The 142,964-nt window shown below is 40.8% G+C and overlaps 4 protein-coding genes and 2 long non-coding RNA genes across 6 annotated transcripts in view; 4 read left to right on the top strand and 2 right to left on the bottom strand.

Annotated features, from left to right (window-relative positions):
- LOC133282777 (transmembrane protease serine 11E-like) overlaps positions 1–8,495 on the top strand; it is a 19,537-nt gene extending 11,042 nt beyond the window's left edge. The window contains exons 6-11 of the mRNA XM_061479039.1: positions 651–814; positions 1,782–1,820; positions 3,499–3,679; positions 3,881–4,149; positions 5,028–5,170; positions 5,574–8,495. Coding sequence (XP_061335023.1) covers positions 651–814; positions 1,782–1,820; positions 3,499–3,679; positions 3,881–4,149; positions 5,028–5,170; positions 5,574–5,735 — 958 coding nt within the window. The 3' untranslated portion in view covers positions 5,736–8,495. The remainder of the gene's footprint in view (positions 1–650; positions 815–1,781; positions 1,821–3,498; positions 3,680–3,880; positions 4,150–5,027; positions 5,171–5,573) is intronic.
- Positions 8,496–15,403: 6,908 nt separating this feature from the next.
- Positions 15,404–58,683, top strand: LOC133282784 (transmembrane protease serine 11E-like). The gene is made up of 10 exons (XM_061479051.1): positions 15,404–15,669; positions 23,173–23,294; positions 24,012–24,130; positions 36,807–36,874; positions 40,018–40,181; positions 50,314–50,352; positions 53,438–53,633; positions 54,428–54,687; positions 55,419–55,561; positions 57,058–58,683. The coding sequence occupies exons 1-10, from the start codon at positions 15,506–15,508 to the stop codon at positions 57,217–57,219; spliced, it is 1,437 nt and encodes a 478-aa protein (XP_061335035.1). The 5' UTR covers positions 15,404–15,505; the 3' UTR covers positions 57,220–58,683.
- On the bottom strand, positions 54,728–62,336 carry LOC133282791 (uncharacterized). The gene is made up of 3 exons (XR_009747707.1): positions 62,279–62,336; positions 59,431–59,636; positions 54,728–55,571 (listed from the first exon to the last, which is right to left on the bottom strand). It is a non-coding gene; the product is annotated as an uncharacterized LOC133282791 (long non-coding RNA).
- A 1,631-nt stretch (positions 62,337–63,967) lies between these two features.
- On the top strand, positions 63,968–91,934 carry UBA6 (ubiquitin like modifier activating enzyme 6). Its single transcript, XM_061479069.1, has 33 exons — positions 63,968–64,123; positions 66,101–66,162; positions 67,726–67,820; positions 68,607–68,635; positions 69,424–69,518; positions 70,062–70,173; positions 71,264–71,344; positions 71,892–72,014; positions 72,259–72,382; positions 73,606–73,709; positions 74,506–74,568; positions 75,562–75,638; positions 76,308–76,374; positions 76,785–76,928; positions 77,614–77,681; positions 77,954–78,032; positions 78,231–78,311; positions 78,689–78,766; positions 80,008–80,189; positions 80,787–80,892; positions 81,602–81,691; positions 81,802–81,882; positions 82,485–82,613; positions 83,123–83,174; positions 83,278–83,341; positions 84,239–84,308; positions 84,993–85,064; positions 86,248–86,365; positions 87,320–87,513; positions 88,005–88,132; positions 88,986–89,073; positions 89,461–89,555; positions 91,646–91,934. Exons 2-33 carry the CDS (start codon positions 66,122–66,124, stop codon positions 91,779–91,781), a joined length of 3,066 nt encoding a protein of 1,021 aa, XP_061335053.1. The 5' UTR covers positions 63,968–64,123; positions 66,101–66,121; the 3' UTR covers positions 91,782–91,934.
- LOC133282803 (uncharacterized) lies at positions 75,995–77,943 on the bottom strand. Its single transcript, XR_009747711.1, has 2 exons — positions 77,847–77,943; positions 75,995–76,362 (listed from the first exon to the last, which is right to left on the bottom strand). It is a non-coding gene; the product is annotated as an uncharacterized LOC133282803 (long non-coding RNA).
- A 6,271-nt stretch (positions 91,935–98,205) lies between the features above and the next one.
- On the top strand, positions 98,206–126,107 carry CENPC (centromere protein C). Its single transcript, XM_061463985.1, has 20 exons — positions 98,206–98,483; positions 98,824–98,839; positions 100,032–100,078; positions 101,532–101,593; positions 101,918–102,003; positions 103,061–103,151; positions 103,256–103,475; positions 104,383–104,586; positions 105,198–105,940; positions 106,591–107,440; positions 108,023–108,061; positions 109,290–109,363; positions 110,247–110,315; positions 111,907–112,011; positions 112,836–112,940; positions 114,408–114,503; positions 114,815–114,969; positions 115,378–115,468; positions 116,900–116,972; positions 125,871–126,107. Exons 1-20 carry the CDS (start codon positions 98,206–98,208, stop codon positions 125,899–125,901), a joined length of 3,435 nt encoding a protein of 1,144 aa, XP_061319969.1. The 3' UTR covers positions 125,902–126,107.
- The last annotated feature ends 16,857 nt before the right edge of the window (positions 126,108–142,964 follow it).

Here is a 142,964-nt window from a genome sequence, read left to right on the forward strand (position 1 = left end):
GGAACTGGACCAGCTTAGCTGCATCTCTGCTGTCATTCCCTCTAGGCTTTAGCTGGCTTTTCTTTAGACTGCTAGCCTAAAATATTGGGTCCAGTATTTTATACTGACAGTAAGTGATTGTGCCTTGCTCAGGTAACTCAAGCTATTGAGTTTTTTGTCTCCAGATAAATAGAGCTAACTGACCAATAAGTGGACAAGTGACTTAAATAGAAAGAAATGCCAAAAGACTTTTTTAACTTCTGTGGCTCTTAACTGGGTCTTTTAATGGCTGTTAGGAATGGCCTGTTGGGTGTCTATTAAAGGGTTTTAATTTGCTGTATTGTCCTACTGACTGTGAGCTGTGTTGAGGCCAAAGGGTGTGACCCTTCCTCTCCTCCTCGTCTATACTGCCTATGACAGTTCCCAGAAAATCCTGGGAATATGGGAACAGTGGGGAGTACTCCCACTGTTATAGCAAGAACCAAGCCTTTTGCTGCCTGCTGACATGTCATCATCTTCCTTCGCTTGTGCACAGCTATACTATTTGTTCTATACATCAGTGCAGACCAGACCTCTTTTTATATAAAGAAGGCATACAATGCACAGCAGGACAAAGAGGATTAATGGTGGAAAAAAGAGAATGACACCACTTTGTTGTTATTGGTTTGCAGCCCAGATGCTGATGGAGTGCTTGCATCTGTTGTTCTGGTATTTAAATTTGCCTCAGCTGACAGTAAGGCAACAAGCTGGAGTCAGGTCAACAACGTGTTACGCAGAAGGCTAAAATCAAGCTCCACACTCTTGAATGTTGACGAGTCTACCCTTAGACTCACAGGCAAGTGGCTTAGGTTTGTGTTTTCAGCTTGGAATTTGTTCCTCATACTTTGCTGTTCTTAGTGTAATGAATGTCACCTTAGTATGCAAATGCAGACTGTTCTTATTTTCTTCTTTCGCCTTCTCCAAATGCTGTATTACTGCTGACAGCCTGGGAACTTGGAAGAATTAGCATTAAAAGAACCAAAGCATGCTGGCAGTGATTTATGAGTGAGCTCTCTGTGTACCAGAGGCTTTCTCTGTGCAATGTAGGTCTGTTGATGGAATGAGGTCATGTCGTGTCCTTTCCTCCCTGACTCATCAAAAAAAGGCCCAACTTTGTGACCATGGGCTCACAGGTTACTTTAAGGCACATAGTGAATTGAATGAGAACCTGTATCACCAGGTACTGGAATGCAGAGTCCTCAAGCTATTAAAAAAATGTACAGAGATACCACTCCCTGGTATCTCATTTGCTTATCTGACAAATTGTTGTGTCCAGTGTTCGTAACAAAACCTGAGGTTCCTTGGGCAGTAATCCGCTCCCATGAATCTGTTGCTGGTTGCCATCAGAATCTGGCAGTTTTTTGTAGGAAAGAAATCAGTAATGTTAGTTTAGCTCCAGTCAACCCCAGCACTGAGGATTTGTGAAGAGTGTTTTGACCATGTTGCCATACTGAGCCTGAATAAATGCATGTAGGCATTTGCTGGTGGCTGTGCACAATATACATGTAGATGTTACTTGGATGTATTTGCAGTCATCTGTTGCTTCTGTTAGCTTTGAGCTAAGGCAAGAAAGGCGTATCTTTTGGCCTTATGCTTTCAGTGAGGAACAGATGCGTAACTGAACTTCTCCTTTTATCATACTGTCAATCCATACAGTTAATGTAAACTATTTAATTTGTGTTTGCTGGCTACAGGGAGGGAATCTGTGCTAAATCACATAGCAGTATAAAATATGTTTACTGTGTGTTTGCTTTTCATTCCAGACTTGAATAAGGAAAAAGGCGATAACCTTTTAAACAACTGTAAGTACAAATGCTGTATAGAAAAGGTCCAGCAATATGGTGCTATTGGTTCTGTGTTTACAAGACTCTTATGCTCTTAAGATGCAAGTTGGAAAAATAACATTAAAGATACTAGAGCAGTAGACAGAGCATGAGCCAGGGAAGACTTCAGCTCATTTTCCTGCAGTCAGGCTGACTCTGTAGTGTTTGCAGAATCAGGCATTCTGATTTGGTGGTGCAAAAGTGTAAAGCAGTTGCTTTAATGTTGATTATGGGAAGTAGGGGCAAGTAGATGAGCTGCTGTTAGTGAGCTTTGCACAAAACCAGGATTCTTGCTGGAATCCTTTCAAAAACATTTTCCCTCTTGCCCCCTCATCTCTGCAGAAAGGTTTGACCATAGTTGTCTGTCAGATTTGAGCTAAACCTGGCAATATACAGGGAAAGGCCAGAGTGTAGGAGATGAAGAAGAGCTGGCCATAGTGAGAAAAAGGCAATGGCACAGCCCTGGAGAGGGGCAGGTTCTGAGTCTCTCTCTCCTGTTGTCTGCTTCCCCCATGAGGTCTTAAAGCTTCTCTGGAAACGGAGAGACAGTTTAAATCCCTTCCCATGGGACTCCATCAGTCCCCTGAATGGTCTCAGAGCCTTTGCACACTAGCTTCTTATCTTTAAATGGACTGAGAATTAACTGGTTTGGAGCTAAGGTGTTTTTTTTTCAGCTGAGTAATACATGCATGTGCTCTTGGTACAGTGGCTATAAGTAAACTGTTGGAAGAAGAGGATGTTATTTTTTTGTTGCTGTTGTCAAAACTGACCTGGAGGTGACCTGACAAAATCCCTTCTTTGTTTGCCCAGCTTATGGGTGGGGTTTTTTGTTTGGTTCTGTGGGGTTTTTGCAGACTAGTCTTCAGGAATTCTGTGACACTTAAAGCTGTACTGACTGTGTTGGTCTTGACTTTGCTATACAGGTGGGATGTTAGAAATAAGGGAAAGATTGACTTCACTGAGTTCTTTAGTGATGTGCAGTATCTGTCTTGTGCATATTTTGGTGGTGTGTGGGGGCTTAGATCCCCCTTGGTGTGGTGGTTATCGGTGGCTCCTCAGTATTTTCATACTCGATTTTTAAGAAGTCTTAAAGGCAAACAAAAACCTCAGGATGATGCTTTTTACTGAGAGTTTAGTCTTTAGTTGAAACTTACATGTTGCTATTATGAAAGCTATATGAATGTAAATGCTTAGGTTATCAGTGCATGTGTGCCTGTGTTCCTGTATGCACAGATACACTAGTGACTGCATGTTAACTTTCTCTCTGTACAGTTCTAGTCAAATATCAAAGCAAACAAGGTTTGTAGAAGCAGTATCTTTCTAAACAGGTAAACAGCTACAACTGGGAAAATACACAAGTGTCTCAGATACACAGCCTTCAGTTCCCATGGGAGTGCCTATGGGTTTGTGTGTCTGAAAACTGGCTTAATGAAAAAGTAGTGACCCTTCTACCAAACTTTGTCTACCACACATCTATCCTGAGATGCTTGTGACCATGACACCTGGTTTCCCTGCTGCTGGAGGCACTGGTTTAGGTGGAGGCTGTCTCATACACCCTGCCCTGTTATACCTCTGCCTGCAGCTGTGAGGGCCTTTCCCAAAGCAACACCCTGATTTCCCTCAATCAGGTAAAGCAGAGCTGTTTTTTCTTTGGTAGGCTGTGGAATACGAAAACAGGCATTCTCCTTCACAGGAGAGGAGAGAATAACCGGTGGGCAGCGTGCACGGGAAGGGGAATGGCCCTGGCAGGCTAGTATTCAGTATGACGGGAGCCATCGCTGTGGTGCATCAGTGATCAGTAATACGTGGCTAGTGACTGCAGCCCACTGCTTTAAAGGGTAAGTCATCAGCACTTCAGCACCTTTCTGATCCTACAGGTCTTAGGACTCTTGGATGCTCAGACCTTTTGGGGTCTGCTGATATTTGTATATGCAGAAAGATAATAATAACTTTAATAAGTCTGGTTTTTCAACAGTGAGCTAAGCTTCTTTAGGGATCTTGTTTTATGTGGCTATGACATAAGCTCAGATACCTTACAGGGGAAGAACAAATCCTAGGAGGTGGACTGCCAGCTTTGGAATTCTGCTGAGACCTCCAACACAGAAAAAGTTGGTCCGAAGAATTATCGTTCATGAAAGATACAACAGCTTAGGCCTTAATCATGAATATGATGTGGCTGTTGTTGAACTTGCCTCTGCTATTGTGTTCACAAGTGATGTGCACAGTGTTTGCCTCCCTGAAGCATCTCATGTGTTCCCAGACAACAGTTCCTGTTTTGTCACAGGTTGGGGAGCTTTGGAGAATGATGGTGAGTGTCTCTTGCTTTCCCATGCCCTGTCACACATGTATTTGAGAAGATTGCTGTTAGTTTTATGTTTTGGGTTCTTTTCTTCTTTCATTTTGGGTTCCTTAGACTTAGTTTGATAGGTGCATGTGCTAATGATACACCTGTGGGCTTAGTTTGCTGCTTGTTTTTCTGGCTTGGTCAGTAGGTTGGAAAGACAGTACAGTGAAAGACTTTACAAGTTAGCCTTACAGGAGTAAGAGCAGCTTTTGTTGCATCATGCATTGTGCTGGTTGAATACATTGTTCTCCATTCCCACTGGCCCAGTCCACCTGAGTTTAGCTCTGACGTACGCTCTTTCACCATTCAGCTTTGTCATAGATGTATCATGACAGTTTTCATCAGTTATTCTTTCTTTGGTCATAAATCAGTCTTCATCTGATGACTTGAGTGAGCTTCATTCAAATTAGTCTATGTCAGTGAGGACTGAGATGATGAGACTATGTATCTGCTTATGAGATCCATTAAACTATACAAGTAGTGTATGGGGTGCATAGTGATTGTCCAAAGCTACACTGCAATTAATCAAATGGGCCTTTCCAATGATACAAGGACGTATCTTGTAGCCTACATCTGAGTTCAGCACTGAAACATGTAAAAAAATCCCTTTGTCTGTTATGCTGAAAAGCATGTGGTGAGGATGAAAGCTAAAAAAGTTAGGTTTGGGAACAAGTGAAGGACTTTAAGAGGAGAAAAAAAACAACCCCTTATTTCTTCCTGAGACATTGCTGGGTAGCTCCTTTTTGTTGCCTGTAATAGCAGAAAAGCTGTAGGAAAACTTGACTACTCCTAATCCTTGAGTGTTATAGTTTACATATCCTGTCTGCAAATTCTCTTTCTAGGCTATAGTGTTAATCAGCTTCGACAAGCAGAAATAAAAATTATAAGTACTGCAACTTGTAATAGAAGAGAAGTGTACAATGGAGCGATAACACCTGGAATGTTGTGTGCTGGATACTTGAAGGGGGAGGTGGATGCCTGCCAAGTAAGTTGCTTCATAGGTTAATAAAAAGGAAATAGGAGGGGCAGGAGGTGATGTTTCCTAGGAATAAAATGTACCTTGGGGAATCTTGATTAAATTTGGGGGTTAAATATCTTGACAAATGTAAATGAAGAGCTTCATGCTTCACGGCCTGAAGTCTGCACTTAAAGGCTTGGGGTTTATATATAATGCACATGTGAGAGAATAGATGGGAGGGTGTGGAGAGGGAGAGACTGAATTTAGACATAGGCTGTCAGCCTCTGTGTTGCCAGTAAACAGTGTAGGGGTTGAATTATAGCTGTGGTCTAGAGACAGATCTCTCTTGCAGCAAGTCTCATTGTTCTCTTCCATTAGTGAGGTGAACCCTGTTTACTTTGTTTCTGCCTGTTGACATTTTTCTCCTTAGGGTGACTCTGGTGGGCCACTGGTGAATGCGAACTCCAGAGGAATCTGGTATCTGGTGGGAATAGTAAGCTGGGGAGATGAATGTGGCAAGCGAAATAAACCAGGAGTCTACACAAGAGTGACTTATTATCGAAACTGGATCAACTCAAAAACAGGCATCTGAAACCTGCAGTGGATTAAGTTTTGTGGGCTACGTGCAGCTATTCCTTTGACACATTCTGCTCTGTGGTTACCCTATAAACAGCTGCTGGCTTAGCTTGTGGTCATGTGTCAAGTGCCAGCAAGCTCGGAGCAGTCTAGGACTTGAAATTGGTTTGGTCTATAGCCAAACAGGAACAGACTTTGTATATGTGACAGCTGTTGTTCAGGAAGTAATCTATCAAAGGGACAACTGCCTTCATACCCATATGCAATATACTGACCCTTTTTCTCTGTGGCCAAATGCCTTACCCCCAACTTTTATACACAGGCAAAGCACTTGAGACCAAACAATCATTTCCCAACATCCAAGAGAAGTTGTAACTAAACGTGGCCCACTCATTTTCTCTGTGCTCCCAAGGCCCCATCTGTCTATACACCAGCTACAGTCCAGCCCCTGACTCCAGAGCTACTGCACTCCCAAATTCTTCTTGAGGGTTTTCCTGCATCATTCCAGGGAGCATATTCTAATGAAGAATGGAAGATGTCTTAAAAGAGTCCTGGTTCCTAATATCACATCAGACTGTTACTTAGGTGAACAGAGAATTTTATCTTGCTGTGTTGCCCTGAATAGGGAATCAGTGGAAAACACTAACTTTTGTCCACCTTCTTTTGAACAAGTATATGCACACCCATGCATTGCTTCATATGAACAACCCCTACCACAGCGTTTTCTGGAAGAGTGATTACTGAATTTAAGACCAAAACCCACTTTGCCTTCATATCAGTCTGTTGTCATATTAGAGTATTTGGGTTAATTTCTGTTTTTAACTTTACAGACTGTATTTTTCTGAATAAAATTCCATGACATTTTATGCAGGATGAAGGATTGTAATGATCTCAGTACAACCATTGCCAAAAAAACGCAACCTTTTAGACTGCTTATTCTTGTGAATGCTATTCTCAAGTCTTCATAATTTAATGTGTGCATCTTCAGCTGCATCCTAAAAAAAGCTTAGGTTTTGTATTATGGTGGAAATACCTATCTCCTTCAGAGCAGGGCAGAACTTCTGACTGACCCAGTCATCTTATGTGAAGATCCTGCTCTTCTGTCCGGAACTAAGAGTTGTCTGTGTCTCATTGCCATAGTATAGGTAACTCATTTAATCTTGACCACACAAACTTCATATTCCTTCTGACTTTGTTTTCAGGAGCTCATGTTTCCATCTGCAAGGTAGATCTCAAACACCTTCCACACTTTGGCAGCAGAACATGCCTGTTGCTAGTGAGGATACTTTCCTTGGTATGTCTGCAGACTCTTTCCAGCACTTCATAAGGATGCTTATCCTGACAACAGCAAATGCTGTGGTCTTAGTTGCTAGATAACGAGCTACTCAGATTGATCCCTTTTTCCTCTATGGTCAGAAGAGAAAGAACTTGGCAAAAGAGATACCAATCACACTGTGCCAAGTCTCAGAGCTCATGCAGCATGACAAGCAAGGAAGAATCTTATGCCAGGCATAAGGCAAACAGCAGGCTTCCTGCAAGGTTATAGGTATAAAATCAGGGGAACAGGCCCTCAGTGATTACAGTGTTGGGATCAAAGTGCTGTCCAAATTGAGTACAAGTCAGTTGACATAGTCAATGGCACTTCAGGGGACCCCTCTGGTCTATGCTGCCTAGCGGAGCAGCAATCCATTAAGTTAACAGGAATATTTTGATTACACATTATGTGATCTTGTTGCTTGCCAGTACAGAGAACCAAATTTTTGTAGAGCCTCACTGGAGGTACTGGAATATTTGGATGCCCAGAGAAGGTCTGTGTGAAAGATGAGGGTACGCGGCTGTTGTGTGTTCTGTACTTGTGTGTGTCGGGGAATCTCGCACTTAATTCTGTTTCTTTTTTCTCAGGGAGCTTTTCTTGTGGAATGTTGTAAGCTTCAGAAACAAAACTTTGGTGGCTTAATTTCTACATAAGAAGTAAAAAACGGCAGACTAGTTCTGTAGGTCTGGGCCCAGCACATCTCATCTTAGTCCCTTAAGCAGAACATGGCTTTGAAGTCTATTGTAAAGGAAGCTTAAAAGTGGTGTATGACAAGTACATATAATTATGTTTTCTCTTGCTGGTAACAAATTTTCTTACCAGCACAGAATAAAATTTGGTCTTCATGAAGAAAAGCATCATTACAGGATGCCACGGATTTCCAGTTCTCAAAGCACTTTAGGCTTGGGTTTTCAAAGGACATAATGGTTTCCCCATGCCAGGGATTTAATTATAACTTGGAAACTTAACAGTTTTAGTCTTGCAAATCCCAGCTACCTCACTGTTTCCCCAAAATAGGTAAGTAGATGTCCAAAGAAATTATTTTGCATCTGTGGACATTCCTGTTGCACTTACTTGGGTACAAAATCAGAAAGTGTTAAGCATGTTGCTCTGTGTCAAGGGCTGCAGCAAATACATCCTCCAAAGTGGTGCACACAAGGCAGGAGCAATGAACTTGTCACTCAGAACTGCTAGTTCCTTAAGCATCTACTCAGATATAGTACCTGATCCACCTTAATCACTAAATGCCAGCACAGTGCAGCCAGGAGGATGGGGCTGAAGAGGATCTCGTGTCTACATCATGTCTGTTTTGGGAGCCTCTACTTTGTACTGCCTTGTGAAGTTTTCCTGATAGCAACTGGAACAAATATTCTGATCTGGATTCTCCTGGAAGCAATGTAGTTTACATGCTGTGAAGCTTATTGGTGATGCAAAGCAGTGTAAGTAGGGACTGTCAAGAAGCACACTGGGAGTGCTGGGGATATGATGGGTCCAAGTCCCTTACTTGTGGCAAAACTACACTGATGGCAGCACTGTCTGGCTTTTTCTGTGGGGACATTATGGAAGCCTGAAGCAATGCAGGTGGTCAAACCATTTTATTTGTTTTATGTGGCCTATTAGATTTGTGTTTCTTTTAAGATGCAGTCTCACCTATTTATGAAGCCACAAGCTTCATCTTCTCTCAGCCACATTTTCAGAGGAATTAACATTTTCACTCAATGCAGAATGGGGTGTATCTAACTACAATCATGCATGACACATAGGAATGTAATTTATATGTAATTTTAATAAAACTTGTTAAATTTGCTTTCTGTTTCATGTACTTGTTAATTTCCTGCATCATGGTAAATATCTGTAAGATGGGGGCTCCTCCATTTTAGAACATGTTGCACTGATCCTCCACAGTGTATTTATGTACTGGCTTTTATGTAGTCTTAACCATCTGGTTTTATTGACTCGTTAGAAGAGCATACTGGAAGAAGAGGAGAACTGTTAGAAGAGCAGAACACCATCCAGACTTGGACAGAATTTACCCGCCTGGCCAGAGGTTACCCAAATTTGTGTGCAGGTAAATAGGTCTTGTGTCAACCACTAGAGGGTGAATCGTATTGTGTAAGAACCTTGTGCTTCAGCCTGCTGGTGGTGCTCTGCTCCAGCTCTGTAGACAAATGAAGGCAAGGCACCATGCCCGTGTTGCCTTGAGGATGGAGAGATGCTACACAATTGTCTTGAAAAGCTTGAAGGGACTACAGCCGTTCAACTTTTAGCATAGGCCTCTGCAGCAGTGAGGGAGTTTCAGTGTTTTCCTCCATGAGAAAGTTGGCATCAAAAGCTCCCCTTTATGTACGTTAGGTGCAGTGTGCTATGGGTGTGAGCAAGGGGCTGAGAAGGTTTTGCCTGATTCTCTGCCACACTATAGACAGGCCCTTGTCTTGTGGGAAAGTAGGCTGGAAAGGCACGTTGCCAGACGTTGGCATCATGGGTCTGGTTTTTGAGCTCATCAGCATAGCAAAGAGCAGCAGTAACTTTGAGAATTTGATAGATGGGAGGTTTGCAGCAGCATACAGCTGCTGTTTGCTTTAACCTCCCATTTTGACAACTCCTGAAGATTCTTGTCGATCAAAAGGCACTTACCACATTTCTTCGTATCCCTTTCCCATCAGGATGGAAAACGTGGTACAAGTTGCACCATATTCTGAGCTAGAAGAGCAAATTTTTAATGAGTGAAACATGCTGGAGTTCATTGATTCTGGTCTGTAATACCCAACAGCCAAAGGGATTGTCACGGCACTTGGGATTATCTAACGGGGTAAAAAGGAGTGCACCTGCTTTACTGAAGTATTACAGGAAATGCAAGGTTGCCCATGGATGGGAAGATGTAAGTTTGGAAGAACAGTAGCCCTTTCATCACATTTTACTGGGTCAAGTGCAATAAAGGGAAATTGTTACCCAAATATGCAATTGTTTTGTTTAATGTAAGCTTGATTAGGTCCAAGAAATACACAGCATGTCTCTGATTCACTTGATTAGATACTGAATTCCTTCCTCCCTCCAGTAAATCTGGAAGGTTGTGCTTGCTGTGTGCTGTCTGTCCTCTTAGCTTCTGCACTTCTGTCTTCCAGTTGTGCCACTGGGCAGTCCCTTCCTTGATGAAGCACTTACCATCAGTCTAGCATCCAGAGCCTGTTTTAACCACAGATTGTTCTTTGTAAATCAATACAGTAATCTGCCAGCAGTAGTGCTGCAGCTCTGACATTCCACACACTCTTGGGATCACCTGCAGCCTTTGGAGTTGTGACTCAGACAGTCTGGCACTGCTCTCCAGGCCAGCTGAGATGACCTGCATACTGAGGGGAGCTGTAACTGGGATCATTCTTTCCCCACTGGACAGACTGGATGGGGGGACTATACTAGGAAATAATGTCTCCTATGCTAGAGAGTGGTGAGAACATAAGAAAAATCTTTTTACTCTAAGAGTGTTTGAACATTGAAACAGGTTCTTAGGAGAGGTTATGGAGTCTCCATTCTTGGAGATACACAAAAAGCAACTGGACATGATCCTGTGGTCAAGCTACCCTTATTTTGGACAGGGATTTTGGGCTATGCTGTCCCCAGAGTCCCCTTTCCATGTCAGCTACTCTGTGATTCTGCTCTCCAAAGTGTCTAGCAGCTTCAGTGAATGGCACATAGCTGTAGCTAAATGGTGGGTGCTATCTCAGATGAGCTGAGTGTCTCTCAGCTGATTCTGTGACAGATGAATGCTGTGGTAGACAGCCCAAAGCCAGACACCAGGCTGTCTTCATGCTTGACCCTTAGATGCAGTACTTGGCACTGTTGTGCCCAATGTGTCTGGCACTGTTACTATTGATTGAGTAATCAATGAAAATAGCAGGGCACAGGAGAGAACAATCCATTCTGTGCCATGTAGGTAGAAAGCAAGTTACCCAAGAGGAAGCTCAGCTAGAAGGTCTTGCAGGGAGGCAGCAAAGCAAGTAGGACCCTTAATCCGTACTGAGCATGCTGCGTGATGCATGCTGCATTTTTCTGTCAGAGTGACTCAGTTCCTGAACTGTAGCTGAAAAGACAGCCAGAGTTGAAATGGCTGCAGGATGGAGGGCTTGGGCTTGATTATCATTATGTCTAATTTAGCCTATGAAGTCTCAAAGGCTGACACAGTGTATGATAAATCAGGCGATTGCTCGCAAGAATCACATTTAGGATCATGCATGCTGCTGGAAAGCTGTGGCAGAAAGCATCTCAAAGAGACAGATTCTGCCTTCTACCAGGCAAGTTAGCTGCTAACAGACAACATGAAATAAAATCCAAGCTAAGCCTTTTCTGGGGATAAAGAGATGTAGGAAAAGTCTTGCTTAGAGTGTGATGGCTTCCACAGATTTCTGTGTTAGTGCTCCCAGTAGGTCTCTCTAGCACTTCTGATGTCTGAAACAATGCTGATGTTCTTTTGTTTAATTTGAGCTGTGCCTGTAAGGGATTTATTTATATCTTAATGTGCCATGTTTCTTTGTAGACCTAGTCTAATTTGTATAAAGGTCTCCTGTCTCTTTGGAGACGCTGTGTATCTTGACTGGGACCAGAGGATCTGTGCAGGGGATGTAGCTTGTTAGCCAGATTGCTAGGCAACATGGGTAAGAAAATGTAGGCTGTCCTGTTTCACTGTACCAAGTAGCAGCTCTGGCTGAGCAGAGGACAGGTACCTGTGCGCTACCTTTTTGCCTCAAATAGTGCGATGCGATATGAATTCTTTGTTAATGCCTCTGGCAGTAGGGGACTTCTGTTGTCAAAGGGCGTTGTCAGTATTCTGGGCAGGCCCATTTGGCTGCAGCTCAGACGGGTGTAGCAGTTTCTGTTATAAGGGCCTGGAAAGAGGGACTATTTAAAACCAACCAGGGCAGGATCTAGCATACTTCGAAGCTTGAGGCCATTGCTGTAGCATCTGAAAGCCTCCACACATTCAGTATCTCAAAGCTGCATATGCATGTAATGAGATCTGGCCCCGAGTGACTTTTCAAGGCTCAAGATAAAGCACCTGGCTTCTCTCCCAGCCTGATGTTGGCTCTAGAGAATCATTCTGTCATTTTAGTGGATTTTCTGGTTTTGTTTTCTGTTTATCAGTTATGGAAAGCCATGGAACATGGTTTAATGTGAGGTGTCTCGACCCATGGTGCGGGGTTGGAGCTAGATGGTCTTGAGGTCCTTTCCAACCCTAACTATTCTATGAATCTATGGCTGGGAATTTCATGTGGCAAAGGCAAGCATGGTATAATAAACTTGTGATCTGTTTTTTGTCAAAACAGAAAACTTTGTGCAGCGCGTCTACAGCTAAAGTTAAAAAGTATAAAGAAATGCAGCTCATTTAGAGCTTCCTCTGAATTTTGAAAGCCAAATGCAATGTGCCTTTGTGTTTTTTGGAAGAGGAGGCCTGAAGCTATAACTCAGCTGCCAAGACATGGTGGTGCAAAATGAGTGGATTTGTCCTAGGAAAGGATTTCATGGCATTGTACCAGTTTGGTCTTATCAGATGCTCTCAGAATCAGAGAGTAATTTAGATTGGGAGGGATGTACAGAGGTCATCTCATCAAACACCCTGCTCAAAGCAGGTCTAATTAGTTCAGGTTGTTTAAGGCAATACTACTTAACAGTACTTCTGTCAGTTCTGTTAAGTATTATCAGCAAGAACATTCACTTCTCAGTTCAAAGGTAATGACTGACAGCTGGTTTTGGTGTAAAATTCATGGCCTGGATTGAGTAACTGGTAGACAATTATGTTAAACATCTTTGCTTCAAAATTCCAAAGATGTTATTGCTATGGGGCTTGCCAATGGTCTTCTCTCAAGGCATTCTTTGTATCTGCAGCCAGGGAGCCTATATAAGTATGCAAACATAAACCAAGGTAGTCTATTATTAGTATTCTTAGGCAAGCAGTCTGTCTGACTGGCTGGGCTGACTTTGCAGGGTTAAATGGAGAGAATGGTCATTACATCTTTTTACACTTTCATTCACGAAGTCCTGCATACCCACATTCTCCACATTTCCACCCCACACTCTGATTGCTAGTTTCTGCACTGCTTCCCTAGTATTAACTAAAAAGGTCAGTAACTGCCTTTAGCTTACTGAATAACCCTGTAATACCCAGCACTTTGCAACTTGCTAATTTACTGTGAGGAAAAGTGTTCCTTAATGATTGTCTCTTCTTGGCCTATCTGTACCATTGTTGCTGGCGGACATGTGTAAATTGATTTTGCATAATCCTGCAAAGGCAAGTTATTTCCTGATTTTCCACTGTTTTCCAGGGCAGTTAATTTTCATGGTTAATTAATTTGAACACAAAAGCAACCTACTTGAATTTCTATTAGGCAGATAGCAAAAAATTCTCGATTGTAAGGAAACGTGTACCATGATCAAAATCATGTCTTTGGAATATCTCTATTATTCGTATTCTGGAGTAACAGCAGAAAAGTCTATCCTAGTCTGCTCTGAAAGTTACCAGAAGTTCTTGCATCTGTTGTCTAAGACCCTTCCTCTACTACCTCCTGAGAGTCTTTGCAACCCGATATTCTTCTAATGAATGCACTTTATCTCGATAAAATCTTGTTGCAGAGCTCAAGATCTCGTGTAACTTCTGTCTAAGACTCTAGCTGTTTGCTAAAACCTGCTTCTGCTGGATTATATTTTTTACCTGACCCAATGGGTAGAGCTGGTGTCTCGGCTTCTGGGCACATCAGGGAAAACTCTGTGCACCCTGCAGGGTAAACTCTTCAAAAACCATCTTTTCCCAGTGTGCCTGGCCGGGGTACTCAGGGCACCTGATTAGTAGTCCCTAAATACTAATTAAACCAGTAACAGTGCAGAGCAGACCGCTATGAACAGCCTCAGCCTGACCATTCTGTGCAGAAATCGCTATGTGCTTTCTTGTCTTACATCCCAAACTTAATGAAGCTTTTGTCTGTATTCTCGTGCTGTGTTTTGTAAGGATGACAGGGTTTCTGATTGCAGCGTTAAAAAAACCCAAACAAAACTAACAACGAACCAAGGAATTCTAAGGTATTTTCTCGACTCCTGGACGGAACTGGTTTGTAATCATCTTCAGCACCCCGCTGAGTGCTAGAGTTGCTATAGGTGGGTGGTGTTTCTGGGTGGAGCAGGGATTTCTTTCGTGCACAAACTTTTCTGAGTTTTGCTAATCTTGAGAAAGAAAATAACAGGGCTGGAGAGTGGGAAGGGAATACTCAGGGAGGATGCTAGTACTTGGCAGGTAACTGTGTGTTCAGTCAGTAAGGCCCCACATAAGGTAGGTAACTGCAATGATGCCCTTTCTACCGAGAGCTGGGAGAAGCCGAAAAAACCCCAATTGATTTGATTGATCGTGTTAGTGAAACAGGAGATACTATGCAGCAGTTCTCAGCTTTTCCTGCAGTCCTAAAATGAACCGTCCAGAGATGTGCTTCCATAACTTCATTGAAATGCTTGTGAATGGGCATCTTTGGGTAAGCTGGAAAAGAACTTGTTATGATTAGGTGAAATCTTCCTCTTGCTGTTTTTTCTTGGGGAGTTGGAAGGTAGTAAATGCTCCCATAAAAATTACTGTGAAATCTTGAGACTTTATTGGAAAGCCAAATGTTTCAAACATTTTAGCACAAATCTAAGCATATAGAAGACGAGAAACCAGAAGTCTCGTTTCTGGTAATTTTCCTCTTTGTTTTGGAATAAATTCTGCAAGTGTAGAATTTCTTGCTAGAGAATATCCACTTTTCCCTTTTCCAGCTGGCTCTGAAGAATCATGTTTGAGCCGGGAGAAGGGAATATTCATATTAACCCTTTCCAGCTACCTCCGAAGAATCATGTTTGTGCTGGGAGAAGGGAATTCCAAGGAGATTGGTGGCCTTTTTCACAGAGTAAGCATTTTCCACAGGCGGGGTTATGCCAACCATTAAATGACTAACATGTAATTAGGAGGCTGGATACTTATAGTTGTCATGTCCCTGATGCCAAGGGAGTCCAGGACAGCTGTGGAGGAGTGAGCACCAAGGGAGATGAGGCTTGGCTGACCAAGCCATTTGTGTCTGTTGTGTTCAGCCTTTGTGTTGGCTGTCTCAAGAGGCAAGTGACTGCGGACAGTGTGGGGTGTCTCCCATGTGGGTTCTGCAGTGAGCGTATGGTAGAAGGTGCTGCTCAGGAGAAGGCCTGCTGTAGAGATACAAGCTGGACAGAAAGGGAGTGCTGGAAAAGGGAAATCTCACGCACTTCCTGTTCTGCTGTGGTGAAGAACAAGTCATCTTGCCTGGGCTGGTTTATCTGCTCTGTCCATCTCTGCCTGAGGAACTCTTTGATGCGGAGCTGATCTGAGTGTCCTTATCAACTCCATGCTTGCCTCTGTTTGTTTTTATTCTGAAGTTCGCTCCCTCATTTTGCAATAACCCACAGGGTGCTGGGTGTTGCTCAGCCGTGCCTCAATGAAGGATCTTCATTCAACACCTTTCCCTTCCCATCACACCAGTCAGTGCGACTCCTGCGTCTTCCAGCAGCATTCACTACGTAGTCCAGACTTTAGTCAAGCCTTGGTTGGCGGTCAGAAAGGCTACCAGACCTACCGGGACCTACCATGGGATCTTCAAAAGTAGGTGGTGTGTTTTTAACTTCACAAGTCTGGTTGGGAGGTATAATGGTGATAAAGGATGCCGACTATAGGGCAGCTTTAGGACTTCAAGAACACATACATAAATCCAGAAGAGAGATCTGTTTGTTCTCTTGCATGATCTTGGACCTCACTGCTCTATTTCTGCCCCTTTTCATCCTTTTAGATTTAGGGTACATCATGGGTATGTCTGAAATATGCAGCCTGAAAAGGGGTGATAGAGGGAAATCTAAGCTGCAAGTTATAGGTTGAAAGGGAGGCTTTGCAGGTAATGGTCTGGATGAAGAAAATGACATGGCTATGGCTGGAGTGAGAAATCCTTCCCTAGCATGGCCAGAAGCACAAAGATTTGCTTTCTGTTTAGAAAGACGATGTGATGGCTCAGGTTGACACTTATTTTTCCTCCCTGTGGTTGTCTTATCCTGCCCCCAGCAGGCTTTTATTGCAGCAGTGCAGAATCCAGGAGGCTCTTTTGTGTCAAAATGAAATGTTAGTAACATGATTTTTGGAAACCATGGCTTTTGGTTAGGTCTAGTTGTAGTATTATTTCCCCCAAACCCTGCAAAAAGTCCCAGTTAAGTCAGTGACGGCAGCACAACTGCATAAGGAGAGTGCTACAATTATTTACCATTCCATTTTTAAACCTGTTACTTTTAAGGAAAAACCTGTGATTCTAGGGTGTAATGACGAGGTGTATTGTCTCACTGATGTTGTGCAGTCAGAGGTGTTGGACATCTTTAGTTCTGTTTTACTGTAACAATATTTCAGACAGTGCTGGAAAGTTCAGAGTGTTTTTACAAAGGTAAGTCTCCTGGCTGTGATGCTGTTCTGTGCTCTACTGGGGCAGAGCAGGGATCTGGTCATAAATGCACAGCAAGCCTCCTGGAATTTGCTATTTCTGTATAAATGCTCTGGCTCCTGGATTCAAGTGGCAACAGGAGATGCTCAGTCTCCTTGAGCTTGTTTTTTGTTGTTGCCTCAGGGATTGATGAAGCTTGAAAGTATGACCTCAGAAACAAAAACACAAAAGAATTTGATTAACACCCTAATGATTTGGCTGCATGGCTGAGGTTCTCTGTGATGGCTGAAGACTTCAACACCAGTCTTGTCTCTGGCATTGCTTTGGGCAAACGGCTGTGGATGCTTGCAAGATAGCGCTTGTTTTTTAATCTGTCCTCGGTATTTTTAAAAATGTTGTGGTTTGGGTTTTATTTACTCATTTGTTTTAATAATTTCTGGACATGCTGAAATGCAAACATTGTGTCTGGATTCACAAAACTTCTACTTCATGCCCACTTAAGTGTTTTTCTCATTTTGCGAGGACAGTGTTATTTTAGTCAATAGTGTTGGCTTTGTCAGAAGAAGACTGAGTTCAGCTTTTGGTTCTGTACTCTTTTGTGGTACCCTGCTCAATACCTTCTGCTATGTATAATATCCATACCTCAAAAGTTATTCTGCTAAGTTAGGTGAGAAAGAAATCACCATCAGTTGTGGATACCAGTTTGTGCATGTTACATAAAAAGGCAAAACTGAGTGAGAGTTCTCTACCTTGCAGAATTGAAAAGCCATTTCTTTTTCTAGTTAGATATAAATCTAGATGCTGTGTCTTATTGATATCAACAGTGTTGTAAGTGATTTTAATAAGTGTGCTAGAAGGTAGTTAAACAACACCTGAGTCCAGTTTGGCCTCCTCCTAATTAGGAAAGGATTTAGTTGTTTAAATAGTTGTTTAGATTATTATAAAATAATCTAAACAAAATAAATAGATATGGTAAAATAATCTAAAGTATGTTAGGGGAAATCTGTGCTGGATAATTAAATATTTACATGTTTGGGAAGGGATGGAGACTGCCCTGCCTTAATCAAAGACCCTGTGTAGCCTGTTCAATGTCCAGAGTTCTTTGGGCAGGAATGTAGATCAGAGCGTGGAGCTCATCACATGCTGTGCCTTAGTCTCTTATAACAGCAGTGCTTCAGTTATGCCTCTTAACAACATTTCAAGATGTTGGAATGAGTGCTCCATAAAATCCTTCAGGAAGCAAAGCTGCTAAGGAAAGCAGGGTGGAGCAAACAGCCTTGCTGGTCTTGTCCCTCTTATGTTGTGCTGTGTCCTGCAGTCTGGGAAGCAAATGCAGTGTCATGCCATAACTTCCTTGTGATGATCTTGCGCCGCTGGCAGGGAGAGCTACAGAGTGGCTGGTGCTGTATATGGTAACCTAAAAGTGAATGTGTAGGTTGAAATGCAATGCCATCTGCACCAATTTGTCATGCAAATTGGTGGGCAAAATGAGTGTGGGCAAAGTGGGTGTAAGTTACAGACTGCTGAAGTGTAGCAGGAAATGGATACCAGCCCTGGTGCTGGGAAACTCATGTCCCATCATCATTACTGGGAGTTAACCTTGATCATTGCAAGAGGCAGGTACAGTTCCCGCATGGTACCAAACAGAAACCTATTCTATGCAGTTTGCCCCAGAGCAGATCCTGATTCTGGTAAAGCCTAGTGAAATACATCTGATTCTGGTACACACCACACCTGGGTTAACTCTTATGGAGTTGGTACAGTTTGTGTTTCCTTGCCACGTTCACTCAGTTTCTGACCATTTTAAACTGGAAAAACAGAATGAGAAAGGACCTCCTTCTGAGTCTTAAAATCTAGTTGTCGTCATCAACTGAGCCAGCTCCAGTATAAATCCCACAGCTACTTTGGCCTCTGCTGTTCCTGTTAGAGTGTGTTGCAGAAGTACCTTACTTATGTTTTTCACAGTTTTAGGATTGGGCATTTTGAGTCAGCATAAGCTTCTAACGTCAAGTCATTCTGCTTCCATCACATACTTGTTGGATATCTGTATTTCTGGTTACACAGCGATCTCCGTTCTGAATCAAGTCAAGCTAACATAAAGCCCGGTATGGCTTAATTTGACATTTTCATGTGAAAGATACAAGACAATCTGAATACCTCATGTGGTCTGTGGGTAGATTTTGGTAATAACAGGGGGACAGATTTCATACAGGATGGAACAGGGGAATTGTCCAGTTTCTCTGCCAATGGAGAACAACCCGGGATTTCAGAGTCCCAGCTGAACCTCTTGTTTAAAAAGCTTCCTCTAATTTCAGCAGCGTTTCCCCCATGAAGAAATGGGTCCATCTCTGTTCACTGAAAATACATTGCTAGATTACAGTATCTCACTGTTTATCTACCCAGCCTAGGAATTGTTTATTATAGATGAAGTACAAAATATGGAAAAACTTATTATTCAGCCAGAAACATAAGCTCCCAGGCCACAGAAAAATGGGATTCTCAGTGGACATAAGCTGTCATAGATGCACACAAAGTATCACTCAGGCAGAAGGGCTGGTCTGTTGTATCAGATTTGCAGAACTCCTCAGGATGGATGTATGTAGTTGTTTCACAGTGTTATTGCACGTACCAGTAAAGAGGCTTATTTTGTTAAAGAGGTTAAAACACCATCACTGCCCTGTTACGTTCTTGTTTATATATTGTGACATGGTTTAGTGTGAGGTGTCCCTGCCCATGGCAGGAGGGTTGGAACTTGATGATCTTAAGGTCCTTTCCAACCCTAACTATTCTATGATTATCAATAAAGCTGATGGTGGGGTTTTATCGTTCATTTTTCTTGAAACACCTTAATAAGAGAGAAGTACCACATGTGGTAGAAAATTTGTCTAAGCATGCCTGTCTTATAGGACTAAGCCCAAAGGACATTTAATAGCCCACAAGAGATCATCTTTAGGTGACTGTTTTGGGTTTGGCTGTTAGGCTGTCCTGTCAGCACCTTTCCTGAGCAGACACTGTCAGTGCACGCATGCCAAAGCAGATATGGTGCATGCTGACTTAGCTAGACACTGTTTCTGATTCGAAGCTCACTGGAGGGGTTCCCGTAGGTGTCAGAGTGTGTTTTCTGCCCTGGCGAGGAAGACCTCTGAGGCTTTTCCTCTGGAACAGGCAGTTTCAATTACGCTATTTAAATTCCAGTAGGGAAAAGGCCCTTATTTCTTTCGTAAAGCAACGGTTTCAGGCTGCAGCGAGGCAAGTGCATGCATATTTCAGTGTGGTGTTTACGATAAATGGCACCCTTTAAAATGAAACAAGTTAGGATATTATGTAAGAGTTTTAGTCTTCCTTTGAGACTGACCTCCTCCCCCCCCCCCCCCATACTCCCCTATTACTGAAAGTCAACAGACATAATCAACTATGTCCTTCTTATGTCTGCCTTGTAAAGTGCGTAAGTAGAGGGATCATTCAGGCTCTGTGTTTGTTGGTGTGAGCTCCTTGTTGAAGACAGGGTTTCTCCGGGGCTTCTTTGTGTTCTAGGAGTGGGGGGGGGGACTTCAAATGCAGAACGCAGGGCTCCAAGTCACCTACCACCACAGGACATATCTCAGTGGGTATTTCTAGGAAAATGCCAGCTGGATACCAGGTGAAAAAGCCAGGACAGTGTTAGGAATAATTAGGAGACAAAGAGAGGACAACCAAGTAAAATGGTTACGGCAGAGGAATGATTTTATAACAGTTTTTGTCATTTATCTTTGTCAGCAAATATTTCACTCCTCTTCCTAATCGGACAAATCTTAATCAGGGACTCTCTCTGTCTTCTGCAGAGAGGTGAAACCCAGTTCCTGACTGTGGTCTAATTAAGATTTCTGTGGAGTCTCTGGGGTAGAGAGGACCCCACTTAAGCTGCAGGCAGAAGGGACCCTATCAGAAAGCCTGATGAGGTCAGTGGGAGGCTTTCAGCTGGTATTTGGGTCAGGCTTAAAAACTCCATTTCTCCTCTACTGGATTTCAGTGAGCACCTCAGCTGAAGTGTTTCTAATCCTGCTGTGCTTTTCTGTGTTACGCTCCCTGTTCCCTCTCTGTTGTTCTCTTAGTTTGCAAGGAGTTAACAGGGACTGCTTGACTCTTGATCTGAGAAAACAAATTTCCACTGTTCAACTTTTAGCAGCTCTCTGCAGTATAGTCAGGCTCTGATGGGTCATCACGTGGATGGAAGCTGTTTCAGTTCTGGAATAGTTACTTCTCTTGTGTGTCTTGAATCCCTGTAAACATTGTCCAACTTTGCACAATGGGACATAGAATCATAGAACGGTTTGGGCTGGAAAATCTAGTTCATCTAGTTCCAACCCCCCTGCCATGGGCAGGGCCACCTTCCACTAGACCATGTCGCCCAAGGCTCTGTCCAGCCTGGCCCTGAACACTATCAGGGATGGAGCATTTACCACTTCATGTCAAATTAAATAATTGATTGTTGAGAAATGAACCTCAGGAGACAGAGCAAAGCAGCAATAATGCTCAAAGTTAATGGGGATAGAAAAGTATCAGGACAGAAATCTTAGTTTTCCTCTCACAGATATATTTAAAAACCTGTATTTCAAATCCTCCTTCAAATCCTTTATTCAAATGGTGAAGTATCAAGATGGTACAGCCTAACCAAGAACATTTTATCAAAAATATCTTTTGTTTTTAAAACCAATTTTTGTTTTTTAAAACAAATTAACAGCGAAGAGTAAACCTTAACAGTTGTTTCATATTGTTGTTCAACAACATTTTAAACATTTTTGTTTAAAAATATTTGGGAAAGTTTATTTAGGAAAAAAAGGAAGGAAAAAATCGACATCTCAAGTCCCAAATCAGCCCTCCCCTCTATTATGTGACTCTCTAAGATGTATTTGTCAAAACAGGTTCTTGTCTGAGGAAATTCAGTTTAGAAGCTGATGCTGAGTCCCCTCTGCACCTCTCTGACATGATGCTCTCAAACAGGTTTCATGAATGAAGTGAAAGTCATGTGTGTGAGTTGAAATTACATGTGTGAGTAGCAGTTGCAGGCTGGGCTTTCTGTTTGCTGAATGATACCATGGCACTTGAAAGGGAAGAACGAGAGTTACAAAAAGTGTTACACCGTGTACAAAAGAACACTGAAAAGGTTTCAAACTACCTAGTACTCGATATTTAACTGTGTCCTGGCCATATTACTTCTAGCCTGAAACTGCTCTTGCACTGATACGAGAGATCCAGGACAAGTCTGAACAGATAGGAGTGACAAATGAGTATTCCTATTTTCACTCAAACAAATGTCACGATGTTTAGCCTCACGTGAGTCAGTTGTTTTCCAGGCTGAAGTAATAAGGCTTTAATTGTAAGGCTTTACATTCAAATTAGAATGAAATATCAATACCTGCTTTGGAATTTATGCACAGTGTGTTTGGTGTCTCGTTCCTGCACACAGCTGCAGTGGTCACTTGCAATTATTGCAATTTCCAGCTTATTTTAATGTATTTAAACTTACGGCTCATGAGATGTCTGTTTCAGAAATGAGAAGTATGTATTCTGTTGGGAATGTGGGATGCCTCATACCCTCAGGAGAGGGTCCGTACAGCCTGCTTTCCTGGGGATGGCTGTACCTTGACCTGAAGGGGTGCATGTTTGTGTGAGTGAGGTACCCGACTCATAGAATGAAGGACTCTTGTCAGAAATTGTGGCTTCCTGTCCTGTATTTTGTAATGGCTGATAACATAGTAGAAAGTACAGCTTTAAGTATCTTCATATGTCTTTGAGTTTATAGTCAAAGCCAGAATTTGCAGTAAGTGATCTTTTTCAGGCAATTTTTTGTCCAACTGTAATATTGACCTACGGACTATTGACTTCCTTTGTGTTAATTTGGATTAACACCCGTGTAATTAAGAGTATGTCAAAGAGAAGTATTTGGTGAGGCTTCCTACCTGTCTACCTTGGTCCATTCACGTGTCCTTGCCCATCCCTGTCATTCCATCCCCGCAGCAAATACAGCTAAAGCAGTGCTTATCTTTTGCTTTTAGATTTAGTCTGAGTGAAACAGGAAGCACAGGCTGGTCCTCTAAATACCTCTCTTTTTTTGTCCAGCCCTGCTTTGCAGGCCAAAATGGACTGAGCAGCTTCCATAGATCTATACTATACAAAGCATGGGATGCTTTTTACTCTACAAAACAGTTTTAGGAGCAGAAGCGCCAGTGTGTCTGTGATAACTGATTTGTTTAACCAACTGAAATCTGCTTACACTGCTGTATGAAAGTTCACCTAACTGAAAAAAGTTTTACTCCAGTCGGGGGTCACATAGGAAAGTGCTCAGTGGGACTCCTATTTAATTTGGCCCTAACAATAAAAAACACAAGCAAACAACAGATAAAACAAACAAACCTAACAAAATCACCCAAACCACAAAACTAAATCAAAACCCCCCACAACCCCCCCCTCCCACTCTCCCCCAACACCTCAAACCCTGTCTGTTCTGTGACTTCTTGTATATCCCAACATCTATTTCAAAACAGTCTTGAGTCATGGCTTCAATTCAAGGCTGTTGGGTGAGAAGTCAATTAATGCTGCTGGGAAGACTCAGCTGATGTTGAGGGAGCTTCATTTTGGGGCGTGGGGTGTTTAAATAGGAAAGGATCTTTTATTAATCTTCACCCTTTGTTTTTATTTTCTCTCAGAATTCACCAGCCAGCCATCAAAATAAGACATTTTGAGCCCTGGAAAATTGCTCTAATTGTTATTGGAGCAGCAGTGGCAGCAGCTATCACCATTGGTCTTCTAGCTTATTTTTTGGCATATGGTAAGTTTAATATAACATTCCTATGTGTGGTGAATTTCCTTGTTTCTTGTGCGACGCAATGCTGGGATCTTGCTTTCCATCAGCCTGTCCCACCATTTTGGGGAAACCCACCGGCTTCTCTAGAGCTCTCTTTCCTTCCTCATTTAGCATCTTTGCAGATGTCTTGGGAACATTTCATGCTGTGCAGGGTGGTTTAAGGCTGTGGTTTCTGTTGGCTTTCACTTGCTTCCACTTCTTTCTCATGATCTCTTTCTGTGATGAGGTCAACACACAAGTCTTCTGGTCTCCTTTATGTGAGTAACAGCCTTCAGCCTGTTTCTACCAGTGGTGTTTCTCTGTTCCCTTGCCCTGATCGCCAGCAGCTGCCTGCCAGGGCTTGGTATTGAGTGGGCATGCAAACCAGAAACAAAGGTAAACTGACCAGCAAGATGCCACTTGTGAGCCTAAAGTGTGACCCCTGTGTGAGCCCAACGCGCTGATGGTTGGCCACAGATAGTAACTGTTGGGGAAACTGGGCTTTTTGTCCTTGCTTGGCTTAGATCACATAACTCAGCTGAGCTCTCATACCTTTTGGGAGCTGTATTTGAATGGGTTGGACAGAGGTGAAGGCTCATCCACCCCCTAGATGTCTGAATATCAGTGAGCCCCAGGTGTTTCTCAGAAGTTTAAGCATCTTGGTTCTTTGAGTATTGCCTGTTCCTCTTCTTTCACTTACAGATCAGAAGCTGTTCTATTACAGTGCCAACATAAAAATCACCAACATCCGGTACAACAATGAATTGTCCAGACAGTCCTCAGGAAGGTTTAGAGACCTGAGTGAGAGGGTTGAGAGACTGGTAAGTTTGGACTGTTGTGCCTTTCTGTTAAGGACTGTGTGATAATGCAGTAGTCATTATCGTGAACAGCACACTCTTAGACCATGGGTGTCTGGTGTACCCTGAGCCCCCATGGTCAGCAGACCATGGATCATGACCTTACCTGACAGACCAGGCACTTGCCAGTCAACTTGTTCTAGCATGTCACTTCTCTTTTTCCCTGCAGTGGTGAACTAGATATTGATAATAATCTCAGCTTCTTCCTTTATCAGTAATCACCTGTGTGCGTCTTCTCTTTCCCTGCCCTGATTTGTGATGTATGCCCCACCGTCTCAAAGGAAAGCATGCTTTTACACCCTTTCCTTTATGGGGTGGGGAACCTGTCAGACTGTTGCTGTGTGTTGAGAAAACAATGCACAAGCCCTTTTCCTGCACCTTCGGTATGTTTTGTTGGGAAACCCTCCTACAAATAGCAGAGGCTGCTGAGTGGCTCTCAGTCATACAGCAGCTATGGAAATAAATAGACACATTGCAATTTCCTTTCTTGTTTTCTCTTTGAGACACTTCCCCACAGATGCTAATTACAGAGTTCAGCTCTTTATAGCAATAAGCATGTGATTGTGGTTGTATCTTTTTGTGTTTCATTCATCAGAGTCCAATTTGTATCTCCTGCCTCCTGTTTAGCAACCTTGCGTAGATACTCAGTTTAACAGGACGCTCAATGCTTTGCTCCCCACTGTCATTTAATCAGGGCCACTTGTCCACAGCAAAACGTGAGCTGTGGTGAACACTGTTCTGGAGAACTAGGGTACTACATAAGGATTTGGCAGTGCTAGCATCTTTTCCTGGCTCCACTGCTAAAAGCCTCAGAGATCTTAGTCAAGTTGTCCTCTTTTCTGTGCTTGTTTCCTTTCCGCCCTCTTTGCCTAGCGGGGACTGTACCAGGTTTCCCAAGATCTGCTTCTGGTGCATATTTGTATGTATAGAGTCTTACATAAGCTGCATTTATTTAGCTGCTACCACTTTACAACTATTACCTGATAATCGCAGGCTTTTAACTTTGTGATATAGGACCTTGGAGAGGGAATGTTCTCCCTGAACAAGACACTGTGTATTGCTGAGGTGGGAGGAAGGCAAGGGGTGGGTAGAAGTCTGAGGAATTACACTTCACTGAGTAAAGCTGCATCCCTTTCTCCCACTCCATTCCCTCTTCATTTTTTAAAAATGTACCTCCTTTGGCAAAGAAACACTTATTGTAACTGAGAAGTTATTTCAGACAGTGTCCAATAAAGTCAGGTTTCCCCTAAACATGGCTATTAATTTAGATGTTTGAATGGAAGCCAATGTTGTAGAAACCCTGTCTCCTCTATGGGTGTTGAGCACCTCTGAAAGTAGTGACAGTAACTATCAGTGCTGGCTGAGCAGTGAGAATCATTATTTCAGGGCATGTTAATTGTACCTGAGAAGTATCACCCTACCAATGCCTTTCCTTCATTCCCATGACTTTTCTTAAGAGCTGTCTTGCATTCAGCCATTAACTTCTACCTCCCTCTCAGATTCGATGAGTTCTTTGCTGTAATTTTAGGTTAGCTGATATAAATGGTCCCTGCCATAAACTTTGACTTTTTGTGTTTTTAGCTCCAGGCATTCCAACTAACAAGGACGTATGAGGTTGAGAATTGCCCATAAGCTTATTTAAGTTGACTCTGTACAATTATTCACTATACTATTAGCGAATAATGGCATGTTCTTTTTAAGTCTGATTTTCTCCAAGCAGAACTCAGCTTGTGGTGGCAAAAATCAACGCAATCTTCCCAAAGACACAAATATTCTCTTGACTTCTTGACAGTCAGCTGTCTCGGAACATCTACATTTTTATCTTCAGGGGTTTCACACCATATCTTCGATAGATGAGGAGAGAGTTAAGAGGGTTTTATCACATTTCCTGATTTGTCTGGATTTACCAGAATTCTTTGTCTCTTCCAGACTGGTGTCAGGGTTTTGGATGTCCAGGCCTTCCCATGTCCCATGTCGTAGTAGTAAGGATACCTCAAACTCATCTTGTGAAACAATGAGTCAATGCAGATAAATGCGATGTCTTTCACAATAGTTGGTGCAAAGTGAACAGAAGTGAATCATCTCTGATAATCAGAAGCATTCAAATTACCTGAGTTAGTGCAACTCCCTGCCAAGTGTTCCATTCTCTGATCCCTCCCTGATGAGGCCCCCTTCATTTGTCCCCAAAACAACCTTGAAAGGAGCTCTTTTCAGAGTTGAGGTTTCATCAGGGAAGAAGTTTCAACTCCCATAGGGAACTCTTCCCATGCTTTCTTTGGAACTGTCAGCAAATGTCCTGGTGTTTGCTTTGGTTTTCAGACATGAGTAGTAACACCCATTGTGTGAACATTCCTGACTCTTATCTCATTGAAGGTGGGAGGGAATGCAGCCCAGGTCATGCCAGAGAGCTGATGAAGCTGGTGCACCAGTCAACATCTCAGGGCTGACTGGAAAGTCTGGAAAATGTCTTGTGGGGTGGAGCTGGGGGGACTGAGGAACAGATGATGAAAGGTCTTTGCTCTTTGCCTTGCTTCCTGCAAGTGGCTGTGAGCCTTTTCTTTGAGCTCTCTTGAAAAAGGAGACCTGACTAACTGCCACTATGGAAGGAGATGTTCCAGCTCACCAGAGCCTCCTTGGTTTCTTAGCTGGACCAATTTTACTTTCCTTGCCAAGCTATAACATGCCAGATTGTGCTCTTTTGCAATGGATAAAAAGGACACAGTCATAACCTCAATGGCTCCTTCCCCAAGGGGCCTCTATTTTATACTGGGTTCACTTAATGCCTGGCTGATCTGCACAACTACCCACTGTTTGTCACCAACTCCTGCAGCACATTTGGATTTGTTTTTTCTTTACCCACAAAATGTATTAATTCTTTCAGGTTTCCCAAGAATGCTTTGGGAATCCCTAATTACTCTCTTACTAACAGCATACTGGGGGGGATTTCTAAGGCCCTGCTTTAAGCTTTGCTTCTTCAGTCCCTCTGGCACCCTGGTGTGTGAAGAGAGTGGAGACAGCAGCTCTATAGATTGACCTGGGTGACTGAGATGATCCCAGTTTCCTACTCTGGACAGCAACACTAACTGTCTTATGCATAGGGAGGAGGGTGGAGGGGCTTTGTGTCCAGTGTGGAAAGTCATCTTTGACCCCAAAGGAAGGAGGTATGCATTCAGGAGAGCTTGAAATGAGTACCTCATCAAGCCCATCTTAAATGAGAATTGACTCAGTGGAAGGCTGACAAGTGTCTAGCTGTGAGAGAGCAGTGAATACCAAGCAGTCACAGCATATGGTCCCTTCAATACATGGCTGGTTGCTCAATAAAAATAAACACCAGCCTTTACTTTGCCCACCAGTGACTGGCAGATGTACCAGTCTGCTCTTCTTACCACAGTAACCTTCTAATACTTTCTCCTAGACGTTGTGGGCTTTCCCCTCTTACAGGACAGCCTATGCCACCCTTCTCCTTTCCCAGACACCTAGTGTCTCCCTGTCTCCTTCTCAGGTCAGAGCTGTTCCCAGTCCTGCTGTTGGGCTGCTCTTCCCATCCCAGTCCATGTGTCTTTGTGAAGTCTGGTGTTAGACCCTGTACTGATGGTACACTGCAGCCGATTCCGAGCCTGTGGCTTGTTCATTATCCATTACTCTCTCCTGATCCTGCATGACGGTAGGGCAGGCTGTGGGTTGGGTGGATGGATGAATGTAGCCATGAATGTAGTGTGACTTGCTCCTTTGCTAGCTGGGTGGCTGTGGGAGAAGTGAGGTGCTTCTTTTTTCTCCATGAGTGCCCTGAGCCACTGAGTGGTCTGGCATGGATTTCTCTTCTTGTCTCATCACCTGCAAACCACCTGGGCTCTCCCCCGTCCTTCTGCTATCTGAAACCAACACAGAACAACACTGAAACCAGCCACAGAACACTGGCTGGGTTTGGGCAAAGTGGTTGGGAATTGTATAGAGAAGATATCTGGGTACCTTCCCTGGGAAACTACTGCCTATCCCAGTATAGTCATTGAAGTTATGGAATTTCATTAATTAATTCTTGCCTCAGGACTCAGTTTTGTGTGTCAGGACATCTCTTTTAGAAAGAGACATCTTGCTTCACGACTTCAAGTGATAAAAGAATCTTCTGTGTCCTTAAGTATAGATACTGGGAGGGAGGAATTTTTGATGAATACAGCTCTTGAAGTTTGTCCTGTCTGATAGAATTGAATTAGTGTGGGTTTAATTTAGAAACAGTGTCTCTACTGAGTATTGCAGAAGCACTTGCAATACCACAGGAAAATCCTGCAGAATAGTTCTGATGACTGTGCCTGTTCCTTGTCAGTTTAAGGACTCATTGATGAGTCTCTGTACTGGAGCTGGTAATGAAAGAGGCAGTTTTCTCCCTTGGGAGATGATGATTTTAGAGGTTGTTAGTACATTTCTCTCACTACAATGGGGGAGAAGCAGAGGGGCGGGAGGTGCCACAGACCTCCTGCCCCACACACACCTCCTGTTCTTTGTGCTGCTAAGGTGAGAGAAGGATGCCAAGGACTATTGTAGAGAGTGAAAGGCCAACTCCATCAAGCAACTTCAGCACCTGAGAAGAGATCCTCAGAGATAAGAAAGATTTTTCAAGTGTTTATGGGACTCAGTTCCTTTAGCACATTCAGATTTTATTCACCCTCATCACAATGTTTGAGTTGCTTTGTGTTCTCTCTTTAATTCCCATAAAGACACCCTTGCTTCCATGGAAAGCAGAGATTTAACATCTGATAAGCTTGTTTGGTGGATGGGTTAGCCTTCAACTTGTAACTAGTTCAGTTTCTAGCTTATAACTGAAAGGCTTTGCTTTATACCCAATGATAAGCTTGCCCTCCTGATATCAGGAAGTACCTTGTATCATTAGAGTTGTGTATCCTAGAGTTGTGGTTATTGAACATCTGAATGGACAAAGCCTGCAGTACTGGCTCAGGTTTCCATTTGAGGTGAAGTCAAACAAAGCCCAGCTTGAAAAGATGGGCAGCAGTGAGTAAGTAGATGAGACCACTGTTTTATGACACTCGGCCTTTTTAGGGTCAAACATGACTCAGGTCTTCTTGGGGAGCAGAAGTGTTCATGTGTTTATTTGGGAGATGAAAGACAAGTCACTTCAGAGCCAAGAGCTAGCAGCAAAGCTGGCTGAAACCGTACAAGAAGTGTGTTTGTCAGATCTCCCATGTGGGAGTTAAGGTAAAGCTCGGAAGTGCGGGGCTTGCTCAGTCAGTGCCTTACGGTCCCTGGGCCAGGAGATCGACTCGGTAGGAGCAGATCCCCAAAGCAGCAGGTTTTTGAAACACTCCTAAAGGCTATTTGCTCTGTGAGACCAGACTGTGAGGACTAAGTTAGAGGTGACAACTGAACATGCCCCAAGAAGAGCGAGTGTGCTGAAGTTCCAGGGAGTCTAACATGACTCTTCACAGCAAGTTGGAAAGTACACATATTTAGATGTATCATGTAGCTTAATTTCCTGTATGGCACTGTTTTCAGATACAAATCCCCAGTTTCAAACCCCAAGCATTCCTAGGCTCTGTATGTGCTCCCTCAAGTACTTGCTTAGTACTGATCTGAATTAAAAAGAACAGAACTTTAAATAAACCTTTTTACTGTTCTTCACTTAATGCAATTTTATTTAGGAGTGCATCTATGGTACCAAAGCCAGAAAAGTGAAGACTTAAATGAAGTTTTTTGCAGACTTTATTAAAAGTACTCTCCCTTGTTTCTTGCTCTGCAAAATAATGTTGTAAAATGAAAAACAAAAAATATTTTAAAAAGGTATTAAGAAGCATTTTAAAGAAAAAAAGCCAAAACAACAAAACCGAAAATAAATTTATGGCATTTGACAACTTCTGCATCAGAAACTTTAAGGGAGTGGCTCTCTCGAATAGGAAACATTGTCGTTGGACTAGCATGGTACAATAAGGTTGCCCTCTATGGGCGACTGGGGCCAGAAACAAAGCAGAAAGCATCTTTCCCTGGTAATTCAGCCAAATAGTGACATACGGCAATGTTAACAGTGGCCAAGATGACTGTGTGGTAACTTGTTTATTTAGCTCTGGAATTAGAGGGTGACAGCACACTCAAATGCCAGTATATGTATATACACAGGTGTGGTCTTAAGAATATAGGTGAAATGCTGTACACTGAGAGTGGAAATAACTCACCGAAAGCTCTTACATCTTGCTTGTGATGCCTTTTTCAGAGATTACTATTGAAATCAGAAGAAGATGACCACTGACATAGGCATATATACTGCATTGACTTAAAAATTGAGATGCTTTCTTGCTTTTAACTTTTGTCTCCAGTTTTTCCTGTTCCCATAGGTCACAGTAGCACAGGGAACTAAAATAATACCGAGGAAAGTACCAAGTAATTCTAAATACTAGTGTGAGTTGATGCAGTGTAGTGCATGAAGCTGTAGCTCAGTGTTTTTCCTCACCTGTAAGATCTCAAACCATCAGTGTGCTCTACCTAAATAGTACGAATTTACAGGATAAAATGACTGGCTATCAATAACATGCCCAATACCCAACTTTTTGTCTAACTTAAATTCAATGATCCTTCAATTTCATTGATTCTTCAACTTACACAGTGTAATTTTCTCAAGCAATAGGCATACAAGCTGATGTTTAATTTTTTTCCTGGTTCGTCAGGGCAGAAGGTCTAACAAGCATGTACAAAGCCAGACACCCCTTCCTCCCCCATCCCCAAAACAACTGTAATTCAGGTCCAGTGTGTGGCAAGAAAAGCTGTAAAATGTGCACAAGGAAAATGGATGAGAACCTGAGCTGGAAAAGGAATTCAAAATTAAATAAAGGGCAGTTATTGATACTGTGTGTGATTAAGGGTAGAGCCTTATCTTAATTACAGACCCACAGTCCAGAATTACTGCATTGTTTATGGGTAATTAAATCAATGAAGTGATTCAAGATGTGAACTGGTGTCACTGAGATCAAAATCTGGCTGATCAAGAGAGTGGTTGTTTAGAACATGGTGTTGTCAAAAGGAAGAATCCAAATTCAGTACTGAGCTTGTAGGGTTGATGCTTTTTGGGTACTTGTAACCTGCATACATCACCATTGATTTTCCTTAGTTTTCATAAAGCTATTATTTTTCTAAGAGCTATTCGTTCCTGTATTTCATCTCTTTATCTCTAATTATTGCTTAAGAAAACAGAAGGTGCAGAGTCATTTTCCTGGGAAAAGTATACTCATTTGGAGTGGGGGTGGGAATACTCAAAGGCCCTTCTCTGGATATTGTCCCAGATGATTTTCTCTTCAACCTTGATTTTTCTCTCCCAAACTTGGGAAATCTTCTCCCTAAGTGGGCAAAATTTCTGTGGCAGTGTGAAAGTTTTAGGAAGATAATTATGGACAATTGAAAGCAGGGAGTAGGAATGGGAATACTTAGGTGACCTTAATTCCAGCTGTCACTATTACATGGCTATAATGAAACTCTCATGCCATTACATACCTTTGAAATTGGTTCCACTAGGCATAAGCATGGTACTTTAAATCCTGACATTATCCCATATATTAGTCCTGTTAATTTCTTTTATCCAAAATAACCCCATCTTTTTAGGAACAACTGTACAAGGTCAGTTATTTCCCTTTTGCAGCTGACACCTCAAAGAACCATTCAGCCTAGCTCCTTATTTTAGCACAGGCAGTAACCTCCCAACTTTAGCAGTCCAATTACTTTAAACATTGTGAAGAGTTTGCAACACCATTTGCAGATGCATGGGATCATGCTGCTCTTGCCTGCTGTGACACATGCTATTTTTCACAGAATCATAGAACCGAGTACTTTGGAAAAGACCTTTAAGATCATCAAGTCCAACCTTTACCCCAGGACTGCCAAGGCTATCACTAAACCATGTCACTGAGGACCTTGTCTACATCGTTCATGAACACTTCCAGGGGCAGTGATGCCACCACTGCCCCGGGCAGCCTGTTCCAATGCTTGACCACCAGGCAGCTTTCCAGCCATATTTCCCCAAGCCTGTAGCATTGCATGGGGTTGTTGTGGCCCAAGTGCAGGACCCAGCATTTTGGCTTGTTGAACCTCATACAATTGGCCTGAGACCATCAATCCAGCCTGTCCAGATTCATCTGTAGAGCCCTCCTACCCTTCAGCAAATCTACACTCCTGCCCAGGTTGCTGTTGTCTACAAATTTACTGAGGATGCACTTGATCCTCTCATCCAGATCATCAATAAAGATATTAAACAACACTAGCCCCAATACCAAACCCTGCGGGACACCACTAGTGACTGGTCACCAACTAGATGTACACAACTTTGTGTATGGGTGGTTTCTGATAGGGAAGTTTCTCATCTGGTTAGCTGGAGGCTACCATTACACTCGCTCTCCTTCAGGTCTATTTCCTTTGCCTTTGGCAAGCACTGCGGCTGTAGGGCTGTCACTGCTGGAACTGAATTGGTTTCTAAGGGGAGTGTGATGTCCACATCCTGGTCTGGGACAGTGCCAGCTTCAGGGTTTGGTGTCCCTGTCTGTCTTTCTCCTCTTGCCCTCTCTCCCTCAGTTGAAACCTGGGCAGAAGATATATCCAGTTCTCAAGAGAGCTGCTACTGGGTTTGCATAATGGTCAGCTCTGGGTGGAGCTGTAAATTGGATGCAAAATGGCCAGTAAGTTGGGTGCTAGGTACAGAATTAGCAGGTAGTATGTTCCAATTAGTATTTTTGGTCAGAAAGCTTTAAAAATCTCTAATCATAGGCTTTACAAATCACTATTAATAGGTTTTACATCCTAAAGAGCTAATGAAGCAGGAGGAAAAAGATGAAGATTACTGTTGAAAGATTAAACATTTAACTTGAAGCAGGCAAAAGGGCAATAGCATTGGGCAAAAAGAGCATTTGTGCTCCCAAATTAGACATCAGGAAGAAATTCTTTACTGTGAGACACTGGCACAGGCTGCCCAGAGAAGCTGCGGCTGCCACATCCCTGGCAGTGTTCAAGGCCAGGTTGGACAGGGCTTTGAGCAACCTGGTCTAGTGGAAAGTGCCCCTGCCCATGGCAGGGGGGTTGGAACTGGATGAGCTTTAAGGTCCCTTCCAATACAAACCAGTCTGTGATTGTATGAAACCTACTGAACACTTTTGAACATCACACAAGTAATTCACGGGGTGCTGCAAATGTTCCAGAGGAAAGTTCTGCTGATTTCAGAGATTTATCAAAAAGCTTTATACTGGATTTATTTACTAGCTTTATCAAAAATAAATCCTGTTACCCTGTGTGCAGAGCAGTGTGTGCTGGGAAAGAGCAAGGGCTGACACAGCCAATCTTGCTGGGTCAGGTCCAGACTACGTGACCTACTTCCAGAGACTGCATTTTTTTTGGGTCCCTGGGAAGCAGGGCATATTGGATGACTCTGAAACTGGGAGGATTTTAGTAGGTTGCTCGCAGGCCTCAGAGAGTGGCCACGGTGTGACATGAGAAAAAGAGGATAATGATGAGATCCAGAGTTATTCAAGATCAAATAGCAAAATGGGTCCTATTCATCGAGGTGTAAAGAAACTTTCAGCTGCAAGGAACAAGGCAGAATTTCCTTTGTGGTTGTGTTTGCCCTCTTGTTGCATCTTTGGTGCTAGCCACTGTTAGTTCCTGCATTGGCACACATGGACCAGTGTTCAGGAATGAGGTCCAGTTTGCCTTAGTGAATTATACTGCATGCAGAGAAGTTTTGTTGAAATGATAGGGGGTTTGAAATTACACTGAGGAAGTACCAGATGGCATTAAGCTAAACTAGCCAGCAAGTGTTAACTTAAAGAAAAGCTTGTTGAACAAATGCTAAAATAAAGGCTGTCAGGAAAGTGCTGCTCACTTGAGCTGGACTTGCTGCTTGGTTATGAATGCTTATAGACCTTGCCTGCAGCAGGAACTGTCACCACTGAGCAGTCGCTAGACAAGGGCCAGGAAAAAAAGTGAGATGCAATTAATCAGTGGTGAATTTGAGGGATCTGGTCATGACAGGGTCACTTATGAGTGGTTATAATCAAAGCAAAGTACTTAAAATGAGTGTAGATGCTTCTCCCAGGCAGGACCAGGTCCCACCTAGTTATTGGACAAAATTCTAGCTGCTTTTGCTTCCAGGGTTGTGGCTCAAGCTAAAAAGAAAGCTATAAACAGGCTGGAGAGATGTATAGTGTTTGATATAGGTGTTAAAGGCTTTACCAGAAGATGAACAGTAAAAACATGAGACTGAACATTAATCTTTTAAAGTTATTATCTGAAGGCATCTTTTCAGAGCTTTCACATAAGATCTGGATGAATATAAAGATTACTTTTATTAATTCAGTTAGCCAAATTATCATTGAAGGAAAGTTGAGATTTGCGACAGATTCATATCTGTCAAACATTCATCAGCAGGTGAGAGATAGGGGCCATGGTGCAAATGTTTGGCTAGCATGTCTTCCTTGATAAGATACACAACCACATAGCTCAGGCTATAGCAAAGATATACAAGGGAATGGGTGGCAGAAGTAAGGATCCCTGTGTCTGCTGCAGAAATACAGTGGAAACTCGAGTGAAAAAACTTGCAATCTCTGAGATGAGACAGCACAGGTATCTTGAAAACACAACTGCCAGGAGGAGATAAAGGGTTAACTCTCCCTTTGCAAGGGATTGTGAATTCTTGCCTTCTTCAATTGAAATCCTTAAAGTCAGCCTGCTTTTGCTTTACTTTTTAGCAATATAAAAGGTTGAGGTCTCCTCAGCCTACCTCAAGGTTCTTTTGTCTGCAAAGCACTCGGCAAACAAGTCCCTGTCCCAGAGATCTCAGAAGGTCTCAGTGGCAGTGCAGCCAAAGATAGCACATGCCACTGCATGCCATGAAGCTGGCAGTGCTGCTTAACTGCATGCTTCTGCTTACATACTCATCAGTGAAGCAGTTAACACTGTGCACAAAATGATAAGCAGATGTTATCATTAAAAGTAACATAAAAATAACTTTTTGTTTGAGGGCAAATACTTCCAATAACCAAGGGGGGCGGTGTTGGAATAGGCTGCATGAAGTGCATTCTGCCTATTTATAGTAGCTTGTTGCAGTCGATATATTTTCCCATAGAAATTTGTCTGTTTTAAATGTATAAGTAACAGCAAGAGCAAGACAAAAGACCAGCTCCGTGCATGACCATTAAGAGCTTTTCTATTTTTCTTTAAGAATGCATGCTTAAAACCACCTTAAAACAATGTGTAGCTTTTATCTTGAAATTATTCTGCTTCAGTATCACTGTGTAATGACACGAGGCTTCATGTTATGACAGCCAAGTCTGGAAAGCAGGTCTTTCTTTGTGTTCTTTGGGAGGAATCACTCCCAGATTTCATGCTTACGTGATTGTTTCTGTAACTGAAAGATTTCAACACACAACATGTAAGTTTGAGAGCCATTGCTTTTTTTTCTTCTTCCCTTTGGAAGACAGAAAATCTGAGACTTGGCTAAATCAGCCTTTATGGGCTAAAAACTACAAATAAAAGACAGCTTGCATGATTCTGTAAATCATTTATACATCATAGGGATTTTTTTTTCCTGTAATGCATTTGATGTTTACAGAACACATTCAATTTACTGGCTCTTGCTGATAGGAGGAACTGCATAACTCACTAGTGACTTTGCTATTTCTCAATACCTCAGTGATCCTGAGCTATTCCTGGCAGAATTTCATCCATGTTATATCACACTGTGCTGTCTCAGACTGATCGTGCAATGCTGAGATAACATTCAGCCTAAAGCAGGATGTGGTTAATCAGGCACCAGCAAAGATGTCATTTGGGGATAGATTCCTTATGAGTCCTAGATTTCTGATGAGAATTGCTTGCCAATCCCTCTAGCATGTGGCAAATCACAGGGGCAGATCACTGGTATTTTTGCTATAGACTTCTCTAGGTCTAAGGATAAGTGCTATATGAGAAAGGACCCCAACAAGAGAGGCTCAGTGCAGAGCACAGCATGCTGCAGCCTTTCGGTAGGCCACCTCTAGGAGGCTGTGCTTTGGGAGACTGCAGCAGTGTGTTTCAAGGATGTTTAAATATCCTTTGTTGTGTCTGGGAATGGATGGGACTGCACTATATTGGCACACTGATGTAGTAATAGGGTATTAGAAAAACGAGTTAACTTTTTATGATGTGCCTTGGGATAAATGGGAAACAGGAAAAGTCTGTGGCAAATGTAACTAGAGGCTGGCCTCGATTGTGTTACTTTGACTCTGTAAACCATGAGTTTGTAACTAAATGCTGCTTTCTGAATGCTCCTTCCAGCAATAGGTCAGTTTCCCTCCTTTCTTGTTAGAATCATAGAATGGTTTGGTTGGAAAGGACCTTAAGATCATCTAGTTCCAACCCCCTGCCATGGTAGGGACACCCTCCACTAAACCATGTTGCCCAGGACTCCATCCAACCTGGCCTTAAACATTGCCAGGTATGAAGCATTCACAACTTACTTGGGCAACCCATTCCAGTGCCTCACCACCCTGACAGTAAAGAACTTCTTCCTTACATCTAACCTGAACTTCCCCTGTTTTAGTTTGAGTCCACTACCTCTTGTCCTATCACTACAGTCCCTGATGAAGAGACTTGTTGTTATCTTATATTTTTCTTTTTTCAACAGATCGACAAGACATTTTACAATTCCATTTTAAGGAAAAAATACATCCGTTCACGCTTAATCAGAGTGAGGTATGTGAGATTATAACAAATGCATGCAGCTGAGCTAAAATGAAATGTGCCCTGCTAGAGAGCCATTTGATCTGATTCAATAAAGTGTATTTTATGTAAGACCAGAGCATAATCCCCAGTTGAGCATATTCTTATTCTTGGATCTTGATGGAGAAGATAAACTTCAGTTAGTCCAAATTATATACAAGTTTGTGTTCAGATCTTGAACAAGCTATAGCTAATAAAGCAGATATAACTTGAGCTATCTAAAAAGGAAAAGCATTTTCAAAACTATTTCTTTCACTATAATGCACGTTATTTTACTCCTAGCATTGCTGCTGTGCTGGGCTTGTCACATAAAACCCAAGCGTAGCTGTGCTTGTTGAGAAGATCCCACTAGTCGCTGTTGCACCTTTAAGAAAGGGCATGAGTAGGTGCCTAGGGAACAGTAGCAGTACAAAAGATATGTATAACTGCTTTTTGGTAAGCTCCCTACCTTCAGATGTTTACCACTTGGGAGTTCTTGAAGCCATTGTGGTTTGTTTAGCGGTAACTGCTGGAGTTATTTTCCAAGGATTTGTTCAGTCTCCCCTGGACTCTTACAATTCATGTGTGTCAGTCCTTTAAGAAGAATTACTTGTGAAGAGCCACCTTCTCTGGATCATTCAGTGGCCCCTCGTTCTTGTGCTAGAAGAGGTGTTGAAGAGCTTACCTCTATCCCTCCTCTCCATGCAATTAGTGGTATCGGACACTCCCATCATATCCCTTTTCTCTCTTGTGCCACATGAGCTCTACTCTCTTTATTTATTTATCTTCCCCCAGTTGAAAGTCCCTGCCTGCTCAGCCATTCTTTGCAGGAACTTGTTCCTTGTCACTTTGTCACTCCGCTCTGTATCTTCCAGGTCTGCTGTCCCTGAGATGAAGGCTTCAGACCTGTGGTTGGGATTATCATTGACCAATGGGATTTTTTTTTCTCTCTTTTATTCTCTGTCATTTGCCAATAATACCTAATGTTTGATTTGATTTTTTTGATCGCTATTGATTGTAGAAAATGACTTTTTCATAGAACTGCCTATTGTAATACTGAGGTCTTGTTCCTGAGTGACAGTGCCCATTGCTTTGCAAGTAAAACTTGAATGTCTTAATAATCACGCACTAAAGCTGCAAGACCAATAATAGCAGCATCAAGATCTTATTCTTGTGAATGTATTTCTCTTTGTTCTTCTGTGGTTTGTGACATCGTGCCTTGTTCTCTCCCTTAGCTTAATCGCCGGTTACACACAAGTCATTATTTGAATGTAGCTTTAGGAAACTTTTCTTTATACTGGCCAGAGTTCTGTAAGCGCATACAAGGTGATTTAATTATCTCAGAGGCAAATCTGTAGGGAGAAGTAGTATTTTTTCACTACTCCTTGTTCCCAAGGACAGTCTGAGCTGTGACGTTTGCTGTGATGGATGCAAGACTTGTATGCACCAAAGGTTGTTTGCTTCTCTTAATATGCAATCTTTATGCCTTGCTCAGACTGCAAGTCCTTTTAAGCAGGGTCACAGCTATGAGTTTGTATGGAAAGTAGTACCATGCATATTTTTTAGCTCAGTCTAAGCAATGCATTAATAATAATGCCCACTGAGAAAGATAAAACAAATCTTGACAAGGTGCGTTTGGCTCTGGACCTTTGCTATACAGTGAGTGATTCAAGGCAGGCTGTACTTACCTGAGGGTTTCAAGAGGTGTGGTGTGCTTGCAAGAGTTGATATGGTAATTCCAGTGTGGCACAGCACAGGAAGGGGGGGGGGGGGGGGGGAGAGGCAAGGGAACACCTCAGAAATGGAGAGCAACACCCACAGTTGGATCAGATAATATCTGGAAAATAAATGGAGTGGCAGTCACGCTGAAGTTGGCACAAAGGGAAAACACAGCCTGTTGGAAAGTTCACGTATAGCTACTCAGTCTCAATTATGAGATCCTTGAGGCAAGGAACATGTCCCACTCAGCTACTGAACACTTAGCATGCGTTGGTGTGCTCATGGCCTTTTATTTGCCCTTCACTGGCAATATCAGGAACGTCTTTTTCATTTTTGTGCATGTTCCTTTTGAAGATTGTGGCATGAGTGTGCGACTTCTGTATAAGCTACTTGCATTGTATTTTTAATTTTCTTATATTTCCTTTATATACAACTTATCAAGATAGTGAGGTATAACTGGAAGATCTTATCCTTTTTCTGTCCTATCTGAATGATGCTTCAGACAGAGCAACCTGCTTTTAGTTTGCCTCCTATACAAAGTAACTGATTCCACCTGTTGTGTCATTGCTTCTTGGCTCAGGTAGAAGAAAGCACAGGAGAGAAGGCTCTCGGTACACACTCTTATCTTCCCTGTGTAATGACCAAGGATAAGCCATCTACAAGAACACAGCAAGATTTACTACACCAGATTAGACCCTTTGTAGTCTGGCATTCAGTCTCTTGCAGTATCTGATGCTTTAAGGAAAAATAAATACTACTGCCAGGTGAATGCAGTCCGTTAGAAGATTTTTTTTTTCTTCCTTTTCTTTCATCTGATCTTACATGGGAACTGTGGAACTGCGTGTCCATCTCTTGGACTGTGATAAGCCGTCCAAGTGAGCTGCTGAGTTTCATTATTGTTGTATAATGTGAGGTTATTAGTCATATTCTCCCAAGTGGTTGCAGTGGTAGGATTGGGTTGCGTGGTGTCTCCGCCTTTGCTCAAATACCTTTTTGGTGATGATTGGGAATGTTTCTTCTGTGTACGTACAGGGCCCTGGAAAGGTCTGCATAGATACCATTAACCATCTACTTGTTGTTTCTGAAGTGCTGTTTATCTAGTTTTTAATTGCAATCAAATCAGTTCATTCTCTCCTGCATCCTCTCCCAAGCACATAGTCGGTGGCTGCTTTTTAGACTCCATTATAACATTGGTCTGTCCATTTGCTCACAGAAGGTATCTGGCCATCTTCTATCCTAAGACACATTTGACCGTTCAGCATTTGCTCAGATTCCTTTTGTCAATTCTTTCTCCCCAAAAATGTACAAAAACGTATCCAACCCTTTATGTTACATTGCCATTCCCAGGAGAGCTAAGATAAAAACTAAGAAATGCAGAAATGGGCTGAGGGTAACCAGACTGTTTTGTTGGTTTGTAGCCCAGATGCTGATGGTGTCATGGCAGAGGCTTTGCTCACATTCTGGTTCTCATCCACGGATTCTAGAGAAGCACTGCGAGAAAAAGTTGAGAGGATCTTACGGAGGGGTCTGAAAAAATACACAGGGCCTCTGCGGATAAATGTCAGATCTTCCACCATCTCAAGTAAGTATGTTGCATCTCTCTTAAAGGTAGTTCTTGCCTTGTCCTGATCGATATGACTCGGTTTTCCCCTTCTGATGGGGGCTGTTACTGAGTCTGAATGACAATCTTTTCCTGAATGACAGTGGCAATATATAAACCCCACCTAAGTATTTCAATTATGTCTTAAATATAGATAAACAGGAGCAGCTGCTTTGTGGCCTCACAGTACAGTCTTAGCCTCCCTCCAAATTGCAATATAAACCTGATGCTACTATCAGGGCAAAGAGTAGGAGCCTCACCACGGTGCTTCAGTACACAGCAACATAAACATGCTCCCTAGGTCTTTGTTTCTCTGAGGAGCTTGAAAGTGCAAAAACTATGCTTGGATGCCAGTGGGGAAACAGACAATGCACTGAAAAAATAATATTTGGTGGGAAGATCAAAATCATTGTAAATTCCCCAGGGAAAGGGAATGAAAGGGAAAATCTTATTACCTGTGTGACTTCTCAGCTGGAGATACAGCCCCTTCTTTGGGAAGCAGACCTGCATCTGCAGCCTATGAAAATCAACAGCACTACCTTTTTGATTTAGTAAAATACCGAGCACTGAAAGGCCGCTTTCCCTCCTTTTCTACACTTCTGGTTTGTTAGAGAATTTTTATGCAAGCTTAAACGCTCATCTCTGATTTGGCTTCAATTATATATAGTCCATATGTTTTTCTGGGTGTCAGACTTTTCAAGAGTGAGTCACTAGTTGAAAGGAAGGAACAGATACTCGCTCGATTTGTTTTTGCAGACCTTATGCCTAGTCCTAAGCACAAGGGTGACAATGCAGCACATAGGTGGGTACTTTAACAAGCAGAGATCTTATAGAAGCCAGAGGGCTGTGTGAAAGAACAAGAAGCCTGGGCCAGGTTCCGTGCTGGATGGATGCAGGTTTCCTCTCACTCAGAGATGATCAGGAGCAATCACTTGTTCTCTCTGTTAGTGCTTGAACTGGGCACACGGCACTGCAGTAATGCAGTGGAACTCAGATATAAGCTGTCACACACCCGTTGTTTCCTGATGGGTCAACCAGTCTTCCTCATTGGAATGCCTCAGGATGATCGGTGATATCCCTTTGGGCAAAGAATCACCATTTCTTTGCAGTGTTGTTTTATGCCAGTTCCAGTTCAAACAAACAGGTTTGGGGTTTTTTTGAGGGATTTTTATTTGTTTGGGTTTTTGTTTGTTTGTTTGTTTGTTTTAAAGGCAGTCCGGTCATGATTTAGTAAATGCTGACGCTTCAGAAAGGATAAAATTGGAAGGAGTAAAAAAACCTCTTGTTAGAAAAGGACTGTGATCTTCTCATTGAGCTGCCTGATTAGCTGCTCTTATTTGAGTGGGAAGTGACTCAAAACTCTGTTTTAGTTGACCTTGAACTGCACCAGGGCTGTTGCAAGTAATGCACTAGTTGCTAGTTAGAAAAATTAGCTGACATAATTGAATCACAATGTTTTCATTAAATATTTGGTCTCAGTAGAAGATGGCATCTCTGTCTTACTTTGATAAACTTGTCTGATAAACTTGGTGTTGCTTTTCTTGGCTCTCCCAGCCTAACCATAAAACACTGACTACACAGGTCTACTACTCACTACAGGGCTAGCATTGTGCAATGGATACACGTGACATGAAGGAACATAAACAGTACCTTGACATTTCTAGGAGACAACAACAAAAGATTCCTTTTGAATATTTCTTTGCTAATGGGATTTCAGCAGTGCTATGAGGCTTAGGTAAGCTCCTGTTGGCGCTGCTGTTTTAGAAAACCAGGTTGACTCAAGTGAAGGGCATGGAAGAGAGCACTCCAGTGCTTTTAGAAGAGATGCAGGTCTCAATTCATAAAGCTCATCTTCTTCCTCACACCTGGGAGAAGTGACAGTTTTCAACAGATCCTGAAAGTTCAGGTAAGGATTTAGGTTTTGCATTTCCCACTTCTCTCTCCCCTTCTGAAATGTCCTGTTCAACATTAGTATTTAAACCAAGGAAAGCTAAGAAGGCCTAGATTTTTCCATGCTCTGCAACAGGTTTCTACATCTTGTTTCACTGTGGTTTTGATAGTTCTTTCAACTGGGATCCTTATTTATCTTGAGGTAATCTCAGAACATTTTCATAATGGCCTGTAAAAAATAATTAACATTTTCATTGTAACCACCTTATCAAAAAGTTCTGATTTAGGGGCCATGATACAGCTTAGTTTAGCTAAACATAGCTAACTAGTTAAACAAATCCAGGTCAGGAACTTATTTACATTTATTAGGAGGGTCTGATAAGGAGAAGCTCCCTAAGTCTTCCTCCTGGATCTAATCATCTTGTTGCTCAACACTGTGTCTCAACTTGCACTTCAGTCAAAAGTATTTGCTTTGACAATCAGCTCCAACAAACTCCTGCAAATTGGGTGTAACATTGGGGATCTTCAGCTGCAGTTGAGGGCAGTAGTACAAAACCAGGTAGTCTGCCAGATCAGGGGTACAACTTGCTTTGCCGCTTCATTCCTGAGGATTGGGAATAAAGAGGGGATAAAATCTAGACTGACAACATTTTATTAGTTGTTTTGTTTTGTCTTTTCAAAAAGAGAGAAAAGCTTGGTCGTACAGATGTGAAGTGAAAAAATAGTAAGTGTGCAGAATTAAACCAGAATAATAGTCTCTGATTTGTATTGTCACAAAAAAGTAGATGTTCTTTATATAGGGCTGCAAAAATATATTTGTATTGGTGTGTGTTCAGATGTGTTATTACTGAAGTCCCTGTTTTCTGTAGGTAGACTTCATAGTTTCCTGGTCAAGGACAGTGGGATCTCCAGACCTCCACTATAGCTTTGATAGAAAATAGGAGGTGATCTCTGCACTTGTGTATAAACCCCATTGGAAGTCCAAGTATTTTCAGTGGAGAATCAAGCAAACCAAGTGCTATCTTCTCTGAACAGCCAGCAAAATGAGGTTATCAAACACGGGTCCCTTAGAAACACCCACGTTAGGACTTGCTCTTCCACTGGCACTGAAAGAAGGTCTTGCAGTTTGTCCTCTGCATAGTTCTGGCACCAAAGAGACCTCACACAAGGCTGATTTCTTTTTTACCCAGGGGTTTCCTGGTTAGGAGGAGAGTCACCTCACAGCCTGGATCCCTATTAAGCAAAGCATAGAGCGGCTTGCCAGACTATTTCCTTTTGCCAGCTATGTTGGAAGTCTCCCCAAATGTTATTGGGAATGTACTTCTGATATCAGAAAGAGGCTGCTTCCGAGATCACTGGCACTGTTCAAAGCAAGCGGGATGTATTCCCACCTGTTGCACAGCTGAGGCTTTTGACTATAAACAATGAGTCATGAATTGGTTTTGATCAACAAGTCAACTGCTACTATTTCTATTTATCTGTAATCTGGGGCTTGCTAAAGCTTCTTGCAAAGTACAGAACCTAGGAGACAGATTCTTCTTTATTGAGTATTCTGTGGGAGACATGCCAATGAGTGTCTGTCCTGGATGACTGAGGAATGTTTCATTTCAAACAATGTATGTAGCAGTCTGTTTTTTTGTACTTTACCAGCCACAACAACAGCTTGGTGGAATGAAGCAGGACATGCACCTGTGCATTGGGAAATACAGTGGAGATCTGGCATTTCTCCACTTCAATGCCATTAGTTTTGCACAAGGTGGTACTTTTTATGTTTGCAACAGTCTAGAGAGGCTGATTGAAATGTATTTTTAAATTAATATTTTTCAAGCACATGCTTCTGATAAAGGAATTAAGCAGGAAATCATCCTGGTCTGACTAATATGACCCAGATATGTTGATTTAATTGATTTCCTCCATTAATCAATTCTTGATTTTCCCTTCCTCTGCCTTGCCTGCAGAGCTTGCAAGTGATTTAGGCTGCCCCTACTGTAGTGAGACCTTTGATTAGAGCTGGGGCATGGGCGTAGGTCAGGAAGAAAGATAATGCTAAAAACTGTATTAGCTTGGATACACGCTACAGACCTGGTTCAGGGTCATAAAGATGCCTCCTTGGGCTGCAGGATGCCCAGGTGGAGGAGTTGTAAGTATGCTGTTAGGTGTGGACCTCTGTCCTCATGGACAGCAATAAGATGTAGTTGACGGCAGAGGGAGTTGTGGATGCAAGGACAAGTCCAGCAGTGGACATAAGTAGGGAGGGAAAGACTGGGTGACAGGGACAATTAGAGGTACAAGGTCTTTGTCTCGTCTCTACCAGGTTACTCTGTTGTTGGAGGAATGAGAATTGCATCACCTGTATCTAAGCCATGTTTTGCTACTTCTACAAGGGTGCATAACTCTAGGAAGGCAATTCCTGTTGAGAGAGTGGCAAGAGTATTGGAAGGTTAGTGGAGAGACATTTTAGGCTGTTGTCCTGGTTTTGGCTGGGGTAGACTAAATCTTCCTAGTAGTGCAGTGCTATATTTTGGCTGTAGTTTGAGAACAATGTTGATAACACACGGATGTTTAGTTGGTGCTGAGTAGTGCGTAAAGTCAAGGACTTTCCAGCTTCCCATGACCTGCCAGTAAGACACCTGCCCTGAACACGCCGAAGAGATATTCCATACCATGCTCACTGCATAAGCTCGGGGAGGAGGGCTTGACAGGAGCCACTGATTGGTGCTCAGGGATGGGATGGGCATTGGTAAGTGGGTGGTGAACAATTGTATCATGTACACTTATGTTTCTTGGGGTTTATTTCCCTCTCTCTTTTTGTTGTCTCTCTTTTAATTACTATTATTATTATATTTTATTTCAAATATCAAACACTGCCTCAACCCATAGATTTTACTTCCTTTTCTCCAGTTCTCCCCATCCCACCAGGGGTGGAAGAGGGTGAGCAAGTGGCTGCGTGGTACTCAGTTACCTGCTGGGGTTAAACTATGTGACAGTCACATGCACTATGTAACCACACAAAAGCGTAACTTTCCTGCTGAGCCCAGAGCTCATGTTTTCCCATCTTTCAAGAAACTTCTGCATTTCCTTTTGGGTACAATTTTTGGAACATGACTGAATCTGCTGGTCACTGCTCTTATTCCCTATTTATCCCCAAACCTTGGGCCTTCATGGTCTTTAATATAATTTAAATGTATTAGACTAGAGCTATTATCCCCACCTGTGCCTTCACTGCAGGACAGATGCACTCTGTGACATTCCTCTCAGTTGTCTCAGTTGGGGACCTACTGAAACTTACCAGCGATCATTTTTTTACCTGCATGCACTGTTGTTGGCCTAGCTAACAGTCAACCAGGTGAGCCCCCTGTTTCTGATGCAGCTGAAATCTTTGTAATCCTCTCTCTTATCAAGGAAGTTGTTACTAAAATGTGACAAAGAACAGTGGGGAAAATGCTTCCTCTGCTCCCTGGTGCATTTCATAATGCTGTGCTTTAATAATGCATGTACAAAAATGTGGTGTTAGTACTGAAGCACGCACTTTTTCTTACTTTTTTTCTTTACAACCCTTTTCTCCCTTCATACCCCATTTTAGATAATCTCTACCTTGCCTTCTCTGTGCAAAAAAACAACTTACGCATGCAAAATGTGGGAACTTGATAATAGAGATAGAACATGCAGTTTGCCTTTGAAGCTAGCAGTTATAATATGACACATAGAAAATCACAGGTGGAAACCTTTAAAGAAAATCAAGTTTCTTGTGGGAATCAGCATCTGTGTGAAAATTATGTAATTGGGTAAAGCTGTATCAGGTTTTTAAAATTGATTTCTCATCTTTCATTTTGGAGCCATCTCTAGACCTTTCCACACCGAAAATGCATACTATCCCCTAATAATGCATTTTCTTGCCTTGCTAGAACTACATCAGTATAATGTCTGGTCCATTTATGCCACTGAGTTCTGCCTGTTATTTTCCTTTTAATATAAACACTGATCTCTGTGAGTAAAATGAAATGAGGCAGTGGACGCAAGATTAATCCTTCTGATACAGTGACATTGATACTACAGATGTGGCAAAGTGAGCAAAGTGTTTTTCTGTAGGAATCTCTGAATCCCTCCGAAAGAAGTGGTCACGCTGCAGTTAACTGGGAAATGCAAATATTTAGATGGTCAGCAAATAGATTAATGGGCTTTGGGCACTTAACTCCCTTCGAAATCCTGACCTTAACTTGCTACTGCATACAAACAGTTCCCAAAATAAAGATGCTTTCTTGCTCTTGCTTACTCCCCTTTTCTTTCTGTTTGCTAAAACACATACGTTGAAGAGTAAAATAAAAGTTATTTACTGACATGTTATTAATCTTAAATAGTAACTGCAAGTCACTATTCTCATTAGTTGGCAACTAAGCCCAATAATTTAAGTGGTTTTAAGGCTATTCTGTTTACTAAATATGAAAAATAACTGTATTAACAGAATTGTCCAGTTGGAGAAGAGAGCCCTCTTCCGAAAGATGAAATCCCTAAGTCACATTTCAGTAGATTGCTGTGATTTTAATTTAAACATTAGTTTTCTCTTTTAAGTTAGGCAAGCTTCAATTTAATAGCAAGTTCCATTCTACAGATAGGCAATGCATGTTCAAGTTGAACTTGTTCTTGTTTACAGTGGAAGCTTGAACACTGTTTTCCTAAATGCAGCACAACTGTATTTGCAGTTGTATGCGGCTGGGACAAGATATGACACTTTAATTGTTAATAATTGATGCTTTTTCTTGGTAGTGCGTACAACTAGGGCAACTACTAGATGAGCAGGGCAGCGAAATTGTCTCTCGTGCCTTACAAGTGGTTGCTTCAAGGCAGGGCTTGCAACATGTTGGCTGGCATTTGTTAGCAGCTATGCTGTTGACCAGGCCAAAATGTCAAGCTAGTAACAAACGAAGGCAAGCCAGTGAGCAACCTGATCTTCAGCAGTATTGTATAACCCAAAGGACTCCTGCTTTTCATGGGATCTCCTTCTGTGACAAAGTGATAGGCTTGGTTGGTGAGGGAATACTCATTGTTCATTACTTGAATCCCGTGTTCAGTTCTGGGCCCCTCACTACAAGAGAGACATTGAGGTGCTGGAGCGGGTCCAGAGAAGGGCCGTGGAGCTGCTGAAGGCTCTGAAGCACAAGTGTGATGAGGAATGGCTGAGGAAACTGGGGGTGTTCGGTCTGGAGAAGGCTCGGGGGGGGTCATATCGCTCCCTACAACTACCTGAAAGGAGGTTGTAGTGAGGTAGGGGTCTGTCTTCCAAGTAACAAGTGACAGGACAAGAGGAAACAGCCTCAAGATGTGCCAAGACAGGTTTAGACTGGATATTAGGAACAATTTCTTTACCAAAAGGGTGGTCAGGCATTGGCTGCCCAGGGAAGTGGTGCAGTCACCACTGGAGGTGTTCAAAAACCGCATAGATGAAGCCCTCAGTGACATTGTTCAGTGGTGGTCTTGGCAGTCCTGGGGTAACGGCGGGACTTGATGACCTTAAAGGTCTTTTCCAACGTAGCTGATTCTATGATTCTATGGGATGTATTGTGGGCTCTGCTCACCCAAAATAGCGTCAGTTGGTTCATGTTTCCAAACACATATGTGTGCTCTGGGTTTGGGATCTTGGTTTTGAGTCTTGGGTATTATGCCCGTAATTTCACTTGTCCTGATCTGCATGGTGGGTTTCTGGGCCTGTTACCAAACAGGCCTGCTTTCACTTCTTAACAACTCCCTTTACTTTGTGGTTCTCTACACTGCTGTGGTGTTTTCTTTGCTACTTGTGTTCCAGCTCCCAGTGTGGGATACATGGTCAGGGCAGGTCTTTAAAATGAAGTGGTGCCCCTACTATGATGAATACAGCATTGAATTTATTGACAGGTGTCACTGCCCTTTTTCCTTCAGCAGTAGGTAGGTGGGAGAGTACATTGGCTGCATAGTTATGATATATTATAAAATATGCTAAAAATCCAAAGCCCTGCAGGCATGCTATGTAAAACTTGCAGTATGTGCGTGTAAGACTTGTTTCTCCAATTCCAAGTCAGTGCAGCTGGAAGCAATGGGTAAAATATTGCCTACGTGAGGTTTGTACTTCTTCCTAGGTGCCTCATAAAAAGGCAAATAGAGATACAGACAGGTGCCTTGCCGACCAGCTGCGTGACTCACAGCAAACTCAGTGCAGTGAGAGCATGCCAACTGAATTGCTTCCGGCACTGCACTTGAACAAGCTGGTTGCTCCTTTTGTCTTCTCGATGAGCTTTGCAACATAATGTAAGTGCTAATAATTGACTGCAGGCTTTATAATTAGGCATTATGAGGTAAATGACTCTCCACCCAGAGAGGAGCTAAAAACCATTATTATCGATATTGCACTTGAAGGCAAAAGGTGCTCTTTCATTGTTGGTTTCTTACCAGTTTCCAGCTATAAAATACTAGAGTGACTCAAATTAGGAGCTAGTTCTGAAGGTCGTATGAATTTCTAGGAAAACACTGGATGCTCATCACCAGAAATAAGCAGGGCCAGTTTTTTCACAGCACTTCTTGCCATTATAAACATACAGGTGAAGAGGACAAATCCTTAGCACAGCTCAGCACTCATTTTTTTCCACTCACTATGTAACTTACTAAACAGTAATATTTACGCCACCGCTGAATCCCTCTGCTGGCCTAGCTTTTACCATCTTGTATTAGGTCATTTTGAGGTAAGGGATCTTGGCAACAACCAACCATATTATCCATGGAAATTCCAGCATACAAATGACATTCCTGAAATGCAAAAGCATCGGTACTTGAAGGTTTTCCTTCTTTTATAGGAATTGAGGAAGTAAAGTGAGCATTTTTACTGGAAGGGGACCTTGCAAGTTGTTGCCTGCCCACCAGAAAAACTTACTTATCTTTGTTATGTATGTGAAAACTTCCTGTTTATAGTGAATAAGACTTGCTATATAAATGTCCAATTATAACTCATCTCCTATTCTTACAAAATAAAGCAGCAGATGCATGCATGTATGGCATTCCTGGCCCTGCCTTTGTTCTGTAACATTCCCTGCAGTCAAGCTGTACATGCACCTGAGTTCTGTTTGTTTCCTTCTTCTATCCTAATCTGCTTAATGTCACATTAAGGAATGAATGAGTACACCTCTAGTAATGGTGGACTGCAAACATGCAGTTCACCCTGCATACCAGGAAGAGCGTCAAGCCCACAAGAAAAACACAAGTGTTATGAGCACAACAGGCGACAAGTATGAGCCAGAGCCGTTTGCATTCAAAAGAGACTCCTCCTGGCTTGGTGTGGTTTTGGATCAAAACCAGAATATTATTCTGTGTAGCTGCAAAGAGAACAGGGAAATGAAGTGAGTGGATAAGGACAGGAATCTGCCAAGAAAGGTTATCCAGCTGCAAGATGTGACGATGTGAATGCTGTTCAAGAATCACTGTGTAATTTAAAACTGTGGTTTTATTTTTTACTTGTTTTGACTGCTGGCAACTAAAATGGTAGCTATAGTAAAAGAGTATTCTGGAAGAAGGGGACATTTGAGCCAATACTTGTTACTGTCAGCATGATCATACCGTGTGGTCCATAAACATACAACATGCATATTAAAAGAGGGAATATATTGCTACAAGCTGCTGTGCTATGCTATTAACTATTTATTTTAGTATTAACAGTGCACCAGACACGCTGTTGCTCAATAAGCTAGGAGAAAGGAGAGTGAGCTATTGTAAACTGGCATTGCCACAGTAAAATCAGTGCTTTCTGATCTGGAAGAGGGCACAGAGTACCTGATTCCTTCTGCCCTCACTCTGATATGACATATGGCCAACTGATTTTCTACAAAAGAGGAACTTCAAAAGTTTCCACTGTAAAAACTTCCCCCCAGCAAAATTGTAGATCTTGAGTAAAACAGGACTTGTTTTGTCTGTACTACCCTCCAGGAACATCAGGGCCGAGCAGGACGGGGGGAGACCCTGTGCCTGTTCCTCAGAGGATGTTGGCTGGCTGGAGAACAGCAAACAGCACTGCAGAGAGGAGTGCAACAGCCAGTGCAAGAATGTGACCACTTGAGAGCTACACTGGTTTCTCTAGCAGTCTCCCTCAGCTGCACACCCTGTGTTGCCCTGCACTCACATAGCTAGCTGTTGGGGGGATGACTATGCAGATGGGAAACCTTGTCTGTGCTGTCCTGGCCTTACCCTGACTGTTTGTTTGTTTCAGATATGGAGACAAAAAGAGCAGAAGCCCTCTTCAATGACAGTAAGTGAGGGCTTTTTAAGCCTGGGAAATCTCTGATTGTTTTAATTAGCATTAATAGTTTCTGAGCACTTTTCATGGCCCTGAAAAACCTTTTCTTATCCTTCTGTCTAAGGAATGCAACCTTGTACTTCACATGGATAAGCCATGTGTTTAGGAACACTGCTCAGTCACAAGGAGGCCTTTTTCTTTTAGTGTTTTCTGGGATGCCTAGGATGACTGGCTTGAAAACTGGTGATGGGGTAAAAAGTCTTCACCCACTACTGAGTTCCCTGGTCATTCTTTTGGTAGTGAGATGTTCCTTCTGCTAAAAATATCAGCAATTCTGTGAGAAAAGAGCAAGTACTGAGGGCTCTATAGAAATCCCCAGTGTTGGGCAGAGAGGAGGCATGAGGGTCCTGCTGGTGACTATAGCACGCTTCTGTCTCCAGCAGTGCTCGTATGTTAGGCGGAGGGCGCATCTTAAATGTAAACCCAGTCATCTAGGAAAGAACTAACTTAGCCAGTGAGGGCTGAGCACTGTAATGTTCAGGACATTCGTTTATTTACTAGCCTGATCCTGTTGCTGTTGGAACCAGTGAAAGCTTTTACGCTGTGTCTGATTAGCTGTGTATTTGGACATGAATACAAAGCCATGTTTCTGCATGAAAGCTAAGGCACTGCAGATGACTCCTAGGTATATGTAATAAAACTGAGTAAGCAAGGAGAACTTGCAACAAATAAAGGAATTTAATTGCTTGGGCTAGATGACTGCTTAATGTCATGCACAACAGATAGCTAAAGGGTGTACTATAATGTGCTAAAGGCAGGAGAGTCCTTATCACAGATTTGAGTGCATTTTATATTTGAGCAGATTGCAGTGAGAAGCAATCTCTATTATAAGCTGATTAAAACATGTGCTTAAATAGAACACTTCATCAAGTCTAATCCTGCCTACACAGGCTTGTCTTCTGTCTCCCTTACGTAAAATATTAGAACTGCATCTTGGAGCAGAGACTGAAGAATCTATTTCATATACGCTTGTCTTGGATACTGTAGCATAACCATTTGTGTCCACCTTACTACCTGTTATTTTCCTATACATAAATTAAGTGATGAGATTTACACCTGCACATGCACCAGCATGTTGTTCAATTGATACTTTAAGGATAGCAGCAGACCTCTAATGCAGCCTGCAAGTGAGAAGTGCCCCAAAAGTGGTAAGATTGGGCTCAGGCAGGAGATTTTTGAGTAATGTCCTTCTCTGAGCTCTCAGAAATTGGGAATATGTCATTTACTTAAGGAAATGTAAAGAAGTTACATTAGAAAGTGATTATAATGAAAATGTTTTGGATTTTGAAATGGCTAGTAGCACAAAATTGTTCCATACAGGCATAAAAGGCAATATGACTGGTCTCAAGTTAATGCTGTAGCGGTTAGATTGAGGTAGTTTGGTTTAGAGATATTTTCAGGCTTTCAGAGAAGGAAGTTCGCTTGTTTGAAGATACAGTTGTTATAAAAAGCCATCTTTGTTTATAAATTGGGTTTCTTTTGACTCTGAGAGGTTTGATTATTTCCTTGGCAGCAGGCTGTCAAGTAATGGAAGATTAAATAACATCACTTGGTGCTGGTTTTACGTGCTGGTGTTCTGGGATACTGATGAAACTGTGAGTTTTTCCCTGTGTTTTGAACATTGACTGTTCAGATGGTTATCAGGATTATGCAGTTTTAGGACCAGTAATTAAGGATTAAAAATAGCTTTCTGCAGGGAAACATGCTAGTTAAGACAGTCTTGCGAGTTATGATATATTCTTCAGTTTTCCTTTCACATGTAAGTTTTGCACAAGTAGATTCAAATTTCACCGATTTCCTTCACTGTGGTTTTATGTCTCAGAACAGGGCAGACTCTACACTGAGCACATGAACTTCTCCATGTTACATGACTTTTTTTTTTTTTCCTCCAAAATCTATGAACAGTTTTCAATCTGCTGTGTTATTGCTGCTTCTTTTGACTATGAGGTACTGTTAACATAACCTTGTGCAGATCCTAGCAGGAAGGGGCTGTGTGTGGCTCCAGTGTTTCACTTCTGAGGACTTTAAGGGCCCTGGGGCTGACAGCTCTTCAGAGGTGTACTACTGATTTCTGCTTTGTCCCACTCTGGGTCACTGTCTGCAGGAAACAGGCAGTGCAATGGTTTGGATTGTGTTGTCACTATGCAAATAATTCTTAGCCCTGTCTCTTTTTTAATGAATTGGTCCTCTCTGTCAACTTTGTTAATGTCTAGCTGAAATTGGGGCCTGGATGAAAACTAGTGGGTCTTGGTCCAGGTAAGAGGGATTTGATGCTGTTTTGATGGGAGAAGACAGCTGAAGGAGCTCTATCCATTGAGGAATTTTCTCAAAGCTATGGGGGAGCTTCAGCTGCTTCTGAATATCCTGAGTTTAGTGGCTGAAACCATGCATATTTTAATTTCTGTCTGGGTTTGGAGGATAATGCTTTTTGACATGGATGCACACTGTGCTGGAAGTATCCATGCCTTTGTCTTCTCTGGCTTGGATTAATGTCATGCTCTTTGCCTGAAGTGCCTTTCCAGGTCTGCTTGAAGACTGCCATTTGTGCAATGCACAGTTGCTTGTTTCCAGGTGACATCTTGCTGACATAATCTGCATGCATGTGTGGCAAAAACCCATGGCTTGGATCATTCCTGTCTTAGATTTTGCCTTGTTCATGTTTTATCCTAATGACAAATTACCTGGGACATTAATGACAAATTACCTGGGACATTAATGACAAATCCCCTGTGTTTGGGAATTGTCCTGGGTGTGTGGTGATGGTTTTGATTTCTGATTTGGGCTGCTTATGTAGTTAAGCCTGAATGCTTGACCATCATGGCTCTCTACAAGTCAGATGTTCATTCAGGCTTCTAACAGAATGGGTTGTGCATGAGGATCTCTGATTTGGGGGACTGGTGAAAGGTATGTTTTCTTGTTGATGTTAATAGTGTTAGAGAACCGAAGTGATGTGTTACTCTACCTTTTTTTTCACAGCCGTTGGCAGGCATATTACTCAACAGAAGAATAGCTGATACACTCTTTCTCCTTTTGACAGTCTGCGGGTTACGACAGAATAGGTCAGTCAAGTCAATGGCAAAATCATCATCACTGCGAATAGTCGGTGGACTGTCTTCTGCAGAGACTGGGGACTGGCCGTGGCAAGCTAGCTTGCAGTACAATAATATCCATCGCTGTGGTGCAACACTCATCAGCAATACCTGGCTTGTATCTGCAGCTCACTGCTTCAGAGAGTAAGTTCCCATCTTAGAGAGAATCTGCAGCAGAATGCGCCCCATTCTATGCCTATCAAGTTATGTGGCTTTCCACATTTGCACTACTTCCCTAACTCTTTTCCAGGGAAATAATTTTTTGCCTTAGAGGAGAAAAGTCAGGGTTAAGCAGACACATCACTTGACTATTTCAATGAGAAATTAAAGACTAGGCAGAACTCGCAATTGTGAGTGGAAATCAGTAGTCATTTGGCATATTGAGAAAAAAAGCGCAGAGACAGTAATGTGACTGAAATGGCAGAGTATTTATTTCCTGTTGCACTGAATGTGGCACTCCTTCATGTTGAAGTTAGGTGGCTGCCACTGCAGGCTGCTACTACAAGTTATAATCTCACATTCCTACCCCTCTATTCAGCCATGCATTCCCAACTCCTTTTTGTTTCAAGCATGGCAATTGTGAAGCTGCAGGGTATGTAAAATGGAACGGATTAGTAACATTCAAAAGATGCAATGGAGATGAAGAGTTTTCTGGCAGAAGAGCTTTATGATTTGATTACACTCTGCAGCCACACAATGGCTGGATCAGGGACAAGGAGCAAGGGAGGAGTATGAGACCATGGCTGAGGAGGGAATGCAGATTGCCCTCTTCTAGCAGCAGCACAACATCATGTGAGACACTGATGTAAAGTGATGAAAGCCTTAAGAATCTACTAGGGACACGGCTTAAAGGAACTTTACAGTAAAAGTGTTAATTAAGTTTAAAGTCCTGGACAACTTTATTTACAGCTAAATAACAACACTCTTACCTTTTTCAGCATGGGTCACCCTCAGGAGTGGACTGCTACTTTTGGAGCTCTTTTGAAGCCACCAAGCATGAAACGCTCAATCAAGACTATTATAATTCATGAAATGTACCAGTACCCAGAACATGATTATGACATTGCACTTGTGCAGCTCTCGAAACGAGTTGAGTTTACAAGTAGCGTACACCGTGTCTGTCTACCTGAGCCATCTCAGACTTTTCTGTACAATACTTACGCTGTCATCACAGGCTGGGGAGCACTTACCAATGACGGTGAGTCTGCCAGGCAACCTGTATGTTGCATAAACAGTAGCTCTGTTGTGCTACTGAATTGATACCTCTTTTGCAGATATATGTTGTATGGCAATAAGCCTAATGCTTTAAGCAATAGGCTTGTTTAGTTGTAAGCAGCAGATTCTTGTTATAAAATTACACTGGACAAAGAGCTACTGTCCACTCAAGCAGAAAACTCTCTTTTTCCAGCCTTTCCATTTCACATTGTAAATTCTTAAGACATGTAATCTATCAATGCATGTGTTTATATAGCACCTAAAAAAAAATATTCTCCCAGCCCTAGACAGAAGCTACAGATAACTCTGAGCTTTCAGGTAAATCAGCAGAGGGAGCTGCAGTGACTGACGCAAGCTCAGACACTTACCAGGCCATGCTAAGATTTAGCAATGGAACCAAAGATATCTTCATTTTGTATCATCTGCTCAAATTGCTAGGTAATTTGTGTTCCATAGTATTATATGGAATATGTATAAGGCACTATGTGCCATGCAATTGTTACTTCTGTCTTAATGGTACAGTTTTTAAGACTATGAGTATGTACATTTTCCTTAAGGGCCTAACCTAGACAGATCAACAAGCAAAACCTCTACATCATACCAAGTCAAGCTGATCATCCATAAGAGAACATTAAATGCTCTTCCTGTATCTATCTATCTCAACTACTGCAAGATAATTCTGTTAACAAATATCCAAACTGTATTATTCCTTAGGTCCAGCTCCAAATGCTCTTCAGGAAGCAACAGTGAAACTTATTGACTCAAAGACTTGCAACAGAAAAGAAGTGTACGATGGGGACATAACACCTAGGATGCTGTGTGCTGGATACTTGGAAGGAGGGGTAGATGCTTGTCAGGTAACTGTAGCTGAAAATTAGAAAGGAAAACTATTTTAATACTAATTTTGGTATCTGGTTGACCAAATCTTAACTGACAATGTATTAGTCCTTTATGTAAGCTCCATTCAAACAGGAATTAAGTTGTAAAATGAAATCGCATTTATTGCACATGATTTAGCACATAAAACCTATACAAAGAGAGCTAAATTATGATAATATTCACCATTTAAACCTTTCATAGCATGAAATTAAATCTTATTCTGTAACTCAAAAAAGCTGCTACCAGCCCATTTGCTTCTCCTGATTTCTTGTGTGTGAAAACAAACAATACGGTTGCAAAGGGATATGGCAAGAAATTGACAGAGATGCTAAATGCTGAAATAGTAAATATAAGCTAAAAATTAAATGTCTCAAGTAATTAAGACAAACACCTATGCAGTTAGGAAGGAAGAAGCTTAAGAATGTAGCAGTTAAGTAGCCAGCAAAAATGCACTATCGCTCGTTGAAATTAAATTCTGGACTGGATCATCCCGATGCAGATGTGTTATATGGTCTTTGGTAACAGACTTGGATCAGAGGAAGGAAAACTGTCTGAAACAAAGATAACTGTAAGGAAGCTGTGTGTAAATAGAATGGTAGAGATACATGTGTGGTGCAGGTCTACAAATGCTGCAAGTAAATGTTTGTTTGAACAAAAGTATTTTCATAATGGAAACTTTTAAAAACCATGATTTCTATTTATGTTATTTACAAAGAATGTACTGCCAAGTGCTGGTTCAAAACAGACTCTTTCCAGAATCACAGTCCTACAGATTTGTGCCCAAAGTAAAACCCCTTGAAGAATAAGTCCAGGAGGCTCAGTTCCCCTGCTCCTGGCTGGCGCAGCATTTAGGAGACCTGCACAGAAGGGTGCATTTTGCTGGAAGATGGGGAATTTGGTCTGTTGGGTGAGGATTGCCTTTCAGCTTGTAAGGTTTCCAGTTTAAATATTATTACTATGTCATGCTATTAACAGTATCTGAATTGACCCTTTGAAAGTAGCTATTATCTTCAGGAGATATTGTCTAATTAGAAGACCAAGTTCTTGATGAAATCTGTTTTGAAATGTTATTATTGCAAGTGACTATTTGTTGTAAGAATAGTGGTTATTGGGGGGGGGGGGGAAGTTTCTCTTTACTTAGATTGTTGTGCATATTTGTGCTTCCCTCCTTTGTCTGAGGAGGAAGTCAAGGCAGGTGGGAAGCGGTGTTTCACAAAACAGAAGAGAAGCTTTTTTCCTTTTTACTGTAAAACTATGGAGGCAAGTCAGGAGGTTCCATGGCAAACAGGAAAAAGCCACTGACTTCTGACTCAAGTTTCAAGAACAACCTGCATTCTGCAGGAATGGCAGCTCTTGAAATACTGCTTGTTTTCTTGCTTTCTTCTCTTCTTGGGCACACCCTTCCATGCATGGAGGGAATTGTATTTTTCCTTCTGATCAATTATATATCTTTTCTCCCCTCCTCTTTCTTTAGGGTGACTCTGGGGGACCACTAGTTACTCCAGACTCTAGGCTGATGTGGTACCTCGTGGGAATAGTGAGCTGGGGAGACGAATGTGCCAAACCAAATAAACCTGGAGTTTACACACGAGTGACTTATTTCCGTGAGTGGATTACCTTGAAAACTGGCATCTAATTCCAAAATCAAAAATGGATTTAACTACATGGACTACATGTAACTCATATTTGTCTGTAATTCTAAAAGGTTATTTTTTCGGTATATATATTCCTATGTAGTTTTGGTTAAAGCAAACTTCACTCACAGCAAGCACTATCTTTGCTGTCAGAGATCCTAACCCCTTGTGAATTTATACTGAACATATCAGATAGCATGCCTCATCTTTGAGCCTTGAAATATTCTCACTTATCAGAAATTACAACCTGATGTCATTAAAATAACATTTAAAAGCTACTAGTTTTACCTGTGTTATAAATACAAGCATTTTCCAGGAAAAAAAAAGAGAATTTTTAATTCAGCCATGGCCAAGGTCTGAAGCTCAACCTTCTTCCTCCAGTGAAGCAGATTCTGGCACAGCTGTGTTTCTAGAAAAAGTGAATCCCTGATTATTAATATTGTTAGAGATTATCATCTGCACAGACTGCAGCCAAGACCCTGCATGTTCACTCTGCTCGATGTTCTTGATCACTAATGGTGGATCAGTCAGGATCGAGGGTAGGTCCTAGCTAAGGAAAAGGAGGATTTCTGTGCCTGCAGTAAGTTGGAAGTGATAAGAGTAAAGCTTGGTGTTCTTCTTTTGAAGCACACTTTTAATGGGAATTTTTTTCTGGATTCTGTGAGGTTCAAAGTACTTGAAAGTGCTGTTGTGGAAGTGCTTTATCACAATACTGTACTGCTACCTCTATACCAGATGGCTTATAGATCTAGTCTGTTCAACTCACAGTACGCTTAAGATACAGAAAGACAAGCTCCACCCAGATTTCTTTGTAACAAGTGTGTCCTCATGAACAACCTCCCTGGAAGAAAACCCAGCATTTAAATTTGTGCTAAAGGAAAAATAAGTATTTACCACCAGTGAAGTGGAAACAACTTTTTTCATTCAAGAGATAGCGTGCTTTTTCACGGCATGCCAGCCAGCGGAAACCATCTCACTGCAATGAAAGCAGTTAGTGACACTGTCGTGCTTCACTGATGGATTCATTTCTTCATGAATTAATATGATCGTGTCTTATGAGGCTGAAGAGTAATTTTATATTAAATAACAGTCCCAATAAGAACTTCAGAGTAAACGTGATCCTTATATACCAATTAAGCACTTTTCCTACCTCTGTTCATGACATGGATTGCTGGTGGAGGGGGTTCCAGTGGCATGACTATTACTGTCCCCTAAAGCCCAGGCTTTCAATATGAGGATCCAAAATGTCACTCCAGTACTATCTCCTGCAGTCTTTGAATGCCAATTAGAATGTTTAGGCTGTGAACGCAGGACTCACAAGAGTCTGTAGTAGACATGAAAAAAGCTGCAAGCCCCACAGCTGAACCTGCTACAGTTGAAAATTGCTCTGAAGCATCCTGCCTCCCCTTCTACTCAGGACAGGGTCTGTCCTCAGCCTTCCGACTGTGCAAGTTCTCCAACAATCAGCACCCCTGGGAATGAGATGCTCAGCATTTCTTCTGAATTACAAGTCTATGTATGGATGGAAAAGACATTGATTAAACCTTGGTGGTGGAGGAGGGGGCTGTCTTGTTATTAGGCTCCTTCCTGTCTACATACCTTTTGAATTTCTGTAAAAGACAAGATGCCTTATCTCAGAAAAAAAAAAAATTGAAGGTTTTGATTTTGAAATAGTAGTATCTTTATTCTCATTTTCAGTGTCCATTGCAAAATTAAAAGGATCTTGGGACAGTCAGGAGGATAGTTACATGCAGCAAATCTGTTTCCTTAATTTATTAATGAAGTTTGTAATTTATGCACTTTTGAGTTGCTGCTATTTTTCAGTTAAGAATTTACTCTGGGCCAGGTTCAGTTAAAAATAGAAACCTCACAGGGTTTTGGATTAGGTCACTTGGAAACACTTTTCTTCTAGTGCCTAGGTCCTCTTTTTTACGAAAGCATCCTTTGGAGAAAAAAAGTACGTCTAGTTTTTTTGTGCCTCTTATTGCTTTGAAGGTGAAAATCATGACAAGTGTCCTTCCTTACAATCAGCTGATGAATTGCAATCTAAAGTTTCACTTTCATAGACAGCTAAGGCTTTGTTTTGCACTTAAATCTATCTTTTTGCCTAGCGAATGGAGGGGCAACAGCAAGGATGTGAAGCCCAGATTAGATACAACCCCTATAAACTGGTTCCTACCTCACACTGCAAGTGAAATGTGTATATAGAATACCTTTAAAATGAGAAAGGCAGCCTTTATTTCATGTTTTTTCATGAGAGGCCAAACAGCCGAGAGGTGCTTAGGAGAATGTCTACCTTACTCAGGGAGTCCTGAGCCAGCCAGATGCACTTTTCACAGATTTTTTAGCACACTGTCTGGCCTGGGTTTGTCTTACACTCCATGTCAGTGTTTTATTTATGAAGACTCTGTTTTCTGCCCTAGAATAAAACAAACAGAATATTGTGTGGTTAAAGAAAAAATTTATAAAAACATTTTATTATCATTGATGTTAAGATTTAGCAAGGATTTAAATGATTAAAGGTTATTATGTTTCATAGCATTAAATGTATTTAAAAACAATTCCTCCTTTTTTGTCCTTTTTTTGCTTAATAATAATGGAGCTAAAAATTGTATATGATGCAAAATGGACTAATCTTCCTTATTTTGATATAAGACTATTCTAAATCTGCAGCTCTCTCTGTTCATTCCCCATCCTAGGAACTGTTTAACAGTGGTTGGAGCTTTACAGATGTTTCAGCAAAGAAAAGGTGGTACTTGTGCTCTTGTAAAATTTAACTTCAGTTAAGCTAGTGCTATCCAAATTTGAGAATGGATCTGAAGCTTCATTCAAGAACCCACCACCTTACTTCTAGCCTTGAAAAATTTATCCTTGTAATGAGGCATTCCTGGAAATTGGCTGTAGGGAGGTCTATGCAGCCGATATACCAATTCTCCTGAGATTTCCCAAGCAGATTTAAAGCATCAAGAAATGTATTCCAAATTTCTGGTTATTCAAATTGGTTGTTTGAAGACTACCCATGGTAATTTTCAGCCTGGAGCACAAGTAGGAAAGAAATAAGAGACTAATTGTGAAGAGGTCTGGTTGAGTGGCATCAATCCGTCACCAGGATTCCTTATGTAAGTAAAGCTTGTGGAAACTCCAATCCCATATCTGCTGTTCCTGTTAACAAATTAGAAGTGCTAAGAGCCACAAGCTCTTACAACCAATTGCCAAAAGCAATGAATATTTATCTAGCACGTAGCAGCCTGCATTACAGGTGCACACACATGGAAAAGCTCGCTCTTGCTTTTGGAAATTCATTCACGCACATGTCAGCACAGAATCAGCTTAGGTAATTGGTGCCCTTGTTCATCTGGATCAGGATTTTAGCAACATTGTTAACATGGTTTCTAGGAAGGTGTCACTTGCTAGAGCAGCCTTAAGTGACAAGATCCTTTGGCCCACCCCATTGGGAAGCTGGAGTCCTTTTAGACATGACAGCAAAGCACTCCTACACAATGTTGTGCCAAAAAGAGTTAAAAAAGAAGGTAACAAAGTCAGACCTTCAATCCTCTGAGAGCTGATGGCAAACCACAGCCTATGGCAAGATGTTGGGAAACCCACTGAATGATACTGATGTGGATTTATGGTCAACTCTGCACTGGCCTGTGTGCTAAACAGAATTGTGTTTGCCTTAGTACTTCCAAATAACACATTTTTAGGGAGAAAACGACAGACATTTTTGTCTGCTAATTTACTTATTAACCAAATGGATCATGGACGCAGACGCCCCCCAGATCTCCATTGACGTCCCCATTAAGAATGTGAAATTATGTCTGGAAATCAGGAAATTAAAAGACTTACTTTAACAAAAACCAACAACCAAACAAACTAATTGCAAGTGGCTGGGATTTTCCCCTTCAGATGGAAATGAGATTTACCGCTATATCAGCATCATATATATATCATATATATATGTATGTATATACATATATATTTATTTTGGTATATATATCATATATACCAAAATATACATTGGAAATACTGGACCTAAAGTGTCTGTAATACCTGTACGCAGAAGAAATCTACAGCAGTGCACATAAACTGAAGATACTGAGATTTTGGGCACAAATAGTCTTGAGTCCAGAGGTAGTGGTGTTCTGACCATAGCCAGGTACCGCTCATTGCTTCAGGAAGCCAATAAACTGACTTTGAAGCACTGCTCCATACGTTTTGCCAATCTAATGAGGTACAAATATGGATTTGAGATTTCCCTTAAAATTTATTTATTTAACCAAATTTGCTAAGATTTTACAGTTATATGTATTTTTCAAAGAGAAGGCTAAGGGGAAAAGTTAAATGGCTTTACTATTTCAGATTTTGCAGTCTTGCAAAATAAGAGAAAAACCTGTATATTTTTGGTTTGGTGCCATCGATCTAGAGGGCTCCTGAGTACACCTGCTAATTGGTGTATTTGGGAACCACTTGCTTTGGCTTCTGGGGTAAAGAGAATCTGTTCATTTTTATTTGGCAATTTATCTTAAAATGCCCATGTTCACAGTTTCATTGATGGTCTTTGCTTAATTACCACTGAACTGTTAGGTGAGAATTAACTAGATGTTGTTGTTTCTCCATGTAGGCAGAAGGCTTGTCAGCATTCATTGTTACTATGCAAAACCTGCTTCATGCGAGATGACTGCATATCAAAGTGAATGGTATCTTAAAAAATGCAATGATCAGGACAGAGAGATGGTAGGTAGCAGACTTTTTTTTTTTTAATTTTCACAACATATTTGATTGAGAAGCTCTTAAGAACTGTTAGTTTAACCTGAAAAATAATAAAAAGAGGTTCATTTTTAAGGCAAGATACCACAAAATTAAATGTAAAAATAGCTGATAGAACTTAATTAGCAAAGTAGCAAAATGAAGCTGACAAACTATTTCACTTCCCCCCATCCTTTACAGCTGAGACTCTTGTTAATTTTGTTCCTTGGGTACACGCATTGCTTTTTGAAATTACTTTGTTGAAATAATGGAAGTAATTTTATTGATTATGTGAGAAAGTTACAGAGCAAATACCAGCCTTAAATATTCCTTTACTGGTTAGGGCTGCGTTTGCCATCCTGAAGAGCCGAACCGCTTTCTCCGTTTATCCTCTCTTTCAATCCAGTATTTCAGACTTTACTGGCCTCTAGTGGTTCTTTGAAATTTGCCCACATCTTCTCTTGTTACTCCTGTGTGACACAAAAAAAAACGGGTAAAAGTCAAGCTCTTTCACCCTAATCCTGCCAAAGCAAAGCCCACGTTTGAAAGAGCACAGTGTTGTCCGTCTGCTCTTAAGTAGTTTTTTACTAATTCAGCACAAGAGTTTCGTGTGTTCTTGGACCGAGGTGTAAGCCTTGAGGAAGACGTGGAGGGTTGCTAAGACTGGTTTGTTAGAAATGAGTGCTAAAATAATGCATTGCATTCTCAGAAAGAGCATAAAACATGTGCTCTCTTGCCTCTACAAGTTTCCCAAACCCCAAGCAAGACAGAAAAGGCTTTCCTTTTTTTTTCCCCCTCTCCCATGTACTGTAGGATGCAGGTAGTTGTTTAAGTTACAAATGTTTTCAAATATAATGTGACTGTTACGTATACAACTGCGTGCACTGACATTTTTCAGTCGTTGCTTGTGCAGCAGTATGAATCCTTCCCATTCTAGCTATAAGAGGGGCTAAGGGTATCAAGACAGGTTCTCACCTACCCTAACGACTAGGAATGGTGAAAGGGAAAGCAGGGTTAAAGTTGAGGAAAGGGAGACTGAACTGCTTGATGGGGTAAGGTGGGCAGTGCTGGGATCTTGATGAGCGCCTGGGGAACGGGAAACAGTATTTATAGGAGGTGATGTTGAGCTGGTGGTGAGGCAGAGTGGTGGTTGCTGCAGCTTGCTTCCTCCTGGTTAAAGGACACCATGAATAAAGGGAAAACGCTTCCACAACATATACCATGCCGGCAAGGGCCACACATTGGTTTTGACACCTATTCCCCAGATCTCTGCTCCTCTACAGCCTTGGATACTCTGCAGCATTTCATAACTTCGCTCCCTAGACCTTTTTAATAACATTTTGCCTGTTTTTGAGGTAGGCACGATGTTGCTGGCACTGGCCTGCAAGATGCAGAGACCTAAGGAGCAGGGCTCAGCAGTGCTCCCGATCGTCTGAAATGGTAACGCTTCAACCTAACGGGGGCTTGTTTGCTTTAAACAACGAGCTGTGTTACTTCTTGGGCAGAAAATATTTTTAGTCTAATGACTTACGCGCCTCCCCCGGGGTACCACAGCAACACACGCTACCCGCCGCCATCTCAAGCCAAGCTCGGGCCGCCGCCGTCAAGCAGGAGGAGGCGGGCCGCGCCGGCCGGCCCTAGCCCGGCCCCTCATGTCGGCGCAGGCGGGGAAGCGCCGCGGCACCGGCGCTGCCGCTTCCTACCCCCTTCCTGCTTCTTCCCCCGTGGTGCTGGCAGCGCTCAGGCCTCGATCGCAACGCCAGGGTGGTGAGGGCGGGCGGCGGCGGAGCCGGAGCAGGGGGGGCTGCAGCCTGCCGGGTGTCGGTGCGCAGCGCCTCGGGGACGCCCCGAGGGCGCCGGGGTTGGGGGCTGCTGCCGGTCGGGCAATGCTGGCACCCGGGTCGGGTTTGTTTGGGGGCCGGGCGGCTCCGTCTCGGTTTCCGCTGTAGATCCGAGGTGCTTTTCGCCCATTAGCCCAGCTGGGCAGATAACAGTGAGTCTGAGCGTCATCTCTCTCTCCGCCGACTGAACAGAGAACTGCATCGGCTGGGATCCGCCTCTGGAAACGCTGGATAGGTGGGATGAATCCAGGCCTCCCTGCCATCCCAGCCTGCTGAACAGCAACTAATTAATACTGCTTCAGCCTGCGCTGACTTGGAGGTAAGAAACATTGAAACCAGCCCAACACTATAGCTCCTGTGCCTTTGCTGCTCTTCAGAGCATCTCAGTCCTTTTGGTAACGTGCAGCCTCGCAGTTTGTCCCTGGGCTGTGTCCCACAGGCAGCTGAGGCTTAAAAAATGAAGGGCATTACTTACGCAGTTAAATAGGAGCCTGGCAGTAAAACTGATAGCGTTGGCTTTTAGAAAGGAAACAGGCAAATGCGTAAATGTCAACTACCTGGTTAGAACTAAGACATAATCACTTTCCTCTCCTTCTCTCCCCATATTACCTGCCTGTGAGACAGACTCGGTAGGTTAAACTAAAATGAGAAAATTTGATGTAGGAATATAGTAACAAAACTTTGTCTTAGAACTACTTGATAATAATACCACTAAGTCCTCTTTTGGAAGGATACGTTTTGCCATAGCTGATGGGTATACCTGCAGCAGCTCAGTGCTGTAACAGAGCATACAGGATGACAACTGAGAATTGATAAATATATTGGAAGAACCACTGTCACACAGGTCTGTGTGATAGAGGTGAAGAAGGTTCTCTTGTGGGTTGATTGGACATCCTGTTGGTTAGAAAAGGTTGTTTGGGATGCGCACCGATTGAGATGGCTGTCAGTAACCACAGCAGAGCAGGCTGGGTGTTTTTATCCAGGTGGATCACCTTCCTCACCTTAGTACCACAATCTGTTTATGTTGGGCAGACCCAGAGTGCCTCTGCTGTTTGTGGAGGAAGATTACGGAGCAGAGCAGTATGAACATGGTTGCTCTTGGGTGTTAGGAGATGGTGTTGGCTTGATTTGAGGGGAACTTAAAATTCTTGTATCCCAGTCCGTGGCTGAAATGAAGGCTTTTACCTAAGCAGGGCCAGAAGCCCATGACTCTCAGATGAGATGTATTGCTCTCTGTCTTAAGGTTTGGGTCCTCAGATGATCTGGTAACATTGCCATTGTTTGTCTTCAGCCCCTGTTGTGTAAGGGCACGGGGACTGCACTGAAGGTGGTGTAGATTGTGATGGAGGTGCCTCAATTTGACTGTCTTGTATGCTAGCTTATGTGTAGGAGTTAGTATCCACACTGTAAAAGAGATTAACTGGTGCTATTTGTGGCCTGCTTTCAATGTGACTCTGTCCCTTGCTGTGGTACTTGTGTGCTTTCTAGTTAAGCCTAAAAAATCAAAAGGACAGATTCCAGGTTAGAATGTTATAGTCTGTGAGTTGTGGTAGGCTGCAGGTGCCACACTTCAGAAACCTTAAAATGTTTGCCAAAACCAGATGAACAATAAATTTGAGTTAATCTTTGGCCAGTTAACCTAGTCTTAGTGCTTAGTTATCACAAGGGTCACTTAACAATAGGAAGGTCTTTGGTAATGACTGAAGGCCTTAATAGCAGATTTTTTTTTTCTTAAAATCCTAGGGAACTGTTTAACTTGAAATCTTAGTTAAATGTTGCATTCATTCAGATCTTTGGGTATTGAGTTCTTCAGTTAGCTTAAACAGTAACTTGTTTCTTAAGAATTTTTAGCAAACATAGAAATAATGCAGCATAAAAAACTACTCGTAGTCATTCAGGGATCTCCTGTCTTCTCTTCAAAACAAAGCACCAGTCAGGTAGATGGAAGTTAAACAGCTTGGAGCTGTTAATATAAAATGAAATTGTACTTTTAGTAAATATGACTGTGGCAAATACAAGAACTAAGTCTTGCATCTCTTTAGTGGGGAAATTAAATATGTATTTTGAAATCACTTATGGAAGGTTTGAGGATTCTTGTCTTCTGGCTCCTGTGCATTTTAATTACCTAGATGTTGTGGTGTTCTATAGGCTTCTCTGTTCAAAGTGATTCCTGTGTAATATCAGTTTTTGTGTTTTTCATTCCTTGTGTTGAAGAACTGAGTGGAGCAGAGAGAGGGGGCCAACTGTGACATTGCATCCAATGTAACTAGATTATTTCTTTTTGTAACCCTTCTAGTGTAAACAAATCATATCAATCATGGCAGCAGACTCTATGGAAATTGATGATGCTTTGTATAGGTAAGAATATCTGATTTTTAACCGTTGCTCTTGACTTACAACATGTTTGCATATGGTAATGTAAAAGACAAGGCTTGAAAATGCTGTCTGCTGCTGAGGAGGTAAAAGTGTGTGCACTTGTGCTGCTGTGTTCATCTTCTTATAAGGCAAAACCCCCAAAGTGTTCAGCAAATGAAATAGAACCCACTTCTTTGCAAAGTTAGTGGTGACAACTGACTGAATTGATACATTTCCTCATTCTGTAAAACTGTAACTGTTTCTTTATTGGTCTCGTAACAGGTGTGTTATGGCCATTATTAGTATTAGAACAGTAAAAAGCATAGGTAAATACTATGTAGTTGTTCAGAGTTCCAATGCTATCAATAATGTGTGCTTTTTGGAAAACAGGAATAATACTTCTCCTATTTGTAATAGGGATTTTCTTTATGTATTCAGCTTGTTTCCCCTTTGACAAGGTAGATATTCCTCTCTTGTTCCTTGTCTTTTGCTGCCTTCTTTTTGTACGTTATGTAATTTAGCTCCTTCATAATTTCATTTATTCCTCAGTCTTTAACATACTTCTCTGTCCTCATGAAATGTCATCAGTATCTCTCTTATCCTCCAAACTTCAACGTACTGGGTTTTTTGGTGTTGATTTGGTGTTTGTTTGGTTTGTTTTTTTTTGGTAGATTTGAAAAAAACCCCACATTTATTTTCTATTTATTTTCTTATTATTACTGTTGTTTTAATTTGTTAGCTGGGAGTGGCTTGAAATCATTTGGCATGGCAATAGTTCAGAGACCCTGTACTGGAACAAATGGTATCCCTAGAATAACGTTGTGGATGAAAAGCTTTTACTTTATTATTAAAATATATATATATATATACACACACATAAATTTAAAAACCAAATACTTACATGCTGAACAAACGAGGCTTGTTTTTAATTAAGCTTACTGTGTTATATGTGTCATTTTACATTTTGGCATTTGTCTTATGAAAGTCGTGCTATTCCTTGGTGAGAAAGGCAGTATTTAGAATGGTTTAAGTTTGATTGTATGGGTGAGTGTATAGGTTCCAGAGCTCAGGTTCTGACTCAAAAAGCTGCTGCACTCTCTGGTTTGAAAATTTCTGATAAAGAAGTTCTTTGGCTTGCTTATGTCTTCAGTAGTTAATTCCAAAAACCTACTATCCTGAAAAAGTCTTTACATGGATTTAAAAGAATTTCTCTTAACACCTCACACTGAAAAGGTCTGTGCTACATGCATTTCACTATTTGAATTGTGCATGCAAATATTACAATTGATATGCATTTATTTCCTAAAGCACTACACAGTTCAAATACACAAAAAGTTACCTCCTCAGTGGCTTGTTGAACAGAGGACTGGTAAATAGAACTGTGCACATGTCACTAGTGACACACATCTGCAGAAATTGGTGTGGTGGATTAGAAACTAATTGGGATGATAGAATAACTGAAAATACTTGAACGTTTTTTGGAAATGACTGGGGATTCTTGACTTGCTTTCATGTGCTCTTGACTTATTTGAATCTTGCTTTGATCTGAATTTATCTTTGCTGTAGTCGCCAGAGGTACGTTCTTGGAGACACGGCAATGCAGAAGATGGCTCAGTCCCATGTATTCCTGAGTGGTATAGGTGGCCTTGGTGTGGAGATTGGTAAGTTAGGTAACATTTATTTAAGCATTCACATGTATATGTAAACATACTGTCCCAAAATACTTATAAAGCTTATTATAGATTTAATAAACATATCTGAAGTATCTGAGTGAATTTATATGTGTTTTCTCTAGGAAACTTTTTACTAGAATATAATTTCACTTTTTACTTTAAAATGTGCTTCAAAGGGCCAGATTGCTTTACACAAAATTGTGTTTATTGAGTGAGGGTTGAGGGCGGATAATCCAACTTATTCCTTTTGACATCAGCATCAGTGACTGTAACGCAAAAGCAGCTATAACCGAATGTAGGAACTGTGGGGTGGAAGGTAGGACAACAGATGCAGTTTGGTGAAAAATACATAACTGCCCCAGTGCAAGAGACTGCTTAACAATTTCCCTTACTTTTTGTGAGCAAGACTTGTCTTGGCTGGTTCTTACATGGCTTATTACACTTCAGTTGGTTTTAATGGTACTCTGCACCAGATGCCAGAGGAGAGTCACGGAATTTTCCAGTTTATTGCCATCGGTGTCTCTGTAATCATGCCTGTGGGATGAGCAGCTGACAAATGACAAATGTAGAGAGACATTTTAACATTGGTTATGCTATTCTGCTTTCAATGGTGCTGTAGAATGCGTAACCTGAATGTAAAAGAGAAAAAACCTTTAAGATGTGAAGTTCTTAGTAATAGCATACTGTTATTGTCTACCCACGTAACTGTTCAATTAGAGATATGCAAGATGTCTGCAACAGTCCATCTCTCTATTTTGTTTTGTTTTTTTTCAGCCAAAAATATAATTCTGGCTGGAGTAAAGGTATGTAAAACAGTTCTGTCATTGGGTATTCTTGGGTGAGCAGGAGAAAAAGGGACAACACTACTATGCAGCTAATCTTAAATTTCTGAAACTGACTTTCAGTAGAGGGATTGCAAAGCATTTGAGGACCTGGGAGTGAAAATTTTAAATAATCTGGATGCTCAAGTAGTACAGTCAGACTCTCACAGTGATGTCCACTGCACTCTGAAATACCTCATGTAATATTTTAGTCAGCTGCTGATCAGACGTTGAATCCTTTTGTATAAAATGGCCTCTCCTAAATGGATTGCTGTAAACTCGAAAGCCAAACTATTCAAAATGTTATCCTATTTTGTCATCCACCAGAATCGTTTTGTGTAGACATTAGAATGGTTGGACGTTTTAATCCAACAATTGCTTTTGTGCTGCTGGTATTAATTTTATTAGAGAAAAGCATTTTAAAACTCTTCCAATTGAGAAGAAAAAGAAATCTTGTTTATAATTTTGGGAATCCATTAATTTACAGATCGCCCTTTAATCACAGTGTGGCAGAAATCATCCTTATTATTTAAATGTTGTCATCACTGCTAGCTGGGAGGAGAATGCTTAGTGAAATGCGTGTTGCAGTGTGTTTCTCTCAAACAGTAAGCTTTCTTGGAAAAGAGGTTGGAGGAGCTTGTATACATGGAACAACTAAATCTTCTGTGGTGCTAGTCCTCCAGAATTTTATGTGGGGCTTAATCCATCCTTTTGGGTGCTATGACCATGTACACTTCTTCCAGTAAATACTTTTTGCTAAACTTTCGTAGGCTCTTACAGTTCATGACACCAAGCAGTGCACAAAATGGGATTTGGGGATCAACTTCTTCATCCATGAAGATGATATTAGCAGTCAAAGGAGCAGGTTGGTAAAGTCTTTGGAGTGAGGGAAGACTGAACTTGACTAGGAGTAACAGTTTAATCAGCCACAAAAATAACAGTTCATTGTCTAGGAGCTGCTGATACATATACTGCTGATACATATACAAATACTTCTTACATCCTTTCTCTGGAGTTACTGGCTTTGACTACAGTGCCCAGGTGGGTATTAGGGGAAGTCTAATTTAGGACTGGAGTTCTTAGTCAAATATCTCACTTCTTGAAGTTTGGAATTTGTAATGTAACTTTAATAGTAGGGGCCAGGGTGGATTTCTTCTTCAGGCTTCCTCAACCATCTGGGTGAGACTAGAAAACAGTCATGATACCACGTGATCATGAGACCTGTGATACATTGGACAGAGTTTTTTCCTCAAACCTTCTAGGAACTGAAGTATGAATAAATGAGTCAGTGATTGTTGCTAGGAGACCTCCTGAGGGGCTCTCCTAGGGCATGTCTGGTATGAAATTCTGTATTGAAAATACAATTTTGTAGATGCATGAAAAATCTTGAAAGTTGCTGTTCTTTCAGGGCTGAGGCTACACTTCATCGCATTGCAGAACTCAATCCGTATGTCCATGTGGCAGCATCAGTTGTGCCACTAGATGAAACCACAGATCTGTCTTTTCTAAAGCAGTACCAGGTATGTCGCTCTTAAGGCTGTTGTATGTGGTATTTTTCTCACAGCAAACAGCTTAGATTTATTTTTTTTAATATAATAAAATGAAAATTAACCAAAGTATATTTTAAAATGATGTAAAAAAAGAAGCAGATCTCATATTTGGACTAAGGAAATTGCCATGCTTGTTTCTTCAAGGCTGAAACAGTGTGTTTGTGTTCCTAGCACTTTCTTATGCTACTTACTGTGGAATTTATTATGACAGTAAATAGCTAATAGATACTGCCATACAATTTTTGTTGTTGTTAGAAAGTGAAATTGTGACTTTTTTTGCAGCTACAGAGTACAGATATTCTGTATATATGTTGTGTGCTGTATTCCAGGTGGTAGAAACTCAGGCTATATAATTAGAAAGATATTTATGCATGCATGTATCTATGAAATGTGAGCTCCTCTGTGCTGGAATGATGGTGTTTTCAATTGTTCAGTCAGCTGTCTCATGCTGGTGTGCATGGCTCAGTCTGAGCTGGAAGCTTTTACTGTGTGGCTTTTGGTTATACCCAAGCTCACCAAGTTTCTGAATGTCCCAGCTTTAATAAGCCATGTATAACTGAATGGGATGCAGTGCACATGCTTTGTAACCCAATACTATCCTAAACTTTAAAAGAATGCTTGCAGAAATTGTATGTCTGCAGTTTGATGAGCATCAGTATGTGAAGCTTGTTCAGACTTCTCGGTGTGCACTGATGAGTATTATTTGTGTTTGTTTTGCTAAGTTTAGTCTTAAAATTCAAGATCTGCATTCTCCCTGAGATTACCTGTAACTGTTCTCATAACTATTCTAATCAGGTTTTGAGTTTCATAGCTGCAGTAGAAAGAAAGTGAGAATTTGCTGTTCTTGCTCTTGCTTATCTGGTTTCCAGAACTTGTGGAGCAGTAACCCATCTATTTTAATGTGTAATGAGAAAACTGACTCAAGACTGCTTTCTCTGTTATGTGTGTGGGAAAGGAATCAGAACACCTGACCAATTTACTGTTAGTACTGCTTTTTGTCATAGCCTGAAGATGTTGATTTCTTTTGGTGTCTTAGATATATTTCTGTTCTTCTTCGCAGTGTGTCATACTGACTGAAGTAAGCCTGCTGCTGCAGAAAAAGATTAATGACTTCTGTCATGCTCAACAGCCACCTATTAAGGTAATAGAAGTAAAAACATGAATAATCTGTACAGTGAGCATTCTGAGTCTCCAGCATGTTCTATCCAGAAATGGGGAAAGCTGGTTATGAGGTGTATAGTTCTATGCAGATAGCATGTTGATCAAGCAGTATGAGTTTTGGGAGTACAATACTCATACTTTGTACATATATATGGTATTATCTGGGTACCAGCCTGGGTAACCATAGTTTGGTTCTTAACAACAACAGAAAATTTCTATGAAGAAATAGTTTTCACTGTTTACTTATAATAATTCTGAAAGAACATGCTAAGACCAAATGTAACAGTGGTAGAAATGGCAGTATTTCACTGTACGATTCTTGGGTTTTGTGTAGGGGTTCAGAAATGCTCATGCAGGTTCAAAGTCTGTCATGAATGCTGTGCTATGTAGTCAGTGGCCTGGGTGCACCTGACAGGTTTGCATGATAGAAGGTAAACTGCTAGCCTTGGACAAGGTTGAATGAGAGAGGTCGGTCTTTTGGCTTGTGCTGCTTTAGGGATACTCATGGGTTTTACTTTCTCTTGTAGTTCATCAGTGCAGATGTATATGGAGTATGTTCACGTTTGTTTTGTGACTTCGGTGATGAATTTGAAGTGCTGGACACAACGGGAGAGGAGCCAAAGGAGATCTTCATTTCAAATATAACGCAAGTAAGGGGTAGAAGTCCCTGTGCTGCTTTATTTTTTTTCTTTATAATGACTTGTTATTGGCTCTGTGACCAAAAGGACTGAAAAAGTTATCATAGGTAACTCCTTTGTTATGACAGAACTAATGTGCTAAAAGTATTAAGAGGCTACAGTCTCAATAGGTGAAAAGCTATGCGTCTACAATAAAGCATGACTTCTTTACACAAGACACTTTCCTCATTGCTAACTTTGCCATTTTCACTTTTAGTCAAATCCTGGTATTGTCACTTGCCTTGAAAATCATCCACACATGCTTGAAACAGGGCAGTTCTTAACCTTTCGGGAAGTAAATGGAATGTCATGCTTAAATGGATCCACACACCAAATAACAGGTAAAATGTTGCTGACTCCTTTGCAAGGTATTTATTTTTTGGTCTCTTTTAGCTTGCTGTAATATAAGTTACTGTAGCCAGAGGAGTGCAGACCTCCAGTGAGCTTGCACAGAAAGATCTGCTTTTTGGTGCAGAGGTCTTCCTAGCGTTGTCTTGACTCCATTTCCATTTATTAAAGTCTTTCAAAGTCATCTTGCTGCTTAAGTGGCAGTGGAAACTCTCAGCTAGTGAAGACTGGTTGGCAGTCTCTGAAGCTACTGTCATTAGTTTGCTCATGAAACTCTTTTGTTTTTTGGAGGGTCCCATAATGCCTGTACTTTTATCATGGTTTTGGCCTAAATTAACACCGCTTTGTGTGTCACAGTTTGCTTTGTTTTTTGGGTGACAATGTAAGCATTCAGGGATGCCCTGACATCTGTTTCTAAGCATGCTTTTGAAGTGATTCTTATGATTTGTATTTACCCTGCTTTGGTCTGCATTATGCATGTCTCAAGGCATAGTACTTGCTTCCTTGTGGATGCTGGGTAATTGCTCAGTTCCCAGATCTGAATGCCTGTTTGTCTCAAGCAGAAGAGAGAGCAGGTGGGTGGGGGTTATTTTGTGGTCTGAGACAAAAGCAGTACCCTTGAACATGGTTGAGTCTGTTTTCTCCAGACTCTTTTGTTTTGCTATTGCTGATGCTGTGTTCAGTTCTTCCTCTTTTCCTCTAAACACAGCTCTGCTTTTGGTTTCAGTTTTCCATGTATTAACAATTTTGGTGTCTTCTTGCTTGATCTGAATGATGCTCCAGATGGTATAAGAGAAGGGTTTTGACTTAAATGCTTCAGCTGCCCTTCTTGTTTGCCTGTTGTTTCAGTCACGGGGTTGCAGTCCTAGTCTGAGCAGTGTAGTGGACTCTGCTGTGCACAGTCTAAACAAAAGTAAGAGTGATTTAATTTTTGTTACAGAGCTGTGGTCATCAGAATTCTTGTTGCATCTGCTGCCACTTCAAAAAGCTTATTTCATAACGGATCATGTGAGACTAATACTTTAGTCCAGAAGCTGGCAGGGAGAGACAATCCTGTTAGGAGGATCAGCTGTGTTTATGCTTTCAAAGCAGGGTTGCACACTACAAAATTCCAGCAAAAAAAGCACTGGAAAAAACACAATTTATTGTATACAGAATTGTAGCATCCAATGACACTTCTAATTGTCAGTCACTGTTTATTTTATTCTCTTTTCAGTGGTGTCACCTTATTCCTTCAGCATTGGTGATACGTCAGATATGGAGCCTTACTTACATGGAGGCATAGCTGTCCAAGTGAAGACACCCAAGATGTTTTACTTTGTAAGTGTGTGCTTGAGATAACCAGGATCTTGAGTGTTACTGGTATGAGTACTGGAAGCAGAGTTCAGCAGATACATGATTTAGTTACCCTGATTTGGGTTTACATTAATTTTACTGGGTAAGAATAGTGGTACTGTTTTACTAAACCCTAGAGAACAGGAAATACTTCAATTATCTGCCAGTTTAGAGAGGGAAAAGAAAGTCATGGACAGCCTATTGTTGTACTTCTGGGGACTCCAAATATGGGATTTCTTGGTGGTGTTCTGAGAAGAAGAGACAGATGAGTTTGTATAAGATGGGTTGCAAGCTACATGGTGCTGTGTGCCTTCTTGGGCCTGCAGAAAGTAGATCCTGGCAGCCCTCAAACATGCTTCTAAAAAGCTGGGAGTGAGGACCAGCTGCTTCTGATCTGAGAATGCATAGCTCAGTATCTTGTCTCTGTGGAGCAGTAGCTGCTGCTTCTTATTCTTGTTCTTCCTGAGTGGGGAAGTTCTGCAAGCACACATCCACATTTTTATTGCCTAAAAAATCTCTGGTAGTTGACTTCAGAGCAGTTTGAAATGGGTCTTGCCACTAGGATGGGAAACATCTCTTTAACAATTTTTGTTTTGCAAAACTTGCAGTAGGTGTTTATTTTATGCAGCTTTGGTGACATTAATAATGGAGAGAGTAAGAGCAATGCTAGTAAGAAAGGATATTTGGTCTGTAGTCTTTCCAGGAGGAGTATTGATTTATCAGGTAGCACCGACTGTTGTATCCTTAAGTGGGTTTGTTATCATGAATTCTGTTTTTCCAGGAGCGGTTGGAGAAGCAGATAACAAATCCATTATGCCTTGTTGCAGATTTTAGCAAGCCTGAGGTAATTAGCATGTGGGGATTTGGGTGTAAGTGCTTTATTGTTAAAACTACATGGAATGTAATATGCAGCTTTATGTATAGAACAATATTATTTCCTAGCTCTGTTCTGTAGTAGTTAAATATGAGTGAGATATCAGTTTGTGTAGTCACACAGAATATACATTATAGTTTAGATCAATGTAGAGGTTTGTTATCCATGATTTGCACCAACATATTGAAATGCATGGCTCAGCCACCTCTGCTGTTTAAAATCTCAGTTTTTGAAAAGTCTCTCTTTCAAGGGAGTGTAAATTTTGCAAGTGACACAATGTTGTTTGGTTGATAAAAATCACACTGGCATCAAAGCTGTGATAATCATAAAAAGATGGTCATAGGTTGGTTAGAAACTGCAGTTTAAAGCGTAAGAATATTTTCTTTTACCTTTGAAAAAATGATTCAGAGTTATATTTAAAATCTGATTGGAATCTAGCAGTATTTACCTCTAGCACCGTTTTAGTTAAGTGTTAGGGACATGCAAGGTCTTGGGCTTATTAAAATCTTAAATTAAAAAAATGTTGATCTAATAATTTTTTGGAGGCTTTTTTTGGGGGTAATGTAAGGTCTCACTTGCCTTTTCAGATTTTCTACTTTTTGTCTCTTGATGGTGGGTTTTGATACTGATGTTTGGCAAAATGCAATGCATATTGGGGTCTAGTTAAAAGAAGATTACTGCATTTTTCAATTGCAGCACTAAATTCTTTTGGGAACTCTTTAGTTGGATTTAGTTTGAGTGCTGAATGTGTATGAAGGGCATTGCATTATGACTCAGTAATAATTCATAATCTCAGTTTGTAAAATCATGAGTGAAAGGTGTTTCAAAATAAATCTTTAATGTTATTTAATTTTTGTTTTTTGAGTGGTATGGTTAAGAGATAAGGAAATGAAATGGTAACAGAAGAGTTCAAATAGTTGCTTTTGTTTCCTTCAGTTTTTGCAGCTGTTGTTGTCTTAACAGGCACCTTTGCAGATCCATGTTGCCATGCTTGCCTTGAACCACTTTCAGGAGAGCTTTGGTCGTGGACCAAATATTGGGTAATGCAGCAATCTTGTCTCTGCTAAGGCTTGAATCAGGGAGATCTCTCCATTTAGTGTAGTTATGGGTTTGATGTGCAGCAGGGTACCTTGTCTGGCTGGTACTTAATAGAAGGCATAGAAGTGAAAAGTTGAAATCTAGATGAAAAATGGTACCTAATGCACGTCTGGTTTGTAACAGGACTTTCCCAATATAGCAGTGGCACTTTCTGGGTCTAAGTAGACAGAAAATGCTTTTGGAGGAAGTCCTGCTCTGTTTCAGCTTTTTCACATTGAGGGGTTAATATGGCAAAGTTGTTTCAATGTTTCGTGACTTATTCTGTATCTTACGGATTTAAAAAATACTCCAGAAGGTGTGAAGTATTTGTTTTTTATTTTCAGTATGTTTTTTCAGATGTATTTCTTAATGCACATAATTGAGTTCAGCGAGACAAAATTACTTAAAAAGTATAAATCTTAAGACTGGACTTGCACATGGGCTTCTCCATTGAGACTCCTGTTCTTGAGCTAACTGTAACCTTCAGAAGTGCATACTTAATGCTCACTGTTAAAGCCAGTATAAATTTCCGAACTCTTCCTACTGTATCCAGTGCCTTTTTTTGCCATTGTGTTTCTAGAAGGACTCTGGAATGGTTAAATGGTCATTATTGTTTCTACCCTTGTGTCCAGATGCCTCCAAGATGCTGAGGAAATGCTGAAAATAGCCATGTCTGTAAGTGAAACACTGGAAAACAAAGTAAGTAAGGAACTGTAGTCATTATGACTAGTTTTTGATGCACTTGTTTACTTGCCTAAGGCCATGCTTTATTTGTTGGTTATTGTTCTGAACTTTGTATCCTTCTTTAGATGGATCAGCTGGCTTTCTGAAGGCCAAGTGAGGATACAGAATCCGTGTTTCAACATGGATTCAAATAAATGTTCAGCTGACATGAAGGCTGAATCCTGTGGCTATGTGAAGCCAGTGTTTAGATAAATGCATATTGGAAGTACAGGGTATACAGTGGATCTGTCTTGGCTGGAAACATTTTTGCTAGTGAAAGAATTTATCTGTCTTATACTGGAGAACAGAATAATCTGTGAAGCTGTCAAGCACTGACTTGCTCAATTGAGGGGATAAATCTGTTGTTGTTATGTCTTACTTTTCAGCCTCAGGTGAATGGAGATGTAGTGAAATGGCTGTCTAGGACTGCTCAGGGATTTCTAGCTCCTCTGGCTGCAGCAGTAGGTGGTGTTGCGAGCCAGGAAGTCTTGAAAGCAGTAACAGGAAAATTTTCTCCATTGCAGCAGTGGGTAAGGCTGTCTTTGGTTTTGGATCTTTCTTTTGACAGTATTGTTATAAATGTATGGTTGATCATACACATGTATGCTGTATGATCAGAGTAGCCTGAACAACTTCAATAATGGGGTAGAGGGGTGGAGAGGAGAGACTTGAGACCGAATTTAGGAAAAAATATAATGCTGTTATGTCTACAATAAATGTGCAGCCAGCCAGTTTTGCTTAAGTTTTTGTATTTGGGATTCAGACATCACATTCTTTTTTTCCCTCACAAGCAAGGAAAGCACGGGCCTACCAGTGCGTGACTGTAAAGGTGTGAGGTAGTCCAGATGCCAGCTTAAGCTACTGTACATATGAGCAGTGCTTTCAGACTCTCAGAATAAGCGTCAGAATAAAGTTAGATTAAAAAGCTTCTTAGTCTAATTTGGAGGTGTGACATGCCTGTCGGAAGTCAAAAGCTTGCGGTTTACGATTCAGTGAGCTTTTTTTCCCTCTCTGACCAGGTGCTTTTTCCTGTCCACTAAAATTGTAAATTAGGAACTGATTGCTGTCTAGTCTTCCACTAACAGTAAAAACTTAATGCTTCTAAATTTCTAGACTCTGTTGTACATTGAAAATACTTACTTTGGTTTTCAAATGAAAATACCGTGAATGACTTTCACAGGTTTTTACCGAGTCATTTTCTTTTTTGTTTTACAGCTGTATATAGATATGTTAGACATAGTAACACCTCTAGAAAAGATGGGATCTGAAGAATTTCTCCCACGGTAAATATACCTACAGTCTGCTGTTTTATGTACTGTTCAGATCTGAGTCTCAAGCAGGCATAGAAGAGGTCTTAGTTCAGTACTGTTTGCTGGAGGGACAGGTTTGGGGTTCAGAATGTGTGTCCTGTTTGAGTATGGGAGGAGTAGGAACTATAGGGGACTCACTCTGATTTTCTTAGTTCATGTCAAACTGCAGTCTGGCATCAATGATGATAAATGGTGATAAATGGCAACTTAGTAGTTTTCTATTTATGTCTCCTATACCTGCATAGGGGAGATAGGTATGATGCCTTGAGAGCTTGTATTGGAGACTCTCTGTGCCAGAAGCTGCATGATTTGAATATTTTCTTGGTGAGTATGACTGACACTTAGACTTTTCAAATGCTTTGTTGATACAGCTAATGTCCACTGTCTTCCAAATAATGAAAGCAGCCCTGATGATGTGTGCTGCTGCAGAATAAATGCTACAAAATTATAATGTGACTTGTCTATTATACTTGTCTTCATGGTGTTCACTTATGTTTCTGACTCTAAAAATGTTTTCCTTAGGTTGGCTGTGGAGCAATAGGCTGTGAAATGCTAAAAAACTTTGCACTCCTTGGTGTTGGTACTGGGCAAGACAAAGGATTGGTAAGTCACCTGCAACCTCACTTTGCTTATTAAAAAGTAACATGACAAGGAATAGTTAAACAATTAGACTACTCAAAAATGCTGAAAATCTCAGTTTTACTTCAGGCTAATCTCTGAGCAGAGACTAAAATGGCCTCAGCATGGAGTGGAAGTAGTGTGCAGTTAATTAGAAGCAGAACACACTTTGAGCAGTCTTGCTGTATTTTGATATTAAAATGAAATTTAATCCATCAGTATAGGCAAAGCTGTTAGCCATAGTGGATGCCAACAGTATTGCTTTGCTTTGACAGGTTTCTGCAGAGCTTTCATCAGGATTATTGCTCAGTGCTATGTTTTAATTGTAACTTCAGTTGTTGCTTTTACCCCTTCTGACTTAGGTTACAATTACAGATCCAGACTTGATAGAGAAATCCAACCTGAACAGGCAGTTTCTTTTTCGACCTCATCACATACAGGTAGGCTTTCTTGTTCAGTAAACTTCCTGGACTGTTGTTCTGTTTCCCCATCCTGTGTCCTGACAGAGAGCTGAACTTGTGAGTGTATGTACCTTTGTCCAGGAAAGAGATAAAAACTGTAATGAAATCCAGTATATTTTAAAACAATGCCTAGAACTACGTTGGCATCCCACTTATCACTAGTATCCATTGAGTAAAATTGGCTGGTCTGATCTTAATTTGTACTCATACTTTTGACTAATGAAATCTCTGAAACTTGAGAACTGGATAAAGAATACTGTGTTGCGTAAGATGCTGCTATGGGTTAATATGCCAGAAACACTTTACTCTATACCACTGAAATTGGGGGAGAATAGAACAGCAAACAGTAGACAGCACTGGCAGAAGTGTTCTTAATAGCAGTGCTACTGTTAATGGAACTTGACTGAAGTTGCTATTTTCTGACTTCAGTCTTCATTAAACTGGCAAATAACTTGGAAAAAAAAAACATACATTCAGTAAATGTGTGATTCAGAAACTGTTAATTCTGTAGAAGCAGAGAGAAAATATCCATGTACTTACAAACACAACACAAAATAAAACAGGTGTCTTAGATCCTGAGAGCAGTGGGGAAAAGGAACTCTGCTGCCCAAAATCCAGGAGCTGAATTTTCCACCTCCTGTTTATGTCTAGCAAATCTGGGAATGGATTACATTTTGAATGAGTAGATAAATGGAAGGTGAACTCTTCAAGCTTTCAGAAGCCACAGTCTTAAGTTCTGCTGTTCTAAGTGCTGATCCCTAGAAAATTGAAGGTAGTATGGCTAGAAATGTCAAGTAGGTTAAGAACTCTATTTCAGTTTAGCTTCTGAAATTGGCTTTGTGTGGAATGCTTTGCATTCCACATTAACTAATAATAACTAATAACTAATATAATAACTAATGGGCTTATCCTCTTGACAACCATGAGCTGGTCCTATCTTACGGCATTTTGGGAGCATGAGAGGCAGCATGTGGCATCAGTTTCAGTTACTCAATACATTTCTGCTGCACTACTTCAAATAAAACTAAAATAAAACTAGATGAGTACGATATTTATTAGTGAGGGAGGTACATGATTAAAGAATTTCCTTCATTGTATGTTTTGCATACTAGCATTTCTGTCAGTGAATTGTTTTCTGATCAGCAAATGAAATTGATAATTCTGTCCCAGATATTTCTTATCTGAATATCATTGATAGATATATGTATTTATACTTTCAGAAACCTAAAAGCTATACTGCAGCAGAAGCAACTCTGAACATCAATCCTTACTTAAAGATTGACTCATATATTAATAAAGTTTGTCCAGCCACTGAGAGCACATACAGTGATGAATTCTATACCAAACAAGATGTGATTGTGACTGCTTTGGATAACATTGAGGCAAGGAGATACATTGATAGGTAGGTTGTGGAAAGGAAGCGAGGACTGCTTTTCACATTCTTACGGGAACTCTTCCATTAATATTCTTGATTGCTATTGTTTATAAGATCTGAATTGCTCAGATTTATCTTGCTCCTTTATAGGGATGCTGGCTGGGGGGAGGATGGGATTTATACTTGTGGTGGAAACCAGCTCTGCTGTTGTGTGGCTCATATGGTTCACACGGCAGAGTTTCGGAGTGAGTTCTTGGACATGAATAACTGTCAAGGTCTGATGAGGGAGGGGAGAATAGTGTGGCAGTCTTAAGGTTGAATTATTTTTTGTGTAAGAATGTGTATTTAAATTTATAAGTAGGGGTGTTTACATTTAGAAAGAATTACTAATGCTCCTAATCCAGGTAGGCTCAGGTTTACAGTATCTTGATCTAACTTGAAATAGCTCTTCTTAGTTAATATCTTATTTTTCTTTATTTATAAACATTTAATCTCTTATCCTGAGTTTGGTATAAGCTTTTCACTTTTCTGAAAGTGTCTAAAGTCAATTCTGTGATTACACTCTGGTAATGTCTGCAAGGCAGCAATGTAGTGATTACACTCTATTCTGTCTTTCCATGTCAGTCGTTGTGTAGCAAACCTGCGTCCTCTTATAGACTCTGGAACTATGGGAACGAAAGGACACACAGAAGTTATTGTGCCACATCTGACAGAGTCCTATAATAGTCATGTAAGTGTTTTAAGATCATTACTTCTCTTCTGTAGCTAGTCTGATAATGCCCTCTGATTCTTTAATCATTCATGTATGTTTCTAAAATAAGTGGCCTATGTGAGCTGCTGAAGAGCAGTACTATTAGGAAATAATTACTTCCTTGGTTTCTGAAGAAAAGCTCAGAGGAAATAAAATTTGAGCAGACTGGAGATACAATGTTTGCTACCTAGCTGATGATTACACATAGGCCAATAATGAACCTTCAAACTCTTGCAGTATCCTGTGTAAGTTCTTACAAAACTGCTTTTATAAGGTAGAAATTCACTGGTTGAGGACACCACAAAATGGTGTACTTGGGCACAGAGACAGGATTTCGAGTGTCCTAATGGTCCTGATAGGGTTCACAACAAAAGAAGTGTTTCTGGCCTTGAGTGAAAGAGTGAGAGCCTGTGTGAATGCTGACTGCACATCCTGGAAATGCTGGCTGCTGACTTCTTCTGTTGTTTGTGTTTCAGGGTTCAGTTTTGTTTTCCAGTGTTGAGTTGAACTGTTCTTCATAAATAAGAAATGATGTTAGTGTTCATAAACAAATTTTGTTCTAAGCATAAATATGCCACCTTGTATTTTATAACAGTTTGAGTTTTAAGTAGTCTAAAAATTCTTGGTGCTATTATTAGCAGTAAACTTAAATAAATCTGTATTTACACACAACTTTACTTAATTACAGCGGGATCCACCGGAAGAGGAAATACCTTTTTGCACCTTGAAGTCTTTCCCAGCTGCCATTGAGCATACGATACAGTGGGCAAGAGATAAGGTAAGGGAATAATCTTACTGGCATTGAGCATAACTTACTGTGTATTTGGAAGCATGGGGGATATGTTACACTTCTTGAAAAATGCCGTATTTGTTCTTTTTATTTTCTAGTTTGAAAGTTCATTTTCTCACAAGCCTTCATTGTTTAACAAATTCTGGCAAACCTATGCATCTGCAGAAGAAGTTTTACAGGTAGGGGAACATTGCCAGGCTAAAATACAGGGTTTAAACTGAAGCTGTATGGATTTTGATTCTATTTAAGTTCAGTGAGATTAGAATTATTTTCTGATTTTATTAAAAAGAACCTGAAGCCTTCTTTGGCCAAGTCATTAGTTGAACAGTATTTCTGGCATGTCTCATAATTAAGAGCCAAAGTCTCTCATGCATGGGCTCCTTCCCTAGCTCATGTGTGCTCTCTATACAATATAGAAATACCAGAAATACTGAGGTACTTCTGGTGAGTGTATAGTAGATGTCACACTGATGTGGAACCAGCTGGGAAAAATGAAGGGAACACTTAGTTTCCACTGAATTCAAATATGTAATAAATTAGACTGAATTGTTTAATATCTATCTTTTGTGAGTCTCTAATGGCCTACTGTCTGTAGGGCTGGGTAGAAATAAGTAGACCACAGTACCTAAGGAAAAACCCAGTGGAGAGATCACATAAAGGATAGTATTTCACAAAGTAATGTCTCTTTCCTTTTGCTGTAAATTCCTAAAAACATATTTACTGTTTGACTGGACTGGGAGGAATCTTGTGTGTTTTAACATTTTCGTATTTCCTTCTTTAGAGAATAAAATCAGGGGAGAGCTTAGAAGGCTGTTTTCATGTTATTAAAACACTCAGTAGAAGACCCCGAAGTTGGACTCAATGTGTAGAACTAGCAAGAGTAAAGTTTGAGAAGTATTTTAGCCATAAGGTAGGTAAGACCTGGAAGTGAGGTGGCACTAGACTGATGGGGATCTTGGAAAACTTGTCGATGTCACAGGAAGGTTGGCTGAAATAAGAGTCAGTCATTCTAAGAATCTGGTCCACAGTGTTGCTTAAAGTGTATGTGTGTATAATTTTGTAGGAATGATGTGATCATGATGCTTTGTGTTAATGAACATACAAATCTGTGCATATATCGCCCTGCTGGTAGTTGTCACATTGAGAAAACATTGCATTCCCAATTGTGAATCGTATGCAAGAATCCTAAAGTGACCACAGAGTGGGGGGAATGCTTTGCTCATTGGAGTAAGTGTTTTGCTTGGTCTTTGGATGGATGTGGTCACACTATCATCTTTGGCCTGTGAATGAATAGGCAAATCACTCTGTCTAGCAGTAATTGTGTGTTTAAGCTCTCCATCTTGATACAGGTGTCCTACAGCATGGTAATTTCAAACTGTGTATGACAAATTACTAAATGTACTCTGTCTTTTCCTCTAGGCTCTTCAGCTCCTTCATTCATTTCCCCTTGATACACGATTAAAAGATGGAAGTAAGTACATATGCCCCTTTGTGCCTGTTATGAATTCACATACGTCGTGTGCTGCTGTGTCTGATTACCCTTAGGATTTCATCTTAGTCTGTCTTCCTATTAGGTTTATTTTGGCAGTCACCAAAGAGGCCACCTTTCCCAGTGAAGTTTGAATTTAATGATCCTTTGTAAGTATGGTACTACCACTGATGTGTTCTATATCATCCTATAAAACTCGCCCTACAGCAGAAAGTCCAAGGCAGTGGCTTTATAGCACTAGAAGCTAGACTGCTGCTTGATAGGTACTAGTGCGTAGTCTTAACACTGTGGCAGATTTGGTGAGCTGCCTCATGCTTTCACTGCAGGGAATTTAACTTTCACTGACATGGGATTGGAATGTGCTGTGGGAAGTTCTGACAAGTTCTAAGCCATTTAATGGCTTAGAACAACCCATTTCATTTATTGTGTAACTACAAAATTACTGAGTTGTTGCTGTCATATGCCCCTGCCCCCATCAGCCTGCCTCATGAAATGGAGGATGTGTCAAATTAAATTGACTGCCTCAAAAGACCTAGCGGAGGGACCACTTTTCTTCTTCATAATTTGGGTCTGATCTAGATGGCTTGGGTATTACAGATAATTTAAAATAAATGATGCAATTGAAGGACTGAGAAACCTTTTTCTGCTGAATGTCTACACCTGCTTTGAGAAACCAGATCACCATTTTTAGTTTGAGTGAAAACTGAGATCATGGCAAATATCAAATTTTTATTTCTAATTAGTATTGCTAAGGTGAAACTTTATATTATCATATTGGTGTCATGTGAATGTTTGTTTTCTTGACTGCAGAGGTTAAGGAAATATGGTTTTCTTTAAATAACTCTTCACTCATCAAAATTTGCTTAGTTTTGAGGATGACTTCCAAGTCCCTCAAAACCTGTCATCTGTTTTGTACTGTGAAGGCTGAAGGGTGGAAATTCTGTTTCTTTGTGTGTGTTTTCAAGACCTCTTTGAATATGATTGCAAACCTTTGAGCAACTGAAGTAAAAAATCAACAAAAATAATTATCTTCCTCTTTTCTTTAGGCACTATGGTTTCATTGTGAGTGCAGCAAAACTCTTTGCAACAGTGTACTGTGTTCCTTTTACAGAAAAGGTAATCTGTACTGTAACAGCGTTCCTATCACATAACTCAGATGTATGTATTCAGTTTTGGCCCACTGTCCAGTTGCCAATTCTTTCCAAGAACTGATTAAAGTGATTCTTGAAGTAATCTCTCCTTCAGCACTGGCTGTTCAGTAGCTGCTTACATTTAGTTGTCTTTGTTTAAATCGTTAACCTGGAGAAGAACTGGGTAATATATTGGGTATTTTCAGTAAGCACTGAACTCGGGAACTCAGGAATTCTTATTTTGATGGACCTATTTCCTGTGCAATATAGTAAATGAACTAAAATAACTGAAAGGCATTTTTAAATTGTCAGCTATGGTCTGGGAGCTTTATTCTTACTATTCACAGCCCCTGTTTGTTGCTTATCCCTTGTTTCTTGTTACCTCTTTTCTTTACTAATCGGATTTTCCTGTAAGTCATGTTTATGCTTGTTCAGTTTTCAAGTGCTAGGCACTTCACACCACTCTGGTTCACTGTGGCAACTGGAATGTCACTTGGTGTTTCAGTGATGATGTTTCGTTGTTGAATATTTGTGGGATATTTTAGGTTTGGTATTCTTTGAAATGCTACTGGATATAAAGTCTTCTTGTGAGGGCCTTTTTGTGTTAATGTGAATTTAAATTGTTTTGTTGTTTGGTTTTTGTGGTATTTTTTTTTTTAAACCATAACAGGATTTATCAGAGGAAACTATCTTGAAGATTATTTCAGCTATGAAGGTACCAGAGTTCAGACCTTCAAACAAAGTAAGTGTGATATTTAGTTTAAAGAAAAAAGATAAATCCACAAGCAATATCCCACATCTCCCAACTATGTCTTGCATTGATGCTGATGAGAAATAAACACAAATTAAAATGTGTTTTGGGGAAACAAGAGTGTGGCATATGGGTCTGCTTTAACTGGATATAGATAAAGTGCCTATATACCAGATGCTAAATGCAGGATGTTGCTTTTTGCAAATGATTTGTTATAGCATTGTTTTCCATGGATGAGTGTGATTGTAAGTCTGCAAGCTTTTTTTAAGTTTATCTGTATTTATGCTATATTAATAAAAGAAGTAACATTTTACCCAGCAACTTTAAAGCAATCCAAAGATAGTGTCTATTTGTTACTTCTTTCTAGGTACTGTAAAAGATGTGTCATTACTTTTATGTTTATTTTTGAAGTGTTAACTTTAAAACAGCTGAAGTGCTACTGTGCAGTGGCTAGCATTTGTCATCATTTAAAATTAGAATATGTTCTAGGGTGTTCTCATATTTTCTTGCCCAGTGTTAACACTTGTTTCATGAATGCTTGCACTGTGAGAAAAAAGTGATATTTTGACTCAGAATCACAGACCGGTTGAGGTTAGAAGGGACCTCTGGAGACCACCTAGTCCAGTCCCCTTTCTTACGCAGGGGCAGCTAGAGCAGGTAATCAAGGACTGTGTCCCATTGGGTTTTGAATACTTTTGAGGATGGAGACTTCAGAGGTTCTCTCTGTTACCTCTGCCAGTGTTCAACCATCCTCAGAGTTTTGGTTGGGTTCTTTTTTTGTTTAAAGAATTTTTGTATATTTGTTACAGAATTTTATGCACTTTAAACATGCACAAAGCTCATACCCACTTGTCCTGTCACTGGGCACCAGTGAAAAGAGTCTGGCTCTGCTTCCTGTACTTTCCCCTCCATTAGATGTTTATATTTATTGATAAGATCCCACTGAGACTTTTCCAGGCTGAACTGACCCAGCACTCTCAGCTTCTCCTTGTATGAGAGATGCTCCAGTCCCTTAATGATCTTTGTGGCCTTTGGCTGGAATTCCTTCTGTAAGTCTATGTCCTTGAACTGGGGAGGAAATAACTGTGGGGAAGACAGGAAATCTAGTAGACTTCACACTTGTGTTGTACAAAGTTTGTGTATTTTCTTACTCAAGCACTGCACACACTTGCAGGTTGTACAGACTGATGAAACTGCAAGAAAACCAGATCATATTCCAGTCAGCAGTGAGGATGAAAGAAATGCTATTCTCCAGCTGGAGAAGTCTATACTATCCAATGAAGCTCTGGAAAGTGAGTAGTGCAAACTAGCTTCATAGCTTAGTAACATCTTGCTATTGCACTGCCAGTAGATGACATTCAGGTCTTTGGATAAAGTAGTTTGTATTCTGCAAGAATTGTAATTCTGAAAGCTTTCTGAGGTGCCATGCAAGTAAGTGTCTTTAGTGCTTGACATTACGCTGTGCTTCTATATTGCCGAGATTCCTGAAAGTGTAGGGTTCTCTGTTATACTTGCATGTAAACACAACCCTGATGACAGCAAGCAGGCAGCAATGAATTGAACTTTTAAGGAGGGAAGGGGTGCTGGCTAGATCCCAGATGTCTGAAAGTGACTCTGATATGAGAAGGCCGAGAGTTACTATTTAAAGGAGTCAATCTGAAATTAATCTCAAATCATGAAGGCTGTTAGCATCTTCTTCAGCATCCTCTAGATATGTTAAAATGAGGATGCTTGAATCCATTTTTGTGCCTGGACACATGCAGATTTCTTCAGACAACAGCTACATGCATGCATGTTTAGCTTGTGAACACAGAGGAGAAAGATTAGATTAGTTTAGCTCTGACTTATCCCATGGAATGTCAACCCTGATCTCTGTTTCCCATGCTACTGAGTCCCTAGTGAAATGGTTGTAGATAAACAAAGCTTACAGAGGGAATTCTCACAGGATGGAGCTGAATAAGAAACATCCGTAGGACTGTCCAAAACCTATTCCTGGTGTTGCAAGGAAAATTAAATTATGGAGCTCTGTTGGTAAGTCTTTGATAACTCACTTTTAACAATTGATAGGGGTATTTCTACTTCTACTATGGGGAAAGCAAGTTGTATGTGAGGCACCAAGATCCAGAATGTGAAATTTTAGATTTGTTAAGGTTCTAGTTCCCTATAACTTAAGTTTAGGACATGTTCAGTTTTCTAATAATAATTTTTGCTCCGTTTTGTGGTTTGTTTTTTTTTTATATGAACAGATGATTTGCAAATGAAGCCCATTTCCTTTGAAAAAGATGACGATAGTAATGGTCATATGGATTTCATAACAGCAGCATCAAACTTGCGAGCCAAGATGTACAACATTGAACCAGCAGATCGGTTCAAAACAAAACGCATTGCTGGAAAGATTATTCCTGCGATTGCAACAGCTACTGCTGCAGTGTCAGGCCTGGTCAGTATGCTTTGTAAAATGCTTAAAATACACATTTCTTTCTTACTGTTCCTTGCCTAAAACCACTGTTGTTTGGATATTGATTAACACTACCCTGACAGCCTCGTTAAAGAAAAGGGTTTATTTCAAAGTCAGCAATTTCTTTTTCTCCTGTACCAAGAGAAAAGGTTGCTCTTGGTTCTAGATCTGGTAAGCCCTTGATGGTTTTATTTTTGATTTGCAGACCAGAAAGAGGAGTTGAAGATCAGCATTTTGGCTTGTTTTTCTGCAATGTTTCCTTCTGAAACATTTCCACTAGCAGCAACGGATTCTATTTCTGTGACATACTGGGTTGCATTTCCAGATGTGATTTACTCTGCTGATTTCAGAAAGGCTGATCTTTTTAACAGCTTACTCTGTAGTTGCTGGTCTCTTGACTAAACTAGGCGATAAAACAGTACCTGAAACCTGTGTTTGCTCTCATGGAAGTATGGGCTTCTTATTTACTGTAGGTTGCACTGGAACTCATCAAAGTTGTTGGTGGCTACCCAGCTGATGCATACAAGAACTGTTTTCTGAATTTAGCCATTCCCATAATGGTTTTTACAGAAACTGCTGAAGTAAGAAGAACAGAAATCAGGTAGGAAGGGCAATGGCAGAAGTGTGGTATTTGAAAACCTGGAAATGAATGCTTAGAACTTGGTGAGCCATTACAAGTGTGATGTTTGTACAGTTATTAAATCCAGATAACCAGATTAAGGCCTTATGTGCTTGCATATCAGAACTATGATGCAACCACAGTTCATAGTCATACTCCCAAATAGACATTATAGATATTCCAGTTTTGTTTCTTGGTGGGGTTTTTTTTGTTTTGTTTTGTTGTTGTTTTTGTTTCTTCATTGCTGTTGTTGTTCTTTAAACTTGGAAGATCATGAATCACTTAGTGGTTGCAATCAAACTTTACTATACATTTACTATGTATTTCTAAAGACATAAGTACTGCCAAGGGTGTCCAATAATGCATTGCTCAAGAACTTGGTGTCTTCAAAATGCAGCACGTCTTGTGTCCTGTTTTAAAAAGTAGTGGTTTTAAGGGCTTAGTTTTCTTTCCTGTGGAAGCTGTTGTTTGTGAGGCTATAAAAATCCAGGTGAGTTAGACGTGTGGTGTGGTTATGAATGAATTATTAATCCTAGTCTAGGATGTTCATCTAGACTAGGCACACTTCTTCATCTTAATCAGTACAGGAGATAATTTTCAGTAGGTCCGAAAACTCAAAGGTCTTTGTCAGATACTGTGTTTACTCAGAGTTCTTAGTGTGCCTTGTGCTTAGTCAGGTCAAAGGGCTGGAGAAATGGCAGCAGAGAGGGAAGAGAATTTTGCTAAAGATAAAAGAGCAAGTTGCTAGAATACAAAGCAGTTTTTCAATATGCGTTTAAAAGAAGTGCCTGAGTTTGCATTCTAAAGTAACAAAAACCTTACTCTTTTAAAACAGAAACGGGTTGTCATTTACAATCTGGGACAGGTGGACAGTTTATGGGAAAGAGGATTTTACCCTGTTGGACTTCATAAATGCTGTCAGAGTAAGTTATCCACTGTAATGGTTTAATACAAGGTGAGAGGACAGGATTTTCTTGGTCTGGGTTGTTGATTTGGGGTTTTTGGTTGTGGTTTGGGTTTTTTCTTTTTCTTTTATTTTTTAGTTTTACCAAGAGTCAGAGTAATTCTAGAAAGTACTTATGTCAATGGGAATGTCTTTAAGTAAACATGTCCAAACCTGTTTTAAGATTTTTTAATTTGACTGGCTCAAATGTATCCTAATAAAACTTCTGTCAATATGTACGCATTAGCAGGCTTTCTGGTTGTGATTTTATGGTCTTGAATACTTAGTTGTACTATTGGCAGTAGTAGTATCTGCTGGATTGTGCAGCTGTCCTAATCCTCTAATAAGTTTAATTTGTGAATTCCAGGAGAAATATGGAATTGAACCAAATATGGTTGTACAGGGAGTCAAAATGCTGTATGTTCCTGTGATGCCAGGTCATATTAAAAGATTAAAGCTGACGTAAGTATAACTGGAAAATGGATTGAGGGATGCAATTGCATGTACAGATTATGTTCACTGGTTGTATCATAAAGACTTGTGCCTGACAGTAGTGCTTTCTCTCAAAGTGGTTGCTAGTCATTAATATTCGGGAAAGAAAAGAGGTAATTTCTTCTTTTGTTTTTTTTTTTTTTTTTGTGGGGGAAAGACAAAAGAGAAAGTGAATTAACTTCTGTAGCGAGGACAGGAGACTTGCAAAATGATGCTGTAACTGACGAATGCTAGAATGAGAAACCCAAAGAAGTCTGACAGTACGTTGGGTATTTTGAGGGGTGGACGGTGAAGAAAGTACCTTGATTCAAGACGAACAAGACTAAGGAAACCTTTTAAACTGGCTTAAAAACTAATAGTGATAATTAGTAACTCACCTCAAAGAATGGGAACACTTACTTAGGAAGGAGTTAATGTATTGGTTGCAGACTGAGTTTCTGGAATTCTGTTCAGCTCATAGTAATTCCTTGAGATTCTAGCTCACTTTAGCCCTTTTAAAAATGAAGGCTTTACACAAGGCTTTACAGTGCCACTTACTGACAGGAAATTGGAGTCTAAAGACTGGAAGTTTGTGAAGGTGTGAGAACAGAGCATTAGTTTTGATTGATAAGCCTTTGCAAAGTAACAGCCAGATCTCACCTAGGTTTGGTTCTGCTTTATATGTTGATTGAACTGTTTTAGGTCAAAATTTGTTCCTCACACCAGCTGTGAACTGTATGCAGGAAAGTGTTCACAGGCTTTGCTAGAGCAAGTACATCAGTACCATTCTGAAGGTCTGCCTGCCAGGAGGTAGTGCCAGGCAAAGTAGTATATGCTATGGAAAAGCTACTTCCAACTTCCAGGGAGAGAAGATCCTCTAGGATGGTCCTGCCTTTAGAATGCCTGGCACATTCTAATAATAATTCACATAAATGTGAATTTATACCCTATCTCAAGGTAAGTTGTTTATATTCCTTCTCCTACAGCTGTAGAAATCATTTTGAGTGGTGTGTGTAATGAAGTCAAAAACAAGGTGTGAAGCTGGCTTCTTACAAATGTCAGGATTTATAACTCTTGAGACCCTGTTCAAGCTTTCCATGTAGTTACAGCAGCTTGGTGTTCTGTTACAAACAGTCCCAAAAGCTTTATAAGGTATTTGTACAGCAAACTTTGGTCTTGCTTGTGTGTTTTTAAATCTTTCTCTCACTGTAATATGACAAGCAGTGCAAGACTCTTGTCTTAATTTCACAATCACAGCATCGACTGGTAGCATACTCCCTAAAAGTAAATTTTAGAGACATAGTTATCTGCCTTCCTCTGTACCTTGGAACTTCCTCATGCGAATGGGAAAGATCTCAGTATCTCTGCTAAGAAGAGGATAATGCTTTGTGTTCTTGCAAGGGAACAAGTACTTTGGGGGAAGCAGCTTTTTGACCTGCGTGCTAAAGCATAGCCAGAAGTGAAATCCTTCTGTAAGTGACCTGTGAGGAATAGAAATGAGGGACTGTATTCCCCCAGCCTCTTAGCATTCGAGCTCATGAACTAGTGCTCCAAGTTGTCAAGAAAATAACTTTGAGACATCCAAAGATACGTAATGAAAGTGAGGTTGGTTGACTATCAAGTGTCTGCACTGGAGTGGTTCTCCTTAATAACATAGTAAGAACAGCCATTATTGGTAGACTGAGAACTTGTACTCCTCCTTATTGACCAGAATCCTGGACAGAAAGCTAGATTTGCTTTGTGCTTCAGTAGGATGCCAAAGAGCAATTCTGTTGGTGAAGAATCCTAACCAAAACTGGCCATCTTCTCTTCTTTGTTGTACTGAGCACTTGTTAATGAACAATGTAATAGCTTACTAACAGGCTATGTCTGTCATGAAAGTGGAATACCATTTGCTGTACCTCAGGTGGAGGACCAGCTTTTGTATCAAAATTAAAAGGCAGCTTATACTCCATTTTAATCCGATTTCTAGAATGTTGGGCTTCATTGCTGGCAGTGAAATTCATCCTAGCCTGGCCCTGAATTCCCTCTACCAGTCCTCCTTCTGGTATATTAACAAACTGTCCTTCATTTCCTTTTAGGATGCAAAAGCTTGTGAAACCATCAGCTGACAAGAAGTATGTAGATTTGACAGTGTCATTTGCTCCAGAGACCGATGGAGAGGAAGACTTGCCAGGGCCACCAGTGAGATACTACTTTGTTCAGGAAGACAATTGATGGTAGAGACAAAAGTCACTCCTGGACCATTTGTTCTGAAAGGAGTGTGCTAATTTTCAGCTATTAAAGATGGTACTATATATTTCTTTTTCGTGAAGCCTTAATTAAAACAAATGGTGAAAATCAGTGGCTTTGCACTGAAGACAAACTGGATTTATGTTTCATCTGCTCCTGTTTTCTTCAAACCTGTTTGCTCAAAGGAGGATTGGTCACTCCATGAGATGGAATGTCCAGTACAGTCCTTACCTTAAAGACAAGATTTGTACTGATTTGTGGGGAGCTGAAGAAAGCAAGAAGAATGGTCAACCTAACAAATGGTTTCCATGTGCAAATTAGGTGCTGTTTAGAGAAGAGTGCAGAAAATGGGGAGACTGCCATTTTATGATGCTTCTGGTGTTCTAAGAGCATCTCAAATCCATCTCATGTTATTTAATTCTCAAACAAAAATGTCGTTCTTGCCATCTACATGTGAGATTTAATCTATCCAAAAGGTTTGAACTCCCACTTAAAAGCAGATGAGCTGGTTTTATTGTGCTGTTGGTGCTCTCTTCTGAACAGTTAGCGATGCTGTCAGAGCAGCTACCTTATGTCAGTCTCAACATGGAAGTGTAGGGAAGCACATCGTGACTTCATGAGAGATGTGTCCATTTACACCTGCTCAGGAGAGTTGGAACTGTTGTTACCTGCACTGACTGTTTTTTGCAGAATACTGCAATATGGGGAAGGTGGAAATGTACTGGAGAGCTGAGTTAACACTTTCAACATTAAAACTTTGTTTTCAGAAAGAGAAGACAGTTGATGGGTGTAATGAGCTGAACCCAGAAGGATGTGGTTGAGCCTTTCTGGCCTCACCAAATTAAAAACTCTCTAGCAAATTAAGTTTGAAAGGAAGAAAAGGCAAAGGGCTCTGGATGTTTGTCATAGCAAACACTGTTTCCTTAGCTGCTTCTTTTGGTACCACTCCCTACTAGCACATGATTGTGCTGTACACCTGTTCACAGCACACATCTGAGTTGCACTGAATACTGAGGCTTTTATCAGTCAGTTACTAGGATATCCAAGTATAAAGAAACTGCTAAATCAGAAATAATTAAGCATGAGCTTTGCTGCTGTGGTGAGGCAGAGGTGCATTGGAGAGGCACCTGTGACACTATCTTATATTCTCTACCATTTGAACACTGGATAGTTAAACTGGTAGTTCTGTTTTTTGGTGGTTTTTTTTTTTGTGTGTGTGTTTTTTTTTCTTTTTTTCCAGTGATAATAGAGTGAGGTTAGAATAAAATTATGAATGGAAAATCTTTTAATGTGTTTAAGCTTTTGAGATTGTGATTGTGCATTATCTCCAGCAGCTGTTGCAAAAGCTATTGACTACTTAGCTATTTATTCTTGATTATAAGTTATTAAGCTTTAGGGATATCTTCACATTAAGATTAGTGAACATTACTGGTTAGGAATTTTACCTCTCCTTTTTTTCCTTCTCAGTTGTAGTCAGGAATAACAGCTGTTAGGCTAAGAACTTGAACATCAAGACATATGAACTGGATAGAGTCAACACAATTATTCCAATATTTGGGATTTAGTCTTACATGCAGAATACCTTCTGGAAGGTGTATATAGTTTTACAGTCAGTCTAAGTTTATAGATACAATTTTTTAGAATAATAATAGTGCTTTTTGAGATACCTAAATGATTTTTTTTTCCAAGAGCTTTGTTTAGAGAAACTTTTTGAAACAGGAGAAAAGGCTACTACATTTTAGAGTGCAGAGGAGGCAGAAGCAGACAGCATGTTTCTACTTCTAAATAACTAAAATGTATTTCACTGTGGCAGTATAAGAATCTGGACTCTACTGAAATGACTAATTAGTGCTAAGAATCACTTAAAGGTTTAAGTCAAGTCAAAAGCACTGTCAGCTCTCACAGCTGGAGACTGGGAAACAAATGAAACCTTAAGTACACTTTAGTGTGGTGTTAACATCATGCTTATGCTTTTGAAGTAAGTAGCATATAAGAATAATAAAGTCTCAGTGCTTTGTTAGAATGCCATTTGATAGTCCTCAGGGTTTAAAGTAATTTTCAGATATAATTAATGGCTTTTATTAATGACAATAATGTGAGACCCTTGCCAAATAGTCCAGGTCGAGGCTGGAAGGGATCACAGACAGAATTTACAGGCATAGCTGTATCTCTGTGCTGCTCTTACTGTGTGTCTCTGTTGGATGGATGTCTGTTCTATGAATGGGTTCTGCTAAGTTAAACAGGTGCTGATGGAAAAACTGAACATGCACAATTGCTCTAGGTATTTATTAGCAGACCTTTAAAAGTTTCTGGCTATTAAGTTAACCCAGGTAAACTCTTACAAGTAATAACCAAAGAGGACTTCACATGGAAAAACTGTGCATGTCAAGTGGCTCATTAAAGTTGTTTTTCATGTTTTAAAACTTTCTTAATTGCTGATATGCATAGAGAATGCGAGATGTATATTGAGAAAGTGGATGTACACTAGAGTGGATCAATTCAGGGTGAATTTGGGTTTGATAGAGCCCATTTCTCAATCTGCTGCTGCTTTTTATCAAAAGTCTCAGCAGTTGCTCAGCATGATCACACTAAAAGGGCTCAGTTGAACTGGGCAACTGAATTTCAGCATGGTGGTCTTCAGATCTCCAGTGTTGTCATTATCAATGCTGGTGGTGCAGAGGCTTGTAGCACTACCTGGAGTCTGGGAGCTACTTTTTCTCTTTTTTGATTTTTTTTTTTTTTTTTTTTTTAATTTTCCCCTTGGAGTGAAAGCCTCTGTGTGTCTAGGACTGTTTGATGCTCTGTTCCAGCTAGAGCTAGCCATCTCCCTGCAGCAGTGAAGCCATTCCACTAGAACACTTTGAATAGCTTTCCTTCAAAATGTTATTAGTTGAAAGAGCAGCTGACTTGCAGAGATGAAGTTTTATTACCAGTATTAAAGCTTTTTCTTAGTCAAATGCTTTCTTACAGAGTTTGCTCATATTTTTACAGAATCATATAATCATTAGGGTTGGAAGGGACTTCTGGGGATCATCTGCTCCAACCCCTGAGCAGGTTAAACAGGAACATGTCCAGCTGGGTTTTGAATGATTCCAGAGAGGAAGACTCCATGACATCCCTGAGCAGCCTGTTCCAGTGCTCTACCACCCTCAGTGTAAAGAAGTTTGTCCTCATGTTGAGGTGAAACTTCTTGTGCTTTAGCAGCTATCCAAGAATAATGACTACGTAGAACAACTCTGGCACCAGCTGGGCCTCTGAATACAGAAACCCTGTCACCTCATCATCGCATCTCACATCCTAAAATAATGTGGGTTTGAACTAGGCGGGGTGTTTGTATATGTCTGACTTGTATAGAAAAGTAAAGGCTTTAGGTAAGTTCATGTTCTTTTTTCCATGTGTTTGAAACAATGTAGCTGTAGGCCAGTTGTGTGAAGAAAGGAACCAAATTTCAGTTAAATGCAAGTGATTTACTAGCTTAAAAGGTTCATCAATCCCCATTAACTGTTTTGCAGTTACTGAAAGCACGCTCTGCTGCAGCATAGTGCAGCAATCTAAACCTTTGTCCAAAGGTTGATAAGTTTTGACCAGATAGCTTTTCAGAATTTATTTTAGTAAACATGTATTTTCATATCTTTTCTGTGGTCAATGAAGTAGCTAGTGTATTTATTCATGCTGCAGAAAGCTTACTGAAGCTTGAGCTGAAAGGTGTCAGGAGGTACAGCACAGATACAGCAGCAGAAGTGTCTTGCTAATAAGTCCATCATTTTGCATGTCAAAAGTGAGATGTGGTGAAGAAGCATTAAGTTCCCATTTCTCACAGCAACACACAAGTTTCATTTTCATACTGAGGAAGACCTGCAGCTCTAACCTGATGCATACTGAGCAGCACCATCTTCAGAAAATAAGCTTCAGTATTTTCATGAAAAGGAAGTGCTAATATCTCATGTTGTACTTCTAAAATACAGTGGGTGTGCCTGTATGGTCACAGTAATATACTAGTCAGAAACACATGAGCATTCTTTTAAAATAACCTTCCCAAGCCTTGACTGCCTGCCACGTATAATAATTCGTGATTCTCAACTGGTATCAAAGAAACCTGACAATCAGCCTTGGTCTGGAAATAAGACTAACTCTACCTAAAGCACACCCTGTGTGTGTGGTGAAGGTGCTGCCTGCTTCTGTACCTACATTATAGGTGCCTTCAGCTGAGCTGCATGAATGCTCCCCACCACTGCCAGAGATGCATGTTTTGTTTTGTTTTTTTTAAAGAAAAACTTTTTTTAAAGAAAAACAAAGCTCTAGTCCCTGGAGGTAGTCATCTTCACTAACTGTGAAGGAGTATATTTCCGCAGGGGGTACCCATTCTGTAAGAACTTCACTCAGGACAGAACTTGGAGGCTAAAAATACTAAATTTGGATCTTACTGCTTATCACTTAAGTTGCATGTTTTGAAGGCTGATCCTGGTTTCCAAGAAGACAGATGTGCCTAACACAGCAGCTAGGTATGACCAGCAGGTCTCTCATGCTCTGCTGCCTTCCCTCATTATCAGTTGTGCAGTCTTGTCCTTCTGCACTCACTGGGGCTCGTCTCAGTCCCTGAAGAAGGTAGTTTGGAGAGCGTAACTAACAGGGATGCCAACTTACTTTTGGTTAGTTTCCTGAAGCAGCTCATGTCAGGGTCTGATGAACGGCCCTGCTGGCATGTAGGAGGGGTGGGAATGTTCAGCTGGGCAGAAGGTGTCTCAGTTTGCTTGAATTTATGCCCTTGCTCAGTTGCAGAATGTGGAAAATGCCCCAGCTGCCTTATTTGGCATGTTCCAGGTATTTTAAGGGTTGCCGGCCTTTCAGAGAAACAGGGACCCCCAGTTTCAGTTTCCCAGACTTGTATTTTCTGGGTTTTGGTCTGTGTTGAACTTCTCTGACAGTGCTCAAAGCCCCAGCAGAGGTGAGGCATCCATGCTGTCTCTTTGGGATACCTGCTGTTACAGGTGAGTAGACAAGAAATGGTTTTTTTTTAACACAGAGTTTATTGCACTCTGAGGCAGCAACAGAATTGAGTCCATGAACACAGTCTAATTTCAATACAGTATTTTTCCATCACATTTTGCAGGCACAGTGTGTCCTCTCTTTGCCATTCTTGTCCTTTCTTTTTTTTCTACTGTGTGCTTCTGTATCTACAGAGATGTGAGTGCAGGTATGGTAAAACTGACTTTGCAACCCTAAATACCGGGCTTGTCATCAGTCGCTGAAAAAGGGCAATAAGCTTGATTAGGGACATGCTGTGAACATACATGCTATTGTAACATACACAAGCTTGTAGGTGTTTACAAATTTGTCTTAAATAGGTATCTTGGGTGAAAAAGCCCATTCTTATTTTCCCAGTTAGTCCACACCAAGTTAAATCATCAGTCCTACTAACAAGAAAAAACAAAGATTTAAGAATCTCACATATACTTCAGGTGGTGTGTCACTGAAGAGTTCGGCATGGATATTGTTCTCCAGTAAACAGAGAATAAGTCAGAGCAATATAACCATGTCAAACTTTGCTCTTGGTATAAAAAATATTGTGATAGCTTCATTGCCTTTTCACCGTGGTGGTAGCTATGAAATCAGCCAAACTCAATCTGCATTTAAGTAGCTAATAGTAAATTGCAATGGGATCCTGGAGATATTGATGGCTACTTTATATAATTTATTTTATCATCCTCTTCCCCTCCTTCCTTTCCCCCTTTCCCCCCCGTAATATGAACAGAAATAACTAGGTATTGTTATTTCAGCGTAATCATTTGTGTCAGCCAGTGCTGAGAAACATTTTCTCCCACAGACCTGTAGCAATACATTTTTAAAGAAATGCTTCAGCACATCCACTTCCTGGGACTGCGTGCCTTACCTGACATCTTGAGTGCTGGACAGACAGGTAACCTTGGAAGTACAAGGCAAGTCCGTGATCTTCTGCTTCTCCTCGAAGATTCTCTGGGGGAGCGGCTGTGCAGTTTCCCTCAGCTACATGTTTGCAATTTTGGCTAAAGTGCAGGTTTTTGTATGTGTTCTTTACTGGCTCTGTTTAAATGGCAGACTTAGACTGCTGATGAGTGTTAATGAACATTGGTGCCCGTACATTTGCTTGGCGAGGTTCGCGATGACAAGCCAGCACTTAGTCCACTGCTTGCCAGTGTGTATGGATAAGCATCAGTTTCTGATTATATTTTTGGGACGTCTTTTGCAGATACTGTAAGATATTGGGGTATTACAGCGTTACGTTCCCAAGCGGTTTTTGTTTTTCGTTGAGTTTTTCACTTATGCTTTAAAGGAAAACGTACATCACCCTGCGGGGACTGTAGGCGCTCCGTAGCTGCCGCTTCCATGAGGGCCGCTCCCGGGGCCTCCCCTCAGGGCAAGACAACGGTCCATGAAGATGGCCGTTGTGGTGCTGGTGCGCGCGTGCGCAAAAATCAACCGCCCTCATTGGCTCTCAGCGGCCGCCGACCAATGGGATAGGGGAAAGGGGGGGCGTGGCCGCTGCTCGCTCTCGGCGCGAAGCTGCCGAGGTTTGAAAGCGGTGGCTACGGGGGTGTGGGTGTGTATGTGTGAGGGAGGCGGTAGTGTGGGGACGCGCCGCCAGGCCCCGCGGCTCAGATGTCTTCGTCGCCGTCGCCGTCGCGGCAGCCTTGGACGGCGAATGCCTGGGTGAGAGTGTGCGGGGGGCAGCGGCGGGAAGGGGAGAGGAGAGTGTCGGGGACAGAGGCAGTTCCCTTCCGTAAAAGTAGGGGCGCGGCCCTCTCCTTACTGTGCTGCTGAGGGGCGGGCGGGGCCGTCCTTCAGCCTCTCACGGCGCGGTCAGGGTTCTCCAGAGGGAAGTGGGGTGAGTGTTCTGCTCTCCCTCTTGGTCCCGGTTGCTGGCATAAGCACTTCTGCTCTGAGGGCTTGCCTATTGGGACCCCGTTTCCCTTGGGCTGCCTGCAGCTGCGCCTGTCTTGGAGATCTTCCTTTCATGGGTTAGCGTGTTAAAGAACCAGTGACTCTTGTCCAGACGTGCTGTAGAGGTACTCGTCTTCCTCCTGTAGTTATCTGTCAGAGATGGAGCTTAGGTTTTAAAAGCTCTGTATGTAGTATAGTATAATGATAAATAAACTGCTAAAAGCTCTTTTAGATCTGTTACAGGAATTGTTCATTTTCTTACGTGAAAGGTTGCTTGCGTGTTCGTAGTACCGTGCTCAGCTGCAAGAGAAAGACGTTTAAGCCTGAGTGACTGCTTTGCTGTGGAATATGGGTCTGGAGTGTTTCTGAAGTGATGACTTTTAATCAGTCGTTTTCCTGTGTGACCTAGAGTAATGCCAATATGGCTAACTTAGAAAAATATGCTAAATTCTATTGTGTTAGGACTAGGTAGTCTCCACACTGCATATACACTCTGTTCTAATTTACAGAAACAAGAAGTCATGTTTCTTTTTCGGATAAAATTAAAAACTTTTGCACTGTTTTCTTGTCATTGCTGAGAAACTGCTTACTTTAATTTTTCTTGGCTTGCCCTCCCTTCCTGTTTTTATCTTCTACAGTCTTTGCCTCTTCCGGGACAAAGTAGGTTTAATTAAATTTGTTGGCATGGAAAGTAATACCGATAATATAGTGGATTGTTACTACTCTAGTTATGGTAATAGATGACTGAAGTCATGTCTGCTGTTTGAATGATACGTGGGGTTTAAGTACATAAAGAAGCGCTGGGAGTAGTTAATTCAGACTTTAGTTTTCCCGTGGAACAGCTGACATGCTGTCATTGCCTGTCAGCCTGGTCATGCTGGTGGTAAACACAGGGCAAGAATCTCCATGTAAGCAGTTCTCACAGAGCACCAGGTGTGTTGTAAAGTTATGTCCTAGCTTGTTTTGTGGTAGTTCATTCCTTTTCCTTACTTAAAAGATTATTTCTGTAGTTGTTGCAGAAATGTTAACCATTAGTTTGTGATTTCTGTTGCGTAAATCTCCTGTAAGTGTATCTGACTTTAAATGCAATACATGCTTCGTGGTTCTTGAGAAAAGTCGAATTTCTGGAAGTTGTTACAGGGGTTTTGGCTGCTGTGGTGCTCTAGAAAAAAGAGGGCTGCAGTAACTCCGACTAGATTCAGATGGATCAAGAATTCCTGAGACTGACTTACATGAGAAACAGGAAGGTGGTCATTTTTTTGTTTCTCTGTCAGTGGTCACCATGCTTAGTAAAAATTGATTCTTATTTCTTCACAGAATTGTTATAAAAGAGAGTACAGAGCAAGATTCTGCCGTGGAAGAGGGTAATTTGCATTTAACATTTTATTCTTAAATACAGTTGTTTGGAAAAATTATGCTGATATTTTTCTTCACAAGCTTAATATTGAAACTATTGAGTGTATGTTAGTAAGCTGATCACATGTTTCCTAAACTTGTATTTTTCTAGTGGTGAGAGGAGCAAATTGTAGAGGGAGGGGATGAAGTGTCAAGGGTTTCCTTTGTATTTCTTTGCTGAAGAAGGAAACTGTGGTGTAGCTATGCCTAAGCTAGCCCATCTAGGATGCCTGAGCACAGAAGCAGTAGTCTGTGCAAACATTTTGCCTTTTAGGTGGTAGAGAGATGAAGCACACAGAGTTCTAGCTTATTCGGCCCTTGCTGATAAATGTTAAGCATGAGTATTTGCAGTGCTGTAGCTTTCTCTAAAGTCATGTCATAAGTCTGTGAGCTTTTTGTTACTGGAATCCATTTTTAGACATGCATTTCATGATCTTACCAAATGTACCAAATTATCTGTTTTTAAAGACATATAATAATCATGGAGATATACTCCATGGCTTTGCTGCTGTTATTTTTGTTTTGATCAACATTTTCTGGCTAGTTCATCGCTTTTGCCATTTTCGTTTGTCCTGGGGAGGTTTGAAATAGCAATCCAAGCAGCTGAGTTGTTTGCTTGCTTACGGATTTGATACCGCAAGCCAGTCCTTGCTGCTGAAACTTTTGTAGAAGCACAGAACAAAGAAGCAGAGGTGACTCCTTGTATGAAGGGATGGATGCCTCTGCATTTAATTTCTGGGTCTGCTGAGGGTTGGTCACTGCAAGCAACATGACTTGACTGATTTTTCAAAAGATGATTTCAAGAGAGAATCTGTATTCACAGAATCATAGAATAGTTAGAATTGGAAAGGACCTTAAGATCATCTAGTTCCAACCCCCCTGCCATGAGCAGGGATGCCTCACCCTAGACCATGTCTCCCAAGGCTCTGTCTAACCTGGCCTTGAGCACTGCCAGGGATGGAGCATTCACCACTTCTTTGGGCAACCCATTCCAGTGCCTCACCACCCTCACGGTAAAGAACTTCTTTCTTATACCCAGCCTGAGCTTCTCCTATTGAAGTCTGAACCCATTACCCTTTGTCCTGTTGCTACAGTCCCTGATGAAGAGTCCTTCTCCAGCACAAAACTTTTCTGCCTCAGAACTGTTGCAGTACTTATGTGTTTTATGTAGAGAGATTTCTTCATTTTCATTATATTCTGTGTCAGTGGGTCTTTTTCTCCTGGAATCCTCATTTAGACAAGTTTCTTTGCAGATGTCTGTGCATGGAAATGATAGGTAAAATATGTTAAATTTGGGACTAGTAGAAATAATAATCTAAAATATTAAGCAGTAAGAACTTTACAGCTTTTTTATTGCTGGGATAGGAACATTTAGTATTTCTAATTGAAAATGTTTGGAGTTTTTTTTCCTCTTCTTTCTAGAAATAAGATTGCTGTAGAACCAGGTCAAAACATACTGAAACTCATACAGGACGGTTTTGAAGGTAAGCTTTGATTTGGTGTTTTGTTTAATTTGCTGGTTAAAAAAAAAATAATTTTCCTTGTATTATATTTAATGGTCAGTAAACAACAGTAATAAAAATAGAGATAAAATGAGTAAAAAATAAGTCTTTCTCACAGTCTTTAAAAAGCATTTCCCAGCCACTTAAAACTGTGTCTTAGCTGTCTTATAAAGGTAATCGTTTTCCTGAGTAGCTGGTTTCTTTCTTGTTTGCTTTTATGTGACCTTAACAAGCCTTAAGAACTTGTTGAAATAAGTAAAACCTTGACAACTCCAAGAATCCCTTATTTATATTTTTTTATTGTAGGTTGTGGCAATGATCTTACAATTACCTCTTCAAGTCCAGCGCATTGCTCAACTCCTGTCACCAGAAATGACAACACTGCTACAGGGGTAAGTTAGTTAAAGCAGGTTCACAGCCTATCGTTGGGTACAGTTTTACTTGGGTACAAGTTTAGTTCTGTATGAGTGTTGTATGACTAAGCTCTGTGTGTCACTTGAATTAGTATACAGGCTATAATTTAACCTTCTGTAATAGTTGTTGGTAATGCTTTTTTCTCAGTTTGTTGTGCTATAATAGTAAAACCCTATAACTAGATTTATTTAATAGCTTATTTTCTTGTTTTTTTTTGCTAATAAAAGCTTTTTCAGCTTTTTGCTGGAGTACTAAAATCTCTCATGGTCTTAGGTTGAAGCATCTGCCTTTTAACTGGTGGTGGGTAAGGCTGTTTTGGACTCCTTTGGGGTTGGTTTCAGACACTTTGCCAGATATATGGACACAGTTCTTAGGTATCCATTAAATAGTAAAATTGAAAGATGGTTCTTGTAGCTTGTGGACTCCTGATAAAGTTACCCATACAACGACTTGGTATACCTGTAACTTTGTTGAAGGGAGGAGACAAGCCAAAGGTCTTGTTCATGTACTGTCTGACAGTTATGCCAATAATCTAGTTTGTATATTCAGTTTTAATGTTTTGATTCTAGTAGTGTTTTATAAAAATAGGATATTTTATTAATAGCAGTGTTGAGAACAGGCATCCTTTATGATGGTGTTTGTTTACTTCAGTCTGATGTTAGAATACTGCATAATCTCAAACTGATTTTTTCAAAACCTCAGCCTGACTTAATGAAGATGAATTAAATTGTTTAGACTAATTCACTCTAGTGAAAAGAGTAAATAGGTTGCCTGTGGGCTAGCAGGTTGTTCAAAGCTGCAAATCAATTGTTACCTTGCCCACTGTTTTACCTGTTTGAAATTTACAGTTAGTTTTAGAAAGTGTTAAGTGATAGGAAATGGAAGTGTTTAGTTAGAATAGAAATGTGCTTCAAATGAGTAAGAATTAAGAGAAGGAAATTATATTGTGTTCTGCAGAAATTTATATACCTGTCAAAACACGGTTGCTATATCAAATATTTTACTTTGTCTCATTATTTATTATCAACTATGCAGTCAACAGGAGACTTAACTAACTCTGTGGAAAGAGCCTTTAATTCTGCAATGTCCTTACCTGCATCACCACTAAAACCAGTCAACAACAGAGGTTGGTAGCACTACTATTGAATTAAGTTTTTTATTTTGGGTAACTTTCATGGGTTTTTTTTAAGGTTTTTTTGTAGAAGAATTAAACCTATTTTATTTATATAGCAGGATGTTCACATGAATCACCTCTGAAGCCTGTAATATGTGATTGTGTAGCTGATTCTAAAACCCCAGAGTCTCCAGTGCCTAAAGAAAAAACAAACGACACATTAAAAGATGTTGAAGCACTACACAAAAGTCCTGACATGTCTTTGGACCCTGAGGATGGTCATGGGCCAATTAGATTGCTTCTTCTGGAGGAAGCAAAAGGTCCTCCTGTACATACGTAAGTAGATCTGAATGTGGTGGTGGTATCGTGTGTTTTCCCCCCTCAGGGTAAATTAACATGGTGGTTTCAATTATTTATGAGTTTGGATTTTGAGGTAATAAAAAAATAATTCCAAGCTTTTGAGAAAATTTTCATATTTGGGTTTAGAAAGAACAGAATTTTTTTTTATTAAATATTCTGGTGATAAGGGTTAATTCCCAGAAGTGCAGGACCCAAGTACAGGAAGCATGTCAGAACAGATTTGGACTCCTTTTTCACAGAAAGTGCCCCGAATTGTCAACTTCTCAAGTAGTTGAGACTTTTTCAGTGAGTCCTATGACAGTTAAAAATCTGTTAAAGCAGAGATGAGCAGTCATTGTTCCTCTCACTCTGAATATACTGATGCTTTAAGCAAAGTAGAACAGCTTCAATTTGATCACTACCTCCTCTCTGGAAAATCTGAAGTCCAGCTGCGAGAGTGGCCAGTGGTCCCAGCCACAGTTCTGCTTTTCTTAGAGGTCTGACTCTCCAGGCTAGATCATAAAGGGAGACTGACACTGATCCCAGTAGATCCTATTGACTCCCATTGATGGAGTGAGATTTGGAAGAGAGTGCACCTGGAGTCTAGGAAACCTGACAGTTTCTGAATCACATTCTCCTAAAATTAGGAATTGTTCTTGCTGTGCAGCCCTCACTTTGATCAAATCACAGGCTGACCCCATGTTGCCTCATTGATTTAGATACTTGTTACTATGCTGAAAAGTAGTACAGCTAACCTGTGTTCCAGCAAATTACCAAATGGAAGCTCACTCATGAGACGTGAGACACTGTCCGCAGGAGAAAATGAGGGCATCTGTCCATCCATATGAGGCTTAATGTGCAGTCAGAATTTATAGCATATTTGAATGCTGTTTCTCATACATAGATTACACTTTCATGGCCAAAATGCTCCTGCTGCAGTGAAGAGCCACATGGAAGTTGAAAATCTGGGAGGACTTCAGACTGGAAGAGATGAGCAGGTTGTTCTCATGAATGGAACAGAATGTACTGCTACGTCTTCTGTACAGAAAAGGAAGTCTTTCTCTTCAGTTGTCTTAGCAGCTGTAGCAACAGAAACACTTGGAAAAAGGTTTGTTTTGAGGCTTAATGGGGAATGTAATTTGCTAGTAAAATAACTCAGTCCTGAGTACTGGTGCAACATCCTTTTACCTGGAAACATGGTCTGGGAGAAACATTGGTCTATCCCAAAACACACTGAAAAATGCCTCTTGAGAAAGGGTTTGAGTAATTGTTTCAGAGTTCTGTGCTGTTAGGATTTAACAGTGCTGTTGCTTTTGTCTGCCAGTAAACTAGTGTGTAGCTATTAAATAGTGTTTCAGATTGAGCCTGAGATGTTTTGATAGGTAGGTTGGAGGATTCAGGAAAACCTTACGTGATTCTGAAGTCAGCACTTATTCAGACTTTTTCAAAGCTATTATGGATCTGACCAGTTAGATAGGAAGCTGACTATCCAGCATCTGAGAAATAATGAAGTGTGCATATGAGCACAAAGCAGGGAGAAGGAGGCCTTGTGTTCTCTTTGGAAGCTAAAGGGCAGTGAATGATGAACTTTATAGTAATCCTTCTGAGGAATGCCTTGTAGCATGTTTTGGTGTTCTAGAATGATCACTAGATTTGTGAGATTTTGATTCATTTTTTTCTCCCCACATGATGCGAATACTTTGTCCCTCCTCTCTTTAGGTATTCAGCCTCAATATCACCTCCATCACCTCCTCCTGTCAAAGATCAAGATATAGAAAATGAATGTGATTTTTTCATTGATGAATCATATGATGTATCTTGTAATTCTTTCTTTTCAATACCCCGTACAAACAAAAAATCAAGAAAAGCTAGCTCTGCAACTCCTGTTTCTAAGTTTCAGCCCTCTGAAAAGATGACAGAGAGTAAGAAAAGCAAGAACAGAAAAGCACAAGTTGAAGCACTTACTAAACAGACAATGGATGATTTGAATGTCAGAATACATCAGTTGAAAAGAACATCAGAATCAGATTCCATCTCTGACAGTGAAGGAAAGGTTCTTAAATCTCAAAGGCAAAACATTACTCGTATGGAAAAGGAGAAGACAGAGGGTAAGAAAGGCAAGAAGAGAAAAGTGCAGGTTGAAGCACTTACTAAACAGAAAATGGATGTTTTGGACGTTAGAATGCATGAACTAAAAGGAACATCAGAATCAAATTCCCTCTCTGACAGTGAAGGAAAGGTTCTTAAATCTCAAAGGCAAAACATTACTCATACGGAAAAGGAGAAGGCAGAGGGTAAGAAGGGCAAGAAGAGGAAAGTACAGGTTCAAGCACGTACTAAACAGAAAATGGATGATTTGGATGTCAGAATGCATGAATTAGAAGGAACATCAGAATCAGATTCCATCTCTGACAGTGAAGGAAGGGTTCTTAAATCTCAAAGGCAAAACATTACTCATATGGGTAAGTTATTTAAATAGGTCTTTAGACTTCTTTCTGGTTGTATGGCTGGATTTTTTTGTGGTGGTTTATTTGGAAATAAGGGTAAAGTCGATGAGAGACATTAATGGATTCCTAATTGATGTTTCAGTTGCAGTCAGGTGTGGGTGTATAGAAGGTGGTGAGACAGAGTGTCTTCGCACCCCACCGCCTATTCAGCTCTTTCTGTTAAGACATTAAAAAATAAGTTAGCAGTATTGTCTTATCTTAATGAGCAAAGAAAGTAGCTACCCAAAAGCTTTTCCTCCTCTCTGTGTAGAAAGGAAGCTGGTGAAGATCAGTGGTGAACTGTGGAGATCAGTTTTTAAGAATTATTTGTGAAGGGGTTTGTAGCAGGAAATACTGAAAACTGGAAAGCAGATTGAATGTAACGTTTCTGCTGTTTTTTGTCTGCTGGGAAGTACACTGAAAATTCTGGTTTTAATTTTTTTATATACTGTAGTTCAGAGAAAGCCTTCTTTTAAACATCTGCTTTTTTAAACAACTGCTTTTGTGATACTCTAAAAAAAAATATTATTATTCTTTGGTTTATTTTTCTCTTCAGTTATTAAATCATATATCTTTAGGTTTAATGAGAAAAGATACTAATGTCCAACTGTTTTGTGTATTGATAGGAAAGACTAAAAAGGATGCACTTAAGCAAAGCTCTCCAAACAAGGAAAAGGACACACCCTGGAAACCAGAAGCCAAAAAAATTATGTTGTCACAGTCTGGTCTGGAAACAAAAGCATGTGATGCAGAACAATGTAAAACAATGGTGATGCCAAGTGAGGATTCACTTATGTCCTCAGCTGGGCATCAGCAAGAGCAGTCTCCGTCTCCAAAAGAGAATCTCAAGTCTTCCAGGAATCCACGGTCTGCTTCAAAAGCTTCTCAGCATTTAGTTCACAAGAAACAATCTGTTAAGCAGAAACATCCAGGGGGTACAGTAGCTAAGAGACTGGCAGGAAGTCCGAGGAAGAAGCTCAAAAAAAATGGCAAGAAAAGTAGTGATAAAAAACCTCAGTTACAAAGAAAGGAGATTTCTCACAGTGTACCCAGTGAAGAAGAGCTTGAAAGCGAGCCTGCAAAATTGGATGAGGTGTTTGCCTCAGTCCTGTATCAGGAATTAGAGACTTCTGTGGTTCAGAACTTGGCTAAGTCTGAAAAGCCTAAAAATGTATTGCAGACATTGGAGTCCATTGGTGGTGCAAATTACAAAACTCCTGTAAAAGCACTACAGCATGTCATAGGCAGCGTGAAGAATTCTGAAAAGAAACTGCTGTCAGCTGAGTCTTCAGGGAAGATACCCAAAAGGAGTCACTGCAGAAGCAGTGAAGGTGTTTGCTCAGGCCCTGAGGACGATGAGTCTCAAATGGATTCTGACAGCTGTTCTGTACAGGAAAGTACAAGGGAAAACCGCAAGTTATCAGATGTGAAAATAAAAAGAAACAAAAGAAAACGCTACACACAGCACGGACTAAAGTATGTTTATTTATGTAATTCCTTACAAGTGCAGTATAACTTGGTAGATAATTAAATGCATCTTGTTAACTTCTAAGCAGTAATCGCCAAACTGAATAGCTAATAGGGAAATCAAATGGTATAATCAACATCCTAGTCACAAAGGTGGGTGCTGAATCTAGTGTCTGCTTGTACATAAGGAAATTTGTGCTGGATTTTTTAGTGTGTTCCTTTGAGACTTGAGTAGCAGATACAGTTCAAAACCAAATAAAGTAAAAAGCCCCCCAACATGCACACAAGCCCACCACCTGTAGAATGATCTCACTGTCAGGTTTGTTTCTTTGTTTATAAACAGAAAAAATAGTGTTTTAACTCTTCAACTATATTTATTTCTGAAGAATTAACTTTACTACTGATTGGTAATTAAAAGACTAAGTCTGTTTAACCAGTCTAATTGAGATTTTATTCGCTGCTCTTTGCAGTGCTTTTTAATTTTTTTTAATGAATCTGTTCAGTACATAATATTATTGACGTACAGGTTTCTTTTAGTAAGCAAAATTGACTTAACAGTAAACCTAATAATAGTACGTTTTTCTCTTCTAGAGATTCCATTGCAGCTCTGAAGCCTACATGTCACGAAAGGTGATTTCCTGAGCTGTTTGTAAAACTAGCATTTAATCTTAGTTCTGCCCCACTGAGACAGAATAGCTGCTTGGTACTACTACTGCGTTTTGTGTTCTGTTACTGAAGAACCTAGTAGAAAGGAATTGTGATTCATGCACTAGGTGTTTAAATACCATGCTAATACAGTTAATTAATAAATAAGGAGTCATAGTAAGTTACTTGCCTTTGAGGATTTTTTTTCCTTTGAGGCTTGCTTCCACATTAGTACATCATTTTTGAACAGAAATACTAGTGCTCCTAGAAATAACTACTGTACTAATAAAGTTGCTGTTAAGCAGGGTATAGAACTGTATCTGTATCCTGCTTATATGTATACAATCCAGACTCTTGTTTGTGCATGTGGCTATGCATGTATCTTCTCCTTTGTGGGGTGGGAACTTAATAACAAAGCAAACAGGAGTGGTCATCTGTGAATATATTAAATTCTTATGTTTTAATTCTACTGAAAATTTTAATTTAGTGAACCTGTTCCTGACTTGGACATATTTATAGTGCAGCTTTTCAAATCTAGCATTGAAATGCACCTTTTGGAGGATCACCCCTGAACTTCATTGGCATGGTAAAAGCAGTGAAGCACAGCCACAGATAGGGGAAGGTGGAAAAGTTAGGGATACTAGTGCTAAGGTTCTAATAGAGGTCCTGTTAGAAATTATTTGATTGCTAGAGAATCTTTGGTGGAGTTACATATATGTTAATTATTGTCATTTTACGTGGAAAATTTTATGTCAGAATGCATACTACAAATTACAATTGCAAACTGTTTTATTGTCCTTTCTTTACAGTATGCAAATTATTCTTTAAAGCCATTCCGTAATCATGTTCTGTGGAAATAGTTTGGAGGGTAGTGCTACAGAGGAGAGGAGAAGTTCTGTTTCTTCTCAAAGGGAGATAAAAGAAGAAATTGATAAAAGATTTTTAAGAAACCTGTTTAGAGGGAAGGTGTGAACACTAGTTTGTCTGCCTAATGACCAAGTAGAGAAGGAATTGATGAATTTCAGTCCTGTGACTCCTAACTAGCGGTCATTTGCTTCAGTGTCTAATCAGTACAGACAAGTTTAGAAGGAAAAAAAAAAAATATCTCACGTGATTTGAAAAGAAATCCCTTAAATTTGCGATTTTTGGTAGTGCTGTAATGTTGCTTTGCCATTTAACATATTCAAGCAGTGTATTTTTTTTACCTTTGAAGCAGGCCTGTTCTAGAACATTGTGATAAATTCGCTTCCAGAAGTCAGTCTTATGAACAGGATGATACATCTTCAGGTAATGTTTAAAGTTGTTATTTTCTTTCATTTTATGTATAAGCTTCTTATAAGTAGTATTTCATGGTTTAGTAATTTCTTAATGTTGTACTCTGCTTGTCCAGGATAAGAAATGCATATTGTAATGGCTCTGGTCACCTCTGCCAAAAGCTATGATACAGTATTCAGGCTTTACCATGTGTTAGCTTTGGAGGGACAAGTACTATGTGGTTTGTAATTAGGCCTGCCAGTATGAAGTTACCCTTCCAGAATACTTTGAATACAGTTTTTAGGCTTGGTTTGTACCAGTTTGGTGTGTTGCCATGTGATGTTACTTGATCACTTCAGGCCAGATTGTACATCTTTATTGAATCATGGCTGGTTTGCCTAAAAATCCTTTGCTTTTTTTCCTTTTAAGTTCCCCTACATAAGTTGCACATGTTGTCATAATGAATATGAACCCTAGGGCCAGGAGATCTTTTTGTTAGTGTTTTAGAGCCAGTTGTGAATGTTACTCATTCATGCAGTGTTTTCTTCAAAGACCTAGTTTTGTATGTGTTCTGATAAGAAGGTTGTTCTAAAGTCAGACTTGAGTGGTATAAAGCTGAGTGACCTTACACTATGAGCAATAAAATGGTATGTGTAATTATAATTTGCCAATGTTTGTTTTATCAAAGGAAAGGGCCTGGGAAATATTTACTTGAATGTATAGTTTTCATGTAATTTTCAAGCTTACACTGCTTAAAAGCTAATTGCACATACTGTTTATCTACACTGGGTTTCATGTATGGTTAAAGGAAAAAGGACTTCTGCTTGTATTGCCTTTGGTTGCTTCTAGTGGGTAGAGTGAATAAAAGTCAGGAATAGTATATTCTTATAATTGTGGGTTTTGAATGTATTTTCAGATAATTCTGAAGGGTTGGACAGTAAAATACATCATCTATTGTCAGACAAATTAGCAAGACATAAAATAGGTAAGATTATTTTAAAGTATCTTAGTGTAAGTGCATAAATACAAATGCATTTATATGTAAACTTTGATGTAAACTTTGCCGAGGGAGACACAGGAAGGCACCTAGAAATGAGTTCATATGTTAGTATTTACAGATAAGGCTTGGTAGTTCATCAGTGTACATTAACTCTGCTCTAATTTTTAGATTACTTTTAAAACTTCTAGTATTTCATTTTTATTACTGTATTCAACAGTTATCTTTTTAACTGTCACATTTTTGTTTTTCATGTAATATTAAGTCAAGACACTGCTCACAGTTCAATGAGAACAATAACAGTTTGGTTTTACACAGTATTACTGAGAGTGCCAATAACCTGCCTTCTGTGGTGGTCTGAGTCTAAATAGGATGGAGCAATGGGCAAGCAGTCAATTGTAGTCCCATACTAGAATGTTTTATTGGGTTTTAGTCACTTCATTAGTATATTATGAGCAACACTATAGTTGTGTCTACCTTCAAAAACTATTGCAGCAAGTTATTTACCATTTTTATTTTTAGTCTTTAAATATTCTTGACTAATTTGCTCTCAACTCTCGGGGGGCTTTTATTCTTTCTTACAAACACCAGAATATTGAATGTTACCATATTCGTATATAGCAGCTTAGACAAATTGAAAGTTGAGACTTAGTAATAAGTAAGATAAATACCTGAGAAGTCTTGGAAATGTGGGGGGTTTCTGTTGGCAAAAGTGCTGTTCTCCTGGAACTTGGAGGTTGGACTCAAAATCTCAAAATTGAATCTCAAAACCAAGAGGCTGCTTATGTATTCTTTGTTACTGTCCTCTTGCACTACCAAGGCAGTGCCTTTTCACTGTTGCTAATGAAATCCTTCACATTTAGGCAGGGTTCTTAGTCTTTGTTTAGAGTTGGTGTCTGCACAGTTGTGCAAAGCGTTCAACACTGTCCCGCATGACATCCTTGTCTCTAAGTTGAAGAGACATCAATTTGATAGATGCACCACTCGATGGATAAAGAACTGACTGGATGGTCGCACGCAAAGAGTTGTGGTCAATGGCTCAATGTCCAGCTGGAGACCAGTAACGAGTGGTATCCCTCAGGGATTGGTGTTGGGACCTGGAATGGGCTGCCCAGGGAAGATGTAAATGCTCCATCCCTGGCAGTGTTCAAGGCCAGGTTGGACAGAGCCTTGGTGACATGGGTTAGTGTGAGGTGTCCCTGCCCATAGCAGGGGGATTGGAACTTGATGATCTTAAGGTCCTTTCCAACCCTAACTATTCTATGATTCCATGTTTGCTGCTACTTGTGCTTGAGTCTCTAATGTTTGTATCTCAGATTTACTAATGTATATAGAATGAAATCTAATATGAAGGCAGCATGGTGACTTTAAGGAAAAGGAGAATAAATATTGATGTATGCAAAGGAATGCTTTTGGCAATGCTGATTCCCTTTTCCTGTCATGATAGCAGTTTGATATAATTATCAGCTGGGAAGTGCTGACCCCCCTGATATGGAACAACAGGAAAGGATATGTAATGTTTTCCATTTCCCAATTTTCCTTTCATATTTAATGTAAATGATTTCATCCTTTAAATTAGTAATGCCTTCCAACACACCTAATGTTCGTCGGACAAAAAGGTTACGGCTGAGACCTCTGGAATATTGGCGAGGCGAGCGTGTGAACTATACGATGAGGCCTTCAGGTACTGCTTCCAAAATACCTATTTGCTTTCTCCCGGTGAAGCAGTAAAGAAAAATCTGTGGATTGATCTTGTGCTGTGAAAGCTTTGAGGTTCTTAACATTTGGTAATTTGGTTTAGAAAGTGGATCATTTATGGTCTCCAGCTATTTAGTCAGCTTTCTGTGTAGTCCTTTTTCTCTCCTGATATTCCTGTGTCAGCTAGAAATAGTATCAGCCTTGCCTTAACTGTTTAGAGAAGAACAAAACGTTTCTTTCTGCTAGTAGGTTTATTACATCAAAGATTCTGTGTGTCACCGGAAGAAGAGGGAGTCTACTGGATCATTCATTGGATCATTTCCCTTTGTGTGGGGATTGTTCTCCACAGTAGATATTACAGTATTTTATCTAGTCTCAGTGTTAAATTCCTCAAAGTGTTAGAATAGATCTTCGGGATCTGATCTGAATAGATCTGATGTTCTCAAGGATTTTATTTTTTTTCTGACAGTTCAGCCTATTTTAGTCCTTTCCTAATCAACCAGTCTGTTTGAAAATCAAATTTTTTTATGTCTCTAAAATTGATGTTTTGTCTTAAAAATTACTTTCATGTCATGGATTTCTGAAATGTTCTTTGACTGAAATATGATCAAATTCTTTTGAAAAAAAAGTCTCAAGATGCATTACACTCCAAAATACTTGAAGTTGAAAAGCTTTCTTGTTCTGGCTTTCTACAGCGATCTGAAAATTTCAACATCAAGAAAATATATTCTCAACTGAAATGCATGTTGGTTGTGCAAGTCTGCATTCTTGAAAAATTATTGTGAGTTAATGAGCTTTTTTTTGTTTCAGGAGGGCTTGTGATTAGTGGAATAGTGTGTCCAGAACCAGAACCAGAACCTCACAGGAAGATTAAACTGAGGAAGGATGGTCACAAGCAGAGAAAGGATGAAACAAGTATGGAAACAAATATGAATACAGACTTTTTTCTTTTGATACTTAAAAAAGAAAAAAGAAAATACTCCCATTGCTGTAAGATTTCCCTGCTGTAAAAAAAAATGAATCTCTCTGGGTAATAAATATATTAATGTGATGATATGGAAAAACTGTTCTTACTGTATTTATAGCAGTGCTGTATAATCTCATGGAAGCTTTAACATTTCAGCATTACGAAGGAAGAGGTATACTTTTGGCCATCGATGGGAGACAGGATCCTGGTCTAGATCAGCCTTTGCTCTAAGTACAGTCTATGTTTTAATACAAATCATTTGCAGCCCATGTAAACCTGAGCTGGTAGTGACTGTTCATGCTGTATTTTACAAGGTGCTTTAGGTGCATTTGAACTGTCTTCCAGAAGTGGTAGATTTCCTCTTTAACAGACTTTCACCCTTACAGGTAATCTTTTGCTTGCATCCTTGAATTTTAAGTGATGCATATAATGACCATCAGCTGAGTAGTATTTCTAGGACATATTCCTAAATTTTATTGATATGATAAAAATTTTGTGTTTATAGCTGTATAGAGAGTTGCAGCTGTTGCTGTTTCTGAGAGAGAGATGGTTATGTTGAAACAAAGCTATTTCAAACAAGTTTCTCCTACCCTGACTATTGTGGCATAAGAGTACTTGCTTAAGCCATGAGTGCTATATCAGTCACAAAATGCTAAAGCCTGCTTTTTAACATCCATGTTCTGACTGCATTTAAGGACATTTCCTGTGCACTACGGAGTTTAAATTGTCTGCTTAAGAGAGCTCTGCAAGAGAGCTTTGGGATATTTATGCTGTCATGAACATTCTCCAGTGTCTCTTTTCTATTTGAAAAGTGTAAGGTTGTCATCAACTCTTAGGCTGTTTCCTTCTCTAGAAAAATCCTTTTTATTATAGAAATAGTTCTCTGATTTACAGCTTCAAGTGAGATTCCTTTAATGGCATTTCTTGAGAAAAGGAAAATTGAACACGTGCTTATTCTTTTGAACGCTTTATGTCTTAAGTCTCCTGACACCCATCAGCAGTAGGTAAAAGGAAAAAACTTGCTCTTCATACATCATGTATTTTATATCCTCTCAGCATCTGTTGCTAGAAAAGCACTTCTCTTAAAACACAGATCCTTTTAAATAAATACTGTTATCAGTAGCATAGGATATATAGCTGGCATTCCCCTGGAAAATTCTTTAGGATTTTAGAGACCCTTTATCTATTACACACAAAAATAATTCCAGTGAAAACTACATTTTTGGAGAATTGTTAAGGAAAGTTTCTCTTTGTTTCAAGAAAGTGTATTCAGTCTGTTTAGTCACTTAAACCAAATTTAAGTACTTATGTGTGAAATCTAAAGTTGTAGAAAAGTTGTTAAATAATCAAGTTTTTAAAATGTAGAGTGATTATTTTTGTGTTTTTTGTTATGGTGGGTTTTTGTTTTTTCTCAGGAAGTGAGATACCTCCAAATCTGGATCACAGCCTAGCTGATACTTCTAAGCCAACTGCTGTAGTGGACCCGGTAACAAATGAGGAAGTACTTCTAGGTGAGTTGAGGGTGTGTGACCAAGAGCCTATCTGAATTCTGTAGTAAGTATTTAGACCGATAAGGAGAAGAAGTGTTCATGCCACATGGGGCATAAAAGGGTGAGCTGTTGAAATACTCATCGCTCTTCTGGAGAAAATTCTGGCGGAGAGACAAAAAAGCATCCTGATTTTTCATCTAAATACTGAGTCTACCTTTTGGGGGGTGTTGCACTGAAACAATATGTAATGCGTAGGATTAAGTAGTTACTGAGCTAATAACAAGACTAATTATGCGTTAATATTAATGTTGATCTCCTGGACCTTCTTATAGAATGTGTTAACACTGAAAGCAGTAACGCATGCTTCTTCAAAGACGAATCGGTAGAAATATATAAAAATTTGAATACATCTGCTTTTGCCACTGGTAAATTGATTTTGAAACCATTTAAAGAAAAGGGACATCAGTTTGTCCACATGGATACAATAGTAAGTATGATTTTTTCTGATTTTTATAAAATGGACTATGTAAACATAAAATCTTTGGTTAGAAGTGCATGGAACATTGGTAGGTTTTTCAGGGTTTTCTCCCACTATAATGCAAATTAATACAGAGAACATAAATGAATCATTTCAGTTGTGAAATCAGTTATAATGAAAGGAACTTGTTATAGGCACTCTGCATGCATGTTGCCCTGCTTTGCTTCACATTAAATCTGTATGTCAATGAATACTTTCTTCTGGATCTTGCAGGCAAGATAGAAGTATCTAGCTTATCTGGTTTCTGATTTTGTTACAGCATGTATGCAAAACAAAGAGTATATTTTCTTGGATAACTTCCTTAAATGTTTGCAGAAGAAACATTGCTAACTTTAAAACTGTTTGGCTTTCATTAAGGCTTTCCATATTATCTGTGGCAAAGTTCTTGTTACCTTACATAAGACATCATATTATCTGACTACAGGGGACTTTTTCTATGTTCCAGCAGGTATGTACATGTGTTTAAAACCAGTCTATTGGACATAGATGAGACTTGGTTAGCAAGCTGCTAAGCAAAATAGAGCTGAATTATGAGAAAAGATATCTTTGAGTAGGGAGTGGAAAAACATAGGGTTGTGAAGACAGGAATGTGACCCAAGACTGGATATGAATGCAGTGGTACAAACACTCACGTTTATGTGAGTTGGCCTCAAAGTTATTTATGATACTACCAAGTTCTAAGAGTGAATTTCTCTTGGTATTCTGGTGCTGTCCCTAAACTATAGTGTTGGGGAAACTTTAAAGACAGCTTAATATATAGTGGTCGCTAATGTAATTGTTTTGGTTGCTATGTGTTGGCTGTTTTTTTCTACATATAATTGTGAAAATCCGTTTGGACCAGTTCATCACCTTTTGCACTTTATGCTTGATATGTAAAAGATGCAGAATGTCTAGTTGAACTGGTTGTAACTCCATATGGGTTGTTGAGAATTTAGTGATTTTGCCCTTCTGAGATAAAAGTAGAATGAATTCCTCCATATGGGAGATTGTTCTTCAGTGGGTAAGATGCAAGTAAGGAGAGTCTGTAGTAGTTGTAAAGCAGGCAATTCATGGAGCTGTAGAAAGCTTTTGTACAGCTTTCTTGTGAAGAGGCTATGTTAGAAAATGACAAGGTACCACTTGTTTTTCCATTAACTTTTCACCAGAACATCCTGATTGAACATTGTCCAAATAATGATTGATGCTTTGAAGCTGTTTTCTCTTTGTTTTAGTTTTAAAAGTACAGGGGTCTCCAGAGACAATTTTGTGGTTTGCTCTTTGCAAAAGCAGATTATAAAAACTGCTGAAAGTTCTGTGGGGCCACAAGAATCTATACTTCATTTCCATTCTTACCTGCTTCTTGATGGCCTCTCTCATATTGCCTGAATAGGCGATGCATTGATTGTGGAGGGTGATCTCTTTGTAATTTCATCAAGTGTGGCTGTAGACAAATGTTAGGATGTCGATTAGTCCTGACATTCAGTGCCTTTTAGATGTTTCCATATTTGTGGTTGTGTTAGTATGCAAGTCTATTAGTGAAGATCTTCAGTCCTTGTGTGGGTTTTACGGAGATTTTCTGTAGGAATAAATGAAAGTTAATTCAGTCACCTGAAAATTTTCTTGTGGGCTTCAAGAGATGAGAGCTCAAGCCTGTTACATACTTTTCAGTAAAAATCTTCTCAGCGACTTTATTCTTAGCACAGGTTAGAATAAATGAAACTAGCTATACTGCTTTTTATCTCTTTGAAATGCAATGACATGCCTGTAAGAGTGGTGTTCTACAGTAGGGGCTTATATTCCTTCTGTTAAAATATGTGAAATAGAAATACATTTGTCTTAAGAGAGGACTCAGAAATTACTACTGGCTTCTAAAGAAAACTTTCTCTGTTTTTATTTGTAGGAAATGGATATAACATACGTAATCTTCTGAATAAAGAAAGTGTTCTTCTCTTCACACAACTCAAAAAAGACAGGTGAAGAACTTACTGCAGAAAAATTTGAAACACTTGTAAAGTTTTTGTATGTTTCCAAGTTCCTTTTACATACAAAAAGTGATTGAGTGCACCCAGCTTAACATTTCAAATTGATGCAAAGCAGCTGAAATTAATGGAAGAGTTAAGAGCAAAACCAAAAGAACCTCAGTAGTTGGCGAATGAACAGGAGTGACACACTGAGGGGCTTCACTCTGCATCAGTTACTGTTCTTGTGTTCTCCAAAGACAGAAAGATGTACATGTAAAATATGTGTGTAAAGCACGTTGGTGATCCAGATTGTATGCGTCATCTCCCCTAAAGATGCTCAGCACTAGAAAAAATTTTGACATCTTCAGCTAACTTTTGGTAGTCTTAATGTCTGCTTGGTACAAACTGTTTAGAATGATCTCTATTTAAATGTAGGACCATGCTGTTCATGTTCTTGTCTAGGAGATGGGTTGCTGGAATCTTGGGTGTTGGGGTACAGCCACCTTCTACTATGTTAATGACATGTGTTTCTTCCTTGTTTAGCAGATGTATGGTTAGTGCCTCAAACTGTGAAATGGGAGCTCATAAGTAGGAGCTTATGAGTTGTATATTTCGCATGGAAACTATGGCTTGATTAGCTCTGAACACTGTGGATAACTTTATTTTGTGTAGCAGGGACAAGTCATTGCCAAATGTATTACTTTAGTATCTCCTTTTGTTTTGCTTGCTGTGTTCCTGGATAATAATGAGGACCTTTGGGAAAACTGTAATTATACTGTATACTCCAGAAGCCAAGTCTAGACAGCAGATGGTATACACAGCGTTTGTCTCCCAAGCTCTTTCAGGTTCCTTCTGGCTGAAGATAAGGATAAACTGCAGCTATTCTGGTAGGATACTTTCTCTCAGTGGTCACTGGTATTCTAGAAGAGAATGAGATAAGGAAAACTGAAAAGGAATCGTAAACTTTAAGGACTTCAGGATTGAGTGCAAACAGCCTTGGCCATGATCTTTATGCTATATCTTAAGTATACATTAAAGTAGAAAATGTGAATTGGCTTTAGTGCTTCCCTTAAGCTTTCAGCTGCCGGCTAACTTCGTGTGTCTGTGAAAGGGCTCGGACACCAAGATTATGATACATCCAAGCTCCCTTTTAGACTGGGGAGCTTGAGGTGGTGTTTTTCATTTTTTTTATCATACTCTCTCAAGCAGTATGCTCCTATGAGTAGCGTGTATATAGGCCGACAGTGGAAATACTTAGTAGAAGTTATGTGGCATTTGCATCCATGGCTAAACTCTGAGAGGGTGAAAGAGAAACATGCCTATTGCCATTTAGTTCTTCCTCTGTCTTGATATGAACTCTTTGCTTCCAAAGTTCAGACTGCACAAAAGGATCTTTCTTCTTTTTTTTCCCAGCCTCAACTTTCATGAACAGTTTAAAAGTTGAAATTATAATTAAAGACATTAAGTTACCGCTGATAATTTGATGTTTGCAGATTTTCTAAATTTTGGGCTTGGGTCGCTCTTTTCAAGGTCAGCAAGCTTCAAATACTGTCCCTTCTGTATTGGAGCCATACCAGCTACCAGATGGGCACACAGGCTGTTTCCACTGCTTGAGGGGATCCTAACCACTAAAACGTTTTAGTTTAAGTCTTTCAGCTCCTCAGGCCTTCAGAGGTCTGGAAATTTGCCACTTGGAAAACAGTACATTAGACCAAAGATCCTCTGCTCTTCACCCAAGCCTGTCTTCCACCTTTCAGGGCATGGATGTGGTGGTCTTTGAGCCCAACATCTCATTGATTCCACATGAAGGTCAGAACAAGACTACTTTTCAGTTGTGTTAAAGGCCAGGGAGTTACCCTGCAAATTTTCTTCTGCATTACCTGTCTACATACTAGATAGCAGAGGGATATGTGCTTAAGGGGTCCGTGAACATGTATGGACTATGTATGGAGCTCATGGCTCTAGAAGAAAGTGTATGTATGTTGTGGAGCTTAAGGCAGTTTGCTGCTCTAGCAATGTGTTCTAGTTCAGTTGGCTCAGATGAGAGGTGATACACACTCGTTGTTTTATAGGGCACTGATGTCTCTTCCTCCACTGCACTATACTGCAATTTGGCAGGAAGGTTTTGAGTGGGTTTTCTTTTGGGTCTTGAGTAAATGATGAGAACTACGTCTTTCAGGGTATTTTCTTAAGTAGAAGTAACATGTGTGCAGACCTTTTCCTGATACAAGCTGGAAGTGGCAGATGTTCAAGAGCAGGTTTGAGGTCAGCATGCCATGAATGCTTCTCTGTGTTTTCCTAATGTTACGGCTGGGAGTGTCAACAGAATAAGGCCGTTTTGGTAAAGCTCGTAACTTTTTATGCCAGATGGTTTTGTTACTTCCTGGCTCATTGGTTTCTTGAGAGAAATGCCCTATATGGTTTGCAGAGAATATTTTGTAGTCGGAACAAATCCCAAAGTGTTTGTTTTTTCTTTTTTCTTTTTTTTTTAAATGCATCAGAATCAGTTGTGCCAGGTGTGGTGATGTATGTAGGATGTTGCTTTAGTTTAGCACCAATTCCACGATTTGTCACTAGATGGAGCTTCAAGCTCAGCCTTTTGGCTGGCATGTATGTTAAGTTGGGTTTGGTTTTTGAAAGAGAAGAGGAAGGAACGTGTTATAGGTGGAGATAAATTCAATTGAGTTCTGTTGCAAGAAGACATAAATCATACTCCATTAACATTAGGACCTGGCACTAAACCTTGTTTGTTCTGTTAGCATGTATGTTCTACTACTTGTAGCCACTTGCTCAAAGTTGTCTTCTAAACCATCACTATATACAGTGGGAGTTGAGTTGAGCTAGGTTGCTCGCCATTTGTCTGGATTGCATTTTAGTTTTTTTCTTAAACTTGACACTTGTAAAAAACCTTGCTCCTGGTCATTAGTCTGAATATAGTGTGAAGAGGTGCAGAAGAATGTTCTGAGTTCCAGGACATGGGTGCTGAGTTGTGTAGTGTGGCAAGCAAGAACCAGTTGTTAGAAGAAACTGTTGATGTTTCACCTCTACCTGGACTTGCTTTGTCTCCTGCTTTCTACGCTATTGCTACTAGTAGTTGTGGGTAACCTTTGATAGTTTAATTTTTATCTTTACCAAATAGGATATCGCAAAGAAAGAAAAAAAGCCTCCTCTGAAGGCTTATGTATGTGTATGATTCGTTTTATCAGTAAATTTTTTATTCTGTTGAGTAATCTAACTCCCACTGACTATTGCTGTGATGGTTTCAAGTAGTTATGTGTCAAAATTTGTTAGAATTGGTAAAATGCTAAATTAATAGCTCATACAGAGCATGTTGTGGCCTGGAGCTTAAATATATATTCTTAGGGTTTCTGTAATGTTATTTGCCTGTTGTAGCTTTTGAAACGGCTTTTAAATTACTTCATAGACTAAAATGGTTTACATATTCAGCTCAGACAGCACAACTTTTTACTTAGCATCAGAGTACAGAACATCACCTCTAAAAGTAGTAGAAATCTGAGCCAGGTTTGTGTTAAACTAGGCCAAAGATGGTTAGCCAGCATTACCTGCTGTGGAGTGAAGCTGTGATCATTGTTGAGAAATAGACTGGTTGGCCTTTCCTGTTGCCTGTGTGGTACTCATGCTGCTCCTCAAGGGGAGCACTGGTTTCTGTCAGCAGTAATTGAGAGAGCTGGAAACAAAAATATGTTTCATCAACTTCATGTTAGTAGGCCTAGGTCTTCTATGGTAGGTATTATGGTAACAACTAGAGGCTTATTTTAAGGAGGACAATTGAAAATGTCCCACCGGAATAAAAGTCATATTTTTGAAGGTTTTGGCTCCCTTTGGAAAAAAAAAAAAAGCTAAGCAAAAAAACAAAACAAAAAAATCCCCAAAATATACTGGTTAGTAGGTTCTTTTGAAAACCTTTTTGTAGTTTCATTTGCTTAGAAAGCTGTTCCTGTTTTACTACACAAAGTTGTTTTGCAGTTTAAAGCAGCAGAAGAGTGGTTGCAAAACTGTCAGATACCTGTGTACATATGTACTTATACAACTTTGTAAACATAAAATAGGAGAATATGAGCTGAGTAATTACAGAAAAATATCACCAATAAAGCAGACTGAAGCACATATACAATTTCTTCTGGTTTCAAGTACTGAATTGCTTATCTGCAGAGGTTTTTAAATTAACATTTGGTGAATGCAGTAAACTTAAAGGGCTATTTCCTCATTTCACAACAGCTGAAAAGAGATTTCAGCATGAAGGAATATTTCTTGCACTTCTACTGATGTATAGACTCTGCATAATGTCTTTTGTAATACAGGATTTACTTGAATTGGTGATTGATTGCAGATAATACATCTAACTGAAGAGTATGGAACATGCCTCCTTAATGATATTGACAGCTGTTGTAACTGAGTATCTTAGTCTTTCCAAGCTGGTACGTTTCCTCTTCAGAAGAGATCTTGAAGCCAAACCTTTCTCAGGTTGCATGGAAAAGCTTCATTTAGGATTTGCCAACCAAAGTGATTCCTATGGTCCAGTGTTAAGATGAAAACAGTAGTTGATCATCAGTCAAACCAGTTGGCTGCAAGATTATTAAGGAATGAATACACTAAAAAGCATGCATGCAGAGCTGCTCTGCATTCTTCAGCTCATCCACAAAGCTCCTGGTTTGATTTGCTTAATTTAAACTCCTGTGCCGAAGTAAAGGCACACGCAGAAGATAGTAAAACCACACGCAGAAGATAGTAAAACCACCTTTACTTTGCACTTCTTTGCAGTTTTTTTCATGATTGGAGTACCAGAGGGGCAATAATTGAAACAAGAAGCTGAAAGAAACAAAATATTTACTTTCTCAGTCTGACTGTTCAGTTGAGATGCAAATCTTAAAGTGTTTACAGAAAAGCATATTAATGTCCAGGGTAAGGTTTTTAATTTCTCTTTCCAGCTTGATAGGGAAGGACTTTTAAATTTGAAAATTGAAGGATTGCAGTGCTGTTGATGATTATTTAGGAAGTTTATTGAATGGGTGCAGTGGATCTTAACTCACATTATTCTGTTTAGTTTACTATTTTTCATGGTCATGGTGTTTGAAGTTACTGAAAACACAGGAAAAGGCAACACAACAGTGGCTGAAATTAGAATTGATCAAGATGGCAGCTGCATGGCAGTGCTGTGTGCAGGCGTCTTCTGGAATCAAGGTACTGTAAAGATGGAGATGAAAGGAAAGATGGTGAGGAAAGGACTGAGATGGCAGGTGTAAACATAATGAAGGGCAATAGCAGTGTCTAAGGGTGCTGCAGACTGGCTTGTCTAGGTTGTGGAAAGGATTTTCAATAGAATTGAGTAACTTGGAAAAGCAGAACATAGACTTCTCCAATCAGTAAGGGAAACCCCTCTGATGTTGATACCATGAGAATACGGCTGTCTGTGCTGCACTTGTGATTGGGGATTCTAGTTGTGCTATGATCACTTGTGTTTAGGAGCATTATGTCATCTTATCTAGAACTGCAGGATTCAGCTAATGAACATGATGTATAATCCACTGAACAAGAGTCCTGAACTTCCTGGGTTTTATCCTTTCTTTATGTTAATATCACTTTTGTGTTGTAGCACAGAAGGGGCAATTACAAGAAATGAAAGTTAATGATGAAGGGTTTTTTTCAAACACAATCTGAACTTGAACTTTTATTGCTGACAAAGAGGGGGCTCCCCTAGGATGCAGTAGCCTACATGCATGCTGGAGAAGCTAAGCACTTCTCCTATATTAGACTTAGTGTCAAGTCAGCTCTGAGGCTAATTAATCAAAACAAATTTACAATTAAGCCCAGGAAGGAAGACTAATTAAGTAGCCAGTTAAGAAAAAGTGCTGAAGGAGGGAGCAACCTTAACAGGAAAGTATGAGACTCTCAGTATTGGTCCGTGAAGGACAATTAAGTGATAATTGCAGAGGTTTTTTTTGCATCCAGCAAATGCTCTCGGACTCCTATTAAGGCTGATTTTCTTCATATTAGCAGAAGCAGACATTTGCCTGGTGAACAACTAAGCTTTACTCTGTGCTTTGATGGCAATTCATAGGTAAAGCACAGAGGTCGCTGCAGCAATGTATTAGAGCACAGCTGCCAGACTTGAACAGTATTTTAGCTAGTGAAAAAGCGCCACTGTGTTTTAAAGACAAAGCGACTCTAAATGTCTGCTTTATTTGCCTCTTCACTTTGTGGGGTACAGAGTCCATCTTAGCATCCTGCTTAACCTTTCAAACAAACTACATTGAGTGAATTCACAAAATCAAGCAGGTTGGAAAAGACCTTTAAGATCATTAAGTCCAACTATTACCCCAGGACTGCCAAGTTCACCACTAAACCATGTCACTGAGGGCCTAGTCTGCATGGTTTTTGAACACTTCCAGGGACAGTGGTTCCGCCACTTCACTAGGCAGTCTGTTCCAATGCCTGACTACCATTTTGGGGAAGGCATTTTTCCTAATATCCATTCTAAACCTCCCCTGGTGCAGCTTAAGGCAGTTTCCTGTGAATTAACAAAATTTAGAATAGCTTCATTTTGTTCAGTTGCTAACTCAAGTTCACAGAAATTATTACCTTGTCATGAAAGGGCTTCTGTTGCTTACATCCTGCAGCCATGCTGCGTGGAGTATTTCTGTGTGGAAAAAAAGGAAAAGGGGGAAACCATAACAGTAATATTGCTTTTACTGAAAATAATTTAGCTTCTCTTCTGAAGGACTTTCTCAGCTTACAAAGGTCATCTCTGGTGAGATGCTGAGGGTTGCAAATGAGGTGCATGCCCCTCCTTGCTCATTTCCATGGAATGGTGATGCTGGTTAAGTACGAAACCTGTGTCTTACTTAACTGGATGCCTGCATAAGCTAAGAATTTGCTTAAATGTCCACCTTTGGGTTGTTTTTGCTGCGCACTTATCTGGAACCAGAATTATTTTGGAAATTACAAAGAATGGGTTTCCTCAGGTATTTGAACAAGTGCTGGTAGTAATTTCCTCCATGAAATTAATTCCATGTGCGCAGGCTGTGTCCTGCTAGGCAGGTTGGCAGTTGTCTTGAAGTGTCTGTCAAAGTTGCACTTTGTCTCCTTTTGGTTTGCTTTTTTTCCTTCCTCTTGGAGCAAGCTGCGAGATGAGGCATTCACCTGCCACTGTTACAGCTCAGGTGCTGTATCCAGTTTCAATCTGCTCCTTCATTTCTGTCTTGCTGCCTAAACTAATCTCTTTGCCTTCTTTGGATGCATTTCCCTTACTGAAGATAAATTTTTTTGTCTTTGTGTCGCAATGATTTCATCATTTTTCTAACTCAGTTCCAGGTATTTGAATTATTTTGGAGGTGTTCTTGTGCCTGAGGGTTCCTTTGCTACTTCTTCAGGCTTTGTACAGGGCCTGGCAAAGCTCCCAGTTTCTCATTCAGAGAAGTGATGCAAAACTTCCTTTGGCCTCCATTGTTTGAAAGACTTTTGCACAGTTTTATTCCCATGAAGGTGAGCTCAGGATGTCACTGGAAAGGTGTTTGTTACTGTTGTCATCTGCTGCTTGCAGAAGCAGAACTGAGGCTGCTTCAGTCCTGCATGATTGCCCTTGAGTCTGGTCCATCTGTTGAGGTTGGCTCCGCAGTGCTGAGAGGATCCATCCCAGCACCTTTCGCCCTGGCCAGACTTACCCCAGAGCATTGTAGTGTTGTGCTTTTAGCTCCTCTTGTAGCAGTAATTCAGCGTGCTGGTGGCTTGCTTTGCTTTGGCACAATCTTGCTGTGGCTGTGCCATCATTTGGGTGTCATGCCATGTGCCAATTTTGCATTGGCAGTCTGGTCCCAGCATTCACCTGCTCGTACATCTTCATTCCTCTTGCCCAGTGGGAATGCCATTTGGCACCAGCTGGTTTTGGAACATAGGTCTAGCGTGGTGGTGTGTGCCCATTGCTGCAGATATGGATGTGGACATGTGTGCCCCCTCACACCCCATTGCTGTCTGACTGTTCTGGTAAATGCCAAGAGAATCTTCTTGAGTTTTGAAGTTTCTGTGGTGTCTAAGGAGGAACCTGGACTAAATAAGCTGGAAGAGCTTGGTGGCTCTTCAGGATTGCCTTCATGTGTTTCTCCTAGAGACAGAGCTAAGACCTCATTAGGCTCATTGGACACATCCTTCTATGTGGAACAGCTCTGTCCCCAGAGCTCAGAACCTGTTATCTCTATTCCTACTTGCTGCCTGCAGATGGGAACGTGTATTTCCCAAGTACACTTGGCATCCTCACTCTTGCCACCGTGGTTGCTGCGGATGGGTGAAGAGGTACAGAAGAGATCAGGCAAAAACTCACATATGGGGGAAAAGAGCTTATCTGAATCCAGGGCAACTGGTTCATGGTGGGCCTGCTTTGTGCAGGGGGTGTTGGACCAGGTGACTTCCAGAGGTCCTTTCCAGCCTCAGCCACTCTGAGAAATTGAAGATTCCCATGCTATGGAAGCTGCTCTTCTGTAAGTTTAGTTCATGCTTGTCTTGGGAGGACCCACATGCTGTACACCTCAAGTGGAGGTCCTTTTCTGTGTCATATAGCACGCTGGGAATAAGCGGTGTGTGAAGCTGCCAAGCCATTATCCGTCATATATGGGAAGTCATAGCACCTTTGCACAGAGGAATGTGTTTGTTAGAGACCACTGTTGCTTAAATTAAATTAGACTAATGTGCTTTTTTGAGTGTAATTGAAATGGTACTGATATTTTTATTGATTTGCCACTGGAGTAGGTGAATGCTCTAATGTCCTTGCTGCTGTGAGTACGATTTGTAGTGGTTCCACTTTACTGTCTAGTAGCCCTGCTAATGTCATGGCACAGTCAGATAGGCTTTTTTAAACTGTGTTAATTTGAACTAATTTCTATTCTTTTTATAATTTAGGCCAAATCCACACAGCATGTTGGAGACATAGCTCTGCCTGCAGACTGAAGATCAGCTGCTGCAAATGAGTTCTAAGGAACATTGTAACTACCATCCGACTGGCAATACACCCCAGCTTTAAGGGGCACGTTGTTTCATTGATCTTAGAAGGTATTTCTCCAGTGTAAATTATAAATATGTGATTTGTTACAAATTATTTTTAATTTTGTATCAATAAATATTAAATAATGCAAATCAGTTTTGATTTATTTGATTTTTAAATCATTTAGGAATTAATTTTCTAGTAGCTTGTGTGGTTTTAAAAATGCAGGTAACTGCAGGAGTTTGACTTGTAAATATTTATAAATAATGTGAGTTACCTTGAGTGGCTTCAAGGATGTCACCAACAGTGAAATCTTTCATGTGCTCCACTGGAGTTCATGGAAACTCTTAGAGTGAATTTGACAGTAAAATATTTTTCATAGAATGGAACCGTAGAATTGTTTAGGTTGGAAAAGACATTTAAAATCATAGAATCCAACCATTAACCTGGCACTACCACATCTGTCACGAAGTGCCACATCTACACCAAATGCCACCTGCTTTCAATACCTCCAGGAGCGGTGACTAACCCAGTTCCCTAGGCAGCCTATTCCAGTCCTTGACAACTCTTTCAGTGAAGAATTTTTTTCTAAAACCCAGTCTGAACCTCCCCTGGTGCAGCTTGAGACCATTTCCTCTTTTCATTTGTTACTTGGGAGAAGAGACCAACTGCTACCTCACTACTACCTCCTTTCAGGTAGTTGTAGAGAGCAGTACGGTCCTCCTGAGCCTTCTCTTCTCCAGACTAAACAATCCTAGGTCCCTCAGCCATTCCTCATCACTCTTGTACTCCAGATCCTTCACCAACTTTGTGCCCTTTTCTGGACCCGCTCCAGCACCTCAGTGTTTCTCTTGTAGTGAGGGGCCCAGAACTGAACCCAGTGTTCCAGGTGTGGCCTCACCCCTGTCAAGTAAAGGGGAATGATCACTGCCCTGGCCCTGCTGGCCACACTATTGGTCATACAGGCCAGGATGCTGTTGGTCTTGTGTGCCTGAGCACAAGCTGGCCCATGTTCAGCTCTGTCAGTTGGCACCCCCAGGTCCTTTTCCGAATAGCAGCTTTCCAGCCATCCTTCCCCAAGCCTGTAGCATTGCCTGGGGCTGTTGTCACCCAAGTGCGGACCTTGCACTGAGCCATGTTGTTATATATATTAGCTTTAAAAACCTTGTGTCCCTCGTTGACAGTTGCTTTGATACCAGTTCAAATCGTTGCTGCTCCTGCCATAGCTATAGAGAAACTCTGGGTTGAAATGTTGCAGACTTACTTAGGTTAATTGTAGACAGAGCTACATTCTGATGCAGTGTTGCGATCATCCAGTGCTCTTCAGATTCGGTTTGTGGTGACTTATGCTGTCCTCTGTGTTCTCTGTGAAATTTTCAAGGTGTTTCCATTTAGCTGGAGATGGTACTCCCTGAGAGTTACCTATTACGGCAGGTCTTGCATAGTCATCAGAATGAAATAAAATGAAAGCACCTCCCATCCCTTCGGGAAAATATGCTCCATTAGTTTTTCATTTGCCAGGAGCATCAGTTTTAATATTTTTCCCTTTTACTTTGTCTCCTGGGAATATCAGTCTGCATAAGTCTATTAATTCCACAGCAACAAGCTCATTTGCTCAAAACCTGTACTGGGGTAGTAAAAATAGGTCTCCCTAGGAATGATTTAAAATCCTAACTGGACTACAAGCATACTACACATCGTGCTGCGTAGTGGTGGACGGTTGGTTTTGTTTGGTTTAAAGTCTCTTTGCCTCATCTGAACCCACTGTTTCGATTGCAAGCAAAGTGTTGTGGAGTTGTCCAGCATTTAAGCACTGGAGTCTGGGTCAATATTAAAACAGTTCTGGAACCAAAACAATTTTTGGAGGTGAAAGGGTAAGGAAAAAAAATCTTCTGAACAAGAGTGTAATGTGTTATGAATGACAGTGTACGAACTTAAAATATTGCAGAGAAGGGAGCAAGAGGAGTTTTCTACTCTTTTTCTGTAAGCTTCTTTTACAACATCCACTCTCATCAACCTTTCCCAAGCAGCGCGTGTCATTGTTTTGCTGGTAAGAGCCTGGCTAAAGTGCAGGCTTTTGACCAGCAGTTCTCAATTCCAGTAAGTATTCACCATTAACTAGAGCCACAGAGAATGTGTCTTTGCTGCTCTGCTGTCTGCTATGTGGGCAAGTGTGTGCAATGCTTGTGTCCCTGGGCTGTGGGAAATGGGAAGGGGCAGGTCATAGAATCATACAATGGTTAGGCCTGCTTGCAGAGGACCCAGCACTGACTTGAGCTCTGCTCTGCTCTGGTGAGCTGCTGTGTAGGTTGCTGTGCAGGATCCCTCAGGCAGGACATGGATCTGGGGGCTCTCTTTGCTCTTCCAGACTGTTCAGACAGGGTTATGCTCTCTTGTGCTTGCTGTCTGACGTGAGGAATCATTACAGCTTTTCACTGAGTGTTTTGGCAGTGCTTTTATCCGGAACAGTCCATAGCAGTTTCTTGTTAATTGGATCAAATCAATGCATTGGACAGAAACAGAGCGATAACCGCGTATACCAGGTACTGTGTTTTGATGATCAGGATGATTGTTAATGTGACTTTCTCTTTTACCTGCCTTAACCTGGAAGACTCAGAACATGTGCCCTTCCTGTGCTAATTGGACTCAGACATAACTTCACAGAAGGAGGGCAGTTTCAGTAAAACCTGTACAGTGACCCAGTATTCACTTTTAGGAAGCAAGGAGCTTCTTTGTCTCGTATCTTTATATTGGCTCTTTTATTGAGGGGGGTGGGGTGGTGTGATGGTGTTTGTTCAGTTCCTCCAGCAATAACAGATGTACTTTTTCAAGTTTGTCATGTCACTGGACGGTCTAAAAAGTTTCAGGAGCTGTAAGAAGTGATGAACACACAGGTAAGGCATGCAATTCATAAGGGGCACAGCAGAAGCTGAGGCTGAATTTATATTTTCCGTAAAATAATTCAACTTAATTTTCTTTATTGTCATAGGTAAAAAGTACCAGACTTAAAAGTTTTCCCAATCAGTGTTATGAGTTACTTGCTCCATGTGTGCTGAGAGCCATGGAGTCGCTGCTTGGGGATTACCAAGCCAGTTCTGAGCCTTGAAATGTGGTGGGCGTAAAGGCAGATTCTTGTGCCTGGGACTTGAGAACAGCCTCAGAAGCCCCAGGTTGTCCACTGGTGGTAGAAGAGATCATGAAAAGTCACATTTATTGCACATCTTTAGCAGCTCAGGTTTAGGTTTTACCATGTGAGTCTCTTGTGTATTCTCAGTATTTCGAGTTAAAAGGATTCTCCTTGCTTCTGGGAAGCAACTAGGTATGTGGTCTGCCGGTGCATAACTGTGACTGTTTTCTTATGTGATTCAGCTGTTACTAAAATAAGACTCTCAATCGTCTGCAGATATGCAGGTTTAATTTGTCTGTTGAGGATCATGTGATTTTTGTTTTTCCCTTTTCTGTTTTGAACTGCACATTATCCGTACACATGTTGAACTGAAAGAATATATATCAAACCAGCACCAAACGTTTTGCAGCCTAAGGAATTAAGACTGTAAAGTGGATGAGGTTTGGGAAGCTTTCCTGGCTGCCTCTCTTGACACTGGAGAAGGCTTTCCTGTGCCACAGTAACCTTGCTTTGCTTCTGCTGCTGCCCCAGCCTGGTGCAGCTCTACCGTACATGCTGTATCTACTTTCAGCTGCTCTTTCCAAGATCCCAGCCTGTACAAGAGGTGAACGGAAGCTTATTTCCAGCTCAGATGGATTGTATTTAATTTTTTTTTTCTTTCCTCATGAAGGAAATAAATATAACTAATCTGTAGCATTTACAGGTGGGAGTTCAGCCAGCCCTGAGCATTTATGTAATCACAGCATTACAGAATATTTATGGTTGGAAAGGACCTTAAGATCATCTAGTTCCAAACCCCTGCCATAGGCAGGGACACCTCACACTAGACCATGTCACCCAAGGCTCTGTTCAACCTGACCTTGAACACTGCCAGGGATGGAGCATTTATCGCTTCTTTGAACTTGAAGTCCTGTGCTTCATTATTTTACATTTGTGGCATAAGAATCAGGCTGCTTTAGGTTATTCTGCTAAGTGTTGCAGAAAAAAAGGCACTTGGGTCAGCACTGAGCCAAGGGGACTCGAGCAAGAGGTAACTTGGTGTTTACTGTTTGCAGTTTCCCTGTTGCTGTTTACATTGCTCTCTCACACTCACACACACACAGTGTGGGTGGTGTGAACACTTCTGAATTGTCAAAAAAGCTGAACATGGTGGCTTTGCTGTTGGTGTCTTTTCCCTTCTCTGCTCAGAGATAAACAGGGAATGCAAGCAATTTGGCCAGAACAAGCAAGTCAGGAGACTGCACTTGGCTTTCAAAAATGTTTTTTTCCCAGATTTGCTAAGTAGCTTTTGCATCAGCTCTGAATGAATGAATGAATGCATGCTGTTATGTTTTGCCATGTTTTTTTTTAATTTGATTGTTTGTTTGCACTATTTTTGGCAGTTCAGCCTCCAAAGAGCTTCTAATGGGATGCCCCTGTACCCTAGGCTAGCACAGAGGCTGGTAAAATGAATGCAGGAGCAAATGGGCACAAACCCCAGTCAAAATATGCTGAAAACCTGCTCTGAATCAGTTTTATCCTAGGTTTGAGAGTGCCTGTTGCTCTTTTCCTGTGTGCTGAGGTTCCTGAGTGCCCAGCCTCTGCAGAGGATTCAAGGTACATCCTTGGAGCTGGATGCAGGGACGTGCCTCTGCTGAACACCAGCCACGCTGCCCAGGGGGTGCCGACTGTGATGCTGCCATCTGCCTTCCACTATCTCCAGGCTCCCTAGGGTTTCCCAGGAGCAAACCCTACTGTGCCACCCTGAGCTCCAGAAGGCAGGCAGTGGAGGAGGGAGGAAACCAAGCCAATCTGCCAGAGCTGTTGGAGGGATACACAGATTTATATTCAGCTGAAGGAGACCAGCATTCGCCAGCAATTGCTATTTCTCCTCTGCTTAGGAGGTAGCTGTTATTTGTTGGTGTGCACAGTTCCACTGAGGCCTGGGTTTGCTTTTTAGCTGGTTCTGGTTCTGAGAGGTCTGCTCCATCTAGTGACTGACTTGGTCTTTTATGTTACCCAATCTCTCTACATTGAGCCTACTGCCCTCCATTGACTTACCTTTCCAGAGGTTTGTTCCTGTGAATCTTACTTAGTGTTTTCTTTTGATTATGGTTTCTATTTTTAATTTATTGAGGAGAGCTGTCTTGTTTATATCGATGGAATCTGGAGCCATGGGTTTTGAATCACTGAATATATACCTAGGCAGAACTGCTACCACAATCGCTGTCTGCTCCCTACAAGCTTGCTTTAATTTTGAGAGCCTGTGTTTACAGAATACAGCAACTGAAATCCTTATTTCAGCCTACTTTACAGCCAAACCAATGCAATCTGAGCGCTACAAGGGTTAGCATTCAGCAGATTGCATACAACGGTTTAGAACTGCTAGTCCAAATGTCAGCAAAATTAGTGCCTCTGCAGGTGAAATTTTATTTCTCTTATGGCAGACAGTTAAGAAATGCACCTGAATGGGAATGTGTGTAGAAAAGAACAAATATTTAATTCAATGTCTTCGTTGAATGGTAGCAGGACCAAGACTGTGTATGTAGCTAATGCAGAATAGTCCTCCTTTTTAGTCACATGCCTTGCATTCCTTTGTCAGGTAGTATTCAAACTCTGTATGGGGAGTAGTATATTTTCCTCTGTGTTCTGTAAATGTAGTTTTGTGATTGCAAGACATAGCTTCTGTTTTCCACTAGAGGCCAATAAAGTGTAGGACAAGGCAGCTGTAAGGCTTTCAGCAGAAAGACCCATCTTTTTTTCCCTTCCAGACCTGTTGCTTAACTGTTGTATTTCCATCTGATGATTATTTCTTCTTTTGGAGATGGATCCATCTCTAATGAAGTGGAACTCAATTGCTAGGTTTTTCTTCCGGTGTTTTGTTCCTGAAACCTTCAAGAAGTTAAAGGATTGCCCACTTGATTTCCTTATACATATTCCTTCCACGTTTTCAATTCTTAGCTGTTGACTCTGTATCAGCCTTCACGGAATAAAGGAGACCTCAAAAAGGTGACAGAAAAAGAGTGGGTAATACCAGTGCTTTGGTCTTAAGAGTTTCAGGAAATGGTATGCCTGTAGCTATTACATTTTACTGGGGATCTTCCTAAATTTTGTGCTTACCAGTGATCAAGCCAATGACATCCAATTCCAGCTGAGGGGCAGGGTCGTGTCCATGTTCTGTCATCTGTCTGCCCAAGCGCCACTGCCTTCTGGATCCTCAGGTCATATCTCAGTTCTGGGAACATCAAAAGTCCACATATATAAGGATGGTGGTGCCAGCTCTGTGTCACAGGTGAAGCCAACTGGGACAACAATTGCTGGCCTGGGAATTATCCCATAACACAAATCAGAGAGGACTAACTCTGCCTAGCACTTTGTTTAAAGCCAGAAATGTTTACAGCAAGAAGAAAGTGCTGCTTGGTGCGTTAGCTTGGAAGGGTGCTTTGGACTTTGTAACTGCCTAGTAGGGGTCTTGTGAGCAGCCCATGTGTAAGCTCATCCTGTTGCCATGCTGCTGGGCCTGGTTATAGCACTGTTTTGTCTGCTGCTTCTAAATCTGAGATTCCTGTGGGGAACTTGACTTTAGCGGGAGCTGGGCTTCTCTTTTTGGAGGATATGCTGCTATGGTATGAAGCAAAAGAGAGGTGGGACTGCAGCTCAGAGGGTTGCCAGAGCCACATGCTGCACGAGGCAGGCTGTAACCCATGAGGGGTGAGTGTCCCCTCCAGCTTCATGCATCTGCAAAGGATTTCCTCACCTGGCAGGATAGGAAGTGCTGAAGTTTATACCATAGATTTGCTCTTCCAGAATTTATGGTGTTTGCAGTATTGCAATATTTGCTAGGCAGAAGCTTCTGGAAACTGGCCCTGAGTTGCCAGTGGCTTCAGGAATATTGAACACCTTACTGTCAGCTGAAGAAAGCTTATTCGTTACTGTTATTTACTCCTCATTAACACTGGTGTAACATAGCAGGGAATCGAGAGCAGCAGCAGCTTCCTGGCCATTATGTATTGCTGCTGGTGGCCGTGTGTGTGCAGTGCTATGGTGCTGTGCTCATGCAGGACCTACGATGAGGGCAGGTGGTAAAATCAGGGAGAAAGGAAGCAGAGGGAATCTGGCTTAGCTTCATCCCCTGCTGCACATAGTGTCACAAACGCTCACATGGTAGATAATGTAAAATGAAAAAGAAGTAGGAAGTGACACTGATACATCAGCTTCTGGTCTAAAAGAGTCTACAGCTATTTTTGCAAAAAGAGCAATTCTGTGTGTTTCTGGCCACACCTGCTATTTACTTTCCCTTGCTTTTGTGCTGTGCATCTTTTCTTTTTCTCATGTGTAGAGATACGGTGTGGGTGGAAATCAGTATTCACATTCAATGATTGGTACCTGTTTTAGAATAGGATTATAAAATCATTTAGGCTGGAAAAGACCTTTAAGATCATCTAGTCTGACTGCTGACTCAGGACTGCCAAGTCCACCACTAAACCATGTCCCTAAGTGCCACATATACATGCCTTTTAAATAGCTCCATAAACGGTGATTCCACCACTTCCCTGGACAGCCCGTTCCAATGCTTGACAACCCTTTTGGTGAAGATATTTTTCCTAATATCCAGTCTAAACCTCCCCCAGCACAGCTTAAAGCTGTTTCCTCTTGTCCTATCACTTGTTACTTGGAAGAAGAGACCAACCCCACCTCACTACAACCTCCTTTCAGTTAGTTGTAGAGAGCGATAAGGTCTCCCTTCAGCCTCCTGTAAGCCTTGACACATCAATCCAGCCTGCCCAGATTCCTCTGGACAACCTTTCTACTCTCAAGGAGATCAGCACTCCAACTGTCCACTTGGTGTCATCTGCAACCTTACTGGGGGTGCACTCACCCTTGTCCAGATCATTGATAAAGAGATTAAACAGAACTGGCCCCATTTTACTGAGCTCTGGAGAGCACCACCTGTGACCAGCTGCCAAATAGATTTAATTCTGTTCACCACCACTTTCTGGGCCCAACCATCCAGCCAGATTTTTACTCAGCAGAGTACACCCATTCAAGCCATGGGCAGGCACTTCCTCCAGGAGAATGCTGTGGGAAACAGTATCAAAGACTTTAGTAAAGTCTAGGTAGACAACGTCTACAGCCGTTCTCTCATCCACCAAGGTCAGGCTGAAGAGCCTGTAGCTCCTCACTCTGCCCCTTCTTGTAGATGGGTGTCACATTTGCTAACTTCCAGTCAACTGGGACCTCTGGTTAGCCATGACTTGCTGATAAATGATTGAAAGTAACTTGGTGAGCCACTTTGTGTGCATTCAGATATGCCTGAAAGATTAGGACTTTAGCGGTTCAAGGTGCTGTGCAAATGAAGCAAAAGAATCTCTGCTCTACAGTATTTATGTTCTAATTGACAAGGGCAGAAAAAGTGTAATTTTTCTGGTGTATCTATGCTGCTTGAAGCAGTGGGGCTGGAGCCTCTAGGCACTCTTGTAAACAAATTCAACATTAATAATTCCTCATTTTCTGAGAGAATAGTGTTACGGAGCGACTTTCTTGCTGCAACTCAGAGCAAAACAGGCACATAGTCTCAAGTGTGAGCCCCAAGTTCCTTGATGGAGTTTCAAGGCAAGGACATCTCTCTCTGCTGAGGGCTGGCACATCAGAAATGCTCAAATGAGAAAAGGGACTTGGGGTCTTTTGCTATCTTTAACCCCAAGTTGCTATTTCACTTGGCAGTTGACAGTCCCTTTCTGCCCAGCTGTTTTGCCTTCATGTAAAATGGGCAAGTTGGAAGCCTGCACTTTAGCACCATCAGTGAAAGAGCACTGAGTAGGGGCAGGCGCTTCAAGCCCAAGAGACGCTGAGCAGAGGCAGTGCATCACTTGTGCATGCACAAATGGAGGATGTTTTTAATGTTTTTTAATATGTTAAATTAGATAAATGTTTTCTCAGGACACGTATTAATTCTGGAGGCTGATTATGTCCAGGGAATAAGTTCCTGGTCTTTGTAGCACGGGCCGATTTCGGGTGGAGCCGGCAGCCCTCTGGCCATGCTCAGGTTATGGCACAGGGAGGTGGCAGCTTTGTTTTGGGCCAAGGCAGAGACACTGATACTAATCCTTGGCTCCTGATTGCCTAGTGCCATCAACGCATCGGGGCTCATTTCAAGCTGCTCTGATGGGGAAAAATACTATTAGATCAGCACATGAAGTATTTTATACTAAGCCTTTCATGCCATCCCTAATATCGCAAGTCAGCGGGACGCTTGTGAACAAGCAGGAATGTTTGATCTGGTCCTGTAATTTTGTTAACTGTTTCTCCTTGTATTAATTTACTTTTGGGTGATTCTGTAAGAATTTAATAACGCTAATATTAAAAAACCAATATCATGTCTGCATATTTCAATCTGCTTAGTAGTTTTTCCCTTGATTAAATTATGCATTTTTAATACAAGCCCTTCATTTGTCTGCAATAACATGGCACTGTAACCCTCTGTGTAAAGTGAGCACATTTCAGTGCCCCTTTCACTGCTGTTGGTGCTGGATGCAAATTTCCTTGTTTCTCAGTAATTATTTCCTGTATTCATCATACTGCTTGCCTTTGCTTGCCTAGAATAAAAGGTCATTGTAAATCCTGATTATTCTTGGAAGTTGCTCACGCACTTATTTCCTGGATTGATATGCTTCATCCTCGGGCACATCAGAAATAGATTTAGTCAAAATGAAAATTTGTCTGGGAGAAACTGCTGGTGATTCTTTCTGTTTGTGGGTTTTGTTTGTTCTGTTTTCCCCATATAAAGTGTTTTTGGCAAATACACAAAACCTCCTGAATTTAAACTGCTTTTCATTTTGGTTTGGAGAGCTGAAGTGGAATAGTTCTTTTTTAAACACCTTTCCATATTTATTTATTTATTTATTTGCAGGGGAGACAGATGAGAATTCACTCTTCACCTAAGTGTAATCTTTTAGTGATTCTTCAAACCCAGCCCCAGCAAAGTGTGTTTAAAATGATAACGAGAAAGTTCAGGATCTCACTGAAAATAGCAAAAGTTGAGTTGAGTTCAGTGAAGCCAGGACATCAAGTTAATGGGGTTACCGAGTAAGTACATCTCATCGCTGATACCCTCAAGGTTTATTTGGTGTACATTTTTTTTTGTGTGTGATTGATTGTAAGTTCTGTCTTTTCCATATGAAGAGCCAAAACGGGCATCTTCACCCAGTTCACCGCTTTGTGCTTTCTCATCAAAACATTATGCTGGGCCGAAGAGCCGTGAAGATCCGTAGTGAGATCCGTTGGTCACTTCCCATGGCCCTTGTTATTGCTGACAGAGAAAAGGGCTAAAATAAATTTTTGAAGCCTTAAGTCCTCTATAGTCCAATATTGTGTTTGTGTGATTTCAGAGAAAAATGTAATGTAGGAAAGTTTACTGGGAACATTTACTGGGAACATTTTTCATGAAGGAATAAGTGGAAGATGCAAGAAATAATAGTTTTCTGGGCCTGATTCTGAGCACATGCAAATATTTCTGTTGCTTTCTCTTTAAGTGGGACTGATTTTCCCTATATAATTCAGGAAACTCCTATAGGGAGGTTGTTTACAACACTGATACTATCCTAAGTCAGACTGAAATGGGCTGCCTCAGTGTCTTTCCCGTTTTGGGAAGCAATATGTGCATACTGCACTTTACTTTCCTGAGAGTTCTCCTTGCCTGTGGTTTAGAAAATCCACACATGCAGGTTGTCTGATTAATTAGTCAATGCAAATTACTTTTTGGTCAGAGTTGTGCTTCATCCCCAACTAAGAGTGATCTCTGCTTCTTGGCTGTGAAGCAGCTACCATGACAGAGGGGAGTGGGATTTCTGCTCCCTAAAGCCTCTCCAGTTTGGCTTTACAGAGGCCTGAATAGCTATGGGGGATAGAGGTGGTGGAGACTCAGATGAATAAGGCCGGATCTGCAAGAAGACATCAACTTTCATCAGTTTCTGCTGCTCATGATGAGTCTCTCTACACCAGCTTTAAGGCTTAAGTAGCTATGTAAGGATGACAGGCACGTCCAAAATGTCAGCTGCAAGGGTGAGCATGGCTCCCTTTTATGGTGCTCTTGTTATTGTTATGTCATCTACATAAGACCCAAATTCACAGGAATATCCACTAGAGCTGATGCATTTTCATGTGTGTCCTATGGGCTCTTAGAAGCAGATTTCTACCCATGTTGAAAGAAGAGTATCGCAATAGTAGCATACTGTGCTACAGCTCCAGCCACTTTTTCTCTTAATAAGCATCCTTTGGGGGACAGAAATGACAAAAATTCACATTTCTGAGCCAAGTGCACCCCTTTTGGTTCAAATATGGCACTTTGGATTTCCCTGGAGCCAGAGAGGGGTGAGCTCAGACCCATCCACGTAACCTAATCATTTCCGATGACATTCAGAAAGTCTGAAAGCTTATTGATTTGTTTTATAATCATATTGCACATCTTTAAGAGCTGTACAAGTGCCTGTTTTAAATGATTGGCCTCATTCCCCACCCCCCTCCAGTTCATTTTAGCAAACAGTGATAGCACTTATTTATTGCCATTAACAGATATGCAATTTACATTTGGGCTTTCAGGTCTTCTACGCTGATAGAGGCAAATGTCAATGCAAAAGGGCACGATGCCTGAGAATCCACCTGACCTGGTTCTTTCTTAATTTTTAAATTACTTCAAATTGGGTTTTTCTCTCTATTTTTCTTTCCTGCTAGAATAGCACAGTACTGTTTGCTTCTGCCCTTCCCCATTTTCTATTACCCTGTGTCTGCACAGGAATAATGCCAGGATAATAAGCATCAGCTACTGTCTTTGTTTTAAAAGATTATAATAAAAATAATAAAAGATTTAAATAGCTTATCCAATAAGCTATTCTCCCAGTGTAGTCTGACTAATCATCATTTTCCAAACACTAGGAAAAGTGTTGGGCCATGAACTGACACCCAGAATTGTTAGGCAGGAAAATACAGTTGTAAAAAAAACATATACCACAAAATTGTCACCATAAAACTTCAGAGAAATATTTGGTTTTCCCATTTAATTAAATTTGTTTAAGTATGCTTAGAAAAAACCACCTAGTCCCTTTTTATTACAAACTTCTCTCTGTTCATCTCCTCATCTGGCACTGCCTAGAAATGGGAAACTGGGGATAGCAAAGAAATGGGGGCAGCCAGCACCCCAGGGAGAGGACGGTGCTGCCATCCAGCCCTCAGCCCTGGAGGATTGCTCATGGTACAGGTGGGTGCTCTGGCAAAAAGCTTGCCTGTTTCCCAGCAAAATGCCATTAAAACCTCTGAGGATATTTTTTTCTGGTTGGGACAAATGAGAATTCTCCCATGGGAAAAAAATATAAAATAAGAAAAGGTGTTTCACTGGAAAATTCACAACTGCCATCAGTGCTGTATGATGCTCCTTTCACTGCGGATCCACAGTTTGCTTTTTCAAGCAAGACTGTTTTCCCACCTCTTTCCCCTTATGTTTTTTCACACGTTTATCAGTTACGCACAGAAATAAAACTGTTTTATGGTGAATACCCACATTAATGTGCTTTAAACACTGTTGACTTTAAAATGATCCACTCCAAAGCTCTAAAGGCATTTTCAAGATTAAAAGTATCATTCCTCTTTTTAGCACAAACAATGTGAAGATGCCAGGTAGAAAACAGAGATAGGGGAAAGCTATTTCCGAAGCTGAAGGGGATTCAGGAGATTTAGCTACAGCCTATCCAGCTTAAAATAAAGTTACAGCCCTGTCCTTTCCTATGGCTCATGTATCTGACAGCGAACGTCATTATAGCCATACAGAGGCATCCCTGCTTGTTCTGAATCACTGGAACTTGACAACTGAGAAAATAATGCCAGCTAATGCATCCCTCCAGGGCCAGGTCCTTTAGTGGAATTTTTTTCCCTTCTCTCCATTTGGGCAGGGAACTGCTAAGGGCAAGAGGTGCAGCAGCAGGAGATGTGTACCCCGGGCACTGGGTACACATCTTGACAGTGCTGTCAAAATTTAGAGCTTGCCCTTGCTCTGAGGATTCAGGTAGTTTTTTGAAGGCACTAAACATCATTTAGACTTCCAGATGCTTTAAATCAAGTCTCCAAGATGATCTCCTACCTCATTGGCCTGCAATGAGCCTTAAACTTACTTCTGCAAATGTACATACTCAAACTGCCTTTGCTTTCAAGTTCAGCTTCCCTCTTACTAAAAAAAACAAAAAGGTAAATTCATTCTGATGCCAGACCACATCAGGCAACTTCCATACTTGGCCCAGCTTTGCTGCAAAGAAGTCTTCTTTCTTTTTGTGTTTACAGAGGAAACCAGTCTGTGGTCCTTTCTGCAAGCCAGAGTGCTCCAGCCTCCCAGTAACTCACCTCTGCTTCTCTATAGCTGGATGCCAGGACCCACCAAAGCTGCTCTGTCACTCTCTTCCTCAACTGGACAGGGGTGAGAAAATACAACAAAAGGCTTGTGGGCCAAGGTAAGGACAGAGGGAGATCACTCAACAATTACTGTCATGGGCAAAACAGACTGGACTTGGGGAAATTAATTTAATTTATTACCAATCAAACCAGAGTAGAATAATGAGAGAAAAGCCCACACCTTAAAACTCCTTTCCCCCAGCCCCTCCCTTCTTCCTAGGCTTAACTTTATTCCCCCATTCTCTACCTCCTTTCCCTGCAGTGGCACAGGGGGATGGAGAATGGAGGTTGATGGTCACTCCATCACATGTTGTCTCTGCCACTCCTTCCTCCTCAGGGGAGGACTCCTCAGACTCTTCCCCTGTTCCAGCATGGGCTCCTCTCTCCACAGGGCCACAGGTCCTGCCAAGAGCCTGCTCCATCAGAGCCTTCCCACAGGGTCACAGCCTCCTTTGAGCATCCCCCTGCTCCTGTGTGGGATCTTCCACGGGCTGCAGGTGGGTACCTGCTCTACCATGGACCTCCATGTGCTGCAGGGGGACAGTGCGTCACCATGGGCTGCAGAGGAATCTCTGCTCCGGTGCCTTGATCACCTCCTGCCCTCCTTCCTCACTGATCTTGGTGTCTGCAGAGCTGCTTCTCCCACATGTTCTCACTCCTCTCTCTGGCTGCAGCTGTGCACGGCTTTTCCCCCCTTCTTAACTATGTTATCCCAGAGGCACCAACATCATCACTGATGGGCTTTGCCTGGGACAGTGGTGAGTCCATCTTGGAGCCAGCTGACATTGGCTCTATCAAACACAAGGGAAGCTTCCAGCACTTCTCACAGAAGCCACCCCTGTTGCTCCCCTAATACCAAAGCCTTGCTATGCAAATGCAATACATGCGATAAGATTGTACTTTTTGGGACTCCCTGTGCTATTGCTTCTGATTTTATCCCTGAGCCGATGCAGGTGGGCTGGGGAATCATTCTCGTGGCCTGAATCAAAGCTGTCCATTCCTGTGGCTGCTCCCAGCCTGTGGTGCCTGCCATGCATCTTCAGAGCAATAATGAAGCTGTCAGTGGAAACCAGCCTTTGTGGATTACCCATATACATTTTGTTCCTGTAAAACCTCTATTAAGGATGCCATTCCGTGATACATATTTAAGTCAGTATCTCAGCACCACGGTTGCCTGCGTGAAAGAAACTGAGAAACTATTACTGTGAAATTGCCTGCAGCTCTCGAGCACAGGAGGTAGCAACTGGCTAATAGTTTCTTAGACAGCCCTGGCAGATGTGTCAGGTTGCTTCGCAACTGTGCACCTCATGGGAGAGCAACACGCACAAAGCTCCCTCCTCCTAGTGTCCCCAGCTGTAATTAATCCATAGCATCATTTCTATAGTGTCAGCAGCAACATATGGACCAAGCAATATTTTTCAGGACTAACCACAGAGGAAGAAAATTGCATTTATATGTCTGATTATTCTCCAGGGTTGTATAATGGAAGGCAGGAGAGACTGAAAGGGGTGGAATTGCCACAGATGTGGCAAGAGGAGGATAATCAGCAGAAGATGAAACAGTGGATAAAACTACCTTTCATCTTCTGTACTGATACCATCTTATGTGACACTGCATCCAGTCTTGCCTACAAAGTGAATCGAAAAAAGGCAGTTCCAAGTAAAATATCAAGTAGGCTGGGCAGAAACTGTATGGAGAGCAGCCCTGAGGAGAAGGACATGGGAGTGTTGGATGATGAGAAGCTCAACATAAGCTGGCAGCGTGTGTTTGCAGCCCAGAAAGCCAACCATATCCTGGGCTGCATCAAAAGGAGCACGAACACCAGGATGAGGGAGGTGATCCTGCCCCTCTAGTCTGCACTTGTGACACCCCACCTTCAGTATTGTGTTCAGAGGGATGCAGACCTGTTGGAGCAAGTCCAGAGGAGGCCATAAAGGTGATCGGAGGGCTGGAGCACCTCTCCTATGAAAACAGACTGAGAGAGTTGGACTTGTTCAGCCTGGAGAAGAGAAGGCTCCTAGAAAACCTTATAGCAGCCTTCCAGGACCTAAGGGGACACTACAGAAAATCTGGAGAGGGACTTTTTGTAAGGACATGTAGTGACAGGACAAGGGGGAATGGCTTTAAGCTGATAGAGGTTAGGTTTAGATTAGACACTAGGAACAAATTCTTTACTTTGTACAGTTATGATTTCTGTGGTACGCTGGTGATACACTGGAACAGGTTGCCCCTGAGAAATTTTGGCTGCCCCATCCCTGGCAGTGTTCCAAGCCAGGCTGGGCAGTTGAACCTGGTTTAGTGGAAGGTGTCCCTGCCCATGTCAGGGGGGTTGGAACTAGGTGATCTTTAAGGTCCCTTCCAACCCAAACCGTTCTGTGATTCTATGATTTAGCTCACCAAGTTGTGCGCTGCATGGTATGTGTTGAGTGAGCAGTTGAGAAAGGTGAAAGGACACATTACTTTGATACCGACATAACAGCCTCCTCTTCCCAAAGCTAAGCTCCAGCGATTTCCCAGTCAGAGCAGAGTGCCTGGTTTCCCACATGTATTTAAGTCAATAGAAGTTATGAATCTTTACGTGTCTAGATTTAGGTGCAAAACTTTGTTAACTGTCTTTGAAATACTGCCCTAGAAAGAGAGAAACATAACTGAAGACAGAACAGCCTCTCTAACCCTGTATTAAAATATTTTTGTTGGCAAGGCCATTGTTTACTAATTATCTACTTAATTTATACATCTATATTATATGCATAATCAGATTACATATAACCTGATTTATTCAAGGAGACAGCTAAGATTAAAATCTGTGTTTTGCTGCTGGCATCAGTTTTGCAAGAGTAAAACTCACTCCAGAGCCCTGAAGGAGAAGTCAGTGGGTCCTTGGGCTCCCCCCAGCAGCCCCAAGCCACCCTGTCAGCACATAGACACTGCTTTAGCCATGTCCAGAGCAATGGATGTCAGCTGGCTCCAAGGGAACCTTACCAAAACAAACAAATGAGAGCACTGTTTCCTTCCTTTCTTCTTCCCCCCAAATTTGATGTTTACCAGGAATGCTCTTGTCATCAATTCAATGAGGGGAAAAAGAGTTTATACTTAAAAAAGAATAACAACTGCTTGCATTTGAATATGCCTTACAGAGACAGTTGAAATAAAGCAGTTATGATCTCTGTGACAGTCGCTACTGCTAATGCCTATCATAAAAGCCAGTAAGGAGGCAGATAAGTTGATTTATCATGCATTGCTGCTCCCATATATCTGCTTTCTAATAAAAATCTGTGGAATTATTGCTTACGCAGAGCTTCATGTGCCCATATTTGTATTGCTAACCTCTCCTGGAAGATTTCAAAGGTTTATTTATGTGAGCCTTTTATCTACCCTTAGGAAAAGCGCTCACAACTGGAGCATGCCTGCCCCCAAGACTCAAACCTGTTAAGAGTACAGATTTATACCACCCAGATTCCCCAGTGGAGAA

This window comes from Pezoporus flaviventris, unplaced genomic scaffold, assembly GCF_033815535.1.
Source record: "Pezoporus flaviventris isolate CSIRO_AGI_PZ_B2104156 unplaced genomic scaffold, CSIRO_AGI_Pfla_v1 ptg000002l, whole genome shotgun sequence".
NCBI classification, from domain to species: domain Eukaryota; kingdom Metazoa; phylum Chordata; class Aves; order Psittaciformes; family Psittacidae; genus Pezoporus; species Pezoporus flaviventris.

Coding starts and splice junctions, on each gene's coding strand:
- LOC133282784 (XM_061479051.1), top strand. CDS start 15,506: ATGAAGGATCTTCATTCAACACCTTTCCCTTCCCATCACACCAGTCAG. Junction 15,670..23,172: donor CTACCATGGGATCTTCAAAA/GTAGGTGGTGTG, acceptor ATTTTCTCTCAG/AATTCACCAGCCAGCCATCA. Junction 23,295..24,011: donor AGCTTATTTTTTGGCATATG/GTAAGTTTAATA, acceptor TTTCACTTACAG/ATCAGAAGCTGTTCTATTAC.
- UBA6 (XM_061479069.1), top strand. CDS start 66,122: ATGGCAGCAGACTCTATGGAAATTGATGATGCTTTGTATAG. Junction 78,767..80,007: donor TTCGACCTCATCACATACAG/GTAGGCTTTCTT, acceptor TTATACTTTCAG/AAACCTAAAAGCTATACTGC. Junction 80,190..80,786: donor GCAAGGAGATACATTGATAG/GTAGGTTGTGGA, acceptor TTTCCATGTCAG/TCGTTGTGTAGCAAACCTGC.
- CENPC (XM_061463985.1), top strand. CDS start 98,206: ATGAAGATGGCCGTTGTGGTGCTGGTGCGCGCGTGCGCAAAAATCAAC. Junction 104,587..105,197: donor ACAGAAACACTTGGAAAAAG/GTTTGTTTTGAG, acceptor TCCTCTCTTTAG/GTATTCAGCCTCAATATCAC. Junction 109,364..110,246: donor ACAGGATGATACATCTTCAG/GTAATGTTTAAA, acceptor ATGTATTTTCAG/ATAATTCTGAAGGGTTGGAC.